The following is a 112,180-nucleotide window of genomic DNA, read 5'->3' on the forward strand; positions in this document are numbered from 1 at the left end:
AGTTTGACAGCCAGTCAAAGCTTCGGAGGCAGAACTTCCACACTTAAGTCTTGGCTCTGATGCTTTTAGCTAGAAAACCTTTTCTGAGCCTCCGTTTCTTTCTCTAAAATGGGCACATTTTTCAGGACCTATAGGAATAAACAGGGACGACATAGTCAAATGCTGGAGGAGGATGAGTGATGACTGCGATTTCCAGCCGCAAAAGCTTGCGCACGTTCCCAAGTGCACTTCCCAGAGCCTCATTCTCCTCATTAGCACATGGGACTCACCTGGCCCCATCTTCCCTCCTGCTCCTCCGCTCAATTCAATGGCTTTAATTTGTTCAAGAGAAACAAGCGCTTCCTCACACTTGCCATTTTTTTTCCTCCCACCTTAAACACTCTTCTTTCTCACCTTCAGGGACTCTCCATCCCGGCGAATCCTTTCTCACACTGCAGGTCTCAGCGCACTGTCCTGGGCGCAGAGACCTTCCATAGCGCCCCTGATTCCAGGCTGACCCCGCCCCCGACCTCGCGCATGCTCCGTGCTCATCCAGCAGAGACCGGCTCAGGCTTGGAGTCTTTCTCAGTGTGTGTTTTTTCTTGCTCAATGTCTGCCTTCCCCATGGGACTGTGTGAGCACAGGGACAACATTTGGCACCCACAACCTAGACACAGGGCTAGACACACGGTAGGTACCCACTGGCCATGCTTTCCGCTTGGCTGAAAACCAGTCCACCTTGCAGGACCAGCTCCCTGCTGGAACTACCAGCTCGACCTTGCCCCTACAACGCCCTCACTACAGAAGCAGAGAAGCTGGTTGTCCTCAAGTTCGTGCTTACTTAAGGAAAATCAACGTCTGCTAGCTGAAGAGAAAGTCAGGCTCCGCAGGCAGGGCATACCCAGGCAGGTTATTTACAGCGTGTGCTGCCATAATAGGAACCTTAGACAATAGAGTTTTCAGTGCAGGAGAGCCCTGCTCTGTGACAGAACTGTGAGCATCACTGCACTTCACACGGTATCCTCACACCTGGAGAAGAGCAGGCAAAAACAATCAAAAGCAGGAACAACGCTTTTCTGAAAACACATTCCAAGAAAGCCCTGAGCACTCAGAAGAGGGCTGCTTGTGTTATTTTCAGTTGTACTATTGAGCAGAGTTCTTTCTCTTTTCAAACTTTAAAATACAAAGATACTCTTCAGTGGTAGGTTCCTGATTTGTGTTGAGTTTCAAAAGCCAAAAAATATTCTTGGAGTTCCGGTCATGGCTCAGTGGTTAACAAATCCAGCTAGGAACCATGAGGTTGAAAGTTCGATCCCTGGCCTTGCTCAGTGGGCTAAGGATCCGGCATTGCCCCGAGCTGTGGTGTAGGTTGCAGACCCAGCTCAGATCTGATGTGGCTGTGGCTGTGGCATAGGCTGGCAGATATAGCTCCGATTAGACCCCTAGCCTGGGAACCTCCATATGCTTTGGGAGTGGCCCTAGAAAAGACAAAAGACAAAAAAAAAAATTAAAAAAAAAAATAAGGCCAACCACATTGTGATGCTCTTATCATTAGAACAGGAATTTCCAGGCTCAACAAATTCATGCTTAAGAAATATTCTCCATTCAGTGAGTAGCTGAAATGGATGTTTTAACTTGAGCATATGTAGGAAAATTTATTTTTTAATTTATTTTTTTATTTTTTGTCTTTTTGCCTTTTTCTGGGGCCGCTCCTGCAGCGTATGGAGGTTCCCAGGCTAGGGGTCCAATCAGAGCTGTAGCCGCCAGCCTACACCACAGCCACAGCATCTCGGGATCCAAGCCGCGTCTTTGACCTACACCACAACTCACGGCAATTCCAGATCCCTAGCCCACTGAGCAAGGCCAGGGATCAAACTCGCAGCCTCATGGTTCCTAGTTGGATTTGTTAACCACTAAGCCACGACAGGAATTCTGGTAGGACAGTTTAGATGGCAAATGATGGCTGTTATTAAGAGCTTGAGTACTGCAAGTACTAGGTACAACTGCCATCTCCCTACCGCCACCCATGACGGGGTGACTCCATTTTGCTTAACAGTCAAGTCTGACAATTCAGAGTGTTGGCTCTAGAATCACACTGTCTGGGTTTGAATCCTGGCTCTGCTCTTGAACAGCTGCATGACCTTGGGGCAGTTTACTCAACCACGCAGTGCTACAGTCAGCTTGTCAATAAAGGAGGAGCAGAAGAGAACCTGCCTCATGTCATGAGATTGGCTGAGTGATTAAGTGATTTGATAGAAATATAAAGCACTTAGAAGGGTGTTTGGTCCCAAGTAAGTACCCAAGAAATAAAGCTCTTAAGTCAAAAACTAGACACAACCCAAGTGCCTATGAACAAGCCAATGGATATACTGTGGCATATACCTACAATGGAATACTACTCAGCAATAAAAAGTAACTTAGTAACACAACACAAAATCCTGGATGGATCTCCAAATAACCATGCTGAAGGAAAGAAGTTAGGCCAAAATCCTATGATTCTATTTACAGAGAATTAGTCAACCAACCAACCAACCTGTGGTAGCAGCAAATCAGAGGCTTCGTGGGAATGGGGAGACAGGGATGGGTGGGAGGGGAGAAGATGGGGCACAAGGAAACTTTTGATGGTGATGATACAGTCACTATCTTGACTGGTGATGGTTTCATGAGTGTATGTCAAAACTTATCAGAGGACACATTTTAAATATACGATTTGTTGTGTGTCAAATATATCTCAGTAAAATTGCTTAAGACAGATCTCAGCCATTACTGTTTCCCACTAATCCCAGCCTTGTTAACACAATGCCCCAGGTGATCACTGCTGGAGCAGAGTCACTCCATGCGAGTCTCATTGATTATCCCTGGTTTAGACGAACTTTTCCGATTCTCTTCCACTTTTGAGAATTTATGGTTCTACGACAGACTCATCCTCTGACCTTAGATGACAAGTCACTGAAACTGAGCCTCCATGTATGTCCTCAGTAACATGGAAATTCCATCCACCTGCCTTTTGGGGTGGTTGTGACCGTGGACTATGGCAGCGTTCATCAAAGTGCTCCAAAAACAGCACCGTGTGAGGCAAACATGATGACAGGTGCTGCCTTGGTTTGAGTATTCAATTTGTTTGCTGGGACCTTGTTTGCCAGCAGAACTTGATACGAAGCATCTCTTTAAGCAGCGTTTTAACAAATACTACTTGGATTTATGGTTTTTGTACAAATACTTTTGTGAGTGCATTTTTATGGTTACCCATCAGGACTGTGAAGAGGAGGGAATCCAAAATGTCAAGAGTCTGAGGGACCCAAGGCCAGGCCACTTAGAGAGGCATGATCAGTGTTGATAGGATCTCCCTAAATAGGCCTTTTCCAGGTAGGGACTTTGCAACCTATCAAACCTTCTTCCTTCTGGCCAGGGCCCTGCCCTTTGATGAGTTAAAGCCTACTGCTCGGTGGCATAGTGGGGGCCTGGTTTGATCTCTTGTATCAAAAACCAACTGTTTAATACCACTCTAAAGAGATAGTGTTTGCAGGGAATAGCACTTGTTAAAAAACCTCATTTTTAGGAGTTCCCATTGTGGCTCAGTGGCTAATGAATTGAACTAGGAACCATGAGGTTGGGGGTTCGATCCCTGCCCTTGCTCAGTGGATTAAGGATCTGGCGTTGCCATGAGCTGTGGTGTGGGTCGAAGACTCTGCTTGGATCCCGCATTGCTGTGGCTGTGGTGAAGGTCGGTGGCTACAGCTCCGATTCAACCTCTAGCCTGGGAACTCCATATCCCTAGAAAAGACAAAAAAAAAAAAAGAAAGAAAGAAAGAAAAAAAAAAGAAAAAAACAAACCCAAAATCTCATTTTAGTGGTGAGAGTTTAGAAACTCAAGAGTAAAAAGATAAGATACAAACTAAAATAGTACCCAATTATGTGCCAGGAGGGACAAACTAACAGTCGTTTTATTATTTTTTTAATTTTATGGCTGCACCCCAGCCCATGGAAGTTTCCAAGGCCAGGGACTGAATCTGAGCCATAGTTTTGACCTACGTTTGCTGCAGCTGTGGCAATGCTGGATCCTGTTAACTAACAGTGGTTACTTTTAGACTTAAGGGTGAGAAAAGTTCTTACTTCCCTTGGCTTGTTAGTACTTTTTCAATTGTCCACAGTGAATGGACATCACTTTTACAATAAGGAACTTGGAAAAAAAACAAAAAAACCTCCAAAGTATTTCTGGTATGGAATTGCTACCTTTGTTCAGAAAGGCAAGAAACATTCTTGTCACTTCTAACCAGAAAAGATGACCATCAGCTGTAAACAGAAAAAAATTATTCAAATGCCTCCAAACATGATCTTCCAGTTCCAGTTCAGGCATCCGTCCCTGAGAGCTGTGCCACTGGGTACATTCTGAAAGGTCCTGCTGTGCCCCTTGGCACCCAAATGAAAAAGATCTTACTGTTCCCAAGCCTCCTTATATCCCTTAGTGCTAGATCTTGCTCTGTAATCCATATACAAACCTAAGTTCTTCTAGTATCAACATGTTTTTACCTGAATGACTCAGTTTGAGACTAATTGTACTGTATCCTGAATTCCTCCAAGCCTATCAACCACTGCATCCCAGCAAGAGGGATGAAACAGTTGCCACTGGTTCACGGCTGTCCCTGCTCAAACCCAGATCCCTACCCACCACAAAGAATCTTATAGAAGTATGGTGAACCCCAAAAGCATCTCATGTGTGCTCCCCCAGAGTCGGCCATGCCCCACCACTGTCCTGTTGTCTTACATTTCACTGCAGAGCCCCAAACAGCTGAATTTCAAATGCTGGGATTTACTAGCTGTGTCTCCTTGGGCTAGATCATTCATTTCTCTGTATCTCAGTTTCCTTATCAGTAAAATGAGCACAACCATATCTACATTATAGAGCTGTTGTAAGGATTAAGTGAGTTGACACTGCAAAGTGCTCTGAGCAGTGCCTGGCATACTGTGAGCCCTCATACTTTTATTCCTGCCGACGCTGCTGCCCAGCTTTTGAGCATCCACTCACCTCTCTCAGTAGGTTCCTCGCAGCATGGGAGACAAATCTTCATTCTGCAAATGGATGAAAAAAGACTTTGAATAAAACCCCAGGCGTTGCTTCACCGCCTTCGGTTTTAGCCCAGCAAGCAGCTTGGCTGAAGTTCTTAATGCAAACTCCCAGGGAGCCATCTCTCCAAGATTAGACATGATCACTCACAGAGCAAGGAGGAGCCGAACTCAGCCTTCGGAATTCTAAAGTGCTGGGAGGAGCTCCGACCATAATGGCTTTTATGTACCCTGCAGTAGCTTTCACACCTGGGAAGGTTTAAAAGCCTGATGCCCAGGATGCATCTCAAACCCATTAAGCTGGGATCCCTGAAGGTGGAACACAGATGTTAGGGCTTACAAACCCCCCACCCAGGTGATTCCACTGGACAGTCAAGGTTAAGAAGCTCTGCTTGGACCTGCACCAAATGTCACGGGGTTTATGAATGTTTTCAGTGGGTCACAGGGGGTTGGCTAAGCTGTTGATATTTAAAGTAATGAGATGTTAATAAAATGGCAAAATGGTGAGCAGAAAAGCCTCAGGAATGGGGGCTTTAATGAGACAGGCTGGAACCTGGGACCCTGCCGGAGTGCCTGCACCTGGACAAACCTCTCCTTGAGCAACAGAGTACAAAGAAACTGTAAGGGACCCAAAAGTAACTGTACCCATGCACAGGGCAAACTGTGAACAAAAAGATCAAAACTCCACTGCCACTTCTGAGGTGTCAGAGCAAAAGCGGGGTGTTGTGCATGGTCCCTGCACACAGCACCACAAAGAGAGTGAGCAGACGGTCTAAGTCACCCCTTGGACCCACCCCTACCCTCATCCCACTTAAGGGACCAGCTGGCCCCCCGGCTCAAGGCACAAACAAGGACACCTGTTACTTGTTTCCCCTCCCTTCTGCTGCAGCAGGAGCCCCAGTAAAGCCTTGCCTGAATTCCTTGCCTGAATTCCCTTCCTGGCCTCTTATCAATTTCTTTCTTTTTCTTTTCTTTTTCTTTTTTTTTTGCCTTTTTTTCTTTTTAGGGCCACACCCTCGGCATATGGAAGTTCCCAGGCTAGGGATCTAATCAGAGCTATAGCTACCGGCCTACGCCAGAGCCACAGCAACTCGGGATCCGAGCCTCATCTGTACCCTACACCACAGCTCATAGCAACGCCGGATCCTTAACCTGCTGAGCGAGGCCAGGGATCAAACTGGGAACCTCCTGGTTCCTAGTCGATTCATTAACCACTGAGCCACGACAGGAACACCTCTTGTCAATTTCTATTGATTACAGAGTCCAAGAACCTGGATTGGTAACATTAAGATGTTAGAGCACCATAGTATTTGATCTCCTTTATGAAAGATGCTTAATTTGGGGGAATCCTCAGGTAGTACCACCTGTGTTCTTGGAATTCGCAGAGTTTTAAGGGAACAGTTCTTTCTTGTTTGATAATGCCCATCCTGCTCTCAATTAGAACTTCCTGCATCAATCCAAAGGCAGAGCTGGGCAAAGGCAAATCTGAGCCTGGCGTTTTTGAAACGGTCCCACCCTAGAGGCACTCAGGAATGCTGAAGGTGAGATGGGAGCCGAGCCAGGAAGCATAGAGAAGGGAGCTACGGAGAGTCACCAAAGAGGTGAAAGGCAGTCAGAAGATGCCATGAGGGAAGGACGTGGCCGGGGAGTGGGGGTGGGGGTTGTTCTTAAGAAAGTTTCTCAGCCTCATTATTGCCTGTTTCTTCCAATGTCAAATGAGGTCAGTAGTACCTATCTCAGGGTCACGGTGAAGACTGAGTTAGTACAGGAGTCCCCGTCATAGCTCAGTGGTTAACGAATCCGACTAGGAACCATGAGGTTGCGGGTTCGATCCCTCGCCTTGCTCAGTGGGTTAAGGATTCGGCGTTGCCGTGAGCTATGGTGTAGGTTACAGACGAGGCTCGGATCCCGCGTTGCTGTGGCTCCGGTGTAGGCCAGTGGCTACAGCTCCGATTCGACCCCTAGCCTGGGAACCTCCATATGCCATGGGATCGGCCCTAAAAAAGGCAAAAAAAGACCAAAAAAAAAAAACAAAACACCTGGTTAGTACAATATAAGTAAAAGTAGACAGTGCTTGGCACTGAGCAAACCCTGACAGTGTTGGCTGTGCTTATTATCACCGCCATCAATACTATTAAGCAGTAATAATTATTCAGACCCTGGATTGAGTTTTCCTCAATAACATTCCCATTACCTTTGAGAGGCAGCAAACTCCTTTCCATTGTCGCTTTTGGGTAGTGCTTTGGGTGGCCTTCCAACTCTCGGGTTCAAGGTCTGTGATTGTGTTGTAATGGTCGTTGATAGCTACACCACCTGTACTGCCTTAACAGCATGCTTCTACTTTACATCTCATTTCTTGACAAAAGGTCATGTGTTTTGTTTGGTTTTTTGCCCCACCCTTGGCAAAAGGAAGTTCCTGGGCCAGGGGTGGATTCCCAGCCTCAGCTGCAACCTATGCTTCAGCCAGGGCAATCCTGGACCCTTTTGAACCCACTGTGCTGGGCTGGGGATCACATCTGTGCTGTCCAGAGACAAGTGGGATCCTTAACCCACTGCGGAGCTGAGCTTCTCAGCAGCAACGCGTTCACAGGCCTTCTCAGGTTTGCTTCCGCAACAACTGATTCCCAGCAGTTTCACCTCCCTCAGGAATCTCTTCCTGAGGTCAGCATCTGAAAGCTGGGGGCTCTTGGTTTTCTAGCGTTCCTTTCATTAGCAGGTACCAAGTGAAAAGTTTTATTTTGGTTTGGAGACATTATGGGGAGCAAGGGCTCTAGGGCCAGACCACCTGGGTTTCATCCTGACTCCCCTCTTACAAGGGTTAAACTCCCTCTACCTTGGTTTGGTGTCCGGTAAACAGGAATGATGACTGCACAAAGCTCATACAGTGGTTGTGAGGATTAAGTGAGTTTGCCTGTGTAAACATGTGGAGTCCCGCCTGGCCCCAAGAGGGCACTGCTTAAGGGTTAGCCTGCCTTGTTATTATTTCTGAGGGGCAATGCTTCCTTGCTTCTTTCAGTTTCTGGTCACTTCAGGCATCCTTTGGCTTGTGGCAGCAAACCTCCATTCTCTGCCTCTCTCTTCACATGACCTCCTATGTACATGTCTATCTGATCTTTTCTGTGGCTTATAAGGATGTTAATTGGATAAGTAGGCCAATTCTGCATTCAACCAATGCAGAAAAATTGGGTGGGAAGATATAACTCCTTACCCCTCATCTTATAGCTCCTATGCTTTGGTATATGTGCTCAAAGAAGCTGCCCAGCAACTCAGAAACTCGTGTGTGTGTGTGTGTGTGTGTGTGTGTGTGTGTGTGTGTTTAGGGACATACCTGAAGCATATGGAAATTCCCGGGCTAGGGGACAAATTGGAGGTGCAGCTGCTGGCCTACACCACAGCCGCTGCAACACCAGATCTAAGCTACATCTATGACCTATACCACAGCTTATAGCAACACTGGATCCTTAACCCACTAAGAGAGACCAGGGATGGAACCTGCATCCTCATGGATACTAGACAGGTTCTTAACCTGATGATCCACATTGGGAACTCCCAGAAGCTCTTGCATGTCTGCTCAAGTCCCTTCCTTCATACGGCCCATGGCTTTAACTATTGGTGCCCAAAGACTAGACCATAATAAAGGGGGAACAAGGGGCACTTACATGCACAAAGGATGGGTCCCTATATGGTACATGAGAGCATCAGCCATTAGGAACCACCTTAACTGGCTCTCTAGTGCACCCTACTACACCGCCCATCCCAGAGGCCCAAGGATGTGAAGGGCTCAGTAATGCAGAAAGCTCCACCTCATTATCTACACCCCCTAAGGAGCATGGGTACCTTATATGAAAGGACCAAAAAGATTACACAAAGTGGAGTTCCTGTCGTGGCTCAGTGATTAACGAATCTGACTAGGAACCATGAGGTTGAGGGTTCGATACCTGACCTTGCTCAGTGGGTTAAGGATCCAGTGTTGCCATGAGCTGTGTTGTAGGTCACAGATGCGGCTCGGATCCCGCTTTGCTGTGGCTGTGGTGTAGGTCGGCGGCTACAGCTCCGATTAGACCCCTAGCCTGGGAATCTTCATAAGCTGTGGGTGCAGCCCTGGAAAAGACAAAAAGCCAAAAAAAAAAAAAAAAAAGATTACACATAGTGATAGGAGCTACATGCAAATAACATTTAAAAGGATTAAAAAGCAATGAATGATGTACTCATTTGGTGATACTCAGGATCACACTACAGAAATTGCCTTTTTTTAAAAATCTGTAAGCCAGGCTGTAGGTTCTGTGAAGTTATGAGATTGAATCTGTCACTGCAGTGCTCAGCCCATAGCAGGCATTCAATAAATAGCCCTTGACTGAAGGAATGTTAAGCTTTTGTTGAATGCCTACCAAGAGCTAGGTACAAAGTAAAATTAAAATACCCCTTAAAAACAATTTAGGGGAGTTCCCGTTGTGGCACAGTGGTTAACGAATCCGACTAGGAACCATGAGGTTGCGGGTTCGGTCCCTGCCCTTGCTCAGTGGATTAAGGATCCAGCGTTGCCATGAGCTGTGGTGTAGGTTGCAGATGCAGCTCGGATCCCGCGTTGCCGTGGCTCTGTTGTAGGCCGGCGGCTACAGCTCCGATTCAACCCCTAGCCTGGGAACCTCCATGTGCTGCGGGAGCGGCCCAAAGAAATAGCAAAAAGACAAAAATAAAATAAAATAAAAATAAAAACAATTTAGAATTGATTCAGAGGTTGAGAATCCATAAAATTTATTTACTTAAAACTGCATTGAGTTAAAAACTATAAACAGCATGATGGTAAAGTAATGGCACAGATTGCACAAGGCACCCTTGTAAAGTAACTTCTGAGGAGCTCCCCTCCTGGCACAGCAGAAACAAATCTGACTAGGAACCATGAAGTTGTGGGTTCCATCCCTGGCCTCGCTCAGTGGGTTAAGGATCTGGCCATGCTGTGAGCTGTGGTGTAAGTTGCAGAAGAGGCTTGGATTCTGCATTGCTGTGGCTGTGGCATAGGCTGACAGCTGTAGCTCCCATAGGACCCCTAGCCTCCATATGCCATGCGTGCAGCCCTAAAAAAACCAAAATAAATAAATAATAAATTTTAGAAAAAAGAAAAAAGAAACGTAACTTCTGAGAATATGGGCTGTAGATGAGAACTGTCTGCTTCATATTCCACCTCCACCACTTAAAAATTCTGCCACTGGGGGCAAGCTTCTCAACTACTGAGCCTCAGTTCCCCCATCTATATATGAGGATAATATTAATACCTGTTTATGTAGTTATTACATGAACTTGTGAGAATTAAGTGAATTCCTTTATGTAAAGTGTTTAGAACAATGCCTGGGAGAGTAAGTTCTTTAAAAGAGTGAGCTATTATTATATTTGACTCTTGGACATGTTTGAGCAATGTACCTCGCACAGTGCAGGGTATACAGAAGAAGCCCAATAATATTCACTGATAAATTGTAACATCAATAACCTAACATGTGAGGGTAAGAAAAGCATAGAATTTCTATATGCTATCAAATTTATCAGCTTAAAATAGGATTGTAAGATTTTTTTTTTCTTTTTTGGCCACCCTGCAACATATGGAGTTCCCATAATAATTAATTTAAATATAAATAAATTAGGAGTTCCCGTCATGGCTCAGCAGAAACGAATCTGACTAGTATCCATGAGGACGTAGATTTGATCCCTGGCCTCGCTCAGAGGGTTAATGATCCAGCCTTGCCGTGAGCTGTGGTATAGGTCACAGATGTGGCTCAGATCCCAAATTGCTGTGGCTGTGCTGTAGGCCAGCAGCTACAGCTCTGATTCAACCCCTAGCCTGGGAACCTCCATATGCCAAGAGTGCAGCCCTAAAAAGACAAAAGACAAAACAAAACCAACAAAAACAAAAACAAAACCCTCCAATAAAAAGACATAAAATGGCCAAAAGAATTAAAAAAGATGCGAAGACATTTCCCCACAAAAGAGACTCTCACTTTAGATTGAAGTTCACACAGACTAAAAGAGAAGAGATGGAAAAGGATATTCCAAGCAAGTGGTAACCAAAAGAGAGCAAAATAGCTATACTTTACTGGATAAAACATACTTTAAGCTGAAAATGTAAATAAGAGACAAGGAAGGACATTATATAATAATAAAGGGGTCAATTCATCAGGAAGATATAAAAATATAAATATTTATCAACCCACATCATTGAACTGAAACATACAAAGCAAATAGTAACACAACTAAAATGAGAAACAACAATAGAATAACAGTAGGGGATTAAACATACAGACCAACGGAACAAAATAGAGAACTCAGAAATAAACACAGACATCTATGGTCAATTAGTCTTTAACACAGGAGGCAAGAATATAAAATGGGAAAAAGACAGTCTTTTTAGCATGTGGTACTGGGAAAACTGGACAGACACATGTAAATCAATGAAACTGGAACACACCCTCACACCATATACAAAAATAAACTCAAAATGGCTTAAAGACTTAAATGTAAGACAGGACGCCATCAAACTCCTAGAAAAGGACATAGGCAAAACATTCTCTGACATCAACCTTACAAATGTTTTCTCGGGTCAGTCTCCCAAGACAAGAGAAATGAAAGCAAAAATAAACCAATAGGACCTGTCCAAACTGACAAGCTTTTGCACAGTAAAGGAAACCATTAAAAAAGAAAAAAAAAAAGACAAACTATGAATTGGGAGAAAATAGGTTCAAAGATGCAACTGACAAGGGCTTAATCTTTAAAATATACAAACAACTCATTCAACTCAACAGGAAAAAAGCCAACAAGCCAATGGAAAAATGGGCAAAATACCTGAATAGACATTTCTCTAAAGAAGATATATAGATGACCAAAGATCACATGAAAAAATGCTCAACATCACTGATTATTAGAGAAATGCAATTCAAAACTACCACAAGATACTACCTCATACCAGTCAGAATGGCCATCATTAATAAGTCCACAAATAACAAATGCTGGAGAGGGTGTGGAGAAAAGGGAACCTCTTACACTGTTGGTGGGAATGTAAATTGGTGCAACCACCATGGAAAACAGTATGGAGGTACCTGAGAAAACTCAATATAGAACTACCATATGACCCAACAATCCCACTTCTGGGCATATATCCAGACAAAACTTTCCTTGAAAAGGACACATGCACCAATATGCTCATTGCAGCACTAGTCACAATAGCCAAGACCTGGAAACAACCTAAATGTCCACTGACAGATGAATGGATTAAGAAGATGTGATATATATACACAATGGAATACTACTCAGCCATAAAAAAGAACAAAATCATGCCATGTGCAGCAACATGGATGGAACTAGAGACTCTCATACTGAGTGAAGTAAGTCAGAAAGAGAAAGATAAATACCATATGCTATCACTTGTATCTGGAATCTAATATATAGCACAAATGAACCTTTCCACAGAGAAGAAAATCATGGACATGGAGAACAGACTTATGGTTGCCAAGGGGGAGGGGGAGTGAGTGGGATGGACGGGGAATTTGGGGTTAATAGATGCAAACTATTGCCTTTAGAATGGATAAGCAATGGGATTCTGCTGTATAGCACTGGGAACTATATCTAGTCACTTGTGATGGAGCATGATAATGTGAGAAAAAAGAATGTATATCTGTATGTGTAAATAGGTCTCCTTGCCATATAGTAGAAAATTGACAGAACACTGTAAATCTGCTATAATAGAAGAAAATAAAAATCATTAAAAAATAATAGTAGGGGACTTTAATATCCCACTCTCAATAAAAGACAGATCATCTAGACAGAAAATCAATAAGGAAATAGTGGATATAAACAACGCTATAGACAAAATGGACCTAATATATATATATATATATAATATTTCATCTAACAACAGAAGAATATACATTCTTCTCAGTGCACAAGGAATAATTTATAGGATAGATCATGTTAAGCCACAAAAAAATTCTCAACAACTTCAAGTTGACAGAAGCCATATCAAATATCTTTCTGATGAGAGTGGCATAAAACTAGAAATCAGGGAGTTCCCATTGTGGTATAGCTGAAACGAATCCAACTAGTACCCATGGGGATGCAGGTTCAATCCCTGGCCTTGCTCATGGGGTCAGCGATCCAGTGTTGCTGTGAGCTGTGGTGTAGGTAAGAGAATAGGCTCTGATTCCCTGTTGCTGTGGCTGTGGTGTAGGCCAGCAGCTGTGGTGCCAATTCAAACCCTAGCCTAGAAACTTCCATATGCTGCAAGTGCAACCCTAAAAAAGCAAAACAAACAAACAAACCCCCCCAAACTAGAAATCAATAGGAGGAAATATGGAAAATTCACAAATACATGGAAATTGAACACCTTATCATATGCCATGGATGTGGCAAAATAACAATGAAAACAACAGTTGCAGGAAACAAAACCAAAAATAAACAAGAGGGCTATATCAAACTAAAAAGCTTCTGTGTAGCAAAGGAAACCATCAATAAAATAAAAGGGCATGGAGTTCCCGTCGTGGTGCAGTGGTTAACGAATCCAACTGGGAACCATGAGGTTGCGGGTTTGATCCCTGCCCTTGCTCAGTGGGTTGACGATCCGGCGTTGCCATGAGCTGTGGTGTAGGTTGCAGATGTGGCTCGGATCCCGCGTTGCTGTGGCTCTGGCATGGGCCGTCGGCTACAGCTCCGATTCAACCCCTAGCCTGGGAACCTCCATATGCCGTAGGAGCGGCCCAAAGAAATAGCAAAAAGACAAAAAAAAAAAAAAAAAAAAGGCAACCTATCAAATGGGAGAAAATATTTGCAAGTCATATATCTGATAAGGGGTTAACATCCAAAATATAAAAAGAACTTACACAACTCAATAGCAAAAAACAAAACAAAACAAAAAATCTGATTTAAAAATGGGAGGAAGATGGAGTTCCCTTTGTGGCTCAGAGTTAAGGAACCCGACTGGTATCCATGAGGATGTGGGTTCAATCCCTGGCCTCACTCAGTGGGTTAAGGATCTGGTATTGCTGTGGCTGTGGCATAGGCTGGCAGCTACAGTTTTGATTTGACCCCTAGCTTGGGAATTTCCATATGATGCAAGTGTGGCCCTAAAAAAAAAAAAATACATGGGAAGAAGATCTTTTCCAAAGAAGACATATAGATGGACAAAAAGTACAAGAAAAGGTGTTAAACATAGCTAATCATCAGGGAAATGCAAATCAAATAACAATGAGCTATCACCTCACTCCTGTTAGAATGGCTATTATGAAAAAGATAAGAAATAACATATACTAGTGATGATGTGGAGAAAAGGAAAGACTTGAGCACTGTTTGTAGGACTGTAAATTGGTATAGCCACTGTGGAAAACAGTAGGGACGTTTCTCAAAACATTAAAAATAGAACTGCCATGTGATTCAGCAATTCTACTTCTGGGTATTTATCCAAAGTAGACAAAACCCACAAATTTGAAAAGACATATATGCCCTACTGTTCATCGCAGCAATATTTACAATTGCCAAGACACACAGGCAACCTAAGTGCCCATCAATGGATGAATGGATAAAAAATTGTGAAATTTGTAGTGAGTCATGGTGTTGATAGTGGTAATTATAATATGGAGTATTACTGAGCCAGGAAAAAGAAGGAAATCTTGCAGGGGATGGGGTGCTGGTGGGCATAATGGGTGAAGATGGTCAAATGGTACGGATTTCCAATTCTAAAATAAATAAGTCATGGGAATGTAATGTATAACATGAATTATATTTAGAGCATATTTGAACATTGCTAAGAGAGTAGATCTTAAAAGTTCCCATCACAAGAAAAAATATTTTGTAGCTATGTATGGTGGCAAATGTTAAGTAGACTTACTGTGGTAATCATTTCACAATACACATATACAAATATCAAATCATTATGTTGTACACCTGCAACTAATGTAATGTTATATACCAATTACACATCAATAAAAAGGATGGGCAGAGGACCTAAATAGATCTTTTTCATATGAATATATATAAATGGCCAACAGGTACATGAAAATGTGCTCAACATTGCTGATCATTATGGAAATATATAACAAAACCACAATGAAATGTCACATCACACTGTTAGAATGGTTGTTATCAAATACAAATGAGATAAGCACTGGCAATAATGTATAGAAAAGGGAACTCTTGTGTACTGTTTGCCAGAAGGTAAGTTGATACAGCTACTATTGAAAACATTACAGAGATTCCTCAAAACACTAAAAACATAAACTACCATATGGTCCAGCAATATCATCTCTGAGTATATATCCAAAGAAAGTTAAATCATATCTCAAAAAAAGATCTGTACCTCCATGTTTACTGCAGCATTATTTATAAAAATCAAGACACAAATACAAACTAACAGTCCATAAATGTGTGATGGATAAAGAAAATGGGATCTATATATCTATAGTTATCTATCTACCTACCTACCTACAATGGAATATTATTCAGCCATAAAAAAGGAAATCCTGCCTTTTGCAACAACATGGATGAAACTTGAGGGCATTATGCTGAGTGAGGTAAGTCAGTCAGAGAAAGACAAATACTATATGATCTCCCTTATATGTGGAATTAAAAAAAAAGCCAAATTCATAGAAACAATAGATCGATGGTTGCCACAGGCTGGGGGTAGAGGAAGGGGTGATAGTGGTCAAAGGCAAAAATTTCCAGTTATAAGATGAAAAGTTCTGGTGATCTCATGTACAGCATGGTGACTATAGTTTACAATACCATATACTTGAAGGTTGCAAGAGATTAAATCTTAAATGCTCTCACTAAAAAAAGTAACTCTGAGGTGATAGATGTGTTAATGAGCTTTATTATGGTGGTGATTTTGCAATATACACATGTATCAAATCATCACATTGTATACCTTAAACTTACACAATGTCGTATATCAACCATATCAATAAAGTTGGAAAAAATATAAAATACTCTGGCAAAAAAAAAAAAGGTTCATTGACAATGAGTGAGTAGAAACTGTCAGTAGCAGAGGTGGGGGACGGAGGAGGGCAGGGACTTAGAGAGACCAGACCTGTTATACTCAGATTCAGCAGTGGAATTAGTAAAAGGAAGGAAATGGCCTTGTTTGGACACTGCCACGCTGCTGAGCCGGGGCCCACGCCATTCACAGATACAAGTAGGTTCCCTGGAGGAGGATCCTGATTGAGATGCTCCACTTGGCTGCCTGAAGACTAGACCAGATCCCACAGCCCTACCTGATTAGGCCTCTAGTCAAGGGACACTCAGGGACACTCCTGGCCTTGCTATAGAGTGGCCCTTCAGATCAGAGTTGGCCCACAGGTAGAGGAGAAACCCAAAGACCCATCTACCCTAGAGTGAAAATCCTCTTTAAGTGAGTAGAGGTATTAAGATGATTTCTTGGGAGGAAAATGCAGTTTAAGCATCCACTACCATGCCTGAGACCACTGAGCTGAGCTGGGATCTGAATTCCTGCTGCCATTGTCTTAGCCACCGTGATATCCGGCCTCCCTAACGCTAAGGCCCTAAGTCTCCATTCCTCTTCTGAAAAATCAGAATAGCTGAAAGTTCCTAGCTCAAAGTCCCCAGGGAAATTAAACAGCAGCATTCTGTACAGCGAGCCTGTGAGAATGAGCAGATGTTCTTCCGCAGTGCTGCTCTCTACCCCTGGTCTCAGAGTCTCATGTCAGGCCCTCAGCCCTCGCCCAGTGGTGATGTGCATCTTTAAGGACTTTCCAGGAGTCTGATTAAATCCTCAAATAAACTATGCAGACCTCAGAGGAGCGATCTGTGACCTTGGAAAAAATGACTCCACTCCCTGGGCCGGCCATGGGTAGGATGCTGCTCGCAATGTTTACCTGAAGAGCTACGGGAGGATTAAAAGACAGAAGTGTGGAGCGAACCCAGTGCCTGCCCGTGACAGACACACATAGGCGACTGCTGCTTCCCTCCACTCTGATGACCATTGCAAGATGGGAGGATCCCTATCTTGGTTTAACTTCAGAGAATTAGGAGGATTACTTTCCGCAGCAACTGAAAATGAGAGGCTGTTGAAAGAACTTGGGATGCTTAGTGCAGAAAACAAAGGGTTTACATCAGGGCTTCTTGGGGATCAAGAAAGGCCCAAACCACTTTGATCTGAGGAGGTTTCTGGTATGAAGAGGGGGGAAAAAGGTATTTTTTAAAGGAAAAGTATTTAGTATTTAAAAAAAAAAATACTAAAGTGGAGTTATAAATACTGTGGAGTACTTTAAGCGTTACATTGAAAAAATGTTAACACAGGAAAACTGGACCTGGAGTTCCCATCATGGCACAGCAGAAACAATTCCACTAGGAACCATGAGGTTATAGGTTTGATCCCTGGCCTCCCTCGGTGGGTTAAGGATCAGGCATTGCTGTGAGCTCTGGTGTAGGTCACAGGCCTGGCTGGGATTCCCTGTTGCTGTGGCTATGGCTGTGGCTGGCAGCTGTAGCTCCAATTGGACCCCTAGCCTGGGAACCTCCATCTGCTGCGGAGCACTGCCCTAAAAAGAAGAAAAAGAAAGAAAGGAAGAAAGAAAGAAAGAAAGAAAGAAAGAAAGAAAGAAAGAAAGAAAGAAAGGAAGGAAGGAAGGAAGGAAGGAAGGAAGGAAGGAAGGAAGGAAGGAAGGAAGATGGATCTAATATAATTGCTGTGGTGATAGGGTAATTACTAGATGCATGTATATTTTGAAAATCTTAATTCGTAGCATTCCGCAGGGAGTGTAAGCAGGTCAGGGGACAAAAACTTCTTCCAACCCTGTGGGGGCACCGACTTGCAGAAAATGTCAACGCTTTGACTTTGAGCAACAGCCTTTTTTTTTTTTTTCCCTAGGGCCCCACCCGTGGCATATGGAGGCTCCCAGGCTAGGGGTTGAATTAGAGCTACAGCTGCCGCCTACACTACAGCCACAGCCACGCAGGATCCGAGCCGTGTCTGCGACCTACACCACAGCTCAGGGCAATGCCAGATCCTTAACCCACGGAGCAAGGCCAGGGATGGAACCTGCAACCTCATGGTTACTTGTAGGATTTGTTTCCACTGCGCCACCACGGGAACTCCAAGCGTCAGTCTTAAGGTGTTCTGTCTCCGTTTCCGTTTCTCATGATAGACCCAGTGGAAGGGGCACTGGACATCTGGCCACAGAGAGCTCTGAAGGAGGCCCCAGAAGGCGAGTTTTTCTTCAACTATGCATTCCACCACCCCTCCTCACCGCCCCGCCCCCAAACTCCCGGCAAGGAGCCTGACCCCAGATGTTGGGCGGGGGGGTGGGGAGTAGTTAGCGATTTTCTCACTTGGCAGGTGTAGGAGACATATATGTGGCTGCAACAACTATTTTTAACTTTGTGGGTTCAAAGAAACCTTTGAAAAGCTCATGAAACCCGGGACCTTCTCTGCAGAAGAATTTCATCGCCCCACCTCCATCACAAACCCCGCCCCCCAAAGAGCCCCTCAGGGCTGACCCCAGGGTGAAACCCCTAGACCGAGGGGGGCTCTGACGCTCTCTTGGGTCTCTCTCCATCCTGGATTCCCGTCCCAGGCCCCGCCTCCCCCGCCTGGGAGCAGCCGGCTGCGGGTGGTGGACGATGCTCCCGGTCTTGGCGGTGGATGAGCTTCCCCTCCCTCCCTTCCCGGGACTCAAGCCGCGCAGCGGAAGAGGGGCGGGGACCAGGAGGCGGTGTTGTCCACCCCCGGCTCCACCTGCAGACCTCTAAGCGAGTGGGCAGCTGGAGCAAGACCCCGCCCCGGACAGCGAGGCCAGCCCTCTGCTCGACGGCCCTGGGACTCAGAGGTGAGGAGAGCACGGCCGCTGCAGGTCGGAATCCCAGGCTGGTCGCGGAGTCCGGATTCCAAGACCACGCCGCCACCTCCAAGAGTCAGGTTCCCAGGCCATTGCCCCAGCCATGAAGATGCACTTCTGTATCCCGGTGTCCCAGCAGCGGTTTGACGCGCTGGGGGGCCGCTATGTGGTGCGCTGGGGGTCGGAGCCGGACTGGGCAGGGAGGAGGCAGGAGAGAGGCGGGGGTGGGGGTCACCTCGCTCGCCTAATCCGGATGCAGTGTCTCTGTGTTTGCAGCTGTACTCGGTTTACCTGGATGGGTTCCTGTTCTGCAGGGTGCGTTACAGCCAGCTGCATCGTTGGAACGAACAGGTGAGCTGATCCGAGGCGGGTACCAGCCCGCCTACCTGAGGCAGGTGAGGAAAGGTGCGCCCAGTGGGCTCTGAGCGCTTGACTCTGGCAAGACACTGCACCTTTTGAGGGCTTCAGGCTCCTAATCAGGGTGGTGGTAAGGGTTGATCGTGAATTGCTTGGCATACGCGAATACGGGTTGTCATTCCTAATCACCTACAGCTGTGAGATGAGGGAACAGGGTACAGGTGATTATCCAGCCCGTCCAGCCCGTCGATCCCCAGCAGCCATACCTGGGCTCCTTTTCATTTTCAGCTCTTCCACCAGGACATTATCCCCTTTCAAAGGAGTAAACCAAGCCTAGATCAAGGTGTATTCTTTTTTTTTTTTTGTCTTTTTTTGTTGTTGTTGCTATTTCTTGGGCCGCTCCGGCAGCATATGGAGGTTCCCAGGCTAGGGATTGAATCGGAGCTGTAGCCACCGGCCTACGCCAGAGCCACAGCAACGCGGGATCTGAGCCGCGTCTGCAACCTACACCACAGCTCACGGCAACGCCGAATCATTAACCCACTGAGCAAGGGCAGGGACCGAACCTGCAACCTCATGGTTCCTAGTCGGATTCGTTAACCACTGCGCCACGACGGGAACTCCCTTTTTTTTTTTTTTTTTTTTAAGGTGTATTCTTAGGAATCTTGTACGTGGGCATTTAATCTTCTTTCTCCTAGAGGTTAATGTCCCACCTCTTTAAAAATGCGTGTTTTGTTTTTTTTAAAATGAAGGTATTTATAAGCTTCAGATATGGGCAGGCTGGAAACCCAGGAACAAACTTACAAAGACAGAAGGCCATTTTCCACTCTAGTTTCTCACTCTGATGTCCTGATGGCATTTTGTTCCTGGAAGCAGACTGATTTGTTCGCCTGCCCTAATGGGTTTTTTTGTTTGTTTGTTTTTGCTATTTCTTGGCCCGATCCCACGGCATATGGAGGTTCCCAGGCCAGGGGTCGAATCGGAGCTGTAGCCGCCGGCCTACACCAGAGCCACAGCAATGCAGGATCCGAGCCCGTCTGTGACCCACACCACAGCTCACGGCAACACCGGATCATTAACCCACTGAGCAAGGGCAGGGACCGAACCCGCAACCTTGTGGTTCCCAGTCGGATTTGTTAACCACTGCGCCACGACGGGAACTCCCCTAATGGGTTTTATTTTCCTAACAAGGAAGTGCTGCGAGTCTTCAGATGCGTTGGAGTAGTGCATGGACATTTGTCAATGAACTTCACCCTTTCCCTACCCTCATGCAGTTTTTTCAAAGGAAGGAAGGGAAGGAGAAAGAAAGGGAAGGAAGGAAAGAAAGAAAGAGTTCCCTGATGGCATAGTGGTTAAGGATCTGGGGTTGTCACTGCTGTGGTGCTCTGCATGCTGCAGGCATGCCCCCCCCCCCCCCCGCCAAAAAAAAGCAAGCAAGCTTACCTAGGCAATAGCTCTTAAGATTTTAAAAAGGAAATCATCTCAGAGGACTTCTGATTTCTAGAGTAGATACATTGTGTTTCCTTTAAAACTTTCTTCCGTTGATGGACAGCTTGGTTCCATTTTTCTACTGTTAAAAACATCTCTGCAGCAAGTCTTCTTGCTTATACAGATAGTGCATTGCAAGAGTCCATTTTCAAGGTATGATTATTCTTTGGAGTCAATTAAAAACAAGTGTAATGTGGTGGTTAGTTGATTTTGTGGTTGTCTTTGAATTGCTAGCATCTAATACAACGCCTGTGACCCAGTAGGTCCTCAGGGATGATTGTCAGTGGTTGAATAAGAAGGGAGTAGCTTCACGAGTTCCCATTGTGGTTCAGTGCTTAACGAATCTGACTAGTAACCGTGAGGTTGTGGGTTCGATCCCTGGCCTCGCTCAGTGGGTTAAGGATCCAACATTGCTATGAACCATGGTGTAGATTGCAGATAAGATCCGGATGGGTTGTGGCTGTGGCATAAGCCAGCAAGAATCTCCATATGCCACAAGTGTGGCCCTTAAAAAATAAAAATAAAAAAAAAAGAAGGGCATGGCTTCAGACTTCTGAAAGATGACAAGCTGCTTGAGACTGAAACATGTCTGGGGGAGTTGGGAGAACTACAGAGGCAGGCAGATGGGGATGGCAAAGGAAGAGAAAGAACAGGTTGTTTTAGGTATTTGGAGGAGGAATTTGAAGCTCATCCTGTGTGTGAGGTGGCAATGAGGTGACTGAGACGAGCAGGGAGGCCGTGGGATTGACTGGCCACTGCGTGGCTGGTCACCTCGTGTCTTCTCCGACCTTCAGTTTTCCCCTCCGAAATCATCCGGCAGGTGGTTATGGGTGTCATCTTCTCTGGGTACTGGTGAAGATTAAGGGCCGGTTTCTCCCAGAGCCTGGCACACAGTTTACATGCTCGGTAAACATTTACTGACTCAGAGGCTTGAAGAATTCCTGAATCGGGCCCTCCTGAACCAACAGACTCGAGAAAATACTTGTTTTCAGAAAAATTCGAGCCTATTGAATCCTAGCAGGTCCAGGAGCGGAGACGTAACCCTGTTCTTTTGATCTTCTGTCTTGGAAACCATGAACAGGAAACCATGGGGTCTTCACTGCAGTGGACTCATACACATGGAATTGCCACAGCCCAGTGCCCTCTGCGGGGTATATAAGATATCAGTGAGGAGTTTCCGTCGTGGCACAGCGGTTAACAAATCCGACTAGGAACCATGAGGTTGCAGGTTCAATCCCTGGCCTTGCTCAGTGGGTTAAGGATCCAGTGTTGCTGTGAGCTGTGGTGTAGGTAGCAGATGTGGCTGGGATCCCTCGTTGCTGTGGCTCTGGCGTAGGCCAGTGGCTAGAGCTCCGATTAGACCCCTAGCCTGGGCATCTCCATATGCCTCAAGAGAGGCCCTAGAAAAGGCAAAAAGACAAAAATAATAATAATAGTAAAAATAAAAAAATAAAAGATATCAGTGAGTACTTAGTTGTCCTAGTTTTTTCAAAATTCTAAAGTGGAGATTTCTTTCTCCATTTTCCCTTTTTTTGGTAGGAACAGATTCATTTTAAAGAAGCTATTTAGATCTTAGGAGGCGGCTATTGATATCTTTGTTAATTTAAACCAGTAACAATTTGTTACTCAGTGCTAAGGTTGGTGCCAAGAGCTTTATGTGTCATATCTTAAGTTTTACAACAGTCTTATGAGCTAGGATTAGAATTAGCCCCAATTAACGGATGAGAAAAGGGAGGCACAACTTGCCCAAGGTCATACTGCTATTAAGTATCGGAGCCAGGTTTTGATCTCCAGAAACTATTCTTGTTACCAAGTCCAACTTTGTACCTCTCGACACATGACAGGTCAGTAAATCAAGAGATGAGTTGTTGGGAGAGGAAGAGTGGCTTTATTCTGAAAGCTGGCATATCCAGAAGATGAACTAGTTTCCCAAAGAACCATCTTACTGGAGTTATAATTCAGGCTTCTTTTATGCTGAAAGGGGAGGAGGTAAGCTTGGTTGTTGCAAACTTCTTGGTATCTGAATCCTTTTTCTTGCATCTGTCCAGGTAGGTGAGGTCACTACGTTCCTGTAAACCTCCAAGAAGAGAAATGTTATTCTCTGTTCTGCAACTGTCTCTATATGAAGGGAAAAGTGTGAAACCTTTAATGGTCAGAGCTTTGGGAGGGGCTAGCCTGTGCATTTCAGGCTATAGGCAGCATTCTTAACTTGCAGCTAAAGGAGTAGAATACAGAGGTTAAAGTAAAAGAAATAGAGTCAGATTTGTTCTTCCTTCTTACACTCTGAGCCATGCCATTTTATGGCTTCTTACCAAAATTGACAAAGTAGGAGTTCCCAATGTGGTGCAGTGGAAACAAATCTGACCAGGAACCATGAGGTTGCAGGTTTGATCCTTGGCCTCACTCAGTGGATTAGGGATCTGGCGTTCCGTGAGCTGTGGTGTAGGTCACAGATGTGGCTCAGATCCCACGTTGCTGTGGCTGTGGTGTAGGCTGGCAGCCAACAGCTCTGATTCTACCCCTAGCCTGGGAACCTCCATATGCTGCGGGTGGGGTCCTAAAAAAAGTTGACAAAGTAAATTGTATCAGAAAAATAACCGAGTCTTAAGCTAACACACTCTTTTCCTCTTTTTAGGCCTTACATGATAAAATCCCCCAATTGTCTGTTTCATGTGATACATTTTAGTAAATATATACAATTACCACTGCCTTAATCAAGATAGAGAACAGTTTGCACACTCCTGGAATTCTCTTGTCCCCTCTGCCCTTGGTGCCCTCCCTCCACTTCTGGCCCCTTCTGCTTTCTGTTATTAGGGTTCCAGGCACAGGATTTTATTCCCCCTGCCCAGCAGACCCCTGTAAAGTTGGCTTTGTGAGCATTATTACCACTCCCGTTTTAGAGGTAAAGAGTCTGAGTAAGGTTGCTAGATTTAGCAAATAAACAAACATACAGGATTCCCAGTTAAATGTGAATTTCAGCTAAACAACAAACACTTTTTTTTTTTTTTTTCCTTTTTAGGGCTGTACCTGCGGCCCATGGAAGTTCCCAGGCTAGGGGTCCAATTGGAGCTACAGCTGCCCGCCTATGCCTATGCCACAGCAGTGCAGGATCCGAGCCTCGACCTACACAACAGCTCATGGCAACGCCAGATCCTTAACCCACTGAGCAAGGCCAGAGATCAAACCCGCAACCTCATGGATCCCAGTTGGGTTCATTAACTGCTGAGCCACAAAAGGAACTCCCAACCAACACTTTTTAAGTATAATTATGTCCCATGCAATATTGGGACACTTAAAATACAGGTATCCTGTATTTTATCTGTCTTCTCAGATTGAAAGGTTGGGCCACTTAGTGAGTTTTTACTCTTTCTGTTCCATGGAAGATGTGAAACAGCTCAGAATTCTTAATCTGATTTACTACTAAGCACTATTTTTTAAAAAAGAAAACAGTATAAAGACCCCATCTGTGGAGTTCCCTTTGTGGCTCAGCGGTTAATGAACCTGACTAGAATCCATGAGGTTGTGGGTTCGATCCCTGGCCTCACTCAGTGGATTAAGGATTTGGCATTGCTGTGATCTGTAGTGTAGGCCGAAGAAGAGGCTCAAATCCCAAGTTGCTGTGGCTGTGGCATAGGCTGGCAGCTGTGGTTCCAATTTGACCTCCAGCCTGGGAACTTCCATATGCTGTGGATGTGGCCCTAAAAAGCAGGAAAAAAAGAAAAAAAAGAAAAAAAAGAAAAAGAAGTTCCTGTCTTGGCTCAGTGGTTAACAAGTCCAACTAGGAACCGTGAGGTTTCGGGTTCATTCCCTGGCCTTGCTCAGTGGATTAAGGATCGAGTTGCTGTGAGCTGTGGTGTAGGTTGCAGATGTGGTTCGGATCCAGCATGGCTGTGGCTGTGGCGTAGGCCAGTGGCTACAGCTCTGGTTGGACCCCTAGCCTGGGAACCTCCATATGCTGTGGGAGTGGCCCTAGAAAAGGCAAAAGACAAAAAAAAAAAAAAAAGACCCCATCTGTGCGAGTGTGTGTGTGTGTGTATAAGTTTATTTCCAGTTGATTTCCTAGGAAGTTGTGCATTGCAGTAGAACAGAAATACCATCTTATAGAACTAATTGATTTATTTACTTACTTAAATATTGACTTAGTACCTATTAGGTGTCATGCACTGTGTTAAATTAAGTGAAGATTCTGACTTGAGCACATACGATTTTTGGATTTAGGAACTGGATTTCTGTTTCATATATTGGAGAATGCCAGGGTTGAGGAAGAGAACCTGGCCCAGGTGAGGTGGCTCCTGCTCCTTCTCAGCCAAGCTCTGAAGAGAGACAGCTGTGTTTTCCAGAGGTCACTTGTGACCTGCACTCTCTAAAGTCATTGCTGCCCATCTCCCTGCAGTGTGAACCGCTTGATCTGACTTCTTTCTGTGCTTTTAGAAGAATAAAACCAGTTAGATTTATGCCCGTCCTGCACCACCTCCCTCAAATGGGCTTAAAGAAATTTGTGAAGGGAGTTCCCGTCATGGCGCAGCGGAAACAAATCCCACTAGGAACCATGAGGTTGCGGGTTCGATCCCTGGCCTTGCTCAGTGGGTTAAGGATCCCGTGTTGCCGTGAGCTGTGGTGTAGGTCTCAGATGTGGCTCGGATCCGGCATTGCTGTGGCTCTGCCATAGGCCAGCAGCTGTAGCTCTCTGATAAGACCCCTAGCCTGGGAATCTCCATATGCCGAGGGTGTGGCTCTAAAAAAAAAAAAGGAAAAAGAAAAAATATGGCAGGAGTTCTCTTGTGGCACAGTGGATTAAGATCTGGTGTTGTGGTCAAGGTGGATGTCGCGAGGCTGCCCTCATTGTCAAGGTGGGAGGATGACAGTATTTGTGGCAGTGGTGATCCTCTATCTCCCAGGACTGTCTTGATGAAGAAGCGGAAAAATATACAAGCTCCAGCTTAATGGTCAGTGGTATGACACATCACAGTCCAGATCGCTTTGAGCTTATGGGCTTTTTTTTCCTCCCCCTTTTTCTATTTTCTTTCTTCCTCTCCTTCCTTCCTTTCTTCCATCCTTTCTCTTTCTTTTCTTCTCTCTTCTTCCTTCTCCCTTCCTCCTTTTCTCTCTTGCTCTCATCTCAGGTCCCAGACCAGGAATTGAACCTGGGTGGCAGCAGGGAACCCACGAGACCGGCAGGGAATTCCCAGAGCCTGTGGCTCTTTATCTGGAAAATTGGAGATTTTCATTCCAAGGGGCCCTGGAGAGGGAGGACGAATGTATCAGTGTTCGAAACACAGACAGCAAAAAGCAGAGTGTTTGTGTCTGTAATTCTACTTGTCCCAGGTCGCTTCTGTGGAGCAGGTATTGGGGGCTGTGGGTGCATAGGGTGGGGAAGAAGGTGATGTTTTCAATTGGCCAGTAAAGATCTCTTCACTTTAAAAAGCAGAACTGTACAGTGGAGAAATTGGAGCAGGAGATTGTGCTGGGATTTAAAAATATGGTCTCTCAACATGGTCTTTCAAAACCATCAAAAACACCTCATAATAAACAGAAGAGGTGTGTTTTCCTTTTCATCTCTTGAGACACTTTTTTTGCAAGGAGTGCTGGGGCTAAACGCTAATACCAGATAATTCTCAGGGTGGTAGTGGTTTTTATAGGTAGACTCTACTCTTTGAGACAAGTAGACAAGGCTCTATTATATTTTAATAGAGTGGAAGAACTTGGGGAGCTGATGACTGACTTTTGACAGATTTAATTGCTCAGTTTTTGTGTGTTTATCTTCCCCTTTAGACCAGTGTTAGAAAAAGGAGGGGAAAGATGCCTTGAGAAGTCGGCTCAGGTTGTAAAACCTGCTGGGAGAGTTTTTGTTCAGGGATGGGTATTAGGCTGTAATCCTTGTTGACTTTTTCCCCAGTTCTTGGCCTTGGGGCTTCCCTGGCGGCTCCCCTGCAGATGGGTTACCCAGGCAGCCCTGCTGGCTCAAAGCTGCTGTGATTCAAACCAATTTACGAACATCTGCGGCATGTGGAGCACATGCCAAGGAAGACAATTGCCTTTTAGAGATCACGCAATCAGTTAATCAAGAAATAATTGCTTGCAAAGAAGAAAAATTCCTGCTTCTACTTAATGAAATTAGCAGGGATGGGGTGCCTAAATCCCTTTACGCTACTAGGTTTAGAGGAAAGATGGCAAACTAAATGGTACCCAGGGGCAGGTAATTGAAATGAGAGGCATGGATCAGGTGAGAGGCAGTGGGAGTGGAGGGAACAGCCTGAGAGAACGTGAACTTGGTGATCCCAGACCTTCTGATTTTTCAAAAGAAGCCAGGACATCAGTTTTTCTTTAAGTAAACTTTATTTTTGTGGACTAGTCTTAGGTTTATTTTTAAAAAACTTGCAAAAAGAGTACAGAGAGTTCCTATCCACCATGCACCCAGTTTCCCCTGATTTTTTTTTCTTTTCTTTTTAGGTCCACACGCACGGCATATGGAGGTTCCCAGGCTAGGGGTCAAATCAGAGCTACAGCTGCCGGCCTACACCACAGCCACAGCAACATCAGATCCAAGCCACTTCTGTGATCTACACCTCAGCTCATGGCAACACTGGATCCCCGACCCACTAAGCAAGGCCAGGGATCAAACCAGCATCCTCATGGATACTGGCTGGATTCACTTCTGCTGAGCCACAACAGGAACTAGTCCCCTGTTGTTTTTTGACTATGGTACTTTGGTTACAGTTACTGAACTAGTGCTGATACAACATTCTGAACTATAGTCCATAATTAATTCAGACTTCTTTAGTGTTTGCCTAATGTCCCTATTTCCATTCCAAGATCCCATCCAGATTACATTTAATTTAATTTAATTGCACCCAGTTTCCCCTGTTTTCTGTTTGTTTTTGTTTTTGCTTTTTAGGGCCACACCCACAGCATATGGAGGTTCCCAGGCTAGGGGTCAAATTGGAGCTGCAGCTGCCAGCCTACACCACAGCCACAGCAATGCAAGATCTGAGCTGCATCTGTGACCGACACCTCAGCTCACGGCAATGCCAGATCTGTCACCCACTGTGCAAAGCCAGGGATCAAACCTGCATCCTCATGGATACTAGTTGGGTTCATTACTGCTGAGTCACGATGGGAACTCCTTGTCTGATGTTTTTCACGTGACCAGACTGGGGTTATGTTTTGAGAGGAAGACCATAGGGGCCACGTGCCATTCTAATCACATCACATTTGGGGTAATTGCTCTTGGCCCGACTTTATGCTATTGATGTTGCCCTTAGCCCCCTGGCTCAGATAGTGTTTGTCAGGTTTCTCCTTATAAAGTTACTTTTCCCCCTCCTTTGCCATAATGTGCTCTTAGGAAGGAAATGGCTCTGCTCAACCCACACTTAAGGAGTAGGGACTTATGCTCCATTTCCTTGTGGGACAAGTATCCACATACATTATTTTAGATTCCTCACTACTGATTATTTGTCTATTTTCTCCAATTTATTTATTTATTCATTATTTATATTTGTGTGGACTCCTGCTTATGTACTTTATACTTTGGGTTGTACTTCAGTAAGACGTTATTGTTCACATTGTTTCAGCTTTGGCCTGGGGCAGCTCTTTCAGTTTACTTCTGCATTTCTTTTTTTTTTTTTTTTCTTTGTCTTTTCTAGGGCCGCTCCCATGGCACATGGAGGTTCCCGGGCTAGGGGTCTAATCAGAGCTGTAGCCACCAGCCGACACCAGAGCCATAGCAACACAGGAACTGAACTGCATCTGTGACCTACACCACAGCTCATGGCAATGCCAGATCCTTAACCCACTGAGCAAGGCTAGGGCTCGAACCCGCCACCTTATGGTTCCTAGTCGGATTCGTTAACTGCTGTGCCACGATGGAAACTCTTGCTTCTGCATTTCTTTGACATACCCCTCTTATTGTTTTCTTGGGAGGGGGGAGATGCTTATTTTCTGGTGCTACAAGATGCTGCAGACTTATGTATTTCCTGCGTCAGTCCTAGAGTCAGCCATTTCTCCATGGAGCCCTAGTTGCTGTTACTGGAGAATGATGTTAGAAACCAAGATCTGGGCACTGGGTGTGCTCCTTGCAGCAGCAGTGTTGTTGCTTCCAGGACCTCTCAGCTGATAGAGCAAGAAAATATATGTGTGTATGGACATGTCTATATATCCTTATATGTGGAACTGTCTTTATATTAAGTTAAACACGCATTCATACCACTATCTCCCACAGTAATCCATTATCACATGGCTCACTCTAGCCTATTCCCCTTACTTATCTGAAAACTAATTCCAGAGTTCCTGTTGTGGCTCAGTGGAAACGAATCTGAATAGTATCCATGAGGATGCAGGTTCGATCCCTGGTCTTGCTCAGTGGGTTAAGGATCCAGCATTGCCATGAGTTGTAGTGTAGGTTGCAGATGCAGCTCAGATCTGGCATTGCTGTGGCTGTGATGTAGGCTGGCAGCTGCAGCTCCAATTTGACCCCTACCCTGGGAACTTCTGTATGCCTGGATGCAGCCCTAAAAAGCAAGAAGAAAAAATAAACACAACAAATGTTATCCTCTGTTCTGTGGCTCTTAATGTAATAATATGATACTCTTAAAGGTCATAGCCTTAAGAATAGGCTATCCTGTATATTTCAAGCTATAGGCAGCATCCTTTTGCAAAAGGCACAGAGCCAGGATGACTAAGCACAAGTGACAGGACAAAGTTAAAGTTAAGTTAAAGGAAAAGGAATAGATCTACTATGGATTCAGATCTGTTCTTCCTATTATGGAATTGTTAACCTGTACTCTCATAGGAAATAACTTTATCAATTAGAGCACAGTGAGCAGTTTCTTTTGCCTTTAATATGACGGACTCCCCTCATTTGCAGAATTACTTAGGTCAGCATCTTTTCTCTCTCCCCCTTCATTACAGTTGTTTCGTATATTTGTAAGATATGTTAAATTGTTTTTTCACATTCTGCATTCCATCATGATTTTCCTTCATTTCCTGAATTTTTTTAAAAATATTTGCACACATGAAGGTTGTTGTAAAGTTTATCAGGTTTGACAAATGCGTAGCGTCATGTGTGCGCAATGAGAATATCACACAGAATAGTTTCACTGCCCTAAAAGATAGCATGTGCTTGACCAATTCAACAGCCCCTCTTCCAAGCTTGTGGGAACCATTGCTGTTTTTACTTTGTGATTTTGTTTTTTCCTGGAATATCATGTAATTGAAGTCATACAGTATGCAGCTTTTTCAGACTGGCTTTTTACTTATCACTATATATTTAAGTTTCCTCCATGTCATTCTGTGGCCTGACAGCTCAATTCTTCTTATTGCTAGGTAAGATTCCATTGTAGGGGTACACCACATTTTGTTTATCCATTCACGCATTGAAGGATGCGGGGAGCTGTGGAGATGCAGGGACTCGAGGAAGGGACCTTGCCTGACGGCAAAAAAACCTGAAGGCAGGTTCCTAACCAAGGAAGGGAGCTCACCTGAACGGTGCAAGCAGAAGGTGGGCTTCTGGTCAGGATGGAAGCCTGTCTGTACAGTGAAAAACCAAAGGCAGGCTGAAGCCTGCCTGTACGGTGAAAAACCGAGGACAGGCTGAGGCCTGCCTGCATGGTGCAATCCGAGGGCAGGCCTCAGGTTACACGGCTCTCATGTTGATGTTGATGGGAAAGAATTGGGGCTTTCCTGGGAAAACAATTTCCATGTTTGTACCGGAGAACAGGGATTGTTTCTCAGGTGACCTAGTCTTTCCTGTTGTTTTATTTGTTATTCAGTTTTCCTCAGTCTTTCCTGATTATTTGCTTATTATTCTTATTTCCCATTCTTATTTTCCTGTGGTGATTTGTGATTTAACAAAATCACAATTACAATAATAATATAATAAGAATTTCATTCTAAAGGAATTTCCCCTATTTAAATCCAACTTAATTAAAACATAGTGTTTATCTACTAACTAGTTATACAGTAAACTTTAGAGTTAGGATTTGAATGAAGTTTATAGAAGTTAGACACATATTATTCATGATCAAAAGAAACCTAGCTGTGAGTTTTGTCCTTGATTTTAGAAGCTTTTAGTGATAGCTGGCTAAGTTAATTTGTATTTTCTCACACTGTCTCTCTGCCAAGGACACTTTGAAAATAGACACTAGTCTGAAGGCAAGAATTGTTATGTGGCCTCTTCAGTTTGTAAAAATTGGCTGGCCATGGGGTGGTTTGTGCTGGGTCTTCTCTTTCCCACATGATATGTTGTGCCTGTTTGTCCTTGAATTGTACTCTCTAAATTTAGTTAAGCTGAAGATTTTAGAACATGACGTATTGCTGCTGTACCATGTGATCAAAAAACAAAATGTAAAAATTAACCAATGTACTTTTAACACTATGATGTAATCTGTGGTTAGAAACTGTCTATATAACAACCATCTATGCCAATAAAGTTTGAGCAGTTCAGCGCCCTGGGAGAAGGGACAAAGAGACTGTCTCCATCACACACGCCGACGCCGTCCATCTCCTTCGGGGCATGCACTCCCTGGCCGCTGGAGCTGGACCCCGGCAGAAGGACATCTTAGTTGCTTTTGGTTTTGGGTGGTTATGAATAAAACACCTATAAACAGCACTGAGATCCTGCTGTATAGCACAGGGAGCTATATCTAGTTCCTTGTGATAGAACATGATGGAGAATAATGTGAGAAAAAGAATATGTATGTACATATATATATATATGTATGACTGGGTCACTTTGCTGTAAAGTAAAAATTGACAGAACACTGTAAATCAACTATAATGGAAAAAATAAAAATCTTAAAAAAAAAACACCTGTAGGAGTTCCCGTCGTGGTGAAGCAGAAACGAATCCGACTAGGAACCATAAGGTTTAGGGTTTGATCCCTGGCCTTGTTCCATGGGTTAAGGATCTGGCGTTGCTGTGAGCTGTGGTGTAGGTCACAGACATGGCTCAGATCCCATGTTGCTGTGGCTGGCAGCTGTAGCTCCAATTGGACCCCTAGCCTGGGAACCTCCATATGCCACGGGGGCAGCGCTAGAAAAGACACAAACAAACAAAAAAAAACTTGTAAACATTTGTAGGCCAGTTTTTGTGAACAGTGTTTTCAAATCAGTTGGATAAATAACCAGGACTGTGATTGCTGGATTATGTGGTAAAACTATGTTTAGCTTTGTAAGGAATTGCCAAACTGTTTTCCAAAATGGCTATACCATTTTGTATTCCCTCTGGGAAATAACTAATTTTTTTTTTTTAATCGTTGCACCTGCACTTGATGGAAGTTCCCCAGGCTAGGGGTTGAATTGGAGCTGCAGCTGTTGGCCTATTCCACAGCAGCACTGGATCTGAGCTGCATCTTCGACCTATGCCACAACTGGCAGGCACACCAGATTCTTAACCCACTGAGTGAGGCCAGGGATCAAACCTGCATCCTAACGACATTATGTTGGGTTCTTATCCCACTGAGCCTCAGTGGGAACTCCACTTTGAAAATTTTAAATTGCAAAAATAAATGTTGGCATCAAATTCACATTCTCTACAAATCAAACAAACAAACAAACTAGCAGACCAAACAAAACACATCAGGGAGCTGTATTTCACCTACAAGCAGGCAGTTAACCTTTCTAGGTATTGGGTCAACACTGTCCAGTAGAACTTTATGTGCTTATGGACATGCTCTGTATTTTCTTTGTCCAATTCAGTAGCAACCTGCCACATTTCCTGTGGCCACTGAGTATTTGAAATAGGGCTGGGATGACTGAGGAACTGAATTTAAGATTTTATTTTCTTTTTATTATTTATTTATTTATTTTTGGCTGCACCCGCAGCCTGCAGAAATTCCCAGGCCAGGAATTGAACCTGAGCCTCAGCTGTAACCAGAGCCACAGCAGGGACAATGCCAGATCCTTTAACCAGCTAAGCCACAGGGGAACTCTCTAAGATTTTACTTCGTTTTATTTTATTTGTTTGTCTTTTGTCCTTTTTTATGGCTGTCCCCATGGCATATGGAGGTTCCCGGGCTAGAGGTCTAATTGGAGCTGTGGCCGCTGGCCTACGCCACAGCCACAGCAATGCCAGATCCAAGCCATGTCTGTGACCTACACCACAGCTCACAGCAATGCTGGATTCTTAATCCACTGATGGAGGCCAGGGATCGAACCTGCAGCCCCATAGTTCCTAGTTGGATTCGTTTCTGCTGCCATGATAGGAACTCCTACTTCATTTTAATAAAAGTGTAAATTTAAGGAGTTACAGTTGGTTGATGGACATCTTATCAGATGGCACAGTCCTATAACCGAGCAGGACCCTATGGGGCCTTCCAGGGATAAGCCCTTCCCCAGTATCCTCTGCTTTAGCTCTTCTTTGAATCGTATCTGATGCACATTTCCCGAGTTGTCTTATAGATGCTAAAACCATCACCAAATGGGAGAAATTAACTACTTGATAATCATAAACATGTAGCCCTCAGGCCTACTGGTACCTAAATGTTAACCCCTGTGATGCCACCCTCTTACCTTCCCATCAGCCAATCAGATAATTGTGCAAGAGCTGGTCACTTACCCCGAGACCCCCCTCCTTCACCTGGCTTTTAAATGGCTTTACCATTTTGGTTTTGGAAAGCTTGGGCTTTTGGAGGAGGGGGGGAGCTCGAGCCATCTGTCTCTTTTCATGGCCTGCAGTAAACCTTTCCCTGCTCCAAACGTCAACGTTTTGGTTTGTTTGGTCTCACTTTGCATGGGACACATGATGTTGTGCTAACAACCATCAAGATTTTGGGTTGTATTTGAGTGAGATGCAATGCCATGAAGGATTTTGAGCAGCAGGGGAATGATCTGACTGACTTTTTTCTTTTTTTTTTTTGTCTTTTTGCCATTTCTTGGGCTGCTCCCACAGCATATGGAGGGTCCTAGGCTAGGGTCTAATCAGAGCTGTAGCCTCCGGCCTACACCAGAGCCACAGCAACATGGGATCTGAGCTGCATCTGCAACCTACACCATAGCTCATGGCAACGCCGGATCCTTAACCCACTGAGCAAGGCCAGGGATTGAACCCGCAACCTCATGGTTCCTAGTCGGATTCATTACCCACTGAGCCATGACGGGAACTCCTGATCTGACTTACATGTTTAAGGCATCCCTTTAGATTCTGTATTAGGAATAGGCAGAAGGGTATCAAGGGCAGAAGCAGAGAGATCTGCTGGAGGGAGGGCTAGTGCAATACCCTGGAAGAGATGACGGCGATATGGACCAGGCAATGGGGGTGGAGAGAAGGGGCCAGATTCTGGATGTCTGTTGAAGTTAGAGACTATGCAAGGTAAATATTTGGCAAACACACACTGTATTTTTTGACAAAGGCCATGGAATGAAAGTCCTTAGCTGTTTGCAGTCTCATTCCTCTTAGATCTGCTTTTGTTTTTCGAAGCCACTGAGCCTTCCTGCGCCAGAGAGAGATACCATATTGAAATCTCACTGGGTTTCTTCCTGGTTTCCTTTCTTCTATTTTTAAGAGAATGATGCTGTACCTTATCTTCAGGCTGTCACTGTAAGTGTAGGGCTGGAATGAAGAAAGATATACTTTTGGTTATCGTCACTGAAAAATTATTTTTGGTGCATCCACTATTAGCTTACCTAAAAAAATTTCCACCATTGTCTTAGGTCCTATGTGGATGGGGAGGAAGGCAGGACCTGGCTGGGTTTCTATTAGGATCATATGTCAGCCTTATAGGAGTTCTAGAAACCTGCACTGTCCACCAGAAATGTAATGTGAGCAAATATGTAATTCAGAATTTTCTTTTAAAGTTTTAACATAAAAAGCATAAAATGTAAGCATAAACAGATCCAGGTGGGAGTTCCCGTCGTGGCTCAGTGATTAACAAATCCGACTAGGAACCATGAGGTGGCAGGTTCGATCCCTGGCCTTGCTCAGTGGGTTGGGGATCCGGCGTTGCCGTGAGCTGTGGTGTAGGTTGCAGGCGCGGCTCAGATCCCGCGTTGCTGTGGCTCTGGCGTAGGCTGGCAGCTACAGCTCCGATTCGACCCCTAGCCTGGGAACTTCCATATGCCACGGAAGCGGCCCAAGAAATAGCAAAAAGACAAAAAAAAAAAAAAAGAACGAGGTGGAATTAATTTTAATAATACATTTCCTCCAACATCAAAATATTATCATTTTGAGATATATAAAACATTATTAGTGAGATGTTTTGCATTCTCTTCCCTTTGTACTAAATCTTTGCAGTCTGGAGTGTATTTTACACTTAACAGCACATCTTAGTTTGACAAGCCGCATAGCCAGTGGCTGCCGAATTAGACAGCACAGCTGTAAACACTGGCTGTTCGGATTGCATGGGGGGAAGGAGGGGGAATTAAATCCCTAACTGTCATCATTGATCTCGCAGATACTATTGGGCAATGAATTAAAGGAATATTGTATGATTTGACGGGTGGGCAGTTTGTAGAAATGAATGAAAAATTAAAATACACCCCAAAGTTACCCAACTCAGGATGGAGTCATCAGTCTGGCATCTGTCTAATAGTGTTCTAGAAACCTGTACTGAAATAAATTTCTCCTTAAGAAAATCGTGGTATCTCATTTCCCCCTTTTGGCTGCCAGGAAAGGTTAATTTTTAAATAAAGCACTTGAGTGAGACTTGCCCTGAGCCAGCCTTGAATTGGCTGTATGTTTTCTGGATCTTTCAGCTGAAGTGGGTATTTGGATCTGATTTTTAAATTAAGTGCTTGCCTTAACTGTGTGTTTTCTGGATATTTCAGCTGAGGCGGGTATTTGGAAATTGCCTGCCATCCTTTCCACCAAAGTACTATCTCGCAATGACCACATCTATGGCTGATGAGAGAAGGGACCAGTTGGAACAATATTTACAAAATGGTATGTATTTGGATTTTTTGGTTTTTTTAATTAATTAATTTATTTTTTATCTTTTTGCCTTTTCTAGGGCTGCTCCCGCGACATATGGAGATTCCCAGGCTAGGGGTCCAATTGGAGCTGTAGCCGCTGGCCTACACCAGAGACACAGCAACTTGGGATCCGAGTCGTGTCTGCGACCTACACCACAGCTCATGGCAACACCAGATCCTTAACCCACTGAGCAAGGCCAGGGATCGAACCCTCAACCTCATGGTTCCTAGTCGGATTCATTAACCACTGAGCCACGATGGAAACTCCTGCATTTGGATTTTTTAAAAGCAGATTTATTCAGATAGGAAAGTCGTTTATTTATTTATTTATTTATTTATTTATTCACCGGTTTGTGGTATATTTACAGGATTGTGCAATGATCACTGTTATCTAATCTGAGAACATTTTTTATGACCCCTAAAAAGAAAGTTTATACTTATTATTAGTCACTCCCTAGTTTTGTCCTCCACCAGCCTCTGTCTTTATACACTGATTTCTGTCTTTATAAATTTGTCTTCTCTGGGAGTTCCCATTGTAACTCAACAGGTTAAGAACTTGACATAGCATCTGTGAGGATGCAGCTTCGATCCCTGGCCTCACTCAGTGGATTAAAGGATCCTATGTTGCCACAAGTTGTGGCATAGGTCACAGATGTGGCTAGGATCTTTCATTGCTGTGGCTGTGGTGTAGGCCAGCAGCTGCAGTTCCAATTCAACCCCTAGCGTGGGAACTTCCATATGACACAGGTATAGCCATAAAGAGAAAAAAAAAAATTGCCTTCTCTGGACATTTCATGTAATTAGAATCATACAACATATGGTCTTTGTATTTGATTTTAAAATGCTTTGTTTCGATTCACTCATGGGAGCTCTGTGTCAGCTTTGATTGTAGAAATCAAAGAAATAGCATTTGGATTAAGACTGAACAAAGCCATGAAATGAACTGTTTCTGTGAAAGCTCTCAGGAGCTATCAGAGATATTTACTGGCAATTCCATGTTCGCCCTGGGAGCCATGCTAAGGCACCGGGGATGCTTGGAGGTCTGCCCTGGCCCCATGAGACTTGCAAAACAAAGGTCCCGACCTGTTGCTGGGCTCCTAAAAAGCGCTGTGTCCAGAAGGACTGCTCTTAGGAGATACATGTAGACGTATTTTCTTTTTGTTTTTAAAGAGGGAGGGAGAGAGAAATAGCAACATTGGCATTCAGCTATGGAAAGGTTTGGAAAGAAGGAAATGGTATAGACACCAAGTGTTTTAAAAATATAACCTGTCCAAAGAGTGTACAATGAAAGGTACTTTCCCTTCCACCTCAGGTTCCTACGCGTCTTGGAGAAAATGCTATGACACGTGGCTTGTGTATTTCTCAGAAACCATCCTGTGTATTCTAATGGGTGTGTCCATCTCTGTTTGTAAAACACACATGGAAATACACTCTCTGTACTTTTCTGTATCTGATTTTTTTTTTTTGCATTCTGAAAGAATTTGACTTAGAGCAAATTTGCAAAAATACTGCAAAAGCTTCTTCTGTATCCTCTTCACCCAGATCTCCCAAATGTTAACCTTTTACATTTGCTTTCTCATGATCTCTCACTTTCCCGTGTTTGTGATATGAATGTGTGCATATGTATCCTACATATAATTTTTTTTCTTTTGGTCTTTGTTAGGGCCATACCTGTTGCATATGGAAGTTGAATCGGAGCTACATCTGCAGGCCTACACCACAGCCGCAGCCACTCAGGATCCAAGCCATGCCTGCGACCTACACCACAGCTCAGCTGAGCCACAATGGGAACATCTATCCTATATATGTATTTTTTTGAGATGCTTGTTTGCACACACAAGCCACTTTACCCTGAAATACATCTATGTGTATTTCCTAAGAAGAAGGGAAATCTCTTCTGTGACTACAGTATAGTTATCAAAATCAGGCAATTAACATTGATATAATAATGCTATCTAATACAGAAACCTTATTCAAACGTCACGAACCACTACACTGATGTCCTTCATAACAAAAGAAAAAAGCTTTTTCTTCCACATGTTGATTTTGTTCCTCCTAACAAAATCAAAATTAAAATCCTCTTAGTAATCTGATGGGTCATTCTAGGTCAGCAATTATAGATTTGCCTCAGTATTTCTCACTTTTTTTTAGCTTGGTAAACAGAAATTCCAGAAATCATTTCTTTTCCATTCATCTTGTAAAGGAGAATGTACCTTTTTAGACCTGTTAAATAAGCCCTTTCAAGCTCAAACTATAATATCCTTTGAATTTTCCTTTCCTCTTGGTTTGCTTTCTCATATCCAGGAAACACTCCTTTAACCATCAGCCTTAAAAAAAAAAAAAAAAAATTAAGAAACAGTTCCCGTTGTGGCAGGCGGAAATGAATGCTGCTGGGAACCATGAGGTTGCAGGTTCGATCCCTGGCTTCACTCAGTGGGTTAAGGATCTGGCGTTGCTGTGGCTGTGGTGTAGGCCTGCAGCTGTAGCTCTGATTCAGCCCCTAGCCTGGGAACCTCCATATGCCAAGGGTGTGGCCCTAAAAAGCAGAAAAAAAAATCCGACTTTCACAAATGATCACCATGCTTACAGGGTCACTTCTCCAGGCCTGGCCTTTATCCTTAGGCAGGATGCCTCATGCATCCTCTTGGAAGGCAAAGGAAGGAGACAGCATAGTGTTGTGACTGAGAGCACAGGCTCCATTCAGACCTAGAGCCAAGTCCCAAGTTTGCACCGCACTTGGCTGTGTGACCTTAGGCAAGACACGTACCTTCTCTGGGCTTCAGTGCCTTTATCTGTACGCTGGAGATACTATTATTTACTCTAGGGTTTGTTGTGAAGATTAAATGAGCTAAACTATACAACGTGCTTGGCATAGCACCTGGTACTTTACAGTTGTACAGTAAATACTAGTTGGATGAACACTTTTTCGATAGCTTTGGAACTATGTTAACAATTACAGAGTTAGTTTGCATACATGCCACATATATTTCAGAAAATAAGACAAGGGTTCCCCCCCACACCAAAATATTCCATTAAAAAAGAGGGAAGGAATTCCCATTGTGGCGCAGCAGAAATGAATCCGAGGAACCCTGCGCTTGTGGGTTTGATCCCTGGCCTTGCTCAGTGGGTTAAGGGTCCAGCGTTGCCATGAGCTGTGGTGTGCATCGCAGCCACGGCTTGGATCTGGCGTTGCTGTGGCTGTGGCCAGCAGCTGTAGCTCCGATAAGACCCCTAGCCTGGGAATCTCCATGTGCCGCACCATGGATGTGGCCCTAAAAAGACCAACACACACACACACACACACACACACACACAGAGGGGAGAATTCCCTCTGGGACACAATGGGATCAGCAGCAGCTCTGGAGTGCTGGGATGCAGGTTCCATCCTTAACGACGGGTTAAGTATCTGGTTGTTGCCACAGCTGTGGTGTAGGTTGCAGCTGCAGCTCAGATCTGATCCCTGGCCCAGGAACTCCATATGCTGTGGAGCAGCCAAAAAAGAAAAAAAAAAGCGGGGTGGGGGGAATCCCTTTTATAAAAAGTGTCTCCTGTTACAGGGATACTTCCTCTCTCTCTCATAGTTAATTTCTTTTGAAAGACATAGCATCGTTTGGGAGAAGCACAACCTGAAATAACCTGTCAGGGCTAGTTTTGAATACTGATAGAAGCTATTGGATGAAATCAATGAAACAGCAACAAAAAGACATTTAATACGGAGGTAGAAAGTGCATCAAGTGACCTGGACCCTCAAGGGCAGGGTCCAGGAGAGCACTTGTCGGAAGCAAGATAAGAAGAGAGGGGAGGTCCCCCTGTAATGCAGTGAGTTAAGAGTCTAACTGCAGCAGCTCAGGTCTCTACAGAGGCAGATATTGATCCCTGGGCTGGTGCAGTGGGTTAAAGGATCCAGGTGCCAGTGCTGCTGCAAAGGTTATAGCTGCACCTCGGATTCAATCCCCAGCCCAGGAACTTCCATGCACCTCGGGTGCACCCATTAAAAAAATAGAGTGAGAAAGTTGCTGGGAAGCACCTCATGTGTGAGTGTGGACTTCTCTGGAAGGTCTCTGCCCCTCTACTCTGGCCATGGTGCTGGCTATTTGTATCTGACGCTCTCAAACTAAAGGGGAAAATGCTCTTATAAGTATAAAAGACGGAAAACTGTAAACTCTCTGACAGACTTATATTTGCCTTTTTTTTTTTTTTTTGGAACCTCTTGAGAGCTCCCATTGTGAAAAAATTTCCTCTCAATCAGTATTGTTTCCTGGTTAGTTTAAAATTTTCAAATGGGGTTCCTGTCGTGGTGCAGTGGTTAACGAATCCAACTAGGAACCACGAGGTTGTGGGTTCGATCCCTGCCCTTGCTCAGTGGGTTAAGGATCCGGTGTTGCTGTGAGCTGTGGTGTGGGTTGCAAACGCAGCTTGGATCCCGCATTGCTGTGGCTCTGGCGTAGGCCGGTGGCTACAATTCCGATTCAACCCCTAGCCTGGGAACCTCCATGTGCTGCAGGAGTGGCTCAAGAAAAGGCAAAAAGACTAAAATAAAATAAAATAAAATTTTCAAATGGACCAAATGCCCAACTAAAGTGGGAGTCTAGGTCCAAGTGTGTAGACCTTATTGCCCCCTCCAGTTACCTTCCTGTCCTTCTGGCAGGGTCGGCAACATGGACATGGGGAGATGGGTGTGCACCACTGAAGCGGGATTTCTGGGGCTGGTCTCATGGGTTCATGTTGTTGGCAAGCCTGCCTGGAGGAGGCGAGGCTGCCTGGAGGAGGCGAGCTTTGTAGATGGTCATGGCTTTGAGAGCTCACAGGCTCATTGCCTTCAGGGAGGGAGCGGGGACCTGCAAAGCCTGGAAGACAGAGCAGTTTCCCAGAGCAGTCACTGCAGCCCTGTGCTAACCTGGCTCGATGTCCCTGTTTTTCAGTAACCGTGGACCCAAACATGTTGAGATGTGACATCTTCGTTGATTTTTTAAAACTGGTGCAGCTGGTAAGCTGGCGTTTCTTGACTAAGGTTCTTATTTCACCGCAGAATATAACTCCACATTAGCCCCATGGAGCCTGAATTCAGATACAAATACATTCATTTGGAGTCATGGGAAAGTGGTTCCTATTTTGTTCTTTTGGAAGTTTTGGTACTCGATAGAAAATTGTGTTATTTGACCTTTGGCCCCTTTTAAGCAGATACCTTTTTTTCCTGTACCCTAAGCATTGTACATCTCAAAACTGCATGGCGAAGAGAACTTTTCTCATCATGAAGGGCTCCCGTGACAACGCTGGGACCCTAGTTCTATAGCTGGGATTTCCAATGTGCCGCAGTAAAGACCTCTGGCCAGCACTAATAGCCAGGCCAGCTAGTGCTTGTATATTCTCTGTGCCTAACTTTATTGTAAATGAATCATGGAGAAAATTCAGTCTCAACAGAATGACAGACAGCAGCGCCCTTTCCTTTGTTGGTCTAAAGAACCATTGACCACTTGCTCCCTTGAGGATGGAACTTGGTCACATACATTGGTTGAGCACAGCACTTATTCTGGTGACCTGGCTCCCTAGCTCGGGGACGACTGATGCCTTAAATCAGATTTATAAAAAATGGGAGCAAATTGCAATTTTTTTTTGCAGTGGTTCAAGTATGTAGATAAACTTGCTGGTGCACCCAACTGAGAAATGCCCCTCGAGACTCTCATTGTATAATTGCTCGTGCTTTCACATATAAGTAATGGCATATGTATACACACACAGACACACACATTTTCCTTTTCTTTGAAAAGTTTGTTGAAGTGGCAATGGAGGTAACATTTAGACAGCACAAACGGGTATATGATAAAAGCAACCTTATTCCCCTCCAGACTCCAGTAGCCTTCCTTAAGGGACAACTTTGTTTACGGTTTGTGTCTCTTCTATACATTTCTGCACAGATATAAGCATTGCATATCCTATGTATGCCTATCCTTTTCTTTCTTACAAATAGGCACATACTCTATCTACTTTCTGAACCTTGTCTTTCAAAATTTACATCTTGCAAATCATTCTAAGTGCACAGAGGTTCAAGTGGCCTTGGTCCTGTCAGCTGTGGGTGCATTCTGGTTTTGGTTTTCAATGCTCTTTTAAAAATGGAGGTATAGTTGATTTACATTGTGTTAGTGATTCAGCAAAGTGATTCAGTCATACGTATGTATCTATGTATGTATCTATTCTTTTTCAGATTCTTTTCCATCGTGGGTGATTACAAGCCATTGAACATAGTTCCCTATGCTATACAGCAGATCCTTGTTTATTTTACATATGTATCTGTATGTATCTGTTGATCCCAAATTTCAATGCTTTTTTCTTTCTTTTTTTTTTAGGGCTGCACCTGCAGCATATGGAAGTTCCCAGGCTAGGGGTGGAATCAAGCTGTAGCTGCGGGCCTACACCACAGCCACAGCAACGCAGGATCCAAGCCATGTCTTCGACCTATGCTCCAGATCCTTAACCCAGTGAATAAGACCAGGGATCAAACCTGCGTCCTCATGAGTACTAGTCAGTTTTGATCCTTACGACTGTGCCACGATGGGAACACCTCAGAATCTTTCAAGGGGGTGGCAATATTTTGAGTGGGGTTTTTTTGTCCTGTTAATTTAAAAGAGTTTTATTCGATTTTATTTCTCTTAGTATTTTTTATCTGTATAATTCTGCCCAGAAGTCTTTTGCTCCAGCTGCATTTTGCAATGTCCCTTCTTGCTTTTTCTGATGAGATTTTCACTTTTGCAATGGCTTTGTTTTTCTCTTCCATTGCTTCTGTGAACTTGGTCTGCTTACTTTTATTTTTACTTATTAATTTTTTAGAGCCACGCCCTCGGCATATGGAAGTTCACAGACTAGGGGTAGAATCGCAGCTACAGCTGCCAGCCTACACCACGGCCACAGCCACGCAGGATCCAAGCCGAGTCTGCAACCTATACCACAGCTCATGGCAACACTGGATCCTTAACCCACTGAGCTGGGGCCAGGGGTTGAACCCACAACCTCATGTTACTAGTCAGATTTGTTTCCACTGTGCCCAACGAGAACTCGCAGCTTACTTTTATGTCCTTTTGTTCTCTTACCTCTTTTTTGAGGATTTTATCTGTTCTTTGAGGTCTTAGTTCAGAGAAGCCATATGCTGATTAATACAGCCGTTGTTTTTTCTCGTTAGTGGCATCATTTTGGAAGGGATGTATTTTTCACCCTTAGCTGGTCACATTTCTTTCCTTCTTTCTTACAGGATTTTTTGCTTCTGTCTCTTCCTATGTGATTGCTCAGCTTTGAAGGGGGCTGTGTTCGTGAGCCAGTTGTTTGCTGACCCACAGTGCTGGGAGGTGCCTGAGCCAGGTCTGTGGAGCCTGTCTGCCATCCTTCTGGATGCTGCCTCTCATTTCTGAGCACTTGCTCACTAACGCTCTGCCCCAGGCCAGAGCAGCGTGTCTGCAGGGAAGCCAAAACCACAGTTCCTCTTACCAAGATCACCTCTTCAACCCCCTTGCTGACTAATCAGCCTCAGGATTGGCTTAGTGGTTAGGAGGACAGCCTCTGAGTGAGGTGGCTGAGGTTCAGATTTTGGCTGCCCTACTTTTGATTTGTGTGGCTTGGGCCATTTTACTTGGCCTCTTTGTATCTCAGTCTCCCCATCTCTAAAATGGGGAGAATGGCTCCTCCGATCTCTTAGGGTTGTTGGAAGGATTAAATGAGCCAGTGCTCTTAACACACATAAATGTCATCTGACCAATGTTGGCACCTGTGAGGTCCTCCCATCGTTATGATGCCAGTCCTTTTCCCGCTTCCCAGGCTGCTGAGAGATTGCCTCTGGCAAAGATGGTGTGTCTGCACATCTCTTTGGCCTCCCCAGCCCCTGGGTGGTGTCAGATGGGCCCAGAGTTGTGCTCTCAGGCATGCCTAGTGCCTCCAGAGAACTGCTTCAAGGTTAGCTTCTGGGAGTTCCCGCTGTGGCAAAACAGGATAGGTGGCATCTTTGCAGCACCAGGACACGGGTTGCGGGTTCAATCCCCGACCCAGCACAGGCACCGTGGTTAAAGGATCGGTGTTTCCACAGCTGCGACATAGGTCACAACTGCAGCTCAGATCTGATCGCTGGCCGGGGAGCTCCGTAGCCCGTGGGATGGCCGAAACCTCTCTGCTCCCCTCCTCCCTGACCAGGTCCGATTTTTGCTTGCCTTGGCAGCCCCTCTGGAAGCCCAGTGGTTCAGACTCAGGACCTTGCTGACCGTGCTACTTTCAGCTTCTTCAAAGATGATTTTCCTTCCTGTTGTTTTCTGTCTGCTTCCCCAAGGAAAGCAGGACAGAGGCAACTACTCCTGAAAATGTTTATACAGGAGGTTACAGGATGACCTTGAAAAGGATACTGTGAATCAGGAAGGTGGCTCTGTGTTCGCCGTGCCCCTGTCCTGCCTTTTGTCGCCTTTGATTGTTCACCCATGGACCAAGGACGTGTTGAATGGCTGCCGGGAGTCAGCACTGCTCTAGATGTGGGGGAGGCACCAGCCAATAGCACCTGGTCCAGTTCCTGGAGTTTACCGTCTTGATGGGGAGACAGATGAACCACGGGGCCAGGCAGTAAATACGATGAGGGATGTAGGAAGGGGACCGTGCCACAGGACCAAGCACTGTGATATAGGGCCATGACCCAGGAGAGGTTTAGGGAGGTGTCTTGACCATCCTTTCAGTGCTGCTGCAGCATCTGTGGGCTCTGCCACCTCCAGGGGCTTCGTACCCGTGTCCCCTGTGTGCAGTACAAATAATATTACTCTCTCTGTGTGTCCTGGTGAGAAAGGGGCTGGGAGGCACTGCCACAGGATGAGTGTGTATCTGGGGGGGGCGTGGTGGAGGGTGCCTTGGTCAATGGACCTGCTAAAGAAAGACATCTCAGTGAGTACTGGGGGATTTCTGGGTAAGCAGGGAGGGGAGATTGTAGTCTAGCTTTTTCTTCCCATTTGGGGGGAAAAGGTCAAGTTATATAGTATTGGATTGTCTGGGAGACTCAAGACCAATATTAGGGAAGTAGGTGCTTTTTATTGTATTTTTTTCACAGCCACACCCCCGGCATATGGAAGTTCCCAGGCTAGAGGTCGAATCGGAGCTGCACCTGCTGGCCTACACCACAGCCACAGCAACGCCAGATTTGAGCCTCATCTTTGACCTACTCTGCAGCTTGTAGCAACTCAGGGTCCTTAACCCACTGAGTGAGGCCAGGGATCGAACATGCATCCTCAGAGAGATGACGTGGTGTCCTTAACCCCCTGAGCCACAACAGGAACTCCTGATAGGCACTTATTATTATTGTCCTTAACCCCCTGACCCACTTTCCAGGGCCAGGGCGCTTTATCAGGATTGAATAGGTACAGTCAGCGCAGGAGCAGATTGGCTGGCCAAGCTTACAGTGAGATTCTCGTGGAGGGCTGGTGGCAGCTGGGAGAATGGAATGAGCCGTGTGATGTGTGGGGCTGCCAGACCATTCAAGAGGCCCAAGGAGTAGGGCTTGGAAAGGGTCCCCACTTCTGTATTGTACAGACCCCACTTGCGTATTTTCACTGTCTGGCCTGTAGTTTCTCGGTGGTTATTGCCAAATAATCACATGTTCATAGGCTTGGCTCTCCAGGCTCAGGAAGTACAAGCACATCTTCCTGCTCTGGGTGTGGACACACCAAGTTAGAAATGCGAATACCTGTGACCTTGTGGGAGCCTTCCGAGGAGCCTCTATCAAGGATAGCCACACAGAAGTGATCTCCTATGGTTTCTGTCTTTCTGTCTGACTTTCTTCACTTAGTATGATAATCTCTAGATGCATCCATGTTGCTGCAAATGACATTATTTCATTTTTTGTGGCTGAGTAATATTCCTTTGTATATATGTATATATATACCACAGGGAACTATATTCAGTATCCTATGACAAACCATAATGGAAAAGAATATGAAAAAGAATGTGTGTGTGTGTATCACTTTGCTGAATCACCTTGCTGTATATTAGAAATTAACACAACATTGTAAATCAACTATACTTCAATAAAATACATTTTTTAAGAAAAAGGATGATCAAAGGCAAGCTGCAGTCATCAGATGGAGTTGCCTCTACAGAGCATATAATTTGGGCTAGACCTAGTGTTTTATGTGCAGTGTCTCATTTATCCCTCATGATGTGTGGAAAGCAGTGCTATTAGTATCTTTTTCAGGTTATGTAATTTGTCCAAGGACACACATCTGAATAAGTGGAAGCCCAGGGAGTCTGGATCCATTGGTGTCATGAGATATTTTTTGAGTGGTGGCAGCCCTTGTTTTGTGTGTCTGGAACCTTTTGACAGACCATGTTCTGTGCTTTTGACCTGCAGTTGCCTCCAGGATGAAAGGACTTTTGAAAAGGCAAAACCAGTCTTTTTTTATTTTATTTTATTTTTTTTCAGTCTTTTGTCCTTTTAGAGTCACACCTGCGGCATATGGAGGTTCCCAGTCTAGGGGTCGAATCGGAGCTGTACCTGCTGGCCTACACCACAGCCACAGCAATGTGGGATGGGAGCCATGTCTGTGACCTACACCACAGCTCATGGCAATGCCAGATCCTTAACCTACTAAGTGAGGCCAGGGATCGAACCTGCATCCTCATGGATGCTAGTCAGATTCGTTTCCACTGAGCCACAACAGGAACTCCAAAACTGAAGTCTTCAGACTAAATACTTTTATGTTCCTGGTTCTTAATCTATAGGTGAACAGCATGTTTGAGAAAAAGACTAAGACGTTATCTTAGAACTTGCCTTGTTCACTTGGGAAGTTACAGGTAGTTGATGTTTTTGGGAAGCGTTGTCTACCATGGCTCTTTGGGGGCTGTGGGAAGTGACTCCCCATTTCCTTTTAAGAATGTTTCCCATTTCCCTTGTAGTGAAATGATTAGGGACAATTATTCATTGTGATGGAAATTTAGAGGTTGGTAGTCCAGTTGTGGATTTTCTTGGATAAGAAAGCTCAGGGTAAGCATCACACTACCAGACATTCTCAGCCTCAGAGAATGTCAACAAAGTACACTGATGGAGCATCTTTGGCAAACTAATCAATTTCTCAGGATGATAAATTCGATTTGGAAAGAATTATCACTTTTTTTTTGTCTTTTTGCCTTTTTAGGGCTACTCCTGCGGCATATGGAGATTCCCAGGCTAGGGGTCAAATCAGAGCTACAGCTGCTGGCCTACATCACAGCCACAGCAATGCCAGATCCGAGACTTGTCTGCAACCTACACCACAGCTCATGGCAATGCCAGATGCTTAACCCACTGAGCAAGGGCAGGGATCGAACCCGTAACCTCATGGTTCCTAGTTGGATCGAATCACCTTCTTTGCCCCAATTTTGTTATGTCCCAATTTAAAAAAATTTAAATCCTTAGTCAGTATTTTGATCATTACAATGCATTATTTCTTACTGCAGAACAAACGATGTTTCTGATAACCTTTACTTTCTTGAGCAACTTTTGTATTTCTTGAAGTTAAAATGGCATCCTTTAAAAGAAAAAAGATGCTCAGTTGTCTTTTTTTTTTTTTTCATTTTCTTTTTTTGGCCGCCCAGCGGCATATGAAGTTCCCTAACCCACTGTGCTGGGCCAGAGGGGCCAGGGCTCGAACCTGTGTCCTAGCACTCCCAAGAGGCCCCCAATCCCATTGTGCCGCAGCAGGAACTCCCCTAGTTGTCTTTTAACGTGACTCCTTCCATACTCAGAGCAGTCCTGAAAACAGAACTCCTATCATCAGACCAGTCAGATGGTTTTCTTGGAGATGATCTACCTCAAGTCTCCGTCTTTCTGCAATTTGAGTTCAGAGAGATTTGAGTAAATTTGCCTTCTGGTGGGACATAGCCATTTGAGAAGGAGTGTTTGAAGATAGGAGTGGATGGGGCTGGCCTTGATAACCAGTGAGGCCAAGTCCTTGAAGAAGGAGGGTTGAGGAGTTCCCATCATGGCCCAGCAGATACAATTCTGAATAGGAATCTTGAGGTTGCGGGTTCAACCCCTGGCTTCACTCAGTGGGGTAAGGATCCGGCGTGGCCGTGAGCTGAGGTGTAGGTCACAGACATGGCTTGGATCTGGTGTTGCTGTGGCTGTGGCGTAGACCAGCGGCTACAGCTCTGATCCGACTCCTAGCTTGGGAACCCCCATATGCCGTGGGTGCAGCCCTAAAATAAAAAAAAAAAATAGGGAAGGAGGGTTGAACACAAACTGGATTGGGTAGAGGAAGGACTCCTCTTAGACTGAATGGAGGCCGAGAGAAAGATTGGGTGAGGCTTCAGGCAGGTCTGAGGGTTGTGAGTTGAAGTGGAGTGACCCCCTCTTGAGGTTTCCTCTGTGACTTTTAAGGGTGAGGTCACCCAGTGGAGAAGAGGGAGGAGGTAGGTGTGGTTGGTGTCGTGAAGTAGTGTGGGAGTCAGAACTCCACTGGCTGAGGCACCTGGTAGGACAAGCCCGAGAGGAGGGCCGCTGAGGGCTGGTTGTCAACCAATATGCCTCCTTCTAACTAACAGCAAAGAGTTGGCTGGTCCTTGAACTCTGTACCTTCCTTGATGTGGAGGTCACCCATGGAGAGAAGCTTGCCCAGCCCCGAAACCAGTGTCATGCATCAAACAGAACACTGGAGGGAGTTCCTGTTGTGGCTCAGTGGGTAAAGAACCTGACATGGTTGGTGGCCATAAAGATGCGGGTTGGATCTCTGGCCTCGTGCAGTGGGTTAAGGATCTGGCATTGCCATGAGCTGTGGTATAGGTCACAGACGCAGCTTGGATCTGGTGTTGCTGTGGCTGTGGTGTAGGCGGGCAGCTGTAGCTCTGATTGGACCCCTAGCCTGGGAACCTCCATATGCCGCGGGTACAGCTCTTAAAAGCAAAAAAAACAAAAAAGAAACCAAAAACCCAGAACACTAGAGACTCTCATCTTAATGTTCTCTTCCAAGATGGAGGTTGTGTAAATTTGAGTGGTGAGCTAGAGAGGGAGCTCCTGTGCATAAACACTCTCTTTTTTGGCTTTGTTTTAGGGCTGCACCCAAGGCATATGGAAGTTCCCAGACTAGGGGTCCAATTGGAGCTGCACCTGCCAACCTACGCCACAGCCACAGGAAGTGCCAGATCAGAGCCACATCTGTGACCTACATCGGAGCTCATGGCAACACCAGATCCTTAACCCACAGAGTGAGGCCAGGGATTGAACCTGCATCCTCAAGGATAGTAGTCAGGTTTGTTTCCGCCCCACGACGAGAACACCCTAAACCATCAATCTTAAATGTTGTATTTTAGATGCCACTATCCTGGGCCTTTTTATCCTCTCACTTGGATTATTTTGAGAAATATAGCCTAAGATTATTCATATATCTATTTGCATAGGGCACTTTTCCAAATAAATTTACTGCATAATCCCTGCTTTGAAGGCATTTATCATCTAAACAGCCATCTGACCCAGCTTTAAACAAATGAAGCATAAAGAAGCCAAGTGTGGAGTTCCCACTGTGGCACAATAGGATTGGGAGTGTCTCTGCAGTGCCAGGACGCAGGTTTAATCCCCAGCCCAGAACAGTGGTTTAAAGGATCCAGTGTTGCCACACTTGCTATGTAGGTTGCAACCATGGGTTGGATCTGACCCCCCTGGGATCTCCATATGCCGTGGGGCAGCCAAAAATGGAAAAAAAAAAAAATTACTCCAAAAAAAAATAAATAAATAAATAAGGAGGAATTCCCACTGTGGTTCAGGGGATTAAGAACCTGACTAGTATCCCTGAGGATGCAGATTTAATCCCTGGCCTCCATCAGTGGGTTAAGGATCTGGCATTACTGCAAACTGTGGTATAGGTCCCAGATGTGGCTGGGATCTGGCATGGCTGTGGCTGTGATGTAGGCCGGTAGCTGCAGCTCCAATTCAACCCCTAGCCTGGGAACTTCTATATGCCACAGCAGCAGCCCTAAAAAATAAAAAAATAAGAATTCTTTTTAAATTAAAGAAGCAGCAGCCAAGAGCATGCAACAAAGAAGCACTGAGTGTGGGTAAGGTGGAGTTCACCCACTTCCATATTAGTCAGGCCTGTTTCAGTGGCAAGGGACAAACGCAAAAGGGAAAAGTATTCATTTGGTTGAAAAGCTGGGGGAGTTTGGCAGGCACCCTCCTCCCACTCCCTCCCCAAGCCCTGCTTTTCTGTGTTGACTTGATTCTTACAGAACCTCTCTATGCCGTGGCTTCTGCTTCAGGCTTGGTAGCCCCAGCTGGGGACAGCACCCTCCCTGTCCTTCCTCCCTCTCTGATGGAGTCAGAACCCCTCTGGGTGAGCCAACCTGCAGGGTGATGGCTAGAGAGAAGGTGAAAAGAAGGAAAATGAAGAGCAGTTGCCGACTGACTTGCCTTATCCTGACCCATGGCCAAGGGCTGGGTCTCTGGGGCAGGATAAGAAATGCAGATGTGGTCTCTGAACCTGGTTCCTGACACAGAGCTCTAAAAACCCTTGTAAATTCCTGAGTGACGGGAGCATCTTACAGAGCGCCTGAGGCTCTTGGAATCTCTGGAGTGGTAAGGGTATCTTTCTGTGTGCTGATGAGATAATTGGTGGCTGGGGACCCTTGAGAGCTTCAGGATGGGGACTGGGCTGGGTAGACCGAGGCATGATTGGAAGGCTGGAACTTTGAGCCCCACCCGCTGACCTCCAGGTTTAGGAGAGGAGCTAGACATGGAGTTACTGGTTGATTGCGCCTCCGTAATGAAACCTCCTTAAAAATCCCTGAACCCGGGCGGGGCGGGGGGGGGGGTGGTTCAGAGGTTTCTAGGTTGCTGGACACAAGGAGGTGCTGGGAGGGAGGTACACCCAGAGAGGGCCTGGAAGCTCCGTGCTCCGTGCCACTTACCTTGCCCCAGGCATCCCTTCCATTTGGCTCTTCCTGAGTTGTAGCCTTTATAATAAAGAGATAATAGTAAGTAAAGAGCTTTCCGGCGTTCTGTGAACTGTTGTGGAAGATGATCAAACTCGGGGGGTCATGGGAACCCCTGATTTGTAGCAAGCGGATCAGAACTCTGGGAGGTCTGGACTCACCATTGGCTTCTGAGGTGGAGGAGGGGGCAGTCTTGTGGGACTAGGTCCTTAATCTGTGTGGTCCAGGCTAACTCCAGGTACTTAGTGTCAGAAGCATTGATGGAAGTAAAGTGGAGAAAAACTGTTTTTCCTTTTAGTGTCCCACGAACACTGTAAGGACATTAGAGAAGTACATTTTATTTATTTATCGTTTGTTTATTTATTTATTTGCTTTTTAGGGCTGCACCTGCAGCATAGGGAAGTTCCCAGGCTAGGGGTCGAATTGGAGCTACAGCTGCTGTTCTACGCTGCAGCCACAGCAACGCCAGATCCGAGCTGCGTCTGTGACCTACACCACAGCTCACGGCAATGCCGGATCCTTAACCCACTGAGCAAGGCCAGGGATCGATCCTGCATCCTCATGGATCCTAGTTGTGGTTCGTTAACTGCTGAGCCACAAAGGGAACTCCGAGAGGTACATTTTTAGGTTTGCATAGAAAAGACATTTCTCAGCCTGTGGTGTGGAGAGTGCCTTGCAGGGGGGACAAGAACAGATGCAGGTAACCAGTAAGGAGGCCATTGTAAAAGCTTGGGGGGGGGGCGCGTGCATTTGGCACTAAAATGCTGGTGGTGAAGATGAGGAGAAGTAGGCGGATTGAAAGAGTTTAAGATGTGACTATACAGGACTCAGAGCTTGATTGCACATGAGGCTGGAAAACATCTTCCTGCATCTTTTCTTGACACCTTTATCTTTTATCTGTTGCCACTAAGTCAAATCAAAGATATGTAGCCACCTCCTCATTCCTCCTGCTGGTAATAGGAGACGACAAAGCTGCCACGTGAGTGCTGGCACTGAGTGCCATTTCACTAATGCCATCCTTATTTTAGAGCTAAGGGACGGGGGTGCACAGAGGGAGGTCACCTGTCCAGGTGTACACCAGGTCACGCGAAGTGAGGGTGGAGCTAGGCTTGGAACCAAGCTGTCTGCTCTGTGCATTGCTCATTTTTTTTTTTGTCTTTTCTAGGCCCAGCTAAATATGGGATCTAAGGGGCCCTCCTGTTAGCAGTTACCGTAACTACTGGGAAATTGGGGAAATCTGCCCAAATTCCCCTAGGAAGACAGAAAGAAAGAAAGTGTGGCTGAGGTGGCATGTGGGGAGCTCAGGGCTTGTATCGTGGAGGAGGGAAACCAGGGGCCCTGCCATTCCGCTTGCAGGGATTCTCAAAGGAACCCAGGAGGTGGGTTGTCCCAGCAGTGGACACTCGAAGGGGAAACCTGGCAGGTGCTTGGTTCAGCCTCTGCTGATTTGGAGGCCGGTCCTGACAGGAAGAAGCCACAGGATTGTTTGAAAAGGGACCAGCATGGTAATCAGTAAGTGGCAGGTTCACCCAGACAGACAGACGCTGGCTGTAGTGGAGGGAGGCTGCGCATGGTACCCTATGCCAGGACTATGGTTAACGTGGTGGCCACGTAACTCATCCAAACTTGGACGCTTTAGAGAGCGAAGGGCATGCTGTAATTGTCATGCTTATATTCGCCTGCTCAGGCTGCCATAACAAAATACAGACTGGGTAGCTTCCTAAAACTATGAGAAATGAATGTCTTCATCATGCACCTCTGCAGAAAGAGCAAACTCTCTGGTGTCTCTTCTTACAAGGACACCCCTAATCCCATCATGAGGGACACGACCTCACTTAACCCTACTCATCTCCCAAAGGCCCCATCAGCAAACACCGTCACGTTGGGGTTAGAGCTTCAACACATGAATGGTGGTTTAGGGGGAGGGGGGATGATAGGCGAGCATTCACGCTGGAGCAACCTGCCTGCGCCAGCCCCCTTTTGAGCCCTAGAGTCATGCATAGCTGACTTTGAATCCTCCCTCTACCACCAACAAGCAGGATGTCCTGGGGGAGTTATTTAACCTTTGTGAACTTTTTACTTGATCTGGAAAGGGAGGGGGGTGTTGTAATTGTATATCCCTCACGGAGTTTTTAGGAAGATTCCATGAGGTATTATATGTGGGGGGTGGTGGTCTTTTTTTTTTTTTTTAAGGGCTGCACCCGTGGCATATGGAAGTTTTCAGCCTAGAGGGAGAACCGGAGTGGCAGCTGCCCACCTACCCCACAGCCACAACAACGCCAGAGCCTTAACCCACTGAACGAGACCAGGGATCAAACCTGAATCTTCATGGGTTCATCACCACTGAGACACCATAGGAACTTTTTTTTTGACTTTTTTTATTTTTATTGTTTTTATTACTCAAATGAATTTATCACATCTATAGTTGTATAATGATCATCACAATCCAATTTCATAGGATTTCCATCCCACAACCCAAGCACATCCCCCCACCCCCCAAACTGTCTCCTCCAGAGACCATAAGTTTTTCAATGTCTGTGAGTCAGCATCTGTTCTACAAAGAAGTTCAGTCTGTCCTTTTTTGAGTTTCCACATGTCAGTGAAAGCATTTGATGTTGGTGTCTCATTGTATGGCTGATTTCACTTAGCATAATTTCTAGGTCCATCCATGTTGCTAAAAATGCCGGTGTTTCATTCTTTTTAATGGCTGAGTAATATTCCCTTGTGTATATGTACCACATCTTCTTGATCCACTCCTCTGTTGATGGACATTTAGGTTGTTTCCATATCTTGGCTATTGTATATAGTGCTGCAATGAACATCCGGAGTACATGTGTCTTTCTGAGGGCCAGAGATCAAACTTGAATCTTCAGGGATACTAGTTGGGTTCATCACCACTGAGCCACCATAGGAACTCTTTTTCTTCTTTGTCTTTTTTTTATTATTATTATATCTGAAGCAGTTTGTACAGAGGACAGTTATCAGTATCATGATCTAACAATACACTTGTCTGTAATAAATACATAGATACTGTATTTACTCATCAATAACATGCTATTTGTACATGTTGCCTGTGTATGTAGATCTAATACATTCCCAAAACATACGCTGCTCTTGGGGACCAACCCTTTGGAAAGCTGTCGCCTTTCTCTTCTAAAGTACTTAGATTCAGAATCATAGCCATTTTGTTCATTTTAGGTAGGTGGGTTCAGGGTGGGCGTGATTCAAATTTAAAGTCAGGGAGTTCCTGTCATGGCGCAGCGGGAACAAATCTGACTGGGAACCATAAGGTTTCGGGTTCGATCCCTGGCCTCACTCAGTGGGTTAAGGATCGGCATTGCCATAAGCCGTGGTGTAGGTCACAGACACGGCTCCAATGTAATGTTGCTGTGGCTGTGGTGTAGACCTGCAGCTGAAGTAACTGGGCTGTGGGACTTGGGCTGTTGGACTCCGTGATTCCCAACAAAGCCCGGTGCCTAGTCTGTTATGTCTGAATAGTGGGGGTGGGGGTGGGTCAGGAGGATTAAGGAAAAGGCAGGTGGGTGCTGCCTGTTAAGGGGAAGGGCTCTCATCTGGTCAGCTGACCTGAGCCCCAACTCCATGATCCCCAAATCATCTTATCATTCATTGGATCTTCTCTCCCCCAAACTGGTACCAGGAAGGAGGTGACCTGGCTGTAAACTTTCTGGTCACTAAAAAGATACCTCCTTCCTGCCCCCCTCCCCATCTCCATCCACTCTATGGCTAATTACTAATATTCTGGCTTACATACTCATACGCTCAGAACACAGAACATGACTTGAATGACTCCTTTCTCGGGTCTCCCAAGGATGACACAGCACCAGTGCTGTTCTAAAAGCCTAGGAGAGAAGGGACCTCACTGCATGCAGTGGCTGTGTCAGGGCTTAATCCCATGGTAGAACCTGGGGTGAGAATGGCCATGACCTGGATCAGCCTCTCAGGGAGGAAGCAGCTCTGTGGACTAACAGGATCCCATTCGGCAGATGCTGAGATCAGCCATCCCTAGGTGCAGGCAGCCTGGGAGGTCTGCCTGGGCAGCCACTGGCCCTGCCTACCCTGAGACCCCTCTCTCGTGACTGAGCGGCAGCCTCAGCCTCGCGTTTCCTGAACTCCGATGGGCTTCGCGTGTCTCCGACACACTAGGGGGCGTCAGCTCACAGGGCACCTCTGGTGCGCATGCGCCTCCCGAGGGAGGCCAGAATGCGGAAGTGCCGGGAAGGGCTGGGCGGAGCTGGGGGATTGGCCACCAGCTAGAGACTTGGTTGCAACTTCAGAATTTTGCTATAACGGAATCATGAATTACTGCACATAATGAACTTTTAGGGATGCTTACAATGAGAGTTAAAATCTGGGATGACTAGGAGTCATGTGGATGATTTTATCAAAAGCTTTTTTCCTAAAACAGGCTCCTGGTTAATTTGGAAATTATTCAAGCTGCATGTCATCCCTTTGCCCGGGCTCCTTTCCACCTCCTTCCTGCCCCCACCCCCCAAAATCACCCCCCGAAATCTGCACTTTCATGTGCTTTGGTTACTGTGAGCCCACAGGCCCAGGGAGAGAGAGCTGACTGTCCCCCGCTGTGACACGCCCTACAGAAGGGCACCTAAATTAACCGTGCTGCCTTTTGCTTACAGGACACATTCAGCATCACTACCAAGAAAGTGCCTTTGGATGTATTTCTGCCTGATGAAAGGAGCATTAAAGTCGAAATTCTAACATCGGATACTGCTGAAAGAGTCCTAGAGGTAAGCTCTATCTAAACTCCAGCCTCAGAACTGAATTCAGGAGTCATTCTGTTTGAAGGCACAGACTAGGACACAGTGACTTGACTTATCTGTAGAGAGGCTGGCATTTCTGAGAGACAGATGGAAGAATCTCAGCTACAGCCAATCCCCAGGCTCTCTTTGTTTTTTTTTTTCCCCCTGTGGGCATCAGCTTTCCAGGTCCTTCCTAAGGCTGCTGTTGGTTCCATGGATCTCAGCCAGGAAAGTGCCCTGCAAAGATGCAAAGTGCCTTATTATGGGATGTCCATGGTTGGGAGCAGGAAGGAGGATGGAGCCCACATGAGTCTACCTAGGTGGGCTGGCGATAGGGTCTGGCAGAGAGCAACAGTGAGGTTCTCAAATCCAGAAAGAGTGGTCCCTCCTCCCTCACAGGGAAAACCTCTGAAATCAACACTTGGCACTAATTCTGGGTCCACAGGACCAGGCCCGAGTTCTAGTCCATTCTCTGAGGACTCAGAGGAAGAGAGCCAGAAAGCACCCTTCCTTCTCTGGATGCTCCCATTCCCAGCTCTGCCCCTGAGGCCTTTCCTTCATGGGAACTGGGCAGCAGAGAAGACAGTGTCTTCTTACCCACATGCTTCTCCATGCTTGGTTCCCAGACCTCTTTCCTTGGATGCGTTTGTCAACTGAAATAAGGTAAAATGAGGCAGCTCAGAGTGGTCAAGAAGACATGTGTATTTGGATATTGCCAGAAAAATTGCCATTCAGGACCTGCTGGCTGGAGAGGCTGAAAGAGCATCCGCTGAGGGTTTGGGGCAGGATGGACTTACGGGAAGAGGATGTAAAGAGGAGAGAGTTCAGTGAGAATCTACTCAAATGAAAACAAACAGAGACTGGGTTTGAAAATTCCCTGAACAGACCAAGCCAATCCAGCCACACAAACAAAGCTCAGTTCTACTGACATTTTGAGACCAACCTGACCTGGGTCGTATCTTGTTTGGGTCTCTGGAAACCATAAGCAGAATTTCCTGAGGCTGATATGAGGCAACCCCAGACCATTCCCTATCGTCTAAAAAAATTCCAGTATTATCATGTTTCTGTGACTCGGGCGTCTTTGGGAAATCTGCTTCTTAGTCCTTAAGCCTTGTCTTCCTGTTGTGGGTTTTTTCCATCTTTTATCCTCCGGTTCCACTTTAGATTGAAATTCTTTCCCAAGTTCTAATCCTTCAGAGAAACGTACGAGGGAGAACCAGAAAATATCAACAGGAGGGCATGGGACAGTTTCTAGGACCTTTCCAAGGATGGAAAGTTGGTGCTGGGATCCTGGTGTCTGCCGCCTCCTGAGCGGGATGACCGGAAGTGCTCCCTGTTGGGCTCCTGGTTCCCAAGCCTGCCTTTCCCTGAGACCCTGGGGGCTTCTTCCCTGCATTGTTCATCGCTCCTCTTCCCTGCCTGGAGATTCCAGCCTGCTCATGCCCTCCTGGTTACATCCCTAGATGAGGAAATACCCGTTGTCTAGCCCTTGTTCTACTCGATTAGTGATTAATTTTGAACTTTCTTCCTACTAAAGTCACTGCTTACAGCCTTTCCTTGGCTCCTGGTTTGTGACCTGGTTGCCTGGTACCAGCAAGCCACCTAGTTGCTGAGTTCAAGCTTTGAGAAGTTACCCTTGGCTTCTCCGCCTTCATCCCCGTATCCTGCTGACATGACATCCCAAGTATCCTATTGATTCCCTCCTCCTCCATCCCTATACCCCTAGCAGCCCCCAAACTAGTCTCCCTGCTTCCAGTCTTGCTAATCTCTACTGATTTCCAGGATGATCTTTCCAGAAAGCACCAAAGACCCTTGATGCTTAATGCTTGAGGGGATTTATACCAAGAGCCCCTAAAACACAGAAAATAGTTCCCTAAATTGCCCTCCCAGGACTTACAGAGTGAGAGACAGACACGCCAAAGGAGGAGGAGAAAGCAATAATGAGGATAGGGGACGCAAACTCAGATGCCTCTGGGGCCAGGCAGGTGAGTCAGGGTTGCAGCCGTAGGGTGTCAGGTCATTTGGAAATGGTTGGCCTCTGGAGAGCTGGAAAGCACCTGACCTGCCCGGGGTCAGCAGTATTAACATGTTTTTCACACACTGGGCTCGCTGGCCAACCTAGACGTGCCTGTGGCTAAAGTCGGCTGCTGGTGGGAACTTGGGATCTCTTCTCTCTTGGGGTTAGGGCAAGTCCTGGATTCAAATTACAGCGCTGCCATGTCCTAGCTGTGTGAGTTTGGGTAAGTTAATTTTTTGAGACGCTGTCTAAGTAATTATAGAAACAGCTCATGATCCATCAGCAGTGGCAGTTATAGTTCTTTATCACTTTTGGTATTGTTCCCACGGCATATGGAAGTTCCCCGGCTAGGGGTTGAATTGGAGCGGCAGCTGCCGGCCTACACCACAGCCAGTCAGGATCTGAGCTGCCCATGAGACCTACACCACAGCTCATGCAACCCTGGATCCTTAACCCACTGAGGGAGGCCAGGGATCGAACTTGCGTCCTCATGGATACTAGTTGAGTTTGTTACCACTGAGCTACAACAGGAACTCCCTTTAACTTTTTTTTTTAATTGAAGTATATAGTTGATTTACAGTGTTGTGCCAATTTCTGCTGTGCAGCATAGTGACCTAGTCATACATATATGTATACATTATTTTTCTCATACTATCTTCTATCATGTTCTAGCCTAAGAGACTGGATTTGTTCTTTCATTCTGGTGTTGTTCTTTTTTTTTTTTGTCTTTTCTAGGGCTGCTCCTGCGGCATATGGAGGTTCCCAGGCTAGGGGTCCAGTCAGAGCTGTAGCTGCCAGCCTATGCCAGAGCCACAGCAACACGGAATCTGAGCTGTGTCTGTGACCTATACCACAGCTCACGGCAACACTGGATCTCTAACCCACTGAGCAAGGCCAGGGATCGAACCCGCAACCTCATGGTTCCTAGTTGGGTTCGTTAACCACTGCGCCCCAACGGGAACTCTGTCTGGTGTTGTTCTTGATATTAGATATTAGAGGGGATGCTGAATAAGTACAGAGCAGGGCAGTAAGTTTGGGGTTCCATGATGCCACCTGTTTAGTCCAGGTTCCCTTGTAACTAAGAGCCCGAGTTTAATATGAGGTACATTAACCTCAGAAAAATGTACTTCCCCTCTTCTATCACATTGGCTTGTGAGAAATTCAAACCCACGGCACAGACTTTACTGGCGCTGGAGGTTAAATGAAGTCAAAGAGTTTCCATAAAAGGTAAAGTGAGCACTTGGTCAGGCACAGATGTGCATTCTCTCCCCTGCCTGGGAAATCCTCTCCCCTGCTTAAAAATGTCATTTACATTTTGTAATTAAAAATCATTGTCTGTATCTTCTCAAGCATACTTGTCGCCACACTCACTTCACGTCTCCAGCCATCCTGCAGGCTTTTTAAGGACCAGCCGCAAACTAAAATCTCTTTTTTTGTTTTCTCTGCATTTGTGCTAATGTGGTTTTACAGGGGTGGTGGTTGAGTTTTGAAGCATCGTTAACATTCGTTAAGAAAGAAAGACTATTGTGTCTGTTTTTATAATGCGTTCTCCTCTCAAAACAAGGTGTTTGTATTTCTGTCTTTATAGATCATAGGAGGCATCTCTGTTTTCTTTTTTTCCTACTCTGTCTTCCTTGGCAAGTAAGCTTGCTCTTTTCACTGAATGAGTCAGAGAAGAGAGAAATCTAATATGAATGGACATGGGTCATATTTACTCTAGGAAAAGATAACTTTGCAATCTGTTACCACTGGTGCACCCTCAGCTCCCCCCGACCAGCCAGAGGAGCCCTGTATTTTGGTTTGGGTTTTTGTTTATTTGTTTTTTGGTCGTTGGTTTGTTTTTGCAAGAGCCTAGGGAAGAGAGTTAGGTAGAAAGAAGGAGAGAGGAGATAAATGTGGAGTAAAAGTTGTGCAAACTTCCCAGGCTCTTCTGTATTTTCAGTGCTGTAATGATAACCCCCACCCATACCATCCATCTAATTAGACTGTCTCACAAGGTAATTTACAGATCTCAGACAAGAAAAGTACCCCTTTGAGCCTGGTATTTATACAACTGCCACCTTGAGACCTTGGAGCCTGGTTTAAAAGGTTCGCTCACACATAGAGCTGTACAGGCAGACCGTCCATCGTGTGTAGCAGAGGTGATCCAGCAGTGAAGACCAGGCGTGCAAAGAAATCACCCAGGAACCCAGCCTTCGGCAGGGAGGAGTGGGGCTGGTTGGATGGGAGGGAGCGAGTCTGTGGAAGCCCGAATGTCTGCTAGGGCAGGGTGGATGGATGTGAAATGTTACGAGATTACAACCTCATGACCAACAAAATCAATGCTGTTGAACTGAAAACCATTTGAGGTTAAGATCAAAGAGGAATAAGCAATGGGTCACTTTTCTGTACAGCACAAATTGACAGAACATTGTAAATCAACTATAATTTTTTTTCTTTTTTTTTTTAAATCTTCTTTTATTTATTTATTTATTTGTCTTTTTGCTATTTCTTTGGGCCGCTCCCGCGGCATATGGAGGTTCCCAGGCTAGGGGTCGAATCGGAGCTGTAGTCTCCGGCCTACACCAGAGCCACAGCAATGCAGGATCCGAGCCGCGTCTGCAACCTACACCACAGCTCACGGCAACGCCGGATCGTTAACCCACTGAGCAAGGGCAGGGACCGAACCCGCAACCTCATGGTTCCTAGTTGGATTCGTTACCCACTGAGCCACGACGGGAACTCCTCAACTATAATTTTTTTAAAAATTAAAAAAGAAAAAAGAAAAAAAAGAAATGAGGGTAGCCTGTGCCTGCGAGCTGAGGTTTCACTGAGCAAAGACCACGTACGTTAGACTTGACCATCACAGCAGACATCAGAGAGAAGCAGGCCTGGGGGGTCCTAGGCTGACACTGGCTTGTATACTTTTATATGCCAGCCAAGTGGTAGGGAACGTCCCTAATCCAGCTCCTGGGGAAGGAAGGTAAATTGGAGAGTGGGCCCCAGGGCCAAGTATCACAGAAGGACTGGGCTTCATGGAGAATGGCTGCTGCCCTCTAGTGGACAAGAAAGACCAAACAGATCTGGAGGAGTATACCCCTCAGAGATGGACTGAACCACTCTGAGCTGGGCCAGTTCATTCATATGTATTGGAGGTGGAGTGGGGGGGGGGAGACCTGATGACTAACTTTTATTTTCTTCACTGCAGTTTTTTGTTTCTAAATTTTCTAAAATGAATATGTATCCTTTTTAGTTGCGGGAAAGATTTCTTTTAATGCCCACTAGCCACTTAAAGCTCTTTTTATTGATGTTTAAACACAGTTTGAAATTCTGCACATCACAGCGTGTGTGACCGACACGCCTAACTTCTTTCTTGTCTTTGGTTAAAGGTGGTGTCACACAAAATTGGACTGCGTCGGGAGCTGGTGGGCTACTTCGGCCTATTTCTCATTCGGTTTGGCAAGGAGGGCAAGCTGTCTGGTAAGAAGGAGGAAAGGAATGCAGGGCAGCCTGAGACAGGTGGGCAGATGTAGGCAGGCGCTCCGCCAGAAGATGTGGGGTCGCAGCTGAGGGGCCAGTCACCCCCAAGGGAATACCCCGATGTGCCCCCGTCCTTACTAGACTCTCGGCCCCTGGACCAGACACTTGGAAATGGGAGGTCGTGCCTTTGTTCAGGATGAGCGAGGGTGAGCAGCACCAGAGAGGCAGCATGGTCAGGAGCAAGAAACCAGTTCTTTCTAGTAACTACACTTCATCTTGTGCCTCCTCGAGCCCCAGTCCTCCTGGCTGGTGTACCTTTATCCCTTTGCTGACTGCTGGCCACCAGTCATGCCACAACCCCCTTGAATAGGGTGCTGGGCTCCTGGCATCAGGACCTTCCATGAGACCACCTTACCTCCTTGTTAAGGAGTATTTTCTTCTTTCTTCTTTCTTTCTTTCTTTCTTTCTTTCTTTCTTTCTTTCTTTCTTTCTTTCTTTCTTCTTTCTTTCTTTCTTTCTTTCATTCCTTCTTCCTCCTCCTTCCTTCCTTCCTTCCTTCCTTTTTTTTTTTTTGTCTTTTGGTCTTTTTTGCCATTTCTAGGCTGCCTCCCCACGGATATGGAGGTTCCCAGGCTAGGGGTCTAATCGGAGCTGTAGCCGCCGGCCTACGCCAGAGCCACAGCAAGGCCAGATCCGAGCCGTGTCTGCAACCTACACCACAGCTCACGGCATCACCAGATCCTTAACCCACTGAGCAAGGCCAGGGATGGAACCCGCAACCTCATGGTTCCTAGTCAGATTCCTTAACCACTGAGCCACGACGGGAAGTCCCAAGGAGTATTTTCTATAAAATGTGGGCGATATCAGTAAATTCTTAGATTCTTTAAAAATATATATTTGTGACGATGACTGTAGCTTTGTAGTATAGTCTGAAGTCAGGAAGCCTGATTCCTCCGTTACATTTTTCTTTTCAACATTGCTTTGGCTGTTAGGGTCTTTTGTGTTTCCAAACACATTTTAAAATATTTTGTTCTAGTTTTGCGAAGAATGTCATTGTAATCTGATAGGGATTGCTTTAAATCTGTAGATTGCCTTTTGACAATACTGATTCTTCCAATCCACGAACATGGTATATCTTTCCATCTATTTGTGTCATCTTGGATTTCTTTCACCACCATCTTAGAGTTTTCAGAGTACAGATCTTTTGTCTCTTTAGGTAGGTTTGTTCCTAGGTATTTTCTTCTTTTTGATGTGATGATAAATACGATAGTTTCCCTAATTTCTCTTTCTGATCTTTCATTGTTAGTATACTTTATCGAATTCATTGATGAGCTCCAACAGTTTTGTATTAATTTTGTATCCTGAAACTTTACCAACTTCATTGATGAGCTCTAACGGTTTTCTGGTAGTGTCTTTAGGAATTTCTAGGTATAGTATCATGTCATCTGCAAACAGTGATATTTTTACTTCTTCTTTTCCAAATTTGGATTCCTTTTATTTCTTTTTCTTTACTGATTGCCATGTCTCGGACTTGCAGAACTGTGTTGAATAATAAGCAATAAGGTCTTACTGTACCACACAAGGAACTATATCCAATCTCTTGGATAGAACATGATGGAAGATAGTATAAGGAAAAGAATGTGGTGTGTGTGTGTGTGTGTGTGTGTGTGTATAAAATGACTGGGTCACTATTTTGTCCAGTAGAAATTGACACAATACTGTAAATCAACTATATTCTAATAAAAATTTTAAAAAAAGGATACAACCATTGACCACAAAAAAAGTATATATTTGCAGTGACATAGTGACTGATGTCATTGTGTTTCATATAGCTTTTGCTTTTCTCTTCAGTGTATTTCTAGGCATTACCAGTTTTTTGTTGTGAGATGGTATTGGTTATCTCAGAGTAGTTTATATATGTTCTCAGAAGCTGTGGGGAGATGCTTTGGAGGTGGAAGTTAAGGAGTTTGGCTGTCACTTGGCCACCAGGACCTGTGAGCTGTGGTGTGCTGATGAAGGCACTGGATCTCTCCAGACCTCAGTTTCTTTTTCTTTCTTTCTTTCTTTCTTTCTTTCTTTCTTTCTTTCTTTCTTTCTTTCTTTCTTTCTTTCTTTCTTCCTTCCTTCCTTCCTTCCTTCCTTCCTTCCTTCCTTCCTTCCTTCCTTCCTTCCTTCCTTTCTCTTTTCAGGGCCTCACTTGAGGCATATGGAAGTTCCCAGGCTGGGCTCAAGTCGGAGCTACAGCTGCCAGCCACAGCCACAGCAATGCAGGATCCAAGCCATGTCTGCGACCCACACCACAGCTCACAGCAGCTCTGGATCCTTAACCCACTGAGCGAGGTCAGGGATTGAACCTGAGTCCTCATGGACACCAGTCGTAGTTCATTTCCACTGCGCCAGATATTGCTTATTTTTTGAATGAACTTCAGAAAGTTAAAAATTACCTGCAAATGCACATAGAGAATATTATTACTATGATTTTATTCCTTCCAATGGTAATGCTTTATTTTATCATTTGTAAAGCACAGTATGTAAACTCTTTGTGCTGTTTCAACCAGTAAGATTAACTTTCTCCTTCTCTAGTCTTGAAAAAATTGGCGGACTTTGAACTCCCTTATGTCAGCCTCCGAAGCTCTCAAGTAGAAAACTGCAAGGTTGGACTCAGGAAGTGGTGAGTGACCGTTTACTGTGACAGCGGGCACTTCTGGGTGATCAGAACTTGTCAGAATCTCACCACATCCAGCTCACGATCTGACAGCGGGTGGAAGCCTAGGAGCTCGGGGAAGGTTAAGAGGAGAGCAGTGAAGAAGAGGCAGTGGGGAGAATGACTCAGAATGTTTATCCTAAAGAAAAGGATGCTCAGGATGCCTTTCTCTGGTCTCAAGTAAAAACGTGAAGGATGGAACTATATCTAGTCACTTACGATGGAATGTGGTAGAGGATAGTGTGAGAAATAGAAATATGTACCTGTGTGTGTGTGTGTGTGTGACTGGGTCACTTTTCTGTACAGTAGAAATTGACATAACACTGTAAGCCAACTATAATGGAAAAAATAAAAATCATTTTTAAAAAGCCCACAGAAAGAGAGAAAAAACAAAACAAACCTGATGGATGTTATAGTGAGGATGGCAGCCGCAAAGGCAAGGCTGGGGGAGGGCGATTGGAGATTGAAGCAGGTGATGGTAAGGATTTGCAGGCTGTAGGTTTGTTTGGGGCTAGATTACTGACTACTCAATTGAAGGACTTTGACGATGGTCACAAGCAAGTCTGATGTATCTGTTGAACTGCGATATTCCATGATGACAAAGAGTGGACTCAGCCACTCTGTGTATCTGGCTTACATTCCTAAAGGAGTCCACCAATACATGCATATATACCAGAGCCAGTTACATTTTCCTAGTTGATAGGACTCAATCTAGGGGGAAAAAACCCTGCAGATTTCCCCAGAAACAAGGGGTCCTGTAGAGAGCAGGCAACCCAAATAATAGTGAGAAACAGGAAACGCCCTGAACCCAACCCCTACGCACATCCTACAATCCGGAATTCGCAGTGTTTATGACCGTGGCCGTATCGTACTGCTTCTTTGGTTCACTCTCTCCCAGCTCAGTTATTCTGTAATCTGAACCCAGGATCTTTAAAGAAAGGCATTTTGAAATGGAGGAATAGTTGTTATCTTGACCTTGGGATGACTTGCTAGAGCTCCAGGCTGTGACTGAATTTTGGACAGAGATTCCCAGCAAGGCTAGATGTTCATATGTTGCTGTTCAGAGCCGGTCTGAGAATTGGTCCTCTGTGGCCTGGAGCCCTGAGAAGGGGAAAAGGATGTAGTTCTGTCTGAGGTTAGGGAGTAGCTATTCTTCTGGAAGTTGCCTAGTGAAACGGGGGCCAAGCACAGTTGTTCTGGGATTTGATTGCGTGAATATAAGTCCCGGCCCTCTTAGAGTTTCGCTGAATTAACTTTAGCCAAGGTCTTCAAGCTCTCGAAGCCTCAGTTTCTTTATCTGTAAAATAGAAATAATAATGATAGACTCTAGCTCATAAGCTTATAGTAAGAGTTAAAGTAATCCTATATGTGCAATAACTTTGGTCTTTTTTTTATTGTTATATTGATAATAATAAAGGTGATAATAGTAACCAAAAAAAAAAAAAATCCCTGAGGCTTAGACAGTTTTGTCCATGAACTCTCCAGAGAACTTGATATCAAAGGAGAGATGAGGATTCTGTCCCTCACCTGGAATTGGAAATTGGGCTTTGCCTATGTCATTATTATTATTATTATTATTATTTGTCTTTTTAGGGCCACAGCCACAGCATATGGAGGTTCCCAGGCTAGGGGTCCAATCAGAGCTGTAGCCGCCGGCCTACACCACAGCCACAGCAACATGGGATCTGGGCCACATTTGCGATCTACACCACAGCTCATGGCAACGCGGGATTCTTAACCCACTGAGTGAGGCCAGGGATCGAACCCGCATCCTCATGGATGCTAGTTGGGTTCGTTAACTGCTGAGCCATGATGGGAACTCGTGCCTATGTCATTATTAAATAGATAAATTCTAGATGGTAAGCGCAAGCAAGATAAAACATCTGCCCCGTCACAAGCCTGGATCCCGGATCTGGGCAGATTGCCTTTGCTCATGGGCACTGGGAGGAAAGGAGGTCCCACTTCTGCTGTCAGAGCTGAGGACCAGGTCCCTGGAAGGGGAGAGCCTGGAGACAGGATCCTGCAGGTGCCTGGTTCTCTGTCCAGTGAGGTCTTACAGGTTGTGGGCAGGGAGGTTAGCTGGGTTGCCATGAACTGTGGGGTTCCTGACATGTGAGGCCCTGCAGTGAGGCCCAGTGGTGGTTTTAGGAATTTTTCTCTGAATTCCCTGGTGCATCTTTCCAAAGATGGTACAGTTCCTTCCAGACCCGAGGGGGTCTGCCCTGGCCTCTCAGAGCCCCAGTCTGGGATAGGCCTGGGGGCTCTCTAACTCTGATGCAATAGTTGCTCTCCTCTGCCACACAGAACCCCTGGTCTGCAAGGGTCCAATAGCTAAATGGAATAGAAGCAGGAGTGCTGCCGTCGCTTCCCCCACCCCTAAGAATGACAATGATCTTCAAGTGACATTTTCATCCTTTGCCCAGTTGATGCCAAGCCCATTGACTACTTCCCCTCCGCTGCGGAGAGCGGCGATTCCACTCACCTCTGCCTCCGGACTGGTTAGAGACCAGCCCCGGTGCACACCTTCCTGATGGTTTCTCTAGGTCCTTAACATGCTCTTGTGCTGAAACAGTAGCTGCGACACAGTAACTGCGATTGTCCTGGCAATCTGGATCTGTTAGACACGAAGGCTTGCTGTTTGCCACAGTCCAGAGGGGCAAGTGTGACTAGGACTCAGCCGCTGGGCTCAGGGGTCTTCACGCCTGGTGTCAAGATCAGCTTGATCAGAGCAGCCATCAGGATAAACTTGGGGTGCTGAGGAAGCACACAGGATGGGTGGCAGCACAGCCCTGCGGTGGCATGGGGACCAGAGGCAGGGACCTGAGGCTGAGGCTCGAGGGAGAGGCGGAGAAGTCAGAAGTCCGGAAGGAGATTGATGAGGGAGGGGAGGGAGGTGAGAGACGGAGCTGGAAGTGAACGTGGGGTCTCCCATGAAGGGGCTTGGAAGCGAGCAGGATAAATGCCCTAACTCCTGGGACTGTCACAGTCCGAAAGGTTCCTGGGCAAAGACTACTCCTGTTGGACTGTGGAGTGTGGGAGCACAACAGAGGCATAAATTCTGCTGAGGAGGGCAGCCAAGCAGCTCAGGCAAGAGATGAGGTGGCTGGGGTGCTGGGTGCTAATATGGTTGTGGGTTCAGGGCAGAAGGACACGCCAGGTATTGTGAATGCAGAAAGGGCGTGAGGACTTGGTGGCCATGAGTGAGGCTGTGTGTGAACAGAGGTGGGGACCATTCCCTTAAGCCTTTTTTTTTTTTTTTTTTTTTGCGTCTCTACACTCAGAGTCCACCAGGTAAGCTTACTCTATAAAGACACTAGGAAGCAGAGGGGTGGAAGGACAGTGGAAGACTAGGCAAGCAGAGGGCTGTGGCTTTATTAGGAAAGGGGACCTTGGTTCAAGGAGTTGAGGGCCAGCCCTTCAGAGAGCATGTGCTCCCAGGTGCGCCCATCAGCCATGCGGTGAATTAACTGAATGCTCCTAAATTATGCAGGTACCTGGACCCATCCCTCGACTCCAGGCTGATGGACTGCAAGGCAGCTGTAGATTTGATCTACATGCAGGTGAGGGCAACCAAGCTCTAGCAGGACACCAGAAACTGCAGGCCATTTGCGTTTGAAACCGCTGGACAAAATTGGGGGCAGTTAAGATTTTTACCTCTGGAGTTTCCATCGTGGTGCAGTGAAAATGAATCTGACTAGGGATCAGGAGGTTGCAGGTTGGATCCCTGGCCTCCCTCAGTGTGTTAAGTATTCGGTGTTGCCGTGAGCTGCGGTGTAGGTCGCAGACGTGGCTTGGATCTGCCGTTGCTGTGGCTGTGGTGTAGGCCAGCAGCTGTAGCTCCGATTGGACCCCTAGCCTGGGAACTTCCATATGCCGTGGATGTGGCCCTAAAAAACAAAAAACAAACAAACAAAAAACAAGAATTCTATCTCCATACATCAAAGAGGCAAATTCATAGAAACAGAAAGTAAAGCAGAGGTTACAAGGGACTAGGGGGAGGGGAGGACTTATTGTTTAATGGGTACAGAATTTTCGCTAGGGATAATGAAAGACTTCTAGGTATAGACAGTGGTGGTAGGTGTTCCCCTGTGGCTCAGCAGGTAAAGGATCTGGCATTGTCACTGCTGGGGTGAGGGTTCAGTCACTGGCCTGGGAACTTCTGCATGCAGAAGGTAGGACCAAAAAAAAACCAAAAAGGAGCAGTGATGATTATACAACATTGCCGTGTTTTTCGTGCTACTGAAGTGTATACCTAGAGATGGTTAGTAGGATAAATGTTATGTATATTTTACCACAATAAATAAATAATAACTAAATAAAAATTTAAAAAGAAATAGAGGAGTTCCTGTTGTGGCTCGGTGGTAACGAACCCAACTAGTATCCATGAGGACGTGGGTTCAGTCCCCAGCCTCGCTCAGTGGGTTAAGGATCTGGCTTTGCTGTGAGTTGTTGGTGTAGGTTGCAGATTCGGCTCAGATCCTGCATTGCTGTGGTTGAGGTGTAGGCTGGCAATTGCAGCACCAATTCAACCACTAGCCTTGGAACTTCCATATGCCTCAGGTGTGGCCCTAAATAGCAAAATAATAATAATAATAAGTATAGCTTAGAGAGAAAAGAATTCTACTTCCATTTGAACAATCCCTCTGACTTGGCAGCTGACACTCTTATCATCTAGGCTAATTTATATGAGCCTGGAAAGCATATCCTTGATAATTTGAAGTCACACAATCCCTAAATCTCTAGCATAATGTTCTTTTCCCCTGAGCCAGCAAGTAGTGTACCAGCTACCAGGGCCAGATTCTTGGCCTTTGAGGCTGCACTGCCCCCTGCCCTGCCTGCTCAGAAGTGCCCCAGGCTTGTTTAACACTCTACTGTCACATCTTAAAATTCTTTTTTTTTTTTTTTTGCTTGTTTTTGTCTTTTAGGGCTGCTCCCGCAACACATGGAGGTTCCCAGGTTAGAGGTCTAATCAGAGCTACAGCTGCTGGCCTACACCACAGCCACAGCAACGTGGGATCCGAGCCATGTCTGCAACCTACACCACAGCTCATGGCAACACTGGATCCTTAACCCACTGAGCAAGGCCAGGGATCAAACCTAGAACCTCATGGATGCTAGTCAGATTCATTTCTGCTGCACCACGACGGGAACTCTGAAATTCTTAATAATTTTTTAATAAAGGATCCTGCATTTTCATTTTGCACGAGGCTCTGCAGATTATACAGTTGGTCCTGTCTTAGCCTGCCCTTCAACAAAAAGAAAAGTAAACTTTGAGTCCGGCCTCCCTTCCTTTCCTGACTCAAGGTGGGATGGTTCTGCTCAGCTGGGGATGGTCAGCAGATGCCGCCTCCAAAATGCATGCCTGCCGGTTGCCCAAAACCCCAGCTCCCGCCTGTTTCCCCAGCTCCCCTGCCAGTGTTCGCCCCACAACTCAGCATCTTTGGAGGCCTGGCTTGGCAGTTCTAGCAGGAAGGTTTGGGAGCTTCTTTTAAGGAGTTCTGAGGGTTTTTTCCATATTTTTGTCTCAGGCAGCAGAGTGGTGGGTCAAATTCCTGGCTCGTTCAAACCCTCCCAAGGTTTTCCATTCCCTTAGACCAAACCCCAAATGCTGACATATTTTGCTGTATTTTCTCCTTAGCATTTCCACCGTTTCACTGCATGTATAATTTGTGTTTACTGTCTCTCTCCTAGAATGATTTCTCCATGAAATCAGAAATTTGTTGGTTCATTGCTGTGCCTCCAGAAACTAGAACTGTTTCCTGGTATGACCTTAACATTAAGCCTTCTGGTAGCCCCAACATTGTACTAATGTTTTAAATGCATTGTTTTTCATTTAAGCTGCATAACTCTGTCAGGCAGTTGGTATCATTTTCATTTTTAGAAGAAGAAGAGAGAAAGTTTGCTGAGTAGCCTTAGACATAGAGGATGTAGAAGAGGGATTTAGTAGTACTGATTTGCAGGTGGCTTTTGTGCAGTGTGGTTCTAGGCTGCTCCACTCTAGCTTTTTGTAAACTAAGGAGGTAGAATTGAAGAGAGGGGAAAAGTGTAGGGTCTGACATTACTTTCAATGAGCTTTGCAAGGGGACAAGGGAATAATAATAGAACGTCCTGGAGTACTTTGGGTATAGCAAAAAGGTCAAGGGGTGAATTTGGGTTCTTTGGTTTACTGAAGGACATACAAGAGGAAAACCACGTACTTCCTCAGGTGGCTTTTGTTTTAAGTAATTGCATTGCTTAAATTGCACTGTTTTAAGCAAGTCTTCATTTTTGGAGTGGTTTGTTACACAGCAATAGCTAACTGATACATAGCTGTTCATACTGTTTTTCCTTTCGGTGCATTAGGTGTGTTGTTGACCTATGTGTTGAGTCTAATTGAAATTTAAAATTACTTCGAAAAGTTTGTCCTAGGATTCTGCATAGAATGGGATTTATTACTTACGTGGGCAAAGACTGAGTGGCAGGATTTCTTTGTATATTGGAAAAGCAAATGTTCATCTTTGGAGAAATGACCACAGCTCCGTGTTCCATATTTCCTGGCAAAGCAACAATCAAGTGCTTTATGTTCCCAGAGAGAGAAAACCACTCTGTTTTATACTAAGCTTAAGCAAAAGGACTGCCTAGCATAGGCTGAGCAGTGCCGCTGAAGGTGCAAGAAATTGCCAAATGCCTCAGAAGAAATGAAAGCAGTTCACAGCTGGGAGAGACTGGTGTGAGCAGTTCATGCCCACACAGGACTGCCATGTGGCCCTGTCATCATTGAATTGCAGTGTTTTTTCTTAGTTTCACACAAAAACATGGTATCGTAAAATCAACAGGATCTTCAGTTTGGCAAAAGACAGCATCATTTGCGTGTAAACTTCCCCCACTAGACCACCAGCCTCAGGCAGGGACCTTGGCTTTTTTGACACGAGGCAGGGAACCTGGGTGCATGACTGAGCAGACACAGCCCCAGCAGCCTTAATGTCGCAGGAGTTGTCACAACCATAATACCCGTTTCTCCTTAGGTGACTTTTTAAGAGACCCAAGGCCATTTTGTAAATAATTTCCACAAACCTCTTCTAATTTCTCAGAAGGCAAATCAATCCATTAAGTATTAAATGTTTAATATTCACTGTTGTATTTATATGGCTAGAATCTAGTTCTGAGCTTATCTCATATCCTACTTCAGTCCATGCACAATCATGTTCAGTGTATTTATACCCCTATTACCTGAGCTGGAACATAATTTACCGTCTCAAATGTTTACTGAGGCACAGCGCTGTTGTATCCTTGCTGTTATGATACATTATTAGTTGTGTCTGGTTTGCTGTCCTTGGTTGAGGATGCATCACCTAATTCTAATATTGTTTAGGTGGCAAGGTTTCCAGGGATACAATGTAGTGAGAATGAGGAACCATGAACACTGTAATCTGCTTTTTATCTGTCTTCCTTAAGGAGTTGTAATGTCCTTCAATAAGGACTTTCATGAAGGTCGCAGAGAGATATCAATGGTATTTCCTCTGCTTATAGCTGGGGAAGAGAGAGCTTCATGCAAAGCATACTGCATTGCAGTTTCAAAAATGCACCCTGTCCTTTGCTCTGTTACTGGTTTTGCACATGACCTTGGGCCAGTCACTTCATCCTTCTGGAACTGGAACGACAGCATCTCCTGTGAAGCAGTGAGACAACTAGGTCTCTAAGTTTTCTCCCAGCTTTAATGGACTGTTAGTCAAACCTTAGCTCTTTGCCTGGCAAAGACTTCAAAAAGCTGTAATTGATATTGTAATAACCTGTGCCATTATTATTCCTTGAATTTGAGCAGAGGTAGTGAGATTCAAAACACGGCCCAAAGCCATCAGAAGGGAGGGAACCATAATTGCTGCCTCCTTTAGGAAGCCTTCCTTGGCTCCTTTGCTGGAGTTCCCATCATAGTGCAGTGGAAACGAATCTGACTATGAACCATGAGGTTGTGGGTTCGATCCCTGGCCTTGCTCAGCGGGTTAAGGAGCCAGCATTGCCGTGAGCTGTGGTGTAGGTCACAGATGCGGCTCAGATCTGGTGTTGCTGTGCCTCTGGCATAGGCCGGCTATGGTGTAGGCCAGCAGCTACAGCTCCAATTAGACCTCTATCCTGGGAACCTCCATAAACCACAGGAGCCTTAGAAAAGACAAAAAAGAAAAGAAAAGAAAATGCCTCTTCCCTCTCTGTTCCCACAGTATTTTGTTACTCCCTCCATTATTGTACTCCCCCGCCCCTGCCAGTGTTGTGGATACTGGTTCATGTACTTATCTCTGCATGGCCAAGGGCAGAGACTGTCCTGGGTGCCTAGGATATGTGAATGAGGGAGAAGCAATCATCCTTTAAAAATTAAAAAAAAAAAGTTTCCATCCTGGTGCAGCGGAAACAAATCCGACTCATATCCATGAGGATGTGGGTTTGATCCCTGGCCTCGCTCAGTCGGTTGGGTAGCCTGGGAACTTCCATATGCCAAGGGTGAGGCCCTGAAAAGCAAAAAAAAAAAAAGTGAATGTAGGGGTTCCCACTGTGGTGCAATGGGTTCAGAATTCAACTGCAGCAGCTCAGGTAGCTGCAGAGGCATGGGTTCTATCCCCTGCCTGGCACAGTGGGTTAATGGATCTGGTGATGCAGCAGCTGCAGTGTAGGTCGCAGCAGTGGCTCAAGCTCAGTCCCTGATGCATACTTCTGTATGCCGGTGGTGTGGCCATTTTTAAAAAAAAGTGAATGCAAAAAGTCCTGATGAGTTCTGATGAGTCATGATGCCATCATAATTAACTGGGAAGGGATACTCTTGCTTTTCCTAAAGCAGGTGTGCCAGATGGTGTCCCAGGAGCCAAGTGGATCCCCACAGGCTATCTCCTTCCTTCTTTTTAAAAATTTCTGTGACATTGGAGTTCCCGTTGTGGCACAGTGGTTAAAAAATCTGACTAGGGGAGTTCCCGTCGTGGCGCAGTGGTTAACGAATCCGACTAGGAACCATGAGGTTGCGGGTTCGGTCCCTGCCCTTGCTCAGTGGGTTAAGGATCCGGCGTTGCCGTGAGCTGTGGTGTAGGTTGCAGATGCGGCTCGGATCCCGCGTTGCTGTGGCTCTGGCGTAGGCCGGTGGCTACAGCTCCGATTCAACCCCTAGCCTGGGAACCTCCATATGCTGCGTGAGCGGCCCAAGAAATAGCAACAACAACAACAACAACAAAGACAAAAAAAAAGACAAAAAAAAATCTGACTAGGAACCATGAGGTTGCAGGTTTGATCCCTGGCCTTGCTCAGTGGGTTAAGGATCCGGCGTTGCCGTGAGCTGTGGTGTGGGTTGCAGACGCGGCTTGGATCCTGCATTGCTGTGGCCCTGGCGTAGGCTGGCAGCTACAGCTCTGATTAGACCCCTAGCCTGGGAACCTCCATGTGCTGTGGGAGTGGCCCTAGAAAAGGCAAAAAGACCCCCCCCCCCAAAAAAATATATATATATTATATTTCTGTGACATTAAACAAAACAGAAGATCGCCTATAAAAGTATAAATTTCTGGATTTTCTAAAAAATATTGAAGACTTAGTCAATTCTGGGTCTACATTTCAGCAGGGCAACCACTGGCCTATCTGTACTTTATGCAGTTTAAAAAAGGTGCCCCTCCTTCCAGGCCCTGCATCAGGGCTTGCAGCTTGGAAAGGGGAGTATGGGGTGACCATCCGCTTTCTAGGACCCCTGTGGCCCGGTGCCCTTGCACAGGCCCAGCCTGCTCAGGCATCCCTGGCCTTGCTTGGCTCTGCCTCAGCCACCTGGAGCCAAGTGGCCAATACCTTATTTAAAAAGGTACACACTGTCCATTTCTCACTACTGTCGGCTCTGCAGAGGGCACTACAGGATGTGTGCTTGAGGCTCATGAAAACTATGACTGATGTGATTTCATGCAATTTAAACAATTAGGTTCTGCATGAGTCTCCATCAGCCAGTCTTCAGGGAACCATATAACTGAGTAGAGACATTTGTCTCAACTTGACTCTCGTTGTCTGGAGTGAGGTATTGTGTATCATACATTTGAGTGATGACTTGTGAAGTCATAATCAGGGTCAAAGATCTTCGGAGTCGTAAAACAAAAACTGTTATGTTACCTCTCCTGGAGGACATTTAAATCTGTGTTGAGAGTCCCAGGTCCTCTAATGATGGATATATCTTTGGTTGGTACTTGTCTGCTTACTGCCATGACTGCTGTTTACCTTGTATATTTAGCCATGTTTCCCTTGGACATCGTTGCCCTGTTCTAATAGTCCTTACAAGGCTCTAATAGCAAGTAGAATTCAAGAAAGAAAAGGTGTTTGATTTTTCACACCTATTCTGATTCTATTCTGATATGGTATCTAGGTTCAGTGGGTTTTTTTGTTTTGTTTTTGTTTTTGTTTTTTTTTGTCTTTTTAGGGCTGCACTTGCGGCATGTGGAGGTTCCCAGGCTAGGGGTCTAAGAGCTGCATCCACCAGCCTATGCCACAGCCACAGCAATGCAGGATCCAAGCCACGTCTTCAACCTACACCACAGCTCATGGCAATACTGGATCCTTAACCCACTGAGCGAGGCCAGGGATCGAACCTGCAACCTCATGGTTCCCAGTCAGATTCATTTCCGCTGTGCCACGGTGGGAATCCTGTTTTGGTTTTGTGTGTGTGTGTGTGTGTGTGTGTGTGTTTAATGGCCACACTCGCAGCATATGGAAATTCCCAGGCCAGGGATCGACTCTAAGCCACAGCTGTGACCAATGCCAGATCCTTTAACCCACTGTACACAACCTGAGCCGCTGCAGTCAAATGCTTAATCCACTACACCACAGCGGGAACTCCCTAGGTTCAGTTTTGAGAACAGTTGGCAATAAGGAGAAATTCTTGGGGTGGGTAGCTGTCTACCTGGTCAGAATTCAGTGTCTTGGGCAATGAGAAGAGGACTCAATGGATGGAGTGGTCAGATCTGGGTTTTAATCCAACTCTTGCTACTTACTTTCTGGGTCATCTTGAAAGTCATAACCTCTTAGACCTCGATTTTTACCCCTCTGTAAAATGGGGGTGAATGCTTCTCATCCACAGAATAGTTTGGAAAAAGTCAATGAGAAAGCTTATCTAAAACAGGTCCTCAAAAAACAGTATTTTTCTTCTCCTCTCTAAACCCATCTCCTTTCCCCAAGCTAAATAGCAATGTCAAACATTGATTCAGTTTTACTTTCTGCCCTTGGAGGAAAGGTGTAAGCTGTCTCTCATATCCCTGAAGGGCATAAGAGAAACTCTTACATTCAGACTGAGATACAAGTAAGTGCCTGATAAGTAACAGAGAATGATTTGTGGTTTTGCTGGATGTTAAGACAGCGGACAAGATACACTGAGGTAAAGGACTCAGGGTCTTCCCTTGAGGGGTTAACAGTCTAACTGAGGACCTATGGAAATCTCTTTCAGTGTGTGATGTCACCATAGCACAGGCTAAGTACATGCAGCGGATGAGATGGAAAGCTAATCTCAGAGCCTCCCCTGGGGCCAGGTGGGCTAAAGGGGAAGGGAGGCTGGGGGCCCGGAGAAGAAGGGGGGATCACAGAAACAGTTGCCAAAGGCTTTAGGACAATCCAGGGGGCAGTTGTCTTCCAGTGATTTCTGCCTTTGAGACCAGTGTTGTTCTCTTTAACCCTGTGGTGCAGATTAGGAAACAGACTTGAGCAGCCCATCAGGGAGTTGGGAGTTCGGAAACACTTGCTGATAGCAGTTCCCCAAAGCTGAGCAAACAGGGCCTAGCAATGTAGTCACTTAATTTTTTTTTTTTCTTTTTACAGCCACACCTGTGCCATATGGAAGTTCCCAGGCCGGGCATCAAATTGGAGCTGCAGCTGCCGGCCTACACCACAACCACAGCAACACTAGATCTGAACCGCATCTGTGACCTATACTGTAGCTTGTGGCAATGCCAGATCCTTAACCTGCTGAGCAAGGCCAGGGATTGAACCTGCATCCTCACAGAGACAACGTTGGGTCCTTAACCCCCTAAGCCACTGGGGAGGGAACTCCTTTAATTGTTTTTTTTGTTGTTGTTGTTGTTGTAAAATTTTTTTTATTACTCAATGAATTGTATTACATTTATAAGTATACAACAATCATCACAATCCAGTTATAGCATTTCCATCCCAAACCGCTAGCCCGTCCCCCCACCCCCAACCTGTCTCCTTTGGGAACCAAAAGTTTTTCAAAGTCTGTGAGTCGATATCCATTCTGCAAAGCAGTTCATTGTGTCCCTTTTTTAGATTCCACATGTAAGTGATATAGCATTTGACGTTGGTGTCTTGCTGTCTGACTGACTTCTCTTAGCATGATAATTTCTAGGTTCATCCGTGTTGCTGCAAATGCCACTGTTTCTTTTTTTTAATGACTGAGTGATATACCATTGTGTATATGTTCACATCTTCTTGATCCACTCCTCTGTCGCTGGACATTTAGGTAGTTTCCATGTCTTGGCTATTGCATATAGTGCTGCAATGAACACTGGAGTACATGTGTCTTTGCAAGTCATGGTTTTCTCTGGATAGATGCCCAGGAGTGGGATTGCTGGATCAAATGGTAATTCTATGTTTAGTTTTCTGAGGAATCTCCATACTGTTTCCCACAGTGGTTGCACCAATTTACAATCCCACCAACAGTGTACTAGGGTTCCTTTTTCTCCACACCCTCTCCAGCACTTGTTGTCTGTAGACTTTCTGATGATGGCCATTCTGGCTGGTGTAAGGTAGTATCTCATAGGGGTTTTGACTTGCATTTCTCTAATGATTAGTGATGTTGAACATCTTTTCATGTGTTTTTTGACCATCCATATGTCTTCTGTGGAGAATTGTCTGTTTAGATCTTCAGGCCCATTTTTTGATGGGTTTGGTGTGGAGCTGCAGAAGGTGTTTATAAATTTTGGAGATTAATCCCTTGTCAGTCTCTTCATTTGCAAAGATTTTCTCCCATTCTGTGGGTTGTCTTTTCGTTTTGTTTAGGGTTTCCAGGGCTGTGCAGAAACTTTTAAGTTTAATAAAGTCCATTTGTTTATTTTTGTTATCATTACTCTAGGAGATGGATCTGAGAAGATGTTGCCATGGTTTATGTCGAAGAGTGTTTGGCCAGTGTTTTCCTCTAAGAGTTTTATAGTATCTGGTCTTATATCTAGGTCTTTAATCCATTTTGAGTTTATTTTTGTGTATGGTGTTAGGAAGTATCCTAATTTCATTCTTTTCCATGTGGCTGTCCAGTTTTCCCAGCACCACTTATTGAAAGGGCTGTCTTTTCTCCATTGTATCTTCTCACCTCCTTTGTCATAGATTCCTTGCCTATAGGTGCATGGGAAAATTTGTTTTCATCTTATGAACATATCAAAGATGGAAGAGCTCAAAAACACGATTACCCCAAATCTTAAATCAACTTACACATAAACTCTTAATATTTTGGTGTGTTTATTTCATATACTGTATTTCACTGATACACACATCCATTTTCTTTCTTTCTTTTTTGGTCTCTTAGGGCCATACCTGGGGCATATGTAGTTTCCCAGGCTAGGGGTGCAATCAGAACTATAGCCACCAGCCTACGCCACAGCAATGCCAGATCTGAGCCATATCTGCAATCTGCACCACAGCTCACCACAACATTGGATCCTTAACTCACTGAGCGAGGCCAGGGATCGATGGATGCTAGTCAGATTCGTTTCCACTGAGCCATGACAGGAACTCCCACATCCATTTTCTTGATTCATAAGTATGCATACAAGGTCTTTGGGGTTTTGTTTTATATAAATATAAACACACACACACACATATATTTTTTGTTCTATAAAACTCAGGATCTACTACTACTATGCCCTTACTTTTTAACTTGACATTTTTCATGTATCAATATGTCACAGACTTTTCCCATGTTTTTTGTTATTCTATATAATCTTAAACGATAGCTTAACCTATTACTCAGTTGTATCCAAACTCAATTACCTATTTTGGTGCATAATAGTACCTATTTCTTAGGGTGGGTGCGAGGATTGACTTTTCTTTAGGGGTGGGGGAGAGGCCACTGAAATCATAGAAATTTACTCTCTCTTAGTTCCACAGGCCAGAAGTCTGACACCAAGGTGCTGGCAGGGCCGTGTTCGCTCCGAAAGTGCTAAGGGAGTTTCTATTCCTTGCCTCTTCCATCTTCTGCTGCCTCTCAGCTTTCCTTGGCTGGAATGCTGCTCATCCATTAGAAAAAGATGAAATCCTGCCATTTGTGACAACATGGATGGCTTTTGAGAGTATTTGGCTGAGTGAAATAAGCCAGATAGAGAAAAAACAAATACCATGTGATTTCACTGAAATATAAATTAAATGATAAATAAACAAGTAATAAAATAATGTAAATGAACACATCGGACCACACAAAAACAAACACATGGATACAGAGAACCAATTAGTAGTCACTGGGGGTGAGTGGGGAGGAGGCGGGATAGACTTTTGTTTTAGAGCAGTTCAAACATTGCCTGCCACATAGTCCGCATGCTGCTTGTGTTTGCCACTATTCGTAGTTGAAATGTTTTCAACATTGCAAACAATAGTAGTAACAGCCTTACCAATACATCTTCCCTGTGTCTATGTTTATCATTCCTATAGGTGCTTTTGGATTTATATGCCAGATCTCCTCCATGAAGTTGTACCAGTTTCAGTTGCATTAGATCCGTATGAAACTTCCTTTTTCTCCAAACTCTCGCCAACTCCAAATATTATGTATTTTTTCAGTCTTTGCCAAGTTGAGAGGCCAAAACATTCTTTGGTGACTAGTGAGGTTCGATACATATTTTTCCTGTGAAATTCCTTTTTTATTGATGGCTAATACATAGCCTTTGTCCATTTTCCTCTTAGGGATGTTTACATTTTTTTATTATTGCTTTACGTAAAAAAGATTAACTCTTTGCCACATGTCATGCAGTCATTTCCTCTGGTTTGCCGTTTGCTTCTTATTTTGTCCCTTGGTGGTTTTTATATAGAAGTTTTAATATTTTTATGTAATTATATAATCATTTATATGACATTTTGTCTTTGTGTCTTAGATATTTTCTATCCCAAGATGAGATAAAAATATGTCCCTTTTATTTTCTTCTAGTTCTTTTATGGTTTTTTACATTTGAATCTTTGATCTCTCTGGGTGTATTTGATAGGATGATGTAGGGTAAGAGCTAACTTTATTTTCTTTCCCAGGTACTGTCACCTGTCCCCAAACCCTTGAGCAATTGCTTCTCATATCCAACTAATTTAAAAAATGATCTTCAGTTCTCTGGTGGCCGAGCAGTTAAGGATCTGGTGTTGTTACTGCTGTGGCTAGGGTCACTTTGCTATGGCATGGGTTCGATCCCTGGCCTAGGAACTTCCACCCTCCAAGGGCACATTAAAAAAAAAAAAGGAACCCTTATAAAATGCTAAATCCTCATATATGTCCACTTGGGTCTGTTTTTATAGCCTTTCATGCACAAGTATGTTTTTGTCAGATTAATTAATTTCCATTATGTTTGCTAATTTTATTACTTATATTGTTTGAAGGCAATACAGGACATAAAAAAAGAATGGGCCAAACCCACAGCGGTGCAGAGGCAGAAATTAGAAGCTCTCCAGAAAGAAGACAACCAAACAAAGGTGAATGAAATATTGCACCAAGAGGAATCTCTTGGAAGTGAAAGAAATTATCGCAATTGAGCTGTTTTTGTAATTTATAAACCCATCAAGCACTAAAAATCAGGCTCTTTTAAAAATGAGAATACCTTCATTGATTTTCCTTTTCATAAAGTTAATAAAGGCTCATTGTTTAAAGGTTTTAAAAAAATACAGGCAATATATTGTGAGTCCTTTGCCAAGTTCATTAATAAAACCCTCAGCATTATTTTTAATGACACAGAGTATTCCATTTTGTGATTGTTATCATTTAGCTAGCCAATTTCCTCTTATCGGAAGTCAGGTTATTTCCAGGATTTGCTGCTATAAATCACTTTGGCAGCAAGCACCATGAGGCCCACGACTGAGTCTAATTTATACACACCCCGTGCGGTTCCAGCACCTGGGATGGTTCCTGGCTGAAGGTCCCTGAACATGGCAGCCAACATCCTCTGTCTTTGAATACATGTTCTATTATTCTTGAGGATATATTTCTAAATATCCATCTTGAAAACTTCCATAAAGATGGTACCAACTGACCTAACCTTTGTCCTCAAGCAATATATTTAAGTCTGACACGAGGCATATTTTAACAGAAGAAAAGGCCTTTGCTTCATTGTGTTGTCTTTTTTTTTTATCCTTTATGCTTTGCCAATGTTCACTACCAAAGCACTGATTTTGAAGAAAATGCAAGCAAAATGTAGAGGATTCATTTATACTAAGCTTGATGTAAAAAGTTATCCATGAAAGTCTATGATATTTTGAGAATTTTATTGATGAGCTGCAAAAAAGGAGAAAGCACATACTGCTATGATTTAGTATTTCCCCCCTTGGTATTCCATCACAGCTTTGCCATGGAAATTTTGGAGTTTGATTTCTCTGTGAATTTGTAAATGTTTATAATTACAGGTTCTATTTTGATAGATAGCATGTTGCTGCTACTTTGGGTTTTGTTTGTTGAATGGATGGATGGATGGATGGATGGATGGATGGATGGATGGATGGTTGGATGGATGGATAGATGTCTTTTTAGGGCTGCACCCGTGGCATATGGAGGTTCCCAGCTAGGGGTCCAATTAGACCTACAGCTGCCAGCCTAGGCAACAGCCACAACACCACCAGATCTGAGCCGTGTCTGCAATGCATGCCACAGCTCATGGCAATGCTGGATCCTTAACCCACTGAGCGAGGCCAGGGATCGAACCCTCAACTTCATGGTTCCTAGTCGGATTTGTTTCCACTGCACCACGATGGGAATTCTTGCTGCTACTTTGGATACAATGACCAATGCTCAGGACATTTCTGCTCTGTAGACATTTTAATTTAGTAAGAATATTGTTTTTAACCATCCTGCTGTGCTCTGCCAAAATTTTTATTTCTATTTTTTGCTACACAACAAATTGTATTTTCTATGTTGACTGTTTTATTTCATTTTATCCTACTGTTTTGATGGTAGTCTTTAAAAAATACTTTTGAGTGCATGAATTTAGTACTCTAGATTTTCTTTGCATTTTGTTCAAAATCAATGCTTTAGTGGTGAGCCAAATCTAAAGAATAAAAAAGTAGGAGTTCCCATCGTGGCTCAGTGGTTAACGAATCTGACTAGGAACCATGAGGTTGCGGGTTCGATCTCTCGCCTTTCTCAGTGGGTTAAGGATCCGGCATTACTGTGAGCTGTGGTGTGGGTCACAGACGCAGCTCGGATCTCGAGTTGCTGTGGCTCTGTTGTAGGCCGGTGGCTACAGCTCTGATTAGACCCCTAGCCTGGGAACCTCCAAATGCCACGGGAGCGGCCCAAGAAATGGCAAAAAGACAAAAAGTTTAAAAAATAAAATAAAATAAAAGAATTAAAAAAAGAATAAAAAATATAACACAACAAAGCAGAGGCCATATCTTTTTAAAAAATATGCCTTGTTTTTTATATATACCGCTTCAGGACAGGGTATGTGTGAATTTTTCTCTTCATCTAAAAAAAAGAAAACAACCACCATTATTCGAGTTAAGGGATTTTCTCTTGAAGCATCTAAGAACACTGCTATAAAACCAGCATTACTTGTGGAATGCCCTGGTGGCGCAACGGCTTGGGTTGCTGTCATGGCATGGGTTCGATCCCTGGCCCAGGAACTTTTGTATGCTGAAAGTATGGTTAAAAAAAGAGAAGGGTGGGGAGAGAGGGAGAAAGGGAGAGAGAGAAAAGAAAAAACCAGCATTAAGTGTTTGTGAAGTTCTCTACTAATGGAGTCAACACATTAACAGCTATTGCTTTACTTTATGTACATGGACAAGAAAACTTGGAATTAAAAATGAGGGAAATTAACTTAAAGGAGCAGTCATTTGATCTAAATCAGAGAGACGCTAACTATAGCCCATGGGCCAATGTTTATATAAATAAAGTTTTATTGGCACACAGCCATGCTTATTCACTTATATATCGTCAAAGGCTAGTTTTGTGCTAGGGCAGTAGAGGTAAGTAGTTGCAGTAGAGCCCATAGCCCACAAAGTTGAAAATATTTACTATGTGGCTCTACAGAAAAGTTTGCCAAACCCTGATCTAAATGAAAATACAGAAACCTACCTTCAGCAGTTATACATATTCAATTATCTTTTTCAGGTACAATCTTCTTAAAAGAACTAATTTTCAATAGATAATCCTTTCAGCTTTCTGTCTTCTGTTTTTATACAGTCAGTAATATCAGTGCACCCCCTTCGAATGGTAAATGCCAGCCAGCATTTTGAGCAAGTTCTTTACTCACCACCAACTTTCTCAAGCAATAGAGCTTAACTTTTTTTTTTTTTTTTTTTTTTAAGAGCCGCATCTGCAACATATGGAAGTTCCCAGGCTAGGGGTTAAATTAGAGCTGCAGCTGCCAGCCTCCGTCACAGCCACAGCAACACCAGATCTGAGCCACATCTATGACCTACACCACAGCTTGAGACAATGCCAGATCCTTAACCCACTGAGTGAGGCCAGGGATGGAACCTGCATCCTCGTGGATACTAGCCGGGCTAGTATCATCTATACATCCTTATGGATACATTTGGATACTATATCCTCATAGTCTCATGGATGCATCCTCATGGATACATCCTCTTGGCTACTACAGGAAGTCCGTGGAGCTTAACTTTTAATTAGGCAAATGCTTTCATCTCTTTTAAAGAACTGCAGTCATGACTTCATACCAGATCTTTTTTAAAGTATTACCAAAGAATAAAATTGACAATTACAGACTTAATTGTAAATAATAATAAATGAGAACTTTTGCAGTAAGAGCCATGAAACTACTCCATATGCAGTGTGGCAAGATGATTCAGCCCCTGTCCCCACCCCACACAGGTAGCATCTACTCACAACCTGTCATTTCTTTTTTTTTTTTTTATGTTTTTGCCTTTCTTAGCGCTGCTCCCACGGCTTGTGGAGGTTCCCAGGCTAGGGGTCTAATCAGAGCTGTAGCTGCCGGCCTACACCAGAGCCACGGCAACGCGGGATCCGAGCCGCGTCTGCAACCTACACCACAGCTCACGGCAATGCCGGATCCTTAACCCACTGAGCAAGGACAGGGACCGAACCCGCAACCTCATGGTTCCTAGTCGGATTCGTTAACCACTGAGCCACGACGGGAACTCCCAACCTGTCATTTCTGATGCTTCCCACTGACCCAAAGGGAGGCCTGGTAGCTTAATACATCCCCTAGGTTGAATGCATGGGCTGTAGCACAGTGAAGTGGTCCAACATGTAGCCAGAAGGGACAGTAACCTGGGATCCTTCTGCTACCTGGTACTAAGCCTCAACTGCCGGCACATTTCCCTTCATCAGAGAGCACTCTGTGTAGCCCTTGAAAGGGAGGGGTACGTTACTGTTACCTTGCTTCAGGGAAGGATTGGCAAAGAGCCCGTTGTCACTGGGTGGTAAAGAGAGAACCCTTGTCTGAACACGCATCTCACACCCCATCAGGCAGGACCATGGTGAAGCCCGGAAGAACAAGGTGGAGGTCACCAAACTGATACCTGGTTACTTGAATGCAGTTATTAATAATCACCTTGTTAAAAAAATGAAAAGTCCATGGGAGTTCCCGTTGTGGCTCAGTGGTTAACAAATCTGACTAGGAACCATGAGGTTGCGGGTTCAATCCCTGGCCTTGCTCAGTGGGTTAAGGATCCGGCGTTGCCGTGAGCTATGGTGTAGGTCAAAGACGCGGCTCGGATCCCGTGTTGCTGTGGCTCTGGCGTAGGCTGGTGGCTACAGCTCCAATTGGACCCTAGCCTAGGAACCACCGTATACCATGGGAGCGGCCCAAGAAATAAAAAAAAAAAAGAAAAGAAAAGAAAAGAAAAAGAAAAAGAAAAGTCCTCAGTAGACAGATGGATGCCAGGACCACGGGTGTGAACTACAGTTGTCCTCTGTTCTTAAGTAACATCAGAAGCAGAGGGGAAAACTAAGCCTTAAATGTCACCTAAAGTGTTCCCTTGATGCTTTTGAGCTGTGGAACTCCGCTTCGAGAACAGACTTTCTCGCTCTCATAGCATTGCCATTTCTAAGACCTCTGTCTCTGACAGTTAATACTACCAGCATATAAATATAAACTCCTTTCCTCCTACATGGATCTCAGTTTTTAAAAACACAACATCTTATTTTATTTTGGGGGTTTGTTTTTCTTTCTTCTTTTTAATGTGACATCTGTAGCATATGGAAGTTCCCGGGCTAGAGGTTGAATCAAGAGCTGCAGCTTCTGGCCTATGCCACAGCCACAGCCACAGCCACAGCCACGCCAGATCCAAGCTGCATCTGTGACCAACGCTGTAGCTGGCAGTAGCACTGGATCCTTAACCCACTGAGTGAGGCCAGGAATTGAACCCACATCCTCATGGATACTAGTCAGGTTCTTAACCTGCTTAGCCGCAATGGGAACTCCTAAAACACAGCATTTTATTGGTACACCTTTTATTTACTTTGCTGCTATAATCTGCTGAAATAATCATATCTTCTCTGACTTCATTCTGCTCTTTTCTTCTTTCATCATTCCCACATCAAATATTTCCATTCCCACTATAGCTGAGCTCTGCAAATGGAGCAGGGACTCAGTGGTGAATGAAGCAGGACAGGCCATGAACTTGGGCAGCCCTTATTGTTAGAGCACAAGGGGCCTTGTCTTCATTTGCATCATCCAGAAGAAAAAGGAGCTTTCCCTCTGACTCCACTCCATGTGTTCTCTTAGAATGGCAGTGGCTTCTGACATGAGATTTTCATCTGCTTTAAGCGGTCTTTTGCTTCCTCCACCCCCTACCTCACCTTGGAGCAGTTTCTGGAGCTGTCCCGGGGGATACGGCACTATGGATACATACAGCTGGATCCCTGTACCTGTGACTACCCAGAACCTGGCTGTGGGGCCGTCCTGTCTGTCGGCAATAACGAGATCAGCTGCTGTGTAACCCTGCCCGATAACCAGACCCAGGATGTCATTTTCCAGATGAACAGAGTGAAGTGCTGGCAGGTGACCTTCCTTGTGAGTAACTCGGCACCTTACCCATGATTGTAAAGCCTCCACCTATGATTTTAAAACCTAGGGTTCTTGGATGACAACATCGGTGCTGGGGAGACAGGTTTGCCGTTTGAATTGGTACATGGAGGGGACTAGCATCTGAGCCTCAGGGAGCATCACCTAGTGGTAAAATCTGTCTCTTATCTGGGACTCATTCCCCATCCATTGTAGCAGAGACACCCATCTTCCCACCTCTCCATTGTAGGCTTCTCTGCTGCTTGAAGGGTATCTAAAGCAATAACAACGTCTAGAAATAACAGCTACCATTTATTGATCACTGAATATGTACTCAATATGGACAAGATCTCTATAGCCCATCAGAGCTATTCTTTCTCCCTCTCTCTCTCTCTCTCTCTCTCTCTCTTCTCTTTCTTTTTTGTTCTTTGGCTGCCCTGGGCATGCGAAGTTCCTGGGCCAGGGATCAGACCTGAGCCATAGTTGTGACCTATGCCACAGCTGCAGCAGTGCCAGATCCTTAACCCACTATGCCGGGCCAGGGATCGAACCTGCATCCCAGGGTTCTAGAGATGCCGCTGCCAATCCCATTGCACAGTGAGAATTCCCATCACAGCTGTTCTTAAGGATCCCTGGCATCATACCTACACTGCCATCTCCTCCCAAGAGAAGCCCTTCTGATCAGACTGAGTGCCTGCTTTGTGCCAGGTACTGTGCTGGCCAGTGTGTCTTAACTATAACCCAGTGAGCTAAGAGGGGTTTCCTTTACACAGACAATGGAGGTTAACTAGTAGAGGACAGAGGCTCCTAGAGCATCTGTGACACCCAGTTGCTGAATCCATGAAACCCATGGGGATTTTTTTAGCTGGCTTGATCCTAAGCCTGTCTGTAGCATTTGATACTGTCACCCATGTCTTCCTTTTCAAAACTCCTCCTGCCTTCTCCCCTAATTTTGTGGGTTTCTTCTCCCCCTGACCATTCCTGAAATGCTGGTGTTTCCTGGGGTTCCATTTCTAGCATCTTTCCTCTGCATATTCCCTGAAATTAGTTAACCAGATGACCGTCAGAAGGCCCATATTTCCTACTGCATTCTTGACGTTTTTACCAAGAGTTTTTGCCTTTCCCCACCCCAGACTCATGCTTGCCCTCTCATGCCCACCCTAGCCCTAGGGTTCTTCCTTCTGAGCCTCCTACCTTAGTAAAGGGGACTTCCCACCCCTTAAATGCCAAACCAGCAAGCTTGAAGTCATCTCTGACTTTTTTCTCTTTCTTTACACTTAAAAAAAAAATTGCAGTATAGTTAATTTACAACATTTCAGCTGTACAGCTATTCAGTTATATATGTGCATGCTTTTTCTGATTATTTTCCATTATAGGCTATTACGAGATGGTGAATATAGTTCCCTGTGCTATAGGGTAGGTCGTTATTGGTTATGTCTTTTATATATGGTTATGTGTATCTATTAATCCCAAATTCTGAATGTATCCCCCCCTACCCCCACAGCTTACATTTTTTTTCTTTTGGTAATTTTATTTTTTTATTTTTTTGTTTTATATAATGATTTTTTTTCCCATTATAGCTGGTTTACAGTGTTTTGTCAATTTTCTGCTGTACAGCGTGGTGACCCAGTTACACATACATGTATGCTTTCTTTTTTCTCACATTATCATGCTCCATCATAAGTGACCAGACATAGTTCCGTGCTTACCCGTTTAATTGATGATGGAGATCTGTCTATTCTATGACTCTGCTATTCTTTAAACCTTCCCTTTCTTTCTGCCCTCACAGCTCGGTCTCAACATTTCCTGCCTGGAAGAAATCCAACAGCCTCCTAACTCTTCTCCCTGCCCCACTGCTTCTCTCTTGGGGTCAGAAAAAAAAAAAAAAAAAGTACATCTCTGATTGCAGTCATTTTAAACTATGGGAACTTGTTTTGTGGCCCCAGATTTGGTCTATCTTGAAATAGATCATGCACCCTTGAAAAGAATGTGTATGCTACCATTCTTGGGTGGAATAGTCTAAATGTCAATTATGTCAAGCTGTTGATGGTCTGGAAATCTCCTCTATCCTTATTCATTTCTTTCTACTTGTTCTATCAGTTATTATGAGGAGGTTAAAATATTCAAATATAATTGTAGGTTTGTCCATTTCTTTGAGTTTTGTATTTTTTCCTTCTTCCCCTGCCCTCTTTTGACTAAGTGACCATTTTGATTCCACTTTTTGCACCATTGGGTTTTTGTTTTGTTTTTGTTTTGATTTTAGCTACACCTTTTTTTTTTTCCTTTTCTGGCTGCCCAGCAGCACATGGAGTTCCCAGGCCAGGAATCCGATCCAAGCAGCAGTTTCTCTCACCTTGTAGTTTTTCATTCTCTTAATAGGGTCTTTTGCAGAGCAAAACATTTTGATTTTGACAAAGCCTAATTCATCTGTTTTTCCTTTTATTTTTTGGGTGTTTTGGGGATAGAGTCTAAGATTTCTTTGCCAAACCCTAAATCCTAATGTTTTCCCCCTGCCAGGGTTTTTTTCCTAGAAGTTTTATAGTTACATACATTTAAGTCCATGACCTATTTCAAGGTGATGTTCATATAGGGTGTGAAATTTACAACAAGGTCTCCTTTTTTGCCCATAGAAGTCCAATTGCTCCAGCACTGTTTGTTGAAAAGTCACTTTTTCTTCAATCGAATTGCTTTTGTGCCTTCATGAGAAATAAGTTGGGGAGTTCCCATCATGGCTCAGCAGTAACAAACCTGACTAGGAACTGTGAGGTTGCAGGTTCAATCCCTGGCCTTGTCAAAATCAAAATGTTTTGCTCTGCAAAAGACCCTATTAAGAGAATGAAAAACTACAAGGTGAGAGAAACTGCTGCTTGAATCGGATTCCTGGCCTGGGAACTCCAGTGAATTCAAGTAGGAACCATGAGGTTGTGGGTTTGATCCCTGGCCTCACTCAGTGGGTTAAGGATCTGGCATTGCTGTGAGCTGTGGTGTAGGTAGCAGACTCGGCTCAGATCTGGCATTGCCATGGCAGTGCTATAGGCTGGCAGCTACAGCTCTAATTCAACTGCTAGCCTGGGAACTGCCATATGCTGTGAGTTCAGCCCTAAAAAGGAAAAAAAAAAAATCGGTTGGGCATATTTGTGTGGGTCTGTTTCTGGATTCTCTCTTCTGTCCCAATGACCTTTGTGTCTATCCCTCCACCAACACCACACCGATATTCTCTTCGTTTGTAACAGTTTTATTGAGATAGAAATCACATACCATATCAAGTCTGTATGCATATCAAGTCCATATGCATATCAAGTCTACAACTCAATGGCATGCGGTATATTCAGAGTTGTGCAACCATCACCACATTCCAGTTTGCACACTTTCATCACCTCCAAAAGAAACTCCATATCCTTTATCAGTCACCTCCCTAAGACCTAAGAAATCAGTAATCTACTTTCTCTCTCTATAGATTGCCTATTCTGAACATTTCATATTAACGGCATCATATGTAGTATTTGGAGCTGGTTCTTTTACTTAATGTTTCCAAGTGGTAACGTTTGTATCCATACTTATCCCTTTTATGGTCAAACAATATTCCATTGTATGAATATACCCATTTGTCCATTGATGGATATTTGGGTTGTTTCTATCTTTTGGCTGTTATGAATTATGCCGCTGTGAACATTTGTGTACACGTTTTTATGGGATGTGGGTTTTCATCTCTCTCAAGTGTATACCTTGGAGTAGAATCGCTGGTAACTCTACCATGCGGTAACTCTGTGGTTAACTTTCTTCTCCACTTGACATCCCAACAATAGCGTATGAGGATTCTGATTTCCCACATCCTTGCCAGTCCTTGTTATTATCTGATTTTTTAAAATATCGTGGCCATTCTGATGGATGTAAAGTGGTATCTCGTTGCCATTTTATTTCAGTCTTTTTTCTCTCTGTGTTTCATTTGGGTAGTTTCTGTTGATACGGTTCAAGGGCGTTGATCTTGGTCATTTTCTTCTTAGTATCTAACATGTTGTTTTCCCATTCAACATACTTTTATTTCTATTGTTGTATTTTCATCTCTGGAAGATTCATTTGTGCCTTTTACAAATACCCTCCATTTTTTTCCTTATTGTGCTGTTTTCTCTAAATTTTTGAATTGTGGAACATGTTTAAAATGACTTAATACTCTGGTCTACTAATTCCGTCATCTCTGACATTTCTGGGTCTATTGCTGTTCTTTGATTTTTTTTTTTTTTTTCCTGTTTGCCAGAGCATATTTTTCTCCTACGTTGCATGCCAGGTCATTTTTTATGGTATGCTGAACATCGTGAATTTTGCATTGTTGAATGCTGGATTTTATTGTATTTCTTTAAAGAGTATTAGGAGTTCCCATCAAGGCTCAGCAGGTTAAGAACCTGACATCTCTGTGAGGATGCAGGTTCCCTCCCTGGCCTCGCTCACTGGGTTAAGGATCCAGTGTTGCCACAAGCTGAGGTGTGCATTGCAGATGTGGCTCAGACCCAGCATTGCCGTGGCTGTGGCATAGGCCAGCAGCAGCAGTTCCAATTTAACCCCTAACCTGGGAACTTCCATATGCCGCAGGTGTGGCCTTAAAAAGAAAAACAAAATTTAGAGTATTTTAAATATTTTAAAATAGAGTATTAGGTTTTGTTCTGGCATGCTGTTAAATTGCTTGGAGATAGTTTGGTTGGTTGGTTGGTTTGAGAGGTTTTTTTGGTTTGTTTTTTTCCCACACCTGCAGCATGTGGAAGTTCCCTGGGCCAGGGATCAAACCTGCTCTGTAGTTGTAGCCTGAGCCACAGCTGTGGCAACTCCGGATCCTTAACCCACTGTACCACGGGGAAACTTCCTGTTTTTTGAGGGTTGGTTTGTTTGTTTGTCTTTTTGCCATTTCATGGGCGGCTCCCATGGCATATGGAGATTCCCAGGCTAGGGGTCGAATCGGGGCAGTAGCCACCGGCCTACGCCACAGCCACAGCAACTCGGGATCCGAGCCACGTCTGCGACCTACACCACAGCTCACGGCAACGCCAGATCCTTAACCCGCTGAGCAAGGCCAGGAATCAAACCCGCAATCTCTTAGTTCCTAGTTGGATTAATTAACCACTGAGCCACGATGGGAACTCCGATCGAGGGCTTTTTTTAAGCATTCTTAAGGCAAGAGAAGTCTGGAGAACTAATTTGGCCCTTTACTCATTTGCTACCATTCTTAGGACCCTCCATATCTTGTTTATTAAGTTCTCTCTACTCTGGTTGATAGAAGCAATCTGAGCTCTTATGAGCTTTTCAGGGGTTCTTTCCCCACCGTACACAGATGTGCACGCACATCTGCACATCTCCAGCCAAGCCCAAATCATTATTTAGCCAAAGGTTTGGAAGGAGCTCTCTGGTGCTGAGTAAAGCCTTTGTCTTTTGTCTTCTGCCCCACAAATTCTAACCTCGACTTCTTCAAACTTTTACCTTTTTCTCCTTAACTCAGCAATACGTCTGGGCTCTTTGAGTTTGAGTTCTCCCTCTCTGCACTGCCTCCTGGAAACTCCTCTGGGCAGTAAGCTGGGTAACTGGAGAGCTCACCTTACTTGTTTTTCTTTTCCCTGAATTAAGAGTCCCACATTATCTGTTGCTCAGTGTCTGAAAATAGCTGTTTCCCAGTTCATTTTTTATAATAATGCTGCCAGATCCATAATTCTAAAATAGCAATTTATGTTATTATCTAGCTTTTAAAATCTTTTAACAGGAGTTCCCATCTTGGCGCAGCAAAATGAATCCGACTAGGAACCATGAGGTTGTGGGTTTAATCCCTGGCCGCACTCAGTGGGTTAAAGATCCGGCATTACCATGAACTGTGGTGTAGGTTGCAGACGCGGCTCGGATCCGACGTGGCTGTGGCTATGGTGTAGGCTGGCAGCTACAGCCCCGATTAGACCCCTAGCCTGGGAACCTCCATATGCTGTGGGTGCGGCCCTAAATAAATAAATAAAATCTTTGAACAAATGCCTGTTGCCCTCGAGATAAAGCCCAGACTCCTTAACTTAGCTTATAAAGCCTGTTCTAACGGTAGAAACCGTTTTGGTTTCTCCTGCTTTAGTGGTAAGCAGTAGAAACCTACACTCCTGGCTCTAGTGGGAACAAAAAGATTTATTGGAAGGATATGGGGTAATCCACTGATTTAAAGGAAAGGCTGAAGCAGAGGCTTAGGATCATCCGGAACCAAAGGAGCTCACGGTTTCTAGAAAGTAGGAATTCTTTATCTGGAGCTACTCCGTGGGCCTTCTGTCCTGGAATCAAATGAGGGACACAGAGAGTATGTGTCCAGTTGGCCCGAGCTTGGGGCATGTGCCACACTGTCCAGCAGGGAAGCATTTCTTGATAGTCTCACCTAGGGAGCTTCAGTGAAGAGGGAGGGAATTCAAAACTCCAGTCCTAGAAGAAAAAGGATAGATGCCGCATAGCAAAATCACAGGCGTTTCTTACGAGGCTTTCAGGATCTGGCCCTGCTCTGCCTCTCAAAGCCTCTTTTCTCATCAGCCCTCATTCCTCACGGCCTGTGCTTCAGCCACATTCCATCATCTCCAATGTGCCAGGTTCCCTTAGGCCTCAGTGCACTGGTGCTGGTTTTTTCTTCTACCAGGAACCACTGATCACTACTACCCCTCGGAAAACAAACAAACAAACAAAAACAAACACCATGTAGACAACAAACTTGAATGGTTTCCACTTTTTTTTTTTTTTTTTTTTTTGCTTTTTAGAGCCACACCTGCAGCATATGGAAGTTCCCAGGCTGCAGATGCTGGCCTACACCACAGCCACAGCAATGCAGGACCTGAGCTGCATCTACAGCTTACACCACAGCTCATGGCAACTCCGGATCCTTAACCCACTGAGTGAGGCCAGGGATGGAACCTGCATCCTCATGGATACTAGTAGGGTCTGTAACCTGCTGAACCACAAGGGGAACTTCTGAATAGTTTCTACTTCTGCTCAGGTAACCACCTTTCCCTGTAGCCCCCTGCACCCACCCCCCTGCAAAGCTCCCTTTAGCTCCTAATCTACCTCCTGGATTAGGTGCTCATCCTCTTTACTTCCAGGGACCTATGTTTGCTACCCTTAAATTTCTTCTATCAAACTCTGATGATGACTTCCATGGCTCCCCAGAGGATTGGTCGCTTTTGGGGAAGAGGGATCGTGTCACTTGTTTTGGTATTTTATCCAGCACATAATAGCCACTTACATTCCTACTGAATATCAACTAATGTCTCTTCCTTTGTAGGGGACTCTGCTGGATAGGGATGGGCCCCAGCAAACTCTCAACCAGAACTTAGAGCTCAGATTTCAGTACAGCGAGGAGAGTCGCTGGCAGTGGTTTGTTATTTATACCAAACAGGTGAGTTCCTAGAGCAGAGCGGGAAAAGCTTTCTTACTAAAATGTTCTCTTGTGTGCTGGATGGACAAAGCACGTTACCCTAACCCAGCCGGAGCTGAGTACCAGAGCATGCTACACACGCTCCTTGAGGCCTGTAACACCATTTATTTTGTTTGGTTTTTGTTTTGACTAGTCACCATAGTCTTCATATCAATTCGAAATGAATTTAGTTACCAAGTAATAGATGTCTCCACTCACAGCGACTTGGACCATGGGTCAGTAAACTTTTTCCTCAAAGAACCAGATGGTAAATGTTTTAAGTTTTGAGGTCCATGTGAGTCTCCATTGCAACTGCTCAACTCTCTTGTAGCACAAAAGCAGCCACGGACAATACCTGAACAAGTGAGTATAGCTGTGTTCCAATAAAACTTTATTTATAAAAACAAGTGAGATGGGGCTAGATTTATTTGCCAACCTCTGCTTAGACAATACAGATTTTTATCATCTCCATAAGAATGAATACTGGAGGCAGATGATTAGCATCCTTATAATTCTTTTGACCTTTTCTAAGTAGATAAAAGCTATCCCTTTATCTGGAAAGGAAAACCTTACCCCAGTCGCCCCCCGGCAGATGTTCCATTATGTCTTATTGGCCAGAACTGGGTCACATGACCACTCCTAGCTGCAAGGGAGTCTGGAATCAAGCATTTAGCAGAGAGGAATGGTATTAAGGATCAGCTTAGAGGAAGTAGGAATCATTGCCCAGAGCTGGATACTTTGTCCTCCCCAAATCAGAGTTCTATTATAAGGTAAGAAGGGACAGTGACTGTTGGGTAGCTATAATTACATTTGAAATAAATTTGAAATAATTAAAATTAAAAATTCATTGGAAATCTAAATGCCAAATCCAACCAAAAATTATTTTTAGTGAGCTCACTAAAGCTATCTCAACTTGGAATCAAAACTACAATTTTCTGGAGTTCCTGTCGTGGCGCAGTGGTTAACAAATCCGACTAGGAACCATGAGGTTGCGGTTCGGTCCCTGCCCTTGCTCAGTGGGTTAACGATCCGGCGTTGCCGTGAGCTGTGGTGTAGGTTGCAGACGCGGCTCGGATCCCGCGTTGCTGTGGCTCTGGTGTAGGCTAGTGGCTACGGCTCCGATTCAACCCCTAGCCTGGGAACCTCCATATGCCGCGGGAGCGGCCCAAGAAATAGCAACAACAACAAGAACAAGACAAAAGACAAAAAAAAAAACACTACAATTTTCTAAAAACAAAACCACAATATCAAAGTAATCTTTGTATCCATATTATATGCACCACGAGTCCCTGGTGATCACATTAAATTCTGTGTCCCATGAAGCATTCTGGTTTAAGGCAACCAAGGCTCCCTTTCAACTCTCTACTAGTACAGTTGTGATCAGAAGATAATAGATATCAATATCCTCTGAAAAGCACAAAGTACTAAACCAAAATCCTAGGTTAAATGGTTCCCCAGGTTCACCTTAAATAGGAAACATCCTCAGGGCAATGATAGGATGGTTTACTGAAGCAAGATCTGTAGCCACTTGGAGAGACACAGAGAGATTTTGGCAGTGAAACCACCCTCTTTCCCCAGAATGCTAAGTGTAGTCGTTAAATTTTATTACAGTCTTTTAATCTAATCTGTAGCAAATGAGTTTAAGCCACTATAGAGAGGTTCAGTAAACATCCTTTTAAAGGATTCCTAGTAAGGTCTTATTTCCTTTGGCCTGTGGGTTTGTTGATGGGTACCCAAGGGTTATTTCTACAAAAGGCAGAAATGTGGCCCGTGTGCCTTGCAAATACAAAAGAGGGCTTGGGCCCCAATCCTTCCGAGGCCCTTTCAACAAAAGCACAGTCCCTTTGTATTTAATAAACCTTACCTGGCTTATAGCAGAGTCCTCACCTACATATCTCTGTCTATTTATAGGAATATGAAATTGGTCCACATCTTGGGGGACACCATTAAACACCTTCCTAGCTGCACTGGAGATCTGTTTGTTTGTTGTTTAACTATGTCATACCCTGGTTTTGTGTAGGTTGCATATATGCACAGATAAACAGGATCAGTTCTTAGCTAAAACAGGGAGGCAAACTTTGCTTTTATATATAAACCCCACACCTGTGCCTCTTTTCCTTATTGGTGGCAGCCCTTTCTTCTCTCCCCCTCCCCTTTCTCTCCCCTTAAATGAAATGCAAGCCATCATGCTGTTCAGGCCTGCAAGACCTTGAAATGCTCCCTTTATTGATTGATTGATTGGTTGATTGTCTTTTTAGGGCTGCACCCGTGCCATATGGAGGTTCCCCGGTTAGGGGTCGAATTGGAGCTGTAGCTACCAGCCTCCACCGCAGCCACAGCAACGTGGGATCCGAGCCATGTCTGTGGCCTACACCACAATTCACAGCAACACTGGATCCTTAACCCACTGAGCAAGGCCAGGGATCGAACCTGCATCCTCATGGATACTAGTCAGATTCCTTTCTGATGAGCCATGATGAGAACTCCTGAAATGCTCCCTTTATGGAGCCCATTTGCCCTCCAGTTCTACTTTCTATGTCCTACCCGACAAGGGTTTTCTACATTGGCTACTACCTCAGCCTGAGTTCTCGCTCCCTCTCCTCCGGCAAAGTAATAGGAAAAAAAGGGGGGTGTGTGTGTGTGAAGGGGTAGTTTTAAAAGGGAAGAAGATTTGTAATGAGATCTTGGCCATTTACATCTGTCTTTTTAAAATTTTACTGTAAATACATCCATGTAATTGTGAAAATTTATGGTTACTTGCTAATTATATCTTATGGAAATTTATGAAAGTTAAAGAACTCTAACTTCTTAAAAGCATGCTGTTGGAGGGCAGAACTCAAAATCGGCTTTGTGGTATAGGGAGGGAAGGAAGAGAATGGAAATCTCTTCAATAGACTGAGTTCTTTATTTCTGGATTTCTTAGGCTTTTTGGCTGAGTAGCTGCTTAAAAAAGATGATCTCAGAAAAGATGGCAAAGCTAGCTGCAGAGAACCCAGAAATGGTAAGTGCCCTTATCTGTGTCTGTGTTTCACTCTGTTTCCACCATCCGCTGACACTGAACTACACTGATGGATTCAGTCTGGTCCTCAAGGGAGGAACCCAGCTGCCCAGAAGTGAGCTGCTCTGCTGTCTGGGAGCTCAGTCTTCAGAAATCAAGCCATGTTTTTTGTTTGTTTGTTTTTTGCTTTGTTTTGTTTTTTTAATGGAGAAGTTGTTCTTGGGTTGCTGAGAACTCTCTAACCTTCTACTCTGTATTCTGGTATTTCTGCCTTCCCCCAAATGGAAGATTCCAGGTTTACCGTAAAAGCAACATCATAAAGACAGCACCTTTTTATTTTTATTTTTTCCTCCCCCGAATCGGAGCTGTAGTCACCGGCCTACGCCACAGCCACAGCCTCAGCCACAGCCACAGCAGTGCGGGATCAGAGCTGCGTCTGCAATCTACACCACAGCTCACAGCAATGCTGGATCCTTCATCCACTGAGCAAGGCCAGGGATCCAACCCAAAACCTCATGGTTCCTAGTCAGATTCCTTAACCACTGAGCCACGACGGGAACTCCCCTAAAGACAGGATGTTGAGATGAGCTTACATAAGTGCTGCAGTTTTGCCTCTAGGAAGAACTCATAGCCTCTGTGCCAAGTTAAAATGCCTTTAGCAGTTGGGAGCAGCCGCTGACTTAAAGAAACTCTCAAGGCTATAATTTTTTCTCCATGTAAAATTTTTCTTAGTTTTTCTAGTCTCCATCTCTTCACGAAAGGCCTAATTACTCATTGAAAGTGTTGGTGCCAAGCTGTAAAGAAGGGTTCCTAAGAGTTTAAACTTTCAACTTGCCTTGCTACCATCATAATTCAGGCACATGCCAAATAAGACTGTACAGTTTGATTTTTAAAAATGATTACAAATACGAATGCTTGCATTGACATTTATAAACATAATTCTCTTGCAGAATAGTACACTTGTCTTTAAAATAGAAAATATCTCCCTATTTTTTTTCACTTAATTTTGTCTTTGATAAGAGGATGGAGAATATCTTTTAACATTGATCTTTACTTGGCTTTGCAGCTTGTTTCTAAGAAAAAAGTTGTGTTTTATACTTATTTCTCTGCCTTCTAGAATTGAAAATATTTTCCCAAGGAAAATAAATTTCACCACCATTTGGTGTTTGAACAACCCAAAATGTATTAGAGAGTAGCAAATCAAAGCAATGAACTAATCAGGGACGCTCTTTTTAAAGAATAAGACAATCTAACTTCCTAGGAAGGGTGGACCCTCTTAAGCTCCAATTTGTGTGTGTGTGTGTGTGTGTGTGTGTGTGTGTGTGTGTGTGTGTGTGTAGAGAGAGAGAAAGAGAGAGAGAGGGATGGAGGGAGGACAGAAGTAATTAACTAAATAGCTCCATTAAAATGGAGAACTGCTTTCAAATGTGGTTCCATAAAATGTAAGCTACTTGATGTAGGAAATACTTGTACAATAAATAGCTAAAGAGTTTGCTCTGTAATAGAAGGTAGTGATCTATTTAAAGTTTTCAAGAAAAACCACCATGCTACCACATTCCTTAGATTTGCACACAAATTAAAATCTATAGTTTAATCCCTATGACTGATAGCAAAATCAGCATATTAGTCAATAAAACTTATATTGCTTTATCCAAAGAACTTGCTTTATCCAAGTTTTATGTCTGTGGACTCTTTATTTTATTCCTTTCCTTATTTTGGTTCTTAAAAAGAAAAGTTAAGACCCTTCCTCTTGAAAATGGGATGGATGTTGTAGGAAGAGCCCACCTTCCAAGAGAGTGTTGTAGGCACAGTCCACATTTTAGGCTGGAATTTCATCTACACACTCATGACTAGAATGGGACCCTAGAAAGGAAATAGAACAGACAAATCAGCTGTTTGAACTTGACTGAGTTCCAGATCTCCCAAAGTATAGTTGATGAGAACAAGGCATTTTCTGGAGCTTAAAGTAGCCACATACATGTTTGACTGTGACATTTCCTTGTTTTCTCGGTAAACACATAGAGTCTGAACTGACACCTATTCTGTATAGAAGGCTTATATGGATTGTGGTACAGAGGTCTCTAATTTGTAAGGCAGAAGAAATTCTAAGATTTTGCTAATTGTGAAGACTCTGGGGGAGGGAAGGAGGAATTGAGGAAATGGGAAACAGATGAGCCCCATAAATAAAGCACATGGTCCCCAGGGAGATTAACTAGTACTGCCTTGTCCTGGTGAGAAGGAAGGAGAGATAGAAGAAGTTTCGTGCTATCTTCAAGTTAATTAACTTCGTTAGCTTCAGACACTGGCTTCGAAGATAAGATTTGAACCCTTTATGAAGGGACCCTTAAAATTTGAAGTTAAACAGGAGTTCTTGTTGTGGCTTAGCGGGTTACAAACCCATGAGGATGCGGGTTCGATCCTTGGCCTTGCTCAGTGGGTTAAGGATTTGGCATTGCCCTTGAGCTGTAGTATAGACACAGCTCAGATCCCAAGTTGCTGTGGTTGTGGTGTAGGGTGGCAGCTGTAGCTCTGATTTGACCCCTAGCCTGGGAACTTCCATATGCTGTGGGTGCAGCCCTAAAAAGCAAAAAAAAAAAAAAAAAAAAAAAAAATTGAAGTCAAACAAATGCACTAAAGAAAAATGTACACATACACACACACACACACACACACACACAAACCATGTTAAAACATGTCAAATTCTTAAGACAGTATTAACTGCAAACTGGAAGGGGACCAAAAAATGTGACATTCTTCTAAGAGCTATGCTCCTACACAAAAACCTAAACTTTTTTTTTTTTTTTTTTTTTTACTATTTGCTCCTTTTAACTAGAACAGAATTAAAGGATTATTTTTAATGTGAAAATAAAGTACATTAGTTTGGAGACTTGGCTGCCTATAACAAAAAACAAAACAAGACAAAACAAGTGTCTTAGACAAAATAAAAGTTTGTTTCTTTCTCATCTAAAAGAAGCCCAGAAGAAGGCAGTCTGGGACTGGGATGGTGGCTCCATGATGTCACCAGAGACCTTTCTGCTCTGCCACCTTCAGTGTGTGGCGTTTACCTCATGCCCAAGATGGCTGCTGGAGCTCCAGTCATTACGTCCACCTTCTAGGCAGCAAGTAAAAAGAAAGAATGAAGATGCGCTCACCTCTTTTCTTTAGGAAGGAATCTGAGAAGTCCCATACAGAATTTCTGCTTATAGTTCATTGGGCAGGAGTTACTCATACCACAAGCCCACACCCCACTGTAAGGAACACTGTTAAATGTAGTTTTTTTGCAGATATGTTGTCCTTCCAAATAAATTTGGATGTTTTATTGAAGGACAACGTGGATAATGGAGTGGGCTATTAGCAATGTCTGCTATGTAAAGACATCTAAAAAACACCAAGAAAAGAAAGCAGGTTGATTTTATGCAGCAGATGTGTTCTCAAGGAGCTTCTGAAAGTGTATCATCATCATTATTGTTATTTGTACATTGAACCAAAATCTGAATACTTGAGAGGTATCAGGATATGCTGGTAAATAATTTTCTGGCTGATAAACCATGTAGGAGTTCTCCTGTGATGCAGCAGGTTAAGGATCTGGCATTGTCACTGCAGGGGCTCGGGTTGCTGCTGTGGTGAGGGTTTGATCCCTGGCCTGGAAACGTCTTCATGCCACAAGTGTGGCCAAAAATAGAGAAGAAAAACAATGTGTCTTTTAAAATAACCTATACCTAGTTTGATTGTTTTTATTAGCTGGTATATCTTTTCCTTAGGTTCACTTAAAAGTGGGTCTGAATCTCTACATTGGTTTTCTGAAAAGTGGCAAAGAGCGAGCTGGCCTTGTGATTCCGTTGCCGCAAACTGCGGCATAGGTCACAGATGTGGCTGTGGCATAGGCTGGCAGCTTCCATATGCTGCAGGTGCACACACATACCCCTTCCCCGCCAAAGAATACTAACCTAATGGAAGTCCTGCATATCCTTCAAAGCAATGTATTTTATGGCAAAACTAAGTTAACCCACTGAAAAATAATGCTCTTTTGCAAGGTCATGTTATGTATCCCATTATTTTTTAATGCTCTATGGTCTCATGAATAATAAGCAATAATAAACACCTTAGTTAATTCACCCCCTCATTCTGTCATTTCCTGTCTTTACCAAACAGGGGCTGGAAACTGAGGATCCAGCATCAGTTTGTTTGTTGGAGGAGAGAGGCAATTAGTACAGACACTGGGGATTCCAGACTGATAAACTGAGATAGACACATAATGCATCGTTGCTCAGTAGTCATCCTTTTTCTTTTCGTATACGAAGAGTGAGTCTAAGACCTTTTTCCCCTAAACCCTGGCTAGGAGCCTGACTTTTATGTGCTGTGACCTTGCCCTCTGACCTCCAGCCTCCCACCTGGGTCACCCATTGGGAAACTCAGTGAGATTGGGAAGTGAGAGAGAATGGAGACTACCGTATTTATTTCTCTAACTCTGACCCTGCTGGGTGTCTGTGGTTGGCCTGGCCCTGGCTGAGAGCCACACCTCCTGTGGGTGACCTTGCCTCCCTGCTGTCATGGCTTCTCAGGTTCCTGTACCAGCTGCTCCCCTGGCCTCTTCAGGCCTAGAAGTGGTAAGAACCCCCACCCACCCCTGGCTGCTAGCCCCTGGGGGGCTCCAACCCCCGCGTCATTGATTCACTTTAATTCTTCCACACCTCCCTTAAGTAGCTCCTTTTAGAAACTCCCCTGTTACCCCAGGAGCAGGCCATCTGTCTTCTGCCGGTCCCTGACTGTTATATGACGTTTATCTCATGTGCAGGATGTAGGGTCAAGTATCTTCAACTTCACTTTAATTCTTCCCTTGATTAATGAGGCCTTTTGATTAATCCAAGTGCCATTTGGCTTTGGTTCAGCCTATGGATTGGAGCTCTGTGCATTATTTCTGGATTTAGGGGTTCACTTCGTGTCAAGTCCTTTAAAAGCTATACTAAATCACAAAATCCATAGGCAGCCACCAGTGGTAAACATTAAGCTTCACTTCACTTTTGGGGACTCAGTTTCTGTAACGTTGAGATACTTGCAGGCAAAGGGGGAAGGTGCAGGTGACAAGCAGGTGTCCTGCTGACTGGCAGCCTTGGGGACCATTAAGAGGATTAGTTTGGAAGGGGAAATGTGCTGGTTAAATAGATTACTTGTGTGCTGCCTCTCCAGCTGTGCTGACTGACATTTTACTAATCTATTTAGCAGATTGAAGTTCCGGAACCAGGCAAAAGTAAAAAATGCCACCTTCAACAAAGCCAGGTCTGTGAGTAAAATGATGTAATGGATATATTATGATCTTGAGAAATCTGCCCATTTTTCCCCTTGGAATAACCAAAGTCATCTTACTTTTAAGAATAAGCCAGAATCTCTTTCTTAGAAGCCCTTCCAGGGGCTGGTCCAGTTGGACAACCATCACAGAAATAGTGTTTTTACTGTAGCATCCACTTGGGCTCGGAGAGGTACTTTCTTGAATTTATATAGAGAGCTTCCATGAAGAACACAAAATTCTTGAGTGATTTTCTTCTACACTCCAAGCATTTTTTTAAAAAAATCCTCTTTCTCGTTTATATATATATATGTATATACATATAGTCTTTTTAGGGCTGCGCCTATGACATAGGGAGCTTCCCAGGCTAGGAGTCGAACCACAGCTGTAGCCGCAGTCCTGTGCCACAGCCACAGCAGTGCCAGATCCGCACCACATCTGCAACCTACACCACAACTCATGGCAACATCACATCCTTAACCCACTGAGTGAGGCCAGGGATTGAACCTACATCCTCAGGGATGCTAGTCAGATTTGTTTCTGCTAAGCCACGATGGGATTGCCTCTAGGTTTGTATATTTTAGTTTCACAGACTTTCTGCAGTGTACACTGGATAAAACAACTTTTAAGTTTATAAACTACTTTCTCAAGCATTAGGTCTACAATGCAGATAACAATAACAGTAAAAATCACAGTCTATTAATAAGATTATTATTAAGCATTAATAGACACTCATTGCCCGGCACCATTCTGAGCACTTTTATGTGGATTGGTGCATTTATCCTCATCATGATCCTGTAAATTAGTTGAGAAAATTGGGGCACAGAGAGGTTAGGTGACTTGCTCCAGGTTAGACAGTTCTCAGTGGTAGAAGGAAGCAGGCAGTCTGACTCTAGAGCCATACCCATAACTATTCCTTTCTAGGTTCAAATCCTGGTGTAGGAGAATGAAATAAAGGCAGCCTCTAAGTAGCATTTGAAAGGGACTTCTTATTGGTCCAGTTCCTGTCTGCTGTGTATGTAAAGGTAGTTCATAAATACAGTATTTCTAAATATATAAGGTCCTTCCTTGAGTGATTAAGCTTCGGAAAAAAATATTTTAAAACAGATTAAATGCAGGGCTGTCTCTCTTATATAATAGCATTTCTGGCTATTTCTATCAGACAAGATGCGAGCTCAACCACGTACTTACTGTCTGTGTGTCTTCAGACAGATCAAAAAACTGAATGTGGGTAAGGGCTCTTGAGGTGCTTTTTAACATGCAAATTCCTGGGAGTTCCCATCATGGCTCAGCAGTCAACGAACCCAGCTAGAATCCATGGGGACGTGGGTTTGACCTCTGGCCTCAATCACTGAGTTGGGGATCTGGCATTGCTGTGAGCTGTGGTGTGGGTCGCAGATGCGGTTTGAATCTTGTGTTGCTGTGGCTGTGGTGTAGGCTGGTGGCTACAGCTCCAATTGGACCCCTAGCCTGGGAACCTCCATATGCTTCGGGTGCGGCCCTAAAAAGACCAAAAAAAAAAAAAAAGCAAATTCCTGGGCTTCACCCCCAGAGATGGAGATTCAGTAGATAAGCATTTATAGCCAGTGCCCCAATGAGAAGCAGAGTACCAAGCTTCCATTTCTTTATCTGTAAAATAGAGGTGGCCATCACTCCATCATCTAAATGCATCCACTTCAGCAGCATAGTAATGGCACAGAGCTGTGGTTCTCAGCCTTGACTGCATATTAGAATCACCTGGAGAGCTCTAACAACTAATGCTGGCTGGGCCCCACCTCAGAGATTCTGATGTAATTGACCTGGGGGCCTGGCAGTGGAATTTTTTAGTAGCTCTCCAAGTGGTCTAATGTACAGCCAAGATTGGAACCATTTTCTCAGAACAGTGGTTCTCAGAGTAGGGTCCCTAGACCTGCAGGGTCAGCATCCCTTGGGAACTTGCTAGAAATTCAAATTCTCAGTCCCCAAATGTAATGGATCAGAAACTCTGGGGAGTTCCCATCGTGGCTCAATGGTAATGAATCCCACTAGTATCCATGAGGACACAGGTTTGATCCCTGGCCTCGCTCATTGGGTTAAGGATCTGGCATTGCCTTGAGCTGGGGTGTAGGTCACAGATGTGGCTCAGATCCTGTGTTGTTGTGGCCGGCAGCTACAGCTCCGATCGGACCCCTATCCTGGGAACCTCCATATGCCACTGGTGTGGGCTTAAAAAGACCAAAAAAAAAAGAAAGAAAGAAAAAAAGAAAAAAAAAAGAAAGGAAAAAACTCTGGGGCCTGGGGCCAGCAGTCTGTATTTAGCAAGTTCTCCAGATGAGTCGGCCTCGCGTTTAGGTTTGAGAGCCACTGTCCTAGAACTACAGACAGCACAACAGTCAGTGTGGATGAGCAGCAATGCCAAAACAGTGAGCCCTCCTCATGCTCTGAGCAGGGCCAGCCTGTCAGAAAGGTTTAGTGCCCAATTATATTAAATTCCAACTTATTTTAGCCAACCCGTGTAGAGAGCTTATCCTAAACTGTTGTAATTGCTTTCCGCCTCTAACTGATTTAATCCTCACAACAACCCAAGGAGTATTATTATCCTTGGTTTGTAGTCAAGGGAACTGAAAACACAGAAAGGTTAAGTAACTTGCCCAAGGTCACACAGCTGGTAAATGTTGAGTGAGTATCCATACCAAAGCAGTTTTTATTTGTTACTTAACAAATAAAGCTTGTTCCTTTAACCATTTTGCCATGGGGCTTCTCTATCAGAACACATCTGTCTTACAAAAAGGATATTTAGCTACTCTGCTTGGTGAGCTGCCGCAGACTTATTTCACCAGAGCCAAAGCCCACTCTCCAGGGCCCTGTCTTTGAGATTTTATAAACACTAAAAGGCAATTATTCCCTCACTGAATGTTTATAGCTTCCATAACATCTTAAAATGTTCTAAAATAACCGTAATACTTTTTAAAACTTTGTATTTATGTGGAGTGTGCACTTAAAATTTTGGGTGACGTTAACAATTAAAAGTCATATGTCTTGGTTTTTTTATTTTTATTTTTTTAATTTTTTATTTATTATTTTTTTGTCTTTTTGCCTTTTCTAAGGCCACTCCCATAGCATATGGAGGTTCCCCGGCTAGGGGTCGAATTGGAGCTGTAGCCACCGGCCTATACCAGAGCCACAGCAACGCGGGACCCGAGCCGCGTCTGCAGCCTACACCACAGCTCAGGGCAACACCAGATCCTTAACCCACTGAGCAAGGGCAGGGACCGAACCCGCAACCTCATGGTTCCTAGTCGGATTCATTAACCACTTCGCCATGACGGGAACTCCCTAACTTTTCCTCCTTTTTAAAAATTTATTTTATTTTTTTGGTCTCTACATTTTTTTGGTCAATACAAAAAATGTATTGGAGTATAGTTGATTTACAATGGTGCGTTAGTTTCAGGTGTACAGCAAAGTGGATGTCATACATATACATATATCCATTCTTTTTCAGATTCTTTTCCCATATATGTTATTACAGAATATTGATTAGAGTTCCCCTGCTACACAGTAGGTCCTTTTTGGCTATTTTATATATAGTACTGGATATATGTTAATCCAAAACTCCTAATTTATCCCTACCCTCTCACATTTCCCCTCATTAACCATAAATTTGATTTCGGAACCCTTGAGTCTTTCTGCTTTGTAAATACGTTCATTTGTATCATTTTTATTAGATTCCAAATGTAAGTAATATCACATGATATTTGCTTTTGTCTGACTTCACTTAGTATGAGAATCTCTAGGGTCATCCATGTTGCTGCAAATGACATTATTTCATTCTATTTATGGCTGAGTCACATTCCATTCCATCCATATACCACATCTTCTTTATCTACTCCTCTGTCAGTGGACATTTAGGTTGCTCCCATGTCTCCTATTGTAAATAGTGCTGCAGTGAACACTGGGGTGCATGTACATAATTAGAAAGTCATGTGTCTTTACGAGAGGGGAAAAGAAGAGAGGCAGAGTTCAGCTGTTACCTGGAGACATCCTGGTGCCTAGAAAGGTGCTCCGGACATGTCTACCTCATTACACCAGCAGGGGGCACTCTCCGCAGTAACAGATGTATACCTACCTAGCGACAAAGCTTCTGTGGGAGAAAACCATTTAAAACAATTACTGCTTAAACACATATAACCTCGATGTCGCCTTTTTAATATTATTTTAACCTTTGGCTTTCTACCAGTATTGCTGTTACGGAAATCATTTCCTCTCATGTAGATCTCTGCCCTCTCTGTTTACTTTGCAACAGAAAGACATTTCTAGTTTTCTACCAAAAAAAAGCAAGATTAAGATAGCTGAAGTTGACTGTGGCTTTGGGACCACAAAAGAAGAAGATCTTTGAAGAAAAGCCCAACTTTTCATGAGCCATACAAGAAGTCCAAAAATCCCAACTTTTTAAAATGTCCTCAAAGGCTAGTGTGACCAGGAAAAAGCTTGGGGGCTGCACGTGGGCTTCCTACCAGCAATGGAAGAAATGTGACCCCTTCCCATTTTTTTCACATTAAGATGGACCATATTCATCAAGACAACTTCAGAAACCTATTCATCTCAAGATTTAAGAGAAATACCAACCAAAGTTATGTAGTTGGTTTTTAATGATTTATGAATGACAAGTGGCAAACCTGAATCAGTTAGTATGAAGCTGCTGCTTCTTTTCCCCCCTGTAATAGACATTCACCTGGCTTCATGAAGTCTTCTAAGTGTTTCTGATATTGCATGAATGAAAGGCTCAGTATAAAACACCATAAGTGCATTTGGGGTTACATTCTGAAGACGTGACTCATCAGCTGTGGCTCTAAGAAATGGAATCGTCGAGAAAGAAATCTGGACTTCACGGATCCATCCACACAGTAGGAGAGCATGGAGGTGAAGAAATACTGATTTGTTTCCTTATGTAATTCTGAACCTACCCTGTGGATGTACTCAAAGTAATAGGCGGCCCCAGGTCCTTGTTTCTCCACTGTTGCAGTTTTATTCTGTCCTTAGAATACTGAATTCAGTCCAGTAGTTACCATGCTATTTTGAATATTTTTATTTTAGAAAGTAATGGGGCCCTGTACTCGGTATCAGATACCTTAGTTTTAAGCCATGTGTACGTTTCACTAGACTTTTCCTTAATTTGGTTTCAGTTTATCACGATAATGAATATAATTATATATGGAATTAAGACTGCAATAAAGGAAGAGGGGAAGAGGGATAGAGGAATCAATATAATTAGAAAAAGTGCAATATTCTAGTGTTCTTTTCCAACTGGGTTGTGTAACTAATTATATAATATGAAATCTACCCTAGTAAATATAGAATTTATGGTTGAAAATTCTGTGAAGGACTTTTTTGAAGTATAGAATCTATTAAAGCCCTATAATATTTATAAAGCAATGTCTCTAGCCATAACTTCTGGTGCCATAAAGTTTTATATTTATATTTTAGGTTAGAGTGGGACATTTTTACAAAGGCGGAATCATGAACATCCAGGTCACCCATGGTGAATGTATTAATGGCTTAGGATGCATTTTCTGATTAACTTCAAAAGCAGTTGGAGAGGAGGTCCCATTGTGGCTCAGAAGTTAAGACCCGGACATAGAGTCTGTGAGGATGCGGGTTCGATCCCCAGCCTCGCTCAGTGGGTTAAGGAGCCGGCGTTACCACAAGCTATGGTGTAGGTCAAAGATGAGGCTCAGATCTGGCATTGCTGTGGCTGGGGCGTAGGCCAGCAGCTGCAGCTCCCATTCAACCCCTAGCCTGGGAACTTCCATATGCCACGTGTGTGTCCCTAAAAAGAAAAACACTCCCCCCCGACTTTGTAAAAGAACATGTTTCTCAGCAGTTATGCCAGAGAAGATGGAGCTGTTACCCCCTTTGAGGGTTACTGGACCTGTCTTTATCTCCAAGAAATTGGAGGTTTGAATCACTTCCAGATCAAAGCACTTTATCGTTGATTAAAAAGCTGAAAGTCCAACTGCCAGCGTGGCCTTCCCTACTCCAGGCTTGGAGAGAAGGTGGGAGCGAGACACCCCCATGCAAGGGGGGTGATGCCCTCCTTCTTCAGGTGGTGCTGCGAGGGTGGGACCTTCCCCACAGCACAGCCTTCCAGCATGGGAGGAGCCAGCAGCCAGGCATGATTTATGAAGGCGGGCAACTGCTGAATTCCTTCAGGTAAGTCCTAAGGGGTGTGGTATGGCTTTGGAAATCACGAGCATATGCTTTAGTCTAAGAGTCACTCCTCATCCACCTGCAAAAATGGGCCCCACTCAGCCGCATCGTCTCGGTACATCACACACCAACATCACTTCTCTTCATGTCTAGACATGCGTAGCTCTTTCTGCTGTTCACGCTCCTAAAATAACTGGCATAAGCACTCTGCCCACAGGCAAACACACTGGGGTTTGAAAATTTCACAAAAATTATTACGAGCGGAGGAGTTCCTGTCATGGCTCCGTGGTTAACGAATCCGATTAGGAACCATGAGGTTGCAGGTTCGATCCCTGCCCTTGCTCAGTGGGTTAAGGATCTGGCATTGCTGTGAGCTGTGATGTAGGTCACAGATGTGGCTCGGATCCTGTGTTGCTGTGGCTGTGGTGTAGGCTGGCGGCTGTAGCTCTGATTCGACCCCTAGCCTGGGAACCTCCATATGCTACAGGTGCGGCCCTAAAAAGACAAAAAAAAAAAAAAAAGGAAAAAGTATGGCAGGAGTTCTCTTGTGGCACAGCGGGTTAAAGATCTGGTGTTGTCACTGCAGCAGCTCAGGTTGCTGCTGTGGCACGGGTTCAATCCCTGGACCAGGAACTTCCACATGCCAGGGGTGTAGCAAAAAAAAAAAAAAAAAAAGTATGGCAAACTACTAATCCCTTATAAGATGGCTTTTAAGCCTTATCACTGTACCCCCCCACACACCTTACAGAGGTATGATTATACTTATAAGTTGCTTTGTAATACCTACTTGTTAGTATTTTTAAGAAGCAAGTCAGTAGTGTTACAATTTTCCGGATGAGAAAAATTAGAGTTAGAGAAAAAATACATAATGGACTTGGGTCTTGGTCTAACGCTAGCCCATGTACTTTTCTGTAGGGCAAAGTCTTTAGCTAATCATGTGGGCTTTGCTTGTGTAATGTCTTGGAAGAGGTTGGACAATCAGTTGATTTAAAGGCACTGACCTTAGTGAATTTGCCCTGCTCCTGCACCAAATATGGTTTCTCTCTGAGAAATGTGGGAACATGGAGTTGGCTGTACCTCCTAATGGGTTTTCCATCTGTCCACATGAGCACGTATTCGATGGGGTCTGTGGTACAGTTGTCTGGGATGGAGGTGCTTGGAGCAGCAGGCTGAAAAGTGTGAGTTGGCTTTGCTACGCACAGGCGTGGCTTATTCTCCCTAGAAACTGGTCCCTAAAGAATTTCTGAGGAGCTCTAATCCTTTGTAATGGCATCTAGGGAGGAGAGAAAGAGATGATGTATATCTACTGCTTCTGGGTCCCAATCAAGGGAAGGTCAAAACAAAAATGATGAGTAGGACAAGTGAAAGGGCAGTTATTAAACATGGATGTTGCAACAGTCAACAACTTGGAGACAGGCTCTATTCAAAAATCAATTGCAGTTCCCGTTGTGGCTCTGTGGAAATGAATCCAACTAGGAACCATGAGGTTGCGGGTCCGATCCCTGGCGTTGCTCCGTGGGTTAAGGATCTGGCATGGCCATGAGCTGTGGTGTAGGTTGCAGACACGGCTTGGATCTCGCGTTGCTGTGGCTCTGGTGTAGGCCGGCAGCTACAGCTCCAGTTCAACCCCTAGCCTGGGAACCTCCGTATGCTGCAAGTGTGGCCCCCCCAAAAAGACAAAAAAAAAACCAAACAAAAAAATCAATTAATCATAGGGTTGATTCCCAGACTGCTTCACAATAGCTGGTGAAGCATCATGCTGTCTAGAAGCAGGAGGCCAGAAACTACACCTTCTTATGCTCAGAAGGAAAGCGGAACTACTTCTCACCTAAGTACCACATTAAGGAAGAGAATAAGAAAACTGAACTCAGAGCTTATTGTCATGTATTGACTGGACACACACCACAGGGATTAAACCAAAGATGTTTCGGTAACTGAATTAATATCCATTCCTACGTAAGTATGAGTCTTTTGCAATTAACTATGCATTGTTTGTATCACAGATGTTCTTTTTTTCTTTTTCTAACCTCATCTCTTCTTTTCCCCTTCCGACAAAAGTGTCAAAGTTAAAGTAGGTAACGTGCAGTCTGGGGATCACAATGAACATAGACTGAGAATTTAGGCAGTGAATTCACTGAAGAAAAATCCTAAAACCTTACTGCCCTATGGCAAACTTCCTTACCTGGGACTTTAAAAAAAATCCTATTAGATGATTAATGAAACAAAAAACACAGAAAGTAACTGACTCCATTTGTTTTTTTTTAACGGACCTTGTGAGCTTGGAGGGATGTAAAACACATTTTTCAGGTTTTTCAAAAATAAAATCAGGAGCTCTCCTGTGGCTCAGTGGGTTAAGGATCTGGTGTTGTCACTGCAGTGGCTCGAGTCAGTGCTGTGGCATGGGATCAGTTCCTGACTCGGGAACCTCGGCAAGCCATAAGGCATGGTCACACACACAAAAAATCATTTTGACGTCTTCCCTCGTTTTGTTTGCCTTAAAAACAAATGCATAGGCTAAGAGCAATTTGCCTTACTTATCCACCTTTTTTCCCCCTATAAAGATGTCAAAAGTTTTCTTTCTTGTTAGTCAAAAGCATAAGGTCAAAAGATGTTTTAGTTCAGTTGGGTCTGCAGAAAATAATTATCAGAGTTGAATAGCCTTGGACTTTACCCAGACTTTGGCATCACAATTTTTGTAAAAGTGAAAATGAAACCATAGGATCAGTGTTTTGAGAGGACGAGAGTGGAATTGAGGCCGGTTCTGATAACGTTCACTTCCTGGAGTCTATGTCAAGACTAAGGCGACGTGCTTTGCTTCTGTTTGAATGATCACCAGGAGTTTGATTTGAGACTAAGATCCCTCTAAGCCTAAAATGTCAGTTCATTTTGAGCCCCTGGGGTGAGCTACGCACCATTCTAGGGTTGACGCAGATGCTTTTGCTGGAATCTTCTAAACTGCTCATTATCGGACGAAGAAGACATCCCAGAACCTTCTGGGATCACTGTGAGCCCTTCTGTAGCTTTCCTTTGCTCAGATGTTACAAATCCTGAACAAGTGTGGTCTCCAAGGCGTGGGGATATTAAAGGCTTAGAAAGAAAAGCCAAGACCAAAAAAGAAAAGAAAAAGGCAAAGCCAGCCTGGACTTCCCCATGTGTTCCCCTTTTGCCTCTCCTTGCCCATTTCTGAGAAAATGTATAAGCCTATTGACTCTCTGAGTTTCCAGTGCTTGTTTTGACATATAAAAGAAATGATCAGAGTTCCCATTGTGGCTCAGCAGGTTAAGGACCTGATGTTGTCTCCTTGAGGATGCAGGTTCGAGCCCCGGTTCATGATATGGCCTCAGCTGCAGCTCTGATTCAACCCCTCACCCAGGAACGTCCATATGCTACAGGTGTGGTCGTAAAAAGCCAAAACAAAACAAACGCATATTGTGGACATCATCATTTCTTAGGTACTTGAAGAGTTTTTATTTGCATTTTTGATCACATGCAACAGTGCTCAGTGAGCAATCTTTTTTTTTCTTTCTTTTTTTTTTTTTTTTTTTGGTCTTTTTGCCATTTCTTGGGCCGCTCCCGCAGCATATGGAGGTTCCCAGGCTAGGGATCGAATCAGAGCCATAGCCACCGGCCTACTCCAGAGCCACAGCAACGCGGGATCCAAGCTGCGTCTGCAACCTACACCACAGCTCGTGTCAACGCCGGATCCTTAACCCACAGAGCAAGGCCAGGGATGGAACCCGCAACCTCATGGTTCCTAGTCGGATTTGTTAACCACTGCTCCACGATGGGAACTCCTGGGCAATCATTTCTTAGGTGGTTTGGAATCCAGGTTCTCATGTTGCCCTACACTCCAACTAAGATGATCTATTACATGCTTAATAGCTCATTTATCATTCCTCAATGGTCTGTTTGTTTTTCTTTTGATTTTCATTACTCAGTGACTTTGAGATCTGGTGGTCACAGGCATAACTTCTCAACAAAGAGCCCCGTAACCCAGATGCTCAGAGATTGCGGAATCAAGGTAGTCTGATTAATTTCTGGTGACGGCACACGGGCTACTGGAAGACGCTCAGCCTCAGAGAGGAACTCAGAAATGATGCGTAAGATTGGTCTACCATTTTCTGGAAATATATTATAGCGTGGTTAAGTACCACAAAGGATGAGAGGCATGAGAGTGGCGTGGAAGATGACACCTCTGACTTGCTGAGCTTGCTTCTGCTTTGAGCTGGTGATGAGAGTTCGGGCAGTTTACCTTCCTCTATGGCCCTTAGTTTTCTCATCTGCAAAATCAGTTGTAGGAGCCTATGTGTGTGCTGGATTTTTTCTTTTTCTTTTCTTTTTGCTTTTTGGTCAACTTAGTTAAGTTGGAAACTTCATTTCCCAGTATTCCCTGTCTTGTATGGTTCCAGTTTAACATTAGCACGAAGAGGACGTTACAGGAGAATTGGGAGACAGAACAAAGTAGTGGCTATTACCTTCTAATAGTCTATTTTTTTAATTTATTTTTTTAAGGGCTGCCCCTGCGGCATATGGAGGTTCCCAGGCTAGGAGGTCGAATCAGAGCTGCTGCAGCTGCTGGCCTACACCACAGCCACAGCAATGCCTAGATCTGAATCACATCTGCCACCTACACCACAGCTCACGGCAATGCAGGATCCTTGACCCACTGAGCGAGGCCAGGGATCGAACCCACATCCTCATGGATACTAGTTGGGTTCTTAACCTGCTGAGCCACAAATGGAATTCCCTGACAGCCCTTTAATAATCAGATTCAGTGACATGGAAAGGCTAGTTTCTGGCAGTTCCCAGCTTGTCCTTGTCCCCCCTCCACTCCATATCCAGCTCTTCTTTTGCCTGCTGGCCCCACTGACCCACAGAGCCCAGGCCCACTGCCAAATAGTGGTGGGGGACGCACAGAGCGGAAGCTGCCTACGCAGAGGCAACAGATCCTCAAGATCCCCTTTGTGATCCCCTTTCAGCGGGACCCAGGCCCTGCTTGGCTTCCCAGAATCCTCAGGCAGACTAGTTTGTGACTTTACCTGAGCCTCCAACCCCTCCTTGCAAACTTCCACTTCCTGGACTCCTCCCACAATTGTGTGAGCTGGAATACCTGCCATAAATCCATTATCCCATCACACAGCAGCAGTTCTGCCTCCCTGACTGAACCCACATCTCACCAATCACATTTAAAGGCTTTCAAAGCAATGCGTTTGCTTACACCTTTGCAAAAGGTATTCCCTCATTAAGTAAGGGTGGGTTACTTTACCTTTGGAAGGGAAGGTGAACTGGGGCTAGGCACTTTACACGTTCCCATCACATACATCATGTCATCTAATGCATGTGTGAATATCTGTGCGGTTCTGTCCCATGTGGGTAAGTGAACAACAAACTGGGCTTTCAGGGAGCAGCCGAGCTCTTATTCCCAGCAGTCTAGCTGTTGTCTTAGTAACTCCAGAAATTCAAGAAGACCTAAGATCTTTACTTTGCAATTAACCAAGGAAGAGAGGTCCCTTTCTGAAAGATGCGCTTGAATACTTCATTTATAATGGTGCTAGTTGCTGGAGGAAAATATTCTCCTAGCTTTCTTTTTTTTTTCCTTTAAGTTTTCCAAAGGCAATGCTTGGCACACATACACAGTCCCCCCGCCCCCCGCCCCCGGTGGTT

At 44.5% G+C, this 112,180-nt stretch overlaps 1 protein-coding gene across 4 annotated transcripts; it reads left to right on the plus strand.

The window, feature by feature from the left end:
- The first annotated feature begins 18,760 nt into the window (after nucleotides 1-18,760).
- SNX31 (sorting nexin 31) lies at nucleotides 18,761-105,717 on the plus strand. 4 transcript variants are annotated; one of them, XM_047783517.1, is made up of 14 exons: nucleotides 18,761-18,863; nucleotides 19,149-19,223; nucleotides 35,477-35,591; nucleotides 40,543-40,607; nucleotides 55,186-55,296; nucleotides 60,694-60,784; nucleotides 63,368-63,455; nucleotides 66,979-67,048; nucleotides 79,041-79,133; nucleotides 84,446-84,649; nucleotides 91,917-92,030; nucleotides 94,972-95,049; nucleotides 100,267-100,323; nucleotides 104,613-105,717. In XM_047783517.1, exons 3-14 carry the CDS (start codon nucleotides 35,534-35,536, stop codon nucleotides 104,703-104,705), a joined length of 1,122 nt encoding a protein of 373 aa, XP_047639473.1. In that variant the 5' UTR covers nucleotides 18,761-18,863; nucleotides 19,149-19,223; nucleotides 35,477-35,533; the 3' UTR covers nucleotides 104,706-105,717. The 4 variants fall into 4 exon arrangements, with proteins under 4 accessions (XP_047639473.1, XP_047639470.1, XP_047639471.1 ...); XM_047783514.1 differs by lacking the exon at nucleotides 18,761-18,863 and adding an exon at nucleotides 18,874-19,041; XM_047783515.1 differs by lacking the exons at nucleotides 18,761-18,863; nucleotides 84,446-84,649 and adding an exon at nucleotides 18,874-19,041.
- Nucleotides 105,718-112,180: the final 6,463 nt, after the last annotated feature.

Source organism: Phacochoerus africanus, chromosome 6 (genome assembly GCF_016906955.1).
Source record: "Phacochoerus africanus isolate WHEZ1 chromosome 6, ROS_Pafr_v1, whole genome shotgun sequence".
NCBI classification, from domain to species: domain Eukaryota; kingdom Metazoa; phylum Chordata; class Mammalia; order Artiodactyla; family Suidae; genus Phacochoerus; species Phacochoerus africanus.

Coding starts and splice junctions, on each gene's coding strand:
- SNX31 (XM_047783514.1), top strand. CDS start 18,976: ATGAAGATGCACTTCTGTATCCCGGTGTCCCAGCAGCGGTTTGACGCG. Junction 67,049..79,040: donor TAGATTTGATCTACATGCAG/GTGAGGGCAACC, acceptor TATTGTTTGAAG/GCAATACAGGACATAAAAAA. Junction 79,134..84,445: donor AAGAAGACAACCAAACAAAG/GTGAATGAAATA, acceptor ACCTTGGAGCAG/TTTCTGGAGCTGTCCCGGGG.